This window comes from Xyrauchen texanus, chromosome 18 (assembly GCF_025860055.1).
Source record: "Xyrauchen texanus isolate HMW12.3.18 chromosome 18, RBS_HiC_50CHRs, whole genome shotgun sequence".
NCBI lineage: Eukaryota > Metazoa > Chordata > Actinopteri > Cypriniformes > Catostomidae > Xyrauchen > Xyrauchen texanus.
This window is the reverse complement of record NC_068293.1, coordinates 28152890-28297068: the sequence shown is the minus strand read 5'-3', so window position 1 is coordinate 28297068 and position 144179 is coordinate 28152890. Positions and strand designations below refer to the sequence as shown.

The 144179-nt window shown below is 39.2% G+C and overlaps 3 protein-coding genes and 1 pseudogene across 8 annotated transcripts; 2 read left to right on the top strand and 2 right to left on the bottom strand.

Moving 5' to 3' along the window:
- Positions 1–53335: 53335 nt before the first annotated feature.
- Positions 53336–92532, bottom strand: LOC127659078 (TBC1 domain family member 4-like). 4 transcript variants are annotated; one of them, XM_052148713.1, is made up of 20 exons: positions 92098–92532; positions 91516–91994; positions 82745–83356; positions 81494–81583; positions 80661–80765; positions 76878–77010; positions 76698–76789; positions 75601–75711; positions 74571–74690; positions 73776–73826; positions 68039–68247; positions 66452–66603; positions 65532–65735; positions 63640–63801; positions 62993–63151; positions 61370–61614; positions 59391–59550; positions 59041–59210; positions 57953–58129; positions 53336–56771 (listed from the first exon to the last, which is right to left on the bottom strand). In XM_052148713.1, the coding sequence occupies exons 2-20, from the start codon at positions 91918–91920 to the stop codon at positions 56541–56543; spliced, it is 3588 nt and encodes a 1195-aa protein (XP_052004673.1). In that variant the 5' UTR covers positions 91921–91994; positions 92098–92532; the 3' UTR covers positions 53336–56540. The 4 variants fall into 4 exon arrangements, with proteins under 4 accessions (XP_052004673.1, XP_052004675.1, XP_052004674.1 ...); XM_052148715.1 differs by having other exon boundaries at positions 68039–68244; XM_052148714.1 differs by having other exon boundaries at positions 74571–74687.
- A 2970-nt stretch (positions 92533–95502) lies between these two features.
- On the bottom strand, positions 95503–95749 carry LOC127658630 (COMM domain-containing protein 6-like; annotated as a pseudogene).
- Positions 95750–97564: 1815 nt separating this feature from the next.
- LOC127659307 (MORC family CW-type zinc finger protein 3-like) lies at positions 97565–120004 on the top strand. 2 transcript variants are annotated; one of them, XM_052149064.1, is made up of 19 exons: positions 97565–97645; positions 98387–98459; positions 107453–107585; positions 108153–108376; positions 108664–108820; positions 109579–109726; positions 109888–110019; positions 111005–111124; positions 111204–111301; positions 111656–111754; positions 111857–111985; positions 114972–115046; positions 115217–115256; positions 115357–115434; positions 115569–115629; positions 115707–115770; positions 115878–117021; positions 117494–117705; positions 117804–120004. In XM_052149064.1, exons 1-19 carry the CDS (start codon positions 97604–97606, stop codon positions 117955–117957), a joined length of 3183 nt encoding a protein of 1060 aa, XP_052005024.1. In that variant the 5' UTR covers positions 97565–97603; the 3' UTR covers positions 117958–120004. The 2 variants fall into 2 exon arrangements, with proteins under 2 accessions (XP_052005024.1, XP_052005023.1); XM_052149063.1 differs by having other exon boundaries at positions 115357–115455.
- Positions 120005–131857: 11853 nt separating this feature from the next.
- Positions 131858–141011, top strand: LOC127659107 (chromatin assembly factor 1 subunit B-like). Of its 2 annotated transcripts, none has more exons than XM_052148759.1 (14): positions 131858–131927; positions 132421–132553; positions 132664–132796; positions 132875–132989; positions 133100–133203; positions 133786–133882; positions 134096–134180; positions 135380–135473; positions 135629–135698; positions 135971–136062; positions 136157–136316; positions 137085–137621; positions 138136–138224; positions 139365–141011. In XM_052148759.1, the coding sequence occupies exons 2-14, from the start codon at positions 132428–132430 to the stop codon at positions 139502–139504; spliced, it is 1842 nt and encodes a 613-aa protein (XP_052004719.1). In that variant the 5' UTR covers positions 131858–131927; positions 132421–132427; the 3' UTR covers positions 139505–141011. The 2 variants fall into 2 exon arrangements, with proteins under 2 accessions (XP_052004719.1, XP_052004718.1); XM_052148758.1 differs by having other exon boundaries at positions 131866–131927; positions 132418–132553.
- Positions 141012–144179: the final 3168 nt, after the last annotated feature.

The window sequence follows — 144179 nt, the reverse complement described above, 5'->3', positions numbered from 1 at the left end:
CAGCGACGAAAAGTTGCGGGAGATGGAGGAACAAGATGCGGCCGGAGCAGCTGCTGCAGCAGGGGAGCAAGACCTGCTTGGCGGTCAGGAGGAAGAGCCCGGCCAGACTCGAGCTGGGGCGAACTGGTGGTGTCAGTGCTCTCGCTGTGCGTCTATGCAAACAGATAGAGAGTCCTATTGCTGTCACGAATTTCAGCGATGCCATTTTCTTCTGCATGAGATCGCTGAATCCGCTGATGAAACTGCACCGCTAGCATGTGTAACTGAGCACCCAAGTTTTGTACCACACATGGACAGGGGGGTCCTGGAAACTTATTTCAGGATCCCAAAGATAAATTGGAAACGCCAGCCAAAGCCTGCAGGGACAAATGGACGGCTTAGTGTAAAGTGAGTATTTGATTTGTATTTCTTTTTGTTACTAAGACGTAATGTACAGAGTTTGGACACCCGGCATAATCGTGGTTTGGGAGTGGCCTCGTAAGTGCGGCAAAGCAAGTGCATTCTGGGAGTTGTTGTCTTTCAGCCACATGAGTAAAAAATACATTTTTTGCCTTTTCTCAGTCTAGAATGCTTCAAATTCAAAAATAATTTCACATTTCTACTACATAAATGACCACTATTAAATACACATTCATCTTCCCATAGCTGGAGTATCCCTTTAAGTCTCCTGTTTTTCACATTTTTGTCCTGTGAAAATGACCATAACAGTCATAATACTCAAAAACTGTAATAAAACACAAGCGATATCAATAGGAACTCATAGATTTTACATCAAATTCCACAGAGACTAAATTATCTGGGCTATGTTATCCATATAAAGTTTATAGCTCTGTACTGCTACTGCATGTCAATTGATTCATTTGTTGTATTTTTATATCTTGGAAGAAATTTTAGGAGAAAAATCTGAGAGAAAATAAATACTTAAATAAAATATACCTCAGAAAACCCTTAAGTCTCTTGAGCCCTGAAAGCGCATCCTCTGAGCAATAAAATGTTCCTCTGGGTTACGCAGATGTGACACTGCTAATCTAGAATGACACTACAAAGAAACACATGTGAAGAGGGGAAAATAAAAATAAAATGGAACAATCTTTCTGGGTTGAAATATCACAATCAGTTTTGTCAAAAAATCTTTGGCAACAGGGTCCTGTATTGCTTGAACCTAAATTATATATGGAGCCAGGATAATGATTGAGCGGGGAAAGGCAGGACTATTACAGACTGATGAAGTGGTAGCAGACTGCTGCCGGCCCTTCCTTCAATCTGAGCAGCTGAATGTGGCCAGGGACTGAGATGGTTAGGAGGTTCATCTGAAACCAGTCAGGCATTCCTGATATACTTCCATTTCACTATATGCATGTCTCTCTCCCTCACCCTCTTACTTCAGTGACTCTCCCTGTCATCCTCTATTGTGTCCGCCCTCCCTCAACACACACCCACAGTCGGCTACACTGTGGTGGGGCAGAGGAATGCAGACCAGGGTACTCACAACATCATCGGCTCAGTGCACTGATGTTGGTGACCCGATAAAGCACCTCTTATTGAATCATTTATCTACCACAGATCTCCTGTGGGGTCATCCCTGGTGGAGCACATACTCAAAGGCAGATGACAGAGGCACAGTGAATGCCCATTCATATACTCTCAAAACTCAACCACCAATCTTTTTTCACTCTTGAAATGAGGGCGCTCCAGCCGACTTCCATCATCTAAGAACAAATCTGTCTGCCAATCATAACACTGGCTAGGACCCAATTTTTTATATATTTAACCCCCATATTAATGACTGTGACTGCCTCACAAATTTTAGTGCCCAATACGTCACACATAAAACACTGAAACCTCAACCAAAATCCTTGGATCTGAACACACCACCAAAAAACATGGGTTGTATCTCCATTTTCTGATTGGCATCACCAGCAGGTGGGTGTGCCTTTCAGACCAAGCCTATACAATCTAGAGGTGGTCCAATAGAATCGATGTAAAATCTTAAATTGCATAAGTCACACCCTTGCATCTCTAGATGTAGACTTGACGTTTTTTAGAATCCTAGCCCACACTCCCTCCTAAGCTTGGGCTATTTCTAACAAGTCATTGCAGAAACAAGGATGTGTGTTTGAGATATTACCTTCCTCTGTTGCGACGCCCATGCAGTGATGAAGAGTAAAGCTATAGCCACAGACATATTGGGGTTGTGTTGTGGCAATGTCTTTCGCTGTCCTCTTCTGCATTTCGTGGCTCCCCCTTTGGCATATTGCAGCTCCGTTTCAGGGTCCTCTTCAGCTCATCATGGCCCCTTCATCATATCACTTCGGCATATCACAGGCCTGTTTCGTGGCCGGCCCACTGGGAAATGTCCCTGTTCTCCTGATGGCCAGTCTGACTCTGGCAATAGCGTAGTGTAGTGTTAGCTTGCTGAAGGTAATGGAATTTTGGCAAATACATCCTATTTTCTCTGTGTAAAAATAGCCGTCTGAGTGGTTGGCCCCCCCTGAAGTTCTGAGACATCATCATTCATGAAATGTCTCATCTAATAAGATTCGAGGACCAGAACAAACTGTTGTATAAAAATCTATATCAGGATCGTTCGAATGAAATAACTGAAAATCTATATTTTTACCAAGCCCTAAACACAGACATTTTGGTTTGAGAAGACAATTAAACATATTCACAAATTAATATCAAATTAATATTTCACAAATTAATATTTCTTGAAAATCAGATTTTCAAGAAATACAGTCTTTATTTATTGTGGCATGACCAGGCCTTGCCACAACCTGGGGTAAGCGTTTTACTCAAAGGCACAACGGTGATGGTTAATGCCTCATTCTTTGCAGGGATTTAACCATCCATTTACCAGCCGTAAGCTTCAACCACTGCACCACATAACCAGAGAGAGTGGAAATGGGAATGGGAAATGCGACAAGCCGTACTCACATCACCCGTGCGAGCACCACAGCTCAATGCATCAGAGCCTGTGTGCTAACCACCTGCAAGATTTTCATCCCTCTCTCAATGGTAAACCATTTCATGCAAACATTTAAGGTGTGGCCCTCATAATCAATAAGATCCTTGTTAGACCTTGCATGGGTTTTGCCACATTGTAGGCCATTGATTTACCCTCCATAGTCGACTGCACTGCATTTACCCAGCAGCGTGCTCAAATTAATTCCCTGTTGCTCTCTACCAATTAGTTTTCCTGTAACTATAGTGTGGATGCAGTCAAAGGGTTCATTAACTTTGAGTTCCAGTCTTCCATATGTAGCCTCCACCTTGTGCCTGATGATCTGTGCAGTCCAGTATGCACTAACATTTTTAGAGAAGGATATTGAGCATGAGAGCCTTGGCACTGAAGCACATTCATTCAAATGAGTTTCTAGTAATGAGGGTTCTTTGTGAGTGTGATTGCATAGTCAGTGTTAGATGTGTGTATGCAGTACTGGAAAGGAGTGGATGAGGGCATGATCTAGATCTGACTCACTACACTCACAGACATTGTCGATTGTGTCTAGTAATGCTGCTTCAACCTCTTAAAAAACAGTGTGATTCATTTCCATCAAAAAGTATTTTTAAGAGCTACTTTCCTATTCAAACATCCTGCATCACTCATGCATGCCTAAAAATGTGACATCTGATCTCGTCCAGTGTTAAAACCATTCCAAATGCACACATAAACTCTCATATACAAAAGACCACTTCATTAAAAATGCCCCCTAGCTGCCCGAGTAATATTTTTAGAGCAATTAATAGATCCATTTACATGCTGATGCTATCATGACTTGGAGGGTTGGTACTGTATTGCTACATGTGGTAATGCAAGTTAAAAGTTTCTCAATGCTCTCTACTGTCCTTGAAGTGGAACGCCTAATGTCCTATGTTGTAAAATACCATCAGCCTTGCCCACACAGTGACAGGGCCCTGGCAATGAATCATGGAAGTGTAATGATTGTGCCTAGGGCCCTGGCAGTCCATTAGGAGATCAGTGAGCTGGAGGACTGAAAGCAACCAGGTGAAATCAAAAAAGACATTGGCAAAATTGGGGATGGTATCAACCCTGAACACATATTTTTATTGCATCCATCTTGATGAGATAGTTCTACATTAGTCGTAAGTCTAATTGTTGTTTTTTTGTTGTTGTTTTTTGAAATAACAGTGTGGAATGGACTAATAGCCCACTGCTTCTTGTGATAAGGGACAAAACATTTTTTAAATCTTAGTTTTTTATTTAATTTAAACTTAATTAATTTGAAATGTATACATTTGTAGACATGTTTCATCTAATAAACCATGTAAAGGTTTTATAAAAATACTTTTTCTGAAAATTGACATTTCTAAGCTTCATAACTTACATTTTATTGTAATTTGTGTCAACTCCATCAGACACACTAAAAATCATGCTATTTTAAGTTAATCCATCCAACAAGACTGTTAAGTCTTTCATGATGCAATTATGGTGTTAAGCAGAGGAGTTACAGTTTTTAAAATTTGCTAAAATACGCTTACTGAAACTGGGATCCACTTGATCTTCATCGTCACCTTCTTAGCACAGCAGAAGCCTTATCTTGCAAATGTCTTAACACTTTTGGTTTCATACATTTTTCACACCCTTTGTCAAAACAGTTACCACAGATCTCACTGAAAGACCCCAAACTCTTTTGGATTAACAAAAGGAAAACATCTATTCACAGCTGATAGAAAGTACTTGCATAATTATGAATCTCTAATGCACCTGTGTGAAACTCGTTTACACAACTCTTCAATCAGCATTCAGTCCTCATTCATCTATAGCTGGATTCAACCTCTGTAAAGTGAAGAGACTCGGGAAAAACATTATTGGGCAGAGGGCCACTGATACAGTGCCATGTAAGAGGGACACCAATATCACCATGTGTGCTGCCATCTCCAATAATGGCGTCCTTTGCCACATACCAACTATCGGCCCATACAATACAATCACATTTCCTGATGCACTGAATGAAAGACTGGTTCCACCCAAAGAGAGAGGGCTGTTGAGGCCTGGCATGACTCTGTCTGTCATCATTTTGGACAATGTTGCCTTCCACCACTCTCACCTTGGTTTGAATTAATGGTTTGCAGCAAAGCCCCATATGATGATACAATTCCTCCCTGCATACTCTCTTTTTCTGAACCCAATTGAGGAGTTCTTCTCTGCTTGGAGATGGAAGGTGTATGATCACCAGCCATATAAGCAGATGTCCCTTCTGGAGGCAATGAATGCTGGCTGCCTGGCAATAGGTGCAGAGGACTGCCAGGGATGGATACGCCATACAAGGATGTATTTCCCTAGGTGCATTGCAAGGAAAAACATCCAATGCGATGTTGATGAGAACCTGTGGCATAATCATCTGGAACGAATGGACTAAATGTGAAGTTCTGATTATTTCAACTATTTATTTTGTTTTTTAGATATTTCCACCCATACGTTTCCTTTGGTTGCTTATTTACAGTATTCAGCATTTCTGAGTTTGAAAAGAATCATATTTCTATCATATTGTATTTTGTATTTTGTTGTCCATTGTGTAATGATTGATTGAAAGAATATATTAATTTGATCACAAGTTGTGTTGTTTGATTGAACTATTTGCTTTTGTTCCATGTTTTAAATGTTTTGTGAGTGTTAGAGCATTTTGCAAACAAAATTAGTCAATTTCAATTTCTGTGTTATACAATGGAGCCAATTTGTTTTTCCTCAGCTGAAGCTGCCTCTATAACCTGAACTAAAATAATACAATTTAACCCACAATTCTAACAGAAATTATTACAAAGGGAAGACGAAGTTGACATGTTGAAGCTTTGACCGCAGAGACTTTTAAAAAAGAATTATCATTTAATTATTTTTATTTTTATCCCCTTTTCTCTTAATTTGGAATGCCCAAATCCCCTTACTTAGTAGGTCCTCGTGGTAGTGTGGTTACTCACCTCAATCTGGGTGGTGGTTGACAAGTCTCAGTTGCCTCTGCTTCTGATACCAACAATCTGTGCTTCTTGTCACGTGGTTCGCTGTGCATGACACCGCGGAGACTCACAGCACGTGGAGGCTCATGCTACTCTCCACGATCCATGCACAACTTGACTCGCGCCCCATTGAGAGCAAGAACCCCTAATCGCATCCATGAGGAGGTTACCCCATGTGACTCTACTACCCTATACTATACTGTATATAAAACTTACCAGACCACATGTCCCATTGTCACATCCACCATAAGCAGGAAGTGGGAAAGAGGTGCTCAGAGTTATAACTGACCATGTCTTTGTTTGATTTATTCAGGATCATTAAAAAAAATCTTACGGAGTTGACACAAATTAAGGACACAATCTTATTTTTTGTAATGAAAAATATAATTTTAAGTATTTTTATAATTTTTTTATATTATATTATTATCAGTATTTTTTATATCTTACAGACCATCTTTTATTTTGTATGTATATTTATGAATTTGTTGTTTTTTAAACATTATTTGGCAGTATAACATTGTGACTTCTTGCTGAAGACAGATGTGTGACAGTTCATATGTTACATATAGTTACAATGGTTCAGGAGGCTTTCACGCTGGTAGTTTGGTCCGAGAGCATGGTTCACATGAAAAGTTGGTCATGTGAAAGTTATTTAGGCAGACCGAGGAATGGACCATGCTACCGAACCAGAGACAACCTGTAGGAGATCTACTAACGAGCAGTGCAACCAGCTTTGCAATGGCAATGTGGATTGCTGCTGCTGAGCAGCACCTGCGAGACAGGAGAGGGAGAAAGAGGGAAACACAAACACATATACACTGAGACCAGACAGATAAAGGGAAAATGGAGACTGTTCAGCCAGGACTGTGACAAGCATGGTCTAGAAACATAGTTGAGATATCTTATGAAACTCTGGAGGAGACAGATGTGAGGTTACTGGGGTATTTTTCCAACTTGGTCTCATATGTTCATATTACATATACATTTTTGCAAAATAATATTTATGTGGCTCGTTGTACATATCACGGCTGATATGGTGAAATGAACTCTGAAGGCACTACAAGAGCAAATACTTTTATTTTCTTTCACACAAATCACAATTAAAACAGATCAACAACAGATCTGTTTCTCACCCACACCAATTATATTGTGTTTTAATACATGGATATAACCACTGACCATCATATGGATTACTTTTATGCTCCCTTTATGTGGATTTTCGATCTTAAACATTTTGGCACCTATTTACTTGCATTGTGAGGACCTAGAGAGCAGAAATATTCTTCTAAAAATATTAATTTGTGTTCTGCAGAAGAAAGAAAGTCATACACATCTGGGATGCATGAGGGTTAGTAAATCATGAGAGAATTTAAATTTTTGGGTGAACTATCACTTTAACTGTGCATATGTGCTCATCGCATATGTGATCTGCGTATGTGCGTTTGTGCTTTGTCTGCATGCTCAGACAGAGTGATGCAAGCACGGATCTGCACAGAAGAACTGAGCACTTCCCTACCTCCTCAGCTCCAGCTTTCAATATTGTGAACCCTGATTGGATTTGAGGCTTGAAGAACAATTTAATTTGAGGCTTTACAATTTAGATTACTCTATTCAATTACATATAAGTTATCAAAAATGAATGAAACTGCCATTCATATACAAATGCCTGTTAACCTCTTAAGTGAACATGATCATACATATTCTGATAGTTTAACATTTTCCAAATGTTTTCAAGACATTAAGAAAATAATAGAAGATAATATATTTTGGTATATTTTGATGTTTATTTTTTATATTTCAAAGAGATGATGCAACAAAAACTGTATAGAACAGGATTAATACTTCCTAATAGTAAACTTATGTAAATTAATAATAAAATATGATTTATGAAAGCACAAAAAAGCGACACTATTACAAATCTCGGGTCTTTAATTACTGTGACAAATCACTAGCTCTCTCATGAAGGAGGAAGCGGGAGCCAGAAAAACATTACAACGTAAGTCTAATTATTCAAGCACTTTTCAGTGTAACATCAAATGGATTTCTTTTCAGCATAACAAATGAGCACATGGATCAACTCAGTTGCATGCGTCTTTCACTCTCTCCTCCGGTGGTCTGAGCAGCTCATTAATCTGAGGCATCAGGTACGCATCAAATTTAGACACCGCATTGACATTTCTGTAATCCACACAGATCCGAACCGAGCTGTCGCTCTTAGTAACCAGAACCACCAGGCTGGCCCAGTCACAGTGGGATTCTTCTACTACCCCCATATCCAGCAAGGCCTTTAATTCTTCCCAAACCACTTCTTTCTTATACTCAGGTAATCGGTTGTGAAGACTACGTACCACTACCCCTGGGGTCGTTTCGATATGGTGTTCTATGAGATGTGTACTGGGAAGAGGCAAGAACACATCAGAGAATTCTGCTTACAACCTGGCAACCTACGTGACTTAGGATGGTGAGAGGTGGTCTCCACGAGTGGCTTTTAAGTTCACCTCTGACCCAAGCTCCTCCCTCTCAAGAGCCACTATTGCCAAAGTTATGGGGACTGCCTCTCTCCACGGTTTTAGAAGGTTGAGGTGGTAAATCTGACTCTAACCATTCATTTCTCCTATAATCGATTTCCACAACTCACTGTGTGACCTCAAAGGGTCCTTGCCACTTGGCGAGTAATTTAGAGCTCGATGTGGGGAGCAATAGAAGGACTTAATCTCCTGGTGTCAATACCCATAGCAGAGAACCCCATTATACAGCTGGCTTTGATGCTCTTTAGCTTGGAGAAAATTCTGTTGTGTTAATTGCCCCAGGGTGTGGAGTTTTGCTCTCATGTCTAGAATGTATTGAATTTTGTTTTTGCTGTTTAAAGGTCTCTCCTCCCAATTTTCCTGTAGGACGTCAAGCACGCCGCGTGCTCAATGCCATACAATAATTAAAATGGGGAGAACCCTGTGGAGGCTTGTAGGACCTCTCATCCTACAAATAATAGAGGCTCGAGCCCCTTGTCCCAATTTCGAGCGTCTTCATGCACAAACTTATGAATCATATTCGTTAGGGTCTGATTAAATTGTTCGACCAAGCCATCTGTTTGGGGGTGGTAAACGCTGGTCTGAATCGATTTAATCCCCAATAATTCATACAGTTCACAGAGTGTATGTGACATAAACGTAGTGACCTGATCAGTGAGGATTTATTTCGGAAGCCAAAACTTCCCCCCCACTTACGTCCTCCTGATGTGGAGCTGATGTAGACAGCCCTGGCACCACCTCTCCAGCCAGCGAATCCCACACCTCACACTGACACACTTTGCTGCTGGACCCATCCACACATATTCCCCACAATAAAGAACTAAATGCCAGCCAATTCATACCCAAAATTAGTGGACGAAAGAGGCGGGGACTAACCGCTGCCTCAACACTATGCTTTTGTCCCCAAAATGTAATAATGACCGTCACTAAAGGGTAATTTTGCACCTCCCCATGCACACACCTAAACTTCATCCACCAGCCTGTATTCAAAGTCTCAGTCTGAACCAAGCTTTTTTGAATGGAGGTTTGATTACATCCTGAATCCACAAAGGCTTGGTATGTACCCCCTTAATACTCGCAGGTATCCGTTATGCTCCTGCTCGATTGGGGGCAGCCTGTAGTGTGTCAGGGATCCAGACAAATGTCTCTACCTCCATCACGATGCATCGGACTTGGAAGGGCCCAGCCTCCCCGCAGTTCCACCAGACCGGCCCAGACTTCACACCCACAGCATTAACCGGTTTTAGGAACATAATTCCCAGTTTCCGGGGAAACCAGAACAGCACAATGGGAAAGAGAGAGGTAGGGAGAGAGAGAGGGAGAGAGGGAGAGAAAAAGTGGAGTCGCCGGCCCCCAAATCGTCTGCCATATGGTCCTCTGGACCGCCCCATCCAGCGACGCCGATTGGTGGCACTGGACCCACTCTGCTGTCCCTTTCAGTAGCCGGGCAATGAATTATTCCAGTACCACATGATCGAGTACCTCCTTGGCGTCCTGATCTACAGCCAGGTGTCACGGAGCTGTCGAGCTAATGTGAAGGGGCAGCCAAATTTGTCAAGCATCAATGAGTGGAATGTTTGCGATGTTGCTCAGGGCTTCGGCCCACCCGTTGCAGGACGGCTTTCTTCAGATCATCGTACACTAGGAGGTTGGAGGCAGGTAGTTGTTGGGGCGCAAGATGGGCTTCCTCGGACAATAGCGGCAAAAAGCAGGCCACCCACAGAGTGCTGCTCCAGTAGTCCACTCGAAGAGCTCAAGGAACGCCTCTGGGTCATCCTGAGGTCCCATCTTCGCCAGCGTGACATGTGGCATGGCTATAGGTGGGTCCGGGGTCACGGCTGAAGACCTCCCCTGCTGTACCAAGCTCCATAGCACCTGCTGGTCCTCCACTTGAGCCTGGAAGAGCGTCTGGAACTTGTTGGCTTGGTGGATGCTGGTGAGGGTCTTAAACACTTTGGCCAGTGGCGAGGACTCCAGGATGGCGTTTTCTTTCTCCTTATTCCAAGGTTTCGACACCACTGTGACAAATCACTAGCTCTCTTGTGAAGGAGGAAGCGGGAACCGGAAAAACATTCCATCGCAAGTTTTTTTATTCAGCACTTTTCAGTGTTAAGTACGCTAATGTGTATTCATGTGTGCATTCAAAGTATTTTAAAAGGCCTTTTTTTTTTACTTGACGGTTACACCACCTGACGTTTAATCAGTCACTCATGAAATCAAATTGTTTGTAAAATATGGTGTAAATGTTTTTTAAAAGTGTATGAAACCAACATGAATACAAATATTACATTTCTTAGAACTTGCACATGCATTTTAAACAAGATTTATAAAAGATTGTTCCTTTCTCTGACATCCTGTCATTTGCATGTGTGTACATACCAGACACTGAATTATTCTAGTAGATTACACCAGGCAGTGATTTAGAGGTAGGTTACGGGATGTTAGTATTCTAAAGTGTTACTTACCTGCCATAAATGTCCTTTTGTCTTCAATTAAAGAAAGTGAGTCATGCGGGTTAAGAACAGCATGAGAGTAAATAGTCAATTCTGACAGATTTTTCATTTTGGGGTGAAATAACCCTTTAAACTCATTGCTGTTTAGGAGGAATGAGATGTTAAAAAGATCTCATTTGTGATTTGTCTTTCCTATGGGTGCACAGGAGTGCTTGGTCAGTGACAAAAGGCACTGAGACTCTTAAGGCACTAAGACTTTTTAAGAAGACTGGAACATCACTGTGGAATGTTAATGAAATTTGTCTTTCACAGGGCGTTGGTCAAGTGTTGTGAAGTAAGCACACACCCATTGTCTCATACCATAAAAGTTAATAAGTCCCTCTCCCTCTGCAGAAATGGTAGAGAAGCACTGAAAGAAGCAGCTCAAGTGGAACAGCATGGAACCGTGGTAAATGCACCAGTGGCGAAATGCCGATTTATATGTAGGTCTGAAGATTCACACCTGCACCAACGTCAATGTTTCAATAACCCTTCAAAGCAGGGTTATTGAATGGTTGACAAACCATTGAACAGACACAAAATTGCTGTGAAAATACACATGCTAGACCAAAATAAATCCCACCAAGTCTGTGAAAGATATTGCTGGAACAATCACGACTGTTTGACGTGCCCACTGAATACGATTCTCTGACTCATTTTGCCCAGCGCTAATATTCAGAGCTATGTCACTAGGAGATGCTCGTCATTTCTCCCTCTATGCATCAATGTGATTTTCTTTATCTGTCAAAGTGCAGCTTGCACATGGAATCTGCCCTCAGTGCACAGCTGCTCCAGTGTGGGTGGAGAGTGGGCGAAGGTGCATGGCATCTGCCACAGTCCACCGCCCGAGGAGAAATAGCAACACTTCACATTCAAACTCACTTCCACTGCAGCCCTCACATCGTTAGGCACAGGATAGATTGAAAGTGAATACCATGTTTCAATGAATCATTTTCTTTGGCCAGGCTTTACTCTCCACCTTCGACATTTCCTTAAGGCACACATTCACAACGGTGAAGTGGAGGTGGATAATGGATCATAAAAGCTTCTACAGCATTTAGTTTGGATGAAATATTACATCTGCACCCATTGAGAAATTATATTTTTCAGATTTGTTTTTTATTATTGATTATTGCACTTTCCTACCAAGCCTCTTCAAACATTAAGTGAAATAGCTATCCCATCCAAATGTTATTCTCTTGCAGAATTTTTAAAAGCTTCTTTTCTATTAATACATTTATTTTTATTATAATTAGGAGGTCTTATGAGCTACAAACTGTCCCAATTCTTCAATTATGCTAAATTTAAATTAAGAATCAATATTATTTTCTAAATGTACTAGTGGATTTTGTTTACTGGACTGTTGCAAGTTGCAAAATGTAAATAAAGTGACATCATGTTTGCATCACTAGTGAATAATAAAGGTCAGGACTTGATGTTGCATGTTTTGATGCTCACTTCTGATACAAATTAAAGGTTCCGCTTCCGAATTCTCGCGTGAACTTGCCGACGCGCTTATGTCACGCAACAGCTATGTGATGCGTCAACTGCTGGCAGGAAGTGCTTTTTAAAAGTTAATAACGTTTTAATTATCGATTTATTTTTTACACAAACATAGGGAAGTTTGGGGCCCCCTGCTGGAGCAGCTGCCCCCGCGACCCGACTTCGGATAAGCGGTTGAAGATGGATGGATGGATGGATGGACAAACATATTGATTTGCTTCATGAGATATTCACTGATCGACTGGAGTCGTGTGGATTACGTTTCCCCTTCTGTCGCTCTCTCCACGTTGTGTCAGAGAAGCGACACTAGGGGTCTCTCTTGAGCGCCGATATTCACCTCTGAACTATGAAAAAAGGCCAATGAGAGTTGGCAACCAGTATTTGCATGTCCCGCCCCCGGACATACGGGTATTTAAGCGGTGCAAATACGGGAGTTCATTCAGAAAATTTCTTCAGAGCCGATGGTCGTGCATGCAGTCTGCTGCGAGTTACACACCAAGTTCCTGTTTAATCCTCTGACGCTCTGCATGCTGTTGGATCTGACGACGCATAGCAGCGGCTTTCTCATTCGTGCACGGCTGTGCATTCTTGCCCCTGGGCGCTTCGACAGCACAGACAACTCTAAAGAGTTATTCTAAAAGAGTGAATTTTGCTGTAAAAGAGCAAAACACAGCGGCGTGAGCGTCCTTCTCAGGACGCGTCTTTTTAAAGACGATTTTCCGCCTCTGTGTAGTTTCTGGATGCGTTGATTCTCCCCACCTCTGACGGCCATAAAAACTGCCTTGCATTCCTGGGTTGCGATCACACGCAGGCAGCGTTTTTATGAATGGTCTATGTTTTCAGTACGAGAACATAGCCATGACAGCATTGCGGTCGTAGGCTTTTTCTTGTAGTGCGAAAAAGCCGCTTCAGCCACCCCCCCGCGCCTCGCCTCCTTCCTACAGGATTGAGGCAGGCGCCGCGGGCGATGAAAATGATCTGGGGACAGTGACGGGATCCGTTTCGCCGGGTGAACCCCCTCGAACCCCCCGCCTCCCCAGCACGCTTGCTTGTTTCCGTCCGAGCTCGGGATGAGCATTCTCTCCAATGGGTTATGTTTTCAGTGTGAGAACATAACCGCGGCAGCGTTGCGATCTCTGCTTTCTCTTGTAGTGAGAGAGAGCCATTTCAGCCACCCCCCGTGCCTCGCCTCCTTCCTACGGGATTGAGGCAGGTGCCGCGGGCAATGGAGAACGATCTGGGGAGAATAACGGGACGCTTTCGCCGGGTAAATCCCCTCGAAAACCTACCGCCTCCCCGGCACGCTTGCCTGATTCCCCCGAGCTCGGGATTAGTGCGGTCCGCTTAACAGCCTACTGTCTGGTCCCTCGAGCTCCCCGGCATTGGATGATGACATCACCGCTGCATCGGAGAGCGTAACAGCGGCATCGGATGCGGATACATCGCCTGGGCCACCCAGTCTGACCCTGACGCAAGAAGGTCCACTATGCTTCCCCGGGCTTAATTGGTTCCGCGGTCATGTGCGCCGCTCACAGCGCGCCCCGGATTCCTTCCCGGACGTGCATGGTGAGCTGAGCAAGCCCAGCTTCCTCGCTCCTCCGCTCTCGCTACCCTCGGGGGTAGAACGGTCCCAGACCGCTCCCCCCCTGCACACCATGGCCCCCTCCTGCAAGTCCACCAGGCCAGGGCACTTCAAAATCTGCACTTGGGTGGTCCTGTTCTTGACGTGCTGCAGGAACTGCACTCAAACAGGCGATGGCCACTCCGTGGTCCAGAAACGCAACGATGGACAGGCAGTACGGGAGGCAGACAAAGCACGCTTTCTCAAACGCCCCCGTCTCCCAGCTCCGTCCATTCGGCGACACCACTTGACAACTTCACCCAGCAGTCCTCAGTGGTGAAGAAACAGACGAAGGCTATTTTCAAGCCTTTTCAAATCCTAAATGAACTCCCGTATTTGCGCCGCTTAAATACCCGTATGTCCGGGGGCGGAACATGCAAATACTGGTTGCCAACTCTCATTGGCCTTTTTTCATAGTTCAGAGGTGAATATCGGTGCTCAAGAGAGACCCCTAGTGTCGCTTCTCTGACACAACGTCTCGTTCCCTCCATTGGGGAACGGAGGTTACATACGTAACCTAGACGTTATGTTGCCTAAATGTGACTTCAAAGTGCTGGCACCCGTTTATTTGCATTATAAGAACCTGACAGAGCTCTATCTTCTTCTAAAAATCTTTGTTTTTGTTCTGCTGAAGGAGTATAAGTTAATAAAAATATATTTTTCATTTTTGGTTTAACTATTCCTTTAAATGTAATATTATGGCTAATGTAAATGAAAATTAAATTGCAACATTTTTATCATGAGACAGTATTTAAAGTGAATCTTGAACATTCTTGGTTTATGGGTTGTCAAGATTACTTATCAAGTAAATATTATTTGTATAGCACTTTTCACAACAGCTGTTGTTTCAAAGCAGCTGTACATGAAATTATGGTATAGCAGAAAATGAATATAATGGCAATATTAGATATTTATGTTTAAATCTATTAGTGGTTAAAATTAGTAAACTAAGTAAGCATTGTGGGTCAGTTGTTAAACAAAATTATTTTGTATGAACTTAATGTCCTTGAAGTCATGCAGAATTAACTGAGGATATATACGTTGATGCATTGTCCTTTTGGCCGATGAAGGCTTCTGTTAGTGGTTAATTCATTTTCTTTGTAGTTATTTTCTTTTTAAGAGAGTGTTGTCCCTCCTTTGACCAAGTTTATATAGGTATCATTCAGTGAGGAGCATTGCAATTTACTTATTTTTTATAAAAACAAATAAACACAACATGATCCACCCATCATTGAGGTTAAACTGAAATAATGAAATGTAGTGAAAACCCCTATCAATTTTATAGTCATCAACAAAGTTGTCTGGAATTAATTAAATGCACCATGTTTAGATTTACAAATATGAACCCTTAATTAAAAACCCAGTGATTCTTCAGTAAAGTGATTTTTATTATTTTGTTTATTAGGATACTCCCAGCAATATCATACATTTTTCTGGCTTCCTCCTGCCAAAGCTCTCTCATAAACACACTTGCACTCTGACATTCCGATATTCAAATGAAAAATCTTCATGTACTGTACATACGACAGCTGTCAATTAACACAAACCACAAGATGTATTGCCCCAATCAATGTCCAAGTCTATGGCATCATAATAATCTGAGTTAGAAAAAGTGTTCAAATAATGACATAGGAGATGTATTGTAATGATTTAATATTCAAACAGAACAGGAGAAGATGTTCACAACATTCCATAAAATAAAACCTCAAACATTTGCAGTCCAGTGTAATCCTTACAAATAATGATGCTAACACACTAGAGAAAGCTCTGACAGAGCACTGATAGGAATGCGTAAAATGCTATTTGAGATTGTGGAAAGAGCCGGGTTAGTTTGAAATCAATTGGGAATAGAGCAAATAAACTTTCCGAATGCACCTGGAACCACCGGTCTAATTTTCATTGATCAAAACATGCTTACGTCAGAGCGCATTGCTGCTAAAGAAAATTCTCAACTTTTGGTCACATGTTGAAGCACCACAGGCATTTTTCAGTACCACCTCCAATTAAATACGTGTATTTGCAAAATTCTCTGATGCAGCAGAAACTATATGTGTAGGCGTAGTAAGAGGATTGTGCCTTGATCCACCATCATGACAACACCAAACTAAGTTACCTTTTAAGTATCTCTATGTTTGGACCAAATTTTTCAAAGGATCTGAAGACTGTAGATCGGGTTCAGGGTTAAGTTTTTGTAACACTGAATATGTATATTAAGACCGAATGAGAAGATGGGGTCTGAATCCTTAATTCTCAGATGCACTGCAGTTATTGTTTATTGGCACTCAGTATGTTTTAAATGCTTCAATGCCTGCCTCTATGATAGATTTCATGTTTACCTCTAATAAATATCACGACAATAAATGCTTGTTTGTGTTTGAGATAATACTTGTGTAAAAATGTGTAATTACATACTGTATAGGCCTAATTATGTAAACTCCACAGGAGGTGCCTCAATAAATACACTTCAATGTACTTTTACAATAAAAATTGTAGTGTATATTCTGTATAGCCACAAGAACACAGTTTTCATTTAAATATATTGATGGAAGAAATATTGGATGCATTGCTTAAACTTTTTCATTCAGTTAATTAGACCCCAATTACTCTAAAGCTGCTTCTATAGTGATGGCATGAGTTGAGAGACTAAACAATGGACTCCAGACAAACATTTCTGGATGTTGCTGCATTCCAGCAATTTACAGTTTATAAAAATATAATAAAATTAGGAGAACAATGATTCATTGAGCAAGCCACCCTGCTGCCACTGATCATGCACACAATTTCACTCAAAGAATGCCACTGGATAAATTGACTCCACACTTGTCAAGGCATCAATTATTCAGCGGCTGAGCCTTTCAGCAGCATCATCATGTCTCTCTCATTTTATTTGGAGAAGAGAAGAGGCTACCAATTCCGAGGCAAACCTGAAGAAGTGCGGCAGAAAGTGGCACAGACGCCTGTCTGATTGGAGTGAGAGGACTGCCCTAGTGTTCATTAAACCTCCAAAAAGTACATGCAGGCAAAGAGGATGATAACAAGACCCTTGAGCCGCTCGTACCCAACACTGTCACAGATCTGGAAGCCAATAAATATTCTCCTGCTCTCCCTTTTGCACAAACAGGCATGTCAAATGCACCTAACGATTCAGCAAAATAGCCGATCCCTGTCCCAGTGGTGAGATCCGGCTACTTTCATTTGTTCTTTAATTTCGAACTCATGCGAAGGATTAATAGACGCAGAAACATTGTTAGGTTTGAGAAACGTTCTTGTTATCACCACTGACATCACCCACTAACTGTTCCAAAACCTAGCGAGTAGCGTTGCTAGACACTATACAATGTAGATGGAAAAAATACTGAATGCTGAAGAACTAAAAACTATTATTTTCCCTGGTTGTCGTTCAGTCTCTACAAGTACAGTATATCTGGCTGCAGCTTGCTGAATCAGCACAGATTCAGACTATCTTGCACACGCTGGGTGATGAAAAGAGATACTGCAGCTTGCTTTTATCTCTCACAAGCCCAGTTCACCACTTGTGGGTGAAGTCTCAATTCTCTCTACAGTAAACCTGCTCCTGTGTTTAATACGGGGACATGCGTTGTGCGTAATGAATAAGTGCGCACTGTTCCACACAATTAGTTTCCTTTCTGTGTTAGGATGTGCCGTCGAGTCGAGCGTGCACCTTCTGAAAATGTACATATGCCATGTATAGCCACAGAAAGTTGGGAAGAATGTGAAGTTTCGCCCATTGAACAAAGGTGCCTGGGTTGGTTCCTGGCAGGCATAAACATATGGAGCCTGTAAGGCTGAGTAGCCAACCAGGAACAACTCGAGACATCACCAATAGAGTGAAATTTCAGGAATTCAAAAAAAAAGACACGCAGAAAATCCACATCTTTGTGCGATGTTGGCAGCAATCAAACTTTAAATGCATCGAATGCATCTGACATCTGAAGGCAGAGTGCTGAAAGTGTGTGAGACACAGAGCGGAGGAAGAGAAATCGGCCTGGGACTTTACATGGCAACTGTTGAGTGGGGGTGCGGACGGGGGGTTGGGGTGTTCGCTGTCCTTTTCTGCATATCGCGGCGCAGTTTTGTGGTCTGTTCGGCAGAACACGGCGACTCATTGTTGCTTATTGCAATGTTTCACGGCCGAACCACCGGCACGCTCAGTTGTCCCGATGGACATTCTGCCCCTGGTCGGCCCAAAAGTGCGTTGGCCCACCGAGAAAATGCCAGATTACCAGTCCAGCCCTGGTGAGATAGAAAAGCATGTGGAAAAATGAAATATACCTTTGCACAAAAATACATTGCACACAAGAACTTCTGGTAAAATATAAAAATGTTTTACACTTAATTATTTTTAATCTAAAATGTTCAGTATTGAATTAAATAAAAGATTATTTATAATTAGCATATCTCTCACCTCTTCAGCCAACATTTTTTTTACTGAGATTGTCGCAATGCATTATAGGATTGCCATTACCACAATGGATATATGATATGCGTCCTTGAATTTGCCAAAAAGAAGGTATCTTTGGAGACAGCATAATTAGTGGTGCTTGCAAAGCATCACTATAGTAATCTCACATACTTATTATTTTTTTTATTAGTGGTGCTTGCAAAGCATCACTATTGTAATCTCACATACTTATTATTATTTTTATTTTTAGTGGTGCTTGCAAAGCATCACTATTGTAATCTCACATACTTATTATTAGTGGTGCTTGCAAAGCATCACTATTGTAATCTCACATACTTATTATTAGTGGTGCTTGCAAAGCATCACTATTGTAATCTCACATACTTATTATTAGTGGTGCTTGCAAAGCATCACTATTGTAATCTCACATACTTATTTTTCTTCTTATTATTATATCTCCGTACAAAACTTCGGCACCTAACTCGTCCCACGACCGCTTGGCGTAGACCCACCGAATGAGGTGTCAAATCGAACGGCCTATTGATGACACGTGTGCTATGACTTTTATAAGCGATCGGGGGAACGGTGTTTGCCCCAGGGGCAAAAAAGCGGCCGAAAAATCCCATAGACTTAACATTGCGTCAAACTTTGACGCGTCACAGCTCCGAGCGAGGATTTCGCAGAAACATGTGATTCTCCACATTTGAAGAGGCTGGCAGGCTCTGTAAGAGCATACCTCAATATGGGGTAAATGTTGCACGCCTGGGGGGCAGGAGCCGCCCAAAGTTGCCCCCATCGTCTTACAATGGTGTAGGACGGCCCATGAAATGACATGGCATAGGGATTTTGTATTGAACATAGCTCTGGATCACAGTGTCATAGAGACAAGGGGGTGGGCTCATTTTACTCAGACGACCAATCAGTCTCTCAGGATCATTTTGAATCTACCAAGCCACGCCCTAGCAACAATTTAGAGCACCTTAGCAACAAGTCCCATAGACTTCTAATGAAAGAGATCAAAGGGATATCTACGGATAGAAGTGTCATAGAAACACAAGGGTGGTCTCGTTTGACTCTGGGCAGCAAACAGCCAATCATGAATCACCTCAACTCTTCCTAGCCCCTCCCTAGCAACCATTGTCGAGCACCTTAGCAACCAAAATCCATACAGGGATATCTTCCATTCTGAATGTCACAGAGGCATGGGAGTTGGTTTATATCATTCATACCCACAAGCAGCCTTTGGAGATTCATGATTGGCAGCTGCCAAGCCACTCCCTAGCAACTAAACAGAGTACCCTAGCAACCGATTAACAAATCACGTATTTCTGCACCAGAAAATCGTACAGACTTCCGGGTTGATTTATTTCAAACAGGATGGCAAGGAGACTTCATTAGTATCACTATGGTAACTGCCTAGCAACCAGATGGGGTTACCCTAGCAACCGAGCAACAAATCACATATCTCTGCACCTGAAAACACTACAGACTTCTGGGTTGACTTATTTCACTCAGGATGGAAAGGAGCCATGTATTGTATTACCTTGGTAACTGCATAGCAACCACACGGGCTTACCCTAGCGACCGAGTAACAAATCGCATATTTCTGCACCAGAGAATCGTACAGACTTCTGGGTCGATTTATTTACGACCGTGATTTTTGCTCCTTTCAAGTTACAACATGCTGTTTGACGAGTTCTGCCACGGCAAGCACCACTCACATTTTCTTCAGGAAATGTACCCATCTAGTTACTGTATGTTATCCACCTTTTGGAACAGCCTTCATGTCAGGAGTGTGCTTATGATGCCTCCGTAGGAAGCTCACTAGTGTTTGGAACAGAGCAACTGCTGTAAATGGTTGTTCCTATACATTGCTGTGCTGGAAAGCAAAATGTCTTGAATTACGCTATGCTCTGAATTAAGGTGGAGTGAAGTCACCATGTTGCCTTAACTCAGGCAAGAAAACTCTACAGGGTGTGATATGAATAATGAAATTGTCCCCCGAGCCACTAATATGACTGCAGGGCGGTTGTCCAAACAGTTTGCCTCAGTGTTTGGGTGTACTCGACCTGGGGTATTCTTCAGAGCAGCCACTGAAATCAAAGCTGTCTCACTGCGGTTAATAAAATACTTGGACAATGAGAGCATGTGGTGGCCATGACTCAAGGCAGTCTGGGTGAGCTATGGAACTGCCGAGCTCTGGAGGACAAAGGAGACGATCAGCAAGAGAACGCACACTGACTTTCTTTAAATCTAGGTGGAAGGATTGTGGAAAAACAATAAAATTGCTTCCACCAAACGCATTGATTTATTGAAGGTTGCATTAACTAGGCAGCATTTTTGCTTGTTGCGTAACATGATTAATTATAAAGAATGTATATAAACAGAAGGCCATGATTGGTGAGCATGAACAGTGGCCCCATAAAGTAACTGGACACTTTTAAGCATGAATGTTATTGTGTAGATAGCAAAATATCAAACCAATGAAGTTTGAAGTTTAAAATGATTGCTATTTGGTTTTATATTTTACTATTTAATGCAATAGAATTCATGCATTCAGCAATGAACACACATGAAGTATATTTAGGTAGAATGTTGGGGACTGACAATCTCATTCACCATTAGGGAGATGCGAACGGTACTGCTGCAGCTAGTCAGCACTGGTTGAATATTTTCTCCTCATTAAACTGTTCAACAATTTCTATACACATTTATATTTTGCTTATGTTTTTACAAAGGCTACACTCAAATTACTGTCATGTTAATGTTACTTTTTTTAAAATAACATAAACAATACAAATATTATAAGAGCAAATATCTGGAGCAAATGTGTACAAAGTTCCTTTCATCTAAAATCTTGCAGTTATGCAGAAAAAGAGTGTTGTCCTTTCTCAAGACGAGCAAAGTACGGTATTATAATACACATCAGTGGTGGTTGGGCTGATTTCCGAAACATAGGCTTGCAAGCCACTATTTATGCATGCCTGCAACTTGCAACCATCTTTCACCAGAGCACACTGTTATGTTAATTTTACTCAACAAAAATGCATGGTCTGACTGAGTTAGTAAATGGCTATTGTAGGCTAGGTATGCTCATTGTTTTTTAGTTTTGTTTACTTTTTTCATTTGTACCTTGTCATCAAAGAAGTGCTGACTGCTAAATTGGCTGAACTATCTTTTATTCTGTGAGCAGATGTCATGCTTTAAGACAATGTATTATGTTTGCATTTCTCATAGTCCTATTTTTTTCTATTCTAGCTTTTTTTTTCATAACTTTTATTGGCTAGCTTTCTTAATCGAACAGCTGTCATATTTTGTACTAGATAATAGGCAAATGCATGTCACAAAATGCGTTTTTTTTTTTTTTTCAGCACTTTTTTTTCAAAAACTTGCATGTTAATTATTATCAACAATGTGCTGACTATTACTATAAGCAACTTTTACTTGGTCAATTCTGAGACTATTAGGTTTGCTCTTCTTGATCCTGCACTGCATAGTCATTAAATTGTTTTCAATAAATAGGCCTAAATTGGCTCATTCTGATTCTGTCGCATTTTATTGGATGGCCTAATGTACAATGACCATACAGCACATTGCAAATATATGCCAATTTTTCAGTGGCATTTAGGATTATATTTGTATAAATAACTGCAAGCCTGTCAAATAGATTGCATATTGACACGATGTATTCCATCTGTTTTCTGAGAGTTTCTTACTGGTCATCTAGTCAGTTACAAAAATCTGTTTAAATGTCAGTGAAACTAGTCATTGCGCTCATCCCTCGTCACCAGTCACCTTTTTTCCATACAATGAACGTGAATGGTAACTGAAGCTATCATTCTGCTTGCCATCTCCTTTTGTGTTCCACAGCAGAAAGAAAGTTATTTGAGTTTGGAACAACAAGAGGGTGAGTAAATGATGACTGTATTTATTTTTTGGTAAACTATCCATTTTAGTGTGGCATTAGAGTCTAAATACTTTGCGTACATGGTATCTCATGCAGTCATTTTATGACTACAAAACCACTGTGACATTAAATACTATTATGTTTTTTTTGTGTAATGTATATAATAATCTAAAAGTTAGGTGATAAATTGACAAGCACACAATACACATTGTGATGTCCAAACAGTTTTAGTCATCACATTGTCATCTCTACAGATTTTAAATGTTACAAGAACAGCTGGCAGTCTCAGAGAATGTCTCTCGGTTATTTGGCTGCCATAAGACAGTATGAAGTCTTTATTTGATTACATAACTCTTCTGGCATTCTGACAAAGTTTAGAAGCTCAAGAAGTTCAAAAATATTATAAGTCCTCTGATTGGTGAGTAGATCTTAATCCCTGCCCACATTCCACAGTGCCTGCTCATTCTCAGAGAGCTTCCTATTTTTTCCTGGCAAACTGCAAACTTCATAAGCATATTCCAATATCAACATCACTTCAATAAAACATTACATTTCTGACTTACCTTACATGCGCTGAGGTTTCTGTTTATTTCTAAATTAATTTCCTAAAAGTTTTCTTTCCCCTTTTTTCATGAATATGTTTGATTCATTTTGGGGGAAGGGATTTCAATAAAGTAGCTGACAAAACAAATTTGTCTTTTTGTTTTAGCGTACCCAAATTTACTGGGAGCTTGAAGTTTGTCAGTGTTGGAAAACAAAAGTCCCTCATATTTTCTAAGCTCTGCTGGTTCCATGCAGAGAAGGGGATGGGATTTATAAATCTCAGAGCCCAGTTCCCTTTGAGTCCATGGGGGGGGCCAGGCATCAGCCATGGCTCAGTTTTTCAAGTGTAATTCGAGCCAAGACATTTGCATCGCTTGAGAGCAAGGTATAGAGGCAAAGATTTGGAACACTCCAGCATTAGGGATTTTGGGTAGCGCTGACGCCTATCAATGACCCACTTTAGTTCCCAAATGCTAATTTGTTCTTTGTTACCACAAGATGTTGTTTTTGTGTTATCTGATTGTCAGAAGAGCCTCTGGTTTTTAAGAGGAAACAAGATAAAATTAGTATTTTGTCATAATTTTCCACAGGTACTTCCATAGCCTGTGCAAATGCCCACAGCATGAGGGAAGGTGTATGTCTTTCTCTGATGTTCAGTAACAGATCATTGATGTAATATTGCTGTAAAATAGAGAATTATTACATCACTTTTGCTATCATATAATTAATTTAATTTTTTGTCCTCGGTTCAAAAGAGTAAGGTATGGCTGTTCATTGAAGGTAACAGTTGCTAAGGTTTTGTGGTAAAAAAAAAAAAAAGCTCAGGTGTCTTAGAGGAAATAGATTACAATCTCGCCTTCTTTCACTTCAATTTTGACAGCATTTATTAATCTTTGTTAATGTTAATGAATAAAAATACAGTTGAATATGTTGAAATTAACATTAAATAAGATTACTAAATGCTGTAAAAGTATTGTTCATAGTTTATGTTTATTAATATTGTTAACTAATGTAACAACCTTATTGTAAAGTGTAACCTAAATATTAATGGCGCACCAATAGAGACCAAAGTTCCTATTGTCTAAAATATTCTGGACTCTATAGATAGGACTTGGTCCCCACTTTATACATATGATCTGTGATTATTCTAGAGCTGCAACTAATGATTATTTTTATCATCAAGTATTATTAGATAATTTTTTTCAATCAATTAATCATTAAAAAAATTCTATTTTATTTCCTGTATTTTGTTATTAATTTATTTATTTATTTTAATGGTTGTATGCTAAACCATGTATACAAAAAATCTTTGAAGCTGCAGGACAATTTAAACCACTCAAACATAAATGACAACTGTCTTTATTCTATAAATGCCTTTATTCTATAAATATAAGAGACTAGTTAAGTTACTGTTCTTATAAAATGTAATTTCTTGCAATATACTGTATGAAATGTTTATTAAACTGCAGTTTGTTGCAATGATTGTGCTCCCTTTCTCTGTTGAGATTTCACTGACAGGAATGTGTGTGCATGCACCTGATTGCTCAGTGAAGTCTTTGAAATGTAATATTTGGCAATTATTTTCACTATCACCTAACCTAACCCTAACCCTGAATTTGATCAATTCGTTTTTGCAGCAATAGATTTTTCTACCAGGTGAAACATTTATTGTATTTTATGTATAATACATTTTATGAAGAAAACAGCACACCTCTCCACAATGTGCCACTCAATTTCAGGTATGATTATTTTCCATGGCACAAAATGAGGAACTTACTGGCCAAATTAAAGGCCAGAAATATACTCTACGCAAGTACACAAATGCAGATGCAAATGCTTGGGCAATGCATTGCAAGTGTGTGGTCCCGTTGTACATATTAATGGGATAGTTCACCCAAAAATGAAAATTATCTCATAATTTACACACCATCATGCCATCCAAGGTGTGTATGGCAGTCTTTCTTCAGCAGAACACAAACAAAGATTTTTTTTTTTAATATTTCAGATCTGTAAGTCCTACACTTGCATTCAAGCTGATTCAAACAGATCTCCTTGTTCACCGTTCCATTTTCAAACCAGCTGAATGAGGCATCTACAGTATGTATGAATCTCTATGCTCCACTGTTGTAAACAGCACTACACCCCCATTTTTTTTTTTCATATTTCACCAGGGGCGGTTCTAGACCATTTTGACTGGGGGAGCCAGTGTGGGGCCAGATGTGCTTGCGAGGGGGCAACTATATTACACCTTAAATGTCCCCTGTACACAGGTAAAACATAATTTGCTGTTTTAATATTTGCAGACATACAATTTTTAAGACAACTAAAGATTAACCAAATTTGAGCAAAACGTTTTACATTTTAATATTTAAATATTGTGGCATGGGGGGGCGTGATCATGTGTCGGTCTGCAAGAGAGAGAGAGGTAAGGCTCGTCACCTGGTTCATAACTGTCTCTAACACCTCTCTCATTATAATGATTGTGGAGGGAGATTTAAAAGGCACACCAGAGCACAGAGTGGGAGAGAGAGAGTACCCAGGAAGCTCACCAGACCACACAGAGAGAGCTACTTTAAGTTGTTTGTAAACTTTATGTTTGGACAGTTACCATCAAGTCTACAAGTAAATATAGTAAATATAATTAAAATGACTGACCTTGAACCTGCTTCGTTGTCTCCTGACTCCTCCTTTGTCCACAAACTTCGTTTTCACAAATATATAAACAAATAGGCTCATGACAAAAGATTCAATGTCAATGCACCCTAACATTCTGGTTTTACCCACAAACTTTAAGCCATGTTGTCATGCTGTTCTTTAGAATGACTAATGCAGCAAAATTCTTTTTTTTAATTTTTTGTATCCCCTTTTCTCCCTTAGTGGGTCTTCATGGTGATGCAGTTACTCACCTCAATCCAGGTGGCAGAATACAAGTCTCAGTTGCCTCCGCTTCTGAGACCGTCAATCCACGCATCTTATCACATGGCGCATTGTGCATGACACCGTGGAGACTCCACGTGTGGAAGTTCATGCTACTCTCCGCGATCCACGCGCAACTTACCTCAAGCCCCATTGAGAGCAAGAACCACTAATCGCAACCACGATGAGGTTACCCCATGTGACTCTACCCTCCCTAGCAAACGGACCAAATTCGTTGCTTAGGAGACCTGGCTGGATTCACTCAATACAAGCTGGATTCACCTGGTAATCAGCGTCAATACTCGCTGAGCTACCCAGGCCCCCAATGCATTAAACTTATTAGGTAAAATGAATGATAGGCTACATCAAGATTTTAGGATAGAATTTAATCAGTAGGCTATAATCAGCATGTACGGTTCTTGTAAATGGTCACCATTTCCTTAAAGATGTTTTAAGAATTTTTAGCACATTTTTAAATTCACTAGTTCATTTTAAATGGTCCAGTGTAACAAGTGAATTTGTAAATGCAATTACAAATGTCAGTTTATGGTGTATGTTTATCTTTGTGTGTAACTAGATGTAACCATAAATGGTCTGTTCTTTTCTTACACTAGTCTTTAAAATTGAAGCATACGTGGGCAAGAATTTGCAAGCACAATTTTTCACAATTCAATCTTGTCTATTTTTTTTTCTGCTGCTTAGAGAGAAATGCTCATGTGTGAGTTTCTCCACAGTGTGTGTTTTTGTATGATTCTGTCAGTGTGTGACCTCCCAAGTCCTCGTGTCCTGCCACCACACCTCCCAGCTCTCAGTGTGTCTATTCCACCCTAGACAGGAGCCAAGTTGCCAGAGCTACACTACACCCACCCATTAGCTGCAGGAATCCAACATAACCATGGTAACAAGTCTCTCAACCCAGGGGAGATGAGCAACAGAACTGAAAGACTCCATTCAATTTCCACATCCCCAGTCCACTAGGGCTGACAGGCTCTCATCATTTGTGTTACAGTGGGCAGGGGTATGTGCTCATTAAAAAAGCCAACACACACTTGCTGTCTCTCTATACACAAGTAGGCGGATACACACTCCCTTACATGCACTTCGCATTATCTTCAAATTAGATGCCATCCTTCCTTAACATTTGAATGCATGTATTGCATTTGCCCATTTAACCTGACAGAAGATAACTGTGATTTAGGGCTGGATTTGTGTGCAAACTACCTCCATCATACATAGTCCATGAATGTAACCAATATTCAATATTTATCAATGACTATTCAGAACATTGGAGGAGAGATCATGTGCCACAAAGTGTCTATGGTGGTTATGGTCATGGTAGTACATAATTTGTCTGTGTGGACCTCCTTTCCACCCTCAAGCTTTTGCTTTGGTGAGATAAATGGACTAAAAAATCTGTGGTCCAAAAGACACTTGATCAATATTCTTATTCACCTTTGCAGCCCCTTTTTAATAATTCAGGTTTGTGTCCAATGATTATTTGATGTGATGCCCGGTGTCAATCACACATTTATCATACAAACAGTATATTCAATCACATATGTCTCTGTGCTATTTCAGTAATCAAACAAGTCTACAAATTGACAGACAAGAATGAAATGTGGCCAAGTATCCATACCTTGAGGCAGATCCATAAGAAGTGGGCACATTGACATATGAAATTCTAAATATATATTGTATATACTGTGTGCATGTGTGTGTGTGTGTGTGTGTGTGTGAGTGTGTGTGTGTGTGTGTGTGTGTGTGTGTGTGTGTGTGTGTGTGTGTGCGTATATATATATATATATATATATATATATATATATATATATACGCAAAAACGTCTGTGTTTTCGATTTACTTACCACCCACAATCTAGTTTAAGCAGGTGCAATCAGCTCTGAAAAACTGCGTTTTGAGTATTTAAATTCATTCATCAGTGTTGTAGTGCTCGAGACAACAACGTATTTTCATGGTCTAGGTATTGTCATGGACGTGAGCATTTGGACTCGGCCTCGTGTGGACTCAGACTTATTCCCTTTTTAAAAAAAAGGCCTACCATTAAAGCTTCGACTTATCTGACAAACATTTCATGACTAAAAATATCAGCAATAATGATGTGTCCCATATTTCAGTCAGCTGCACAGAATCAGAATTAGTGATGCCCGATTCATAAATAAATGATTCTATTGACTCGGTTCTTTTCAGCAAATTGGCCAAACAGTTTAGCAAAATGGTCTGAATTGATTCGCTACTCAGTCCGATTCATTCAGACTGCTGTCTCACTGAAGAATTTGCAGCAGTATCTCACTCAGAAAACAGCATCGTGAACCATTCGTTAGATAAAGTGGATATTTAATAATAGTCATTTGAAACAAAAGACAACTTTTTTGAGTATTAACATTGAGTAATTAAATTGGTGCTGTGTCATATTAATAAGGGGCTGTTCACACCAAATGCACTATTGTGTCCATCCATGCTGTTTTTCAGTTGATCTAAATGTGCAAAACGGACGTCTTTGATCATTGCACCAGGCATTGCTGTGAATTCGGCATCTTGTGCAGGAGCGGCATCAAGTTCTTTGGTCAAGTTAAAACGAACATCAATTGTTAAAAACATGTCTCAAGACATCTGTGTTCTGTTCTACTCAATCCATTTCACTGTGTTTGTCTGAACAACCTTCTAGTCTTTTAGAAATGCTTTAGCCATTAGTTAAATGAATACTACACATACTGAAGAAAATGTAAAAATACTTCTCTCAATGTCAACAGAATTTTATGGTTTGGTGTTGTTTTTGCATAAAAAACAAGGTTTCTGTGCATACCCCGAGATGAAATCATTAAGGCAGAGGTGAGCAGAAATGTTTACTTGGCTTACAATTAAAGGAATATTAGTGCAACTGAGGTAATTGTAAACAAAATTAATGGAAATGTTTAGATTCACTTTTTGTGTAAACATTATCATATTTAATACATTATTGTTAGGTTTTTAGGCATAGTACAGTAATACTGTATTTTGTATAGCAGAAAGGTTTTCTTGATTTGAATGGAATATAATAGAATAGAAAAGCTGTAAGTTTGTATCGCCATGCAAAGCTAAATAGGGGCTTTGCACCTTTGAGTTAAATGTTTGTTAACTAACATTGTAATACAATTGTTTTTACTTATCCAAGGATGTGGCATTTATTTCATTTTTATCCAACATAAACAAATAATAAATTAGGTATATTTGATATAGGCTTCCTGTATGAGCCTAGAGTAAATAGTTGTTTAAACTATACATTTAATACATTCATAAACAGTCTTGTTGCAGACTCTGCCTTTTCTGGTCTCGGTCTCGACTCAACAATGTTTCAAACACTGTAATTCGTCATAGTCATTTTGCGCAAACATGCTTTCATTCTGTGTAAATTAGGGTAATTATATATTGCACTTTATTCACAAAAATCTGTACTATTTGCATGGCACATTTAACATCAAGCTATTACCACCTGAGAAAAATGTGGAATTTTATTTAAAAGAGAAGTTTGTGTATATTTTCTATTGATCATGGCAGCAGTAATTAATCAGATGATTATCAAATTATGGAACAGAGTGTTATAACCTGGCATATATCAAGATGTGTGGTGTTAAACACACTTTCAGAATGTTAAAGAAATGACTCAGGTATCTGGATCACAGAAGTGGAGTAAAGTCTGGGCAGCGTGAGCTAGATTGCGGTGGTCAGATGCATCCTCCACTATTGACACTCAGAACTAGCCTGCAATTTCAGAATTGGGATGTGCAAATTGTATTAAATGTGCAGTATGTAACAATTTTCATGTAATATTTGCCTTTTGATTTGCCAACGTGTGAATGGCTTATAACACAACTTAAAAAATGAGCCCTTCCTGGACTTCCTAGATTGCCTATTAAAGCTTGTATTTTCATGCGAAGGGAGTGAGTTGTTTTTGACGGGAAAATCAAAAAGATGTGACGTTTATGCGCGCTGCCGAGAGCCTTGCCTCAGTAATAGCTTCTCTTCTGCTATTCAACAGCGACAATAAACTGCAACACTAGGTAACATTACCTTAGAGATGGAATCCAACATCCGGCTCCCAGCACAACACCGACTCCTACACAAACCTTGTAAGCCAAAAAATAGAAAGAAAAAAATGTATCTACTGACTCCTGTCTGGCTAAGAGGGAACGTGATCGTGGTCGAGTGAAAACTAGAGTGAACATCGCCGGAGCATTTGATTCCTGGAGAGACAATCTTTCGGTTTTGGGGATCAAAACTGACCCTGAATTGGCGTTCTTCATATTGGACAGGTAAGCTTACATAACTGTAAAGCATGTGAAATATAGTGCCATAAAGATTGATCTGTGTAATTTAATTGCAAGCTACCGTGCTTCATAACTTTAAAATAATTTAAACGATCTTCTCTTTATACTAAAAGTCAGGTAAACAGGATAAATTTAAGCAAATATGTAGTACAACATATGACATACAAAATGTATAATAGTGCAACATAACAGTGCAGTGCAATAGTAAATTGTCTGGTATAGTTCGGTTGTATGTGTGTATCAGTATGCTACATTAGCTGATAAGTATTTTTAGTTTAGTCTCAAAGTTTGTAGTAAAACAATCATAACTGTGTAATTTTAATTATGCTACCTCATCTGTCAGCATGATGCCAGTGAATCATGTTCAGTTTATTTGTACACTACGTCATTGTTTTGGCGGATGCTAACACTCACATGTCTATGGAGTGTGTGCACAAGCACGAGCAACAGTTAGCTAGCTGCATTCACTTAACGGCCACAGGTGTCATTAATAACAAGGGTTTCTGAATCTTACATTCTGCACTTTAAGCACAAATTTTGTGGCTTTGTGTCATTGCCTGATCTGCAAAATTCCTTTATTGAATTGGATGCTAAACCAGCACAGAGAGCAAATACAATTAAACAGAGCATTTACTGGCCACAATTCATTCTAAGTGAGTTCCCTTCTCAATTTATTTCTATTCGACCATACCAAAACAATCAAAATCTATGACTATTTCATTAATTTAATTTTAAAAAGACGCATGCCTGTGTTACAGTAGAGCTGGAAGGTTGGCACTTTTTTAGCACAAAGTCTAATATAGATTCATTTAAAAAAAGTAAAAAATAGCAGCATACACAGTTTTGAATCACATAAAAACAGCAAAATTATTGTATCATGACCCAGATAATAATATATTGTATCACCAGGCCCCTACTCATTCAAACCCCTAAAACCAATCTTCTTTGGATACATTTTTCAGTCTAACCTATGGTTATTAATCCACACTTTATGGTTATGCAGATAGTCACCAAAATATCTAGATACCCCATCTTCTCCTTCATGCTACGTTAGCATTGTGGTACCAGCTTCAAATGTCCCTCGATGAATTCAGGCTGATGAGCTCCAGGAAAGGTTTATTAAGCACAATGGGAAATCAGCCCTTCTCTTCTAATGCTGTGAAGAGGCTGAAGGAGTTCTCTCTGGGTGGACTGGGAGAGAGCAGCTACAGATTCTCTCCAGTGAGCAATGAAGCAGCAGTGCCCATACTGCCTGAATCAAAGCCCAGCCCAGCCCCAGTGCAGAGAAACCATGCATGCTTTAAATTGCTAGTCATGTTGGGACTGGAAGCAAGAGGCACTGAGATACGCAATAGAGTAATAAAGAAGAAAAAACTATGTAGCAAGTCTCTATATCTCAGTAACTAAATTTTTACTTTAGGACAAACTAGTGACATTAGGAGTAGAAAAACATGGACTAGACTGAGATTGTACCATTTTCCAAAACTCCCTTCTGGAAGACCAGCATACTGTAGCTGGTCACTAGCATATGTTGATTCGATTCGATTTGATTAGATTCTGATTAATTTGTGTGCATTTCTGTTATAATGTCCATTATACTGTATATGAAATCAGTACTACCGCTCTCTATACGCATATTACGCTGTCTGTGTAGGGCACCAACTCCCTAGGGGGGCACCATCTTACCCTAGGAGGGCACCAAAAACTCCACCGGCTGTCCATACTCGCACATTACACGTTATTCAAGGACCTGTTAGCAGTCGCGGAACACAGACTATCGCCTCACGCTTGCCCTTTTCCTCGTAACTTTCGCACCATGCCACGAAACTCACATTCCATCATCACAAATACTAGTAAGAACTCAAGTGCATGTAATAAATGCTAAAAATGTAAGTCTCTTTAAGAATATCGGCAGTTCCACAAGCATTTGCTAGTAGTAGCTGGTTTAAGCTGGTCTTATAAAATAGTCTTGCCTGGCCAAGATGGTCTGGCTCGCCTCCCTGATTGAATTGCTAAAAAAGTCCCAAAACCCCTTGAAAACCTGCCAAAAGGGGACCAACTAAGACCAGCAATGCATTTAAGCTTGTTTTTTTTTTCTCCTACAAAGCAGGTTGGGCCAGTATGGAAATTCATGCTGGTGTAAGATGGTCTTTTCAGAAGTCCGTAATGTTGTTAAGATTGTTGAGTGAAATGCTCTGATTGGCTGTTACTCTTTACAGACCTGTGTTTTGATTGCACATTATCAGGTTATTGATTTCATAATTTTTTCTGAGAAGCACCATTCAAAGCCCCACAATGCCCCTCTCAGTTGTCGCTGTTATAAATAGTGCTTGATGACACTGGCTCCTCCTTCAGACACAGGAAGTCACTGGTCTGAAGGGAGAAAGCTAGAGAAAGATAAAGAGAGGGAGGTTAGAGCAAACACAACTCTTAGCCTGATGCCTCAAACCTAAGTGAGCCCAACCATTACGCCTCACTGCTTGCTCTAGTAATCTCATCTGGAGAGAATGAACTTCCTTTACATTTACATTGTATTCATACATCTTGCAGGTGCTTTTATCCAAAGCAATTTACAGTACGCTCATGATACACATTTTATGGTATATGTATTATAATGTGTATTATTAATATTATTATGTTTACTATTATTATTAGCTTTATTTTGGCATGTGTGCTCCCTGGTAATAAACCACAACTTCCTTTGCTCTACCAGTTGAGCTGCAGGAACACTATAACAACGCAGCTTCCAACCTCAATTACCTAATGGCCTCAGAGAACTCCTTAAGTGTAATATATGAGGTATTTGTGTGTGTATGAGAGAGAGGGCGTCACATAGAATATGACAAGAGTCACAAGAGGGTAGTGTTGGTGAGTTGTGGCCAGAATGTGCAGGGTGGAGTCTATTTGTTATTAGTTAAAAGGGTGTGGAGTCAGTGTTTTAAGATGTTGGTGGGTTGTGAAATTAATCGAGGGTGTGCTGCCCATACTTGCAATTCTTTTAAATTGTTGACTACTAAGCAGAGCTTGTGCAATTTTTGTGTGTCCACTCAAACAATGTTGAACTTTGATTTGGAGAGTGCCTCCACTCATCACACTGATTTCACTGAGGTCATCACAGACGTCAGAAGAGTGTTGTTTAAGCCAGTTTCCTCTCTGCCCACTGCAACACCACTGAGCATGTGTCTATGATGTCAGTGTAGCTTCACACCCATTACGCCCCTTACTGATAGCCCAAGTCCCCAGAGTTGACCTCCTCCCTCAAAAGGTTGTTACAACAAAGGTTTCTCAAAGAAAATGTAACTCTCTCTATTATTGTCTATCTATGTAAACAATGAGTCTAATGATCTGATTTGGGGAAATGATAATTTGATTAAAAAGGGAGTTGACAAAATATTCCATGTCTTCTAAAACATGTCTTGTGGGATCAGGTCACATTTGTCATGAGCTCTTACCTCAGCTAGAAAGTTTTATTTTCATTAGGATGAAGTCATAAAGGTTATTGTTGATGTCAGTGTAAACAGCACGTGTTGCCAAGCCAACATGTATCAGTCAAGTTTTGGTGCCTAAACCAAAATGAGATTTATTACTGATAGAATTACTGTACTTTATTTTTGCCTTACTTATAACCAGGCACAGACATAATCTGCATATTCTGCACAGATTTTGAGTGGAAGTATGGAGAATAGATTTACAGTAAATATGGTAAAATGAGCTAAATGAGTTAAGAGTACTACACACCTATTGGTAGCTAAAGCATAGTATAGTGAATGAATGCACAAAGGATGGGAGATATGTACAAACTTCTGAATAATTAGCATAAAAATGCTTAATTCAAAAGCTTAATTCCAATTCCATGTAGTTTAAAACAGCACAAACAGTTTGGTTCCAGAAGTAAAATTCCATTCATTGTTTTCCATATGGGAAATTGATTTTTAACAATAACTTGTTACAGCAAGGTTGTTTTAGACCACAACATGAGGGGAGTCAAACACAAAAATACAATTAAGAAAATAGATTTACTGTTAATTAAGTCAAATAAACATAACATAAAAATGTCCAGTGGTTTGAACAGAACTACAAATGTCATGAAGCTGGTATAGCAGCAGGTGAGCATAGCTATATTATGTCTTCTCTGGAGAGGTGATCCTACCCCAAAGAGAAAGCAAAAACTGAATAAAAAGGGTTACTAATACACACACCCCTTATGAAATAAATGAAACATTTAAAAACACATGTACTTTCCCAGCCAACCAGAAACTGTCCCACTCTGCCACCGTAGGAGAGAGAGAGGAAGGCCAGGGTCGTAACACCCCCCTCCTTAAAAAGGTTCACCAAGGATCCTAAAAAGAAAGAAGAAAAATAAAAAAAACACTAAAACACAAGGAATTTGATTGCATTATCTCCTCTCCAACTCCACTCTTGGCCCTCCTGGGCCCTATAGAAAGAGAGACAACCGAAACATAACAGCCGTTTACTGTTCACTCGAATTTTAAACATTAAACTGAATTAAATCAAAATTGATTCAAAATGGTGAGCTGAAAACTCAAGAGCCAAATCCTCCTTTGCAAAGGTTGGTGAATGAAAAATGAACTGACAGAAAGTTTAAGTCCAGTCCAATTCATGTTACCAGGGGACACACACCAGCATCAATAGGATGAGGAGAACAGGTTCAAAAGTCAGATATACATTTTGCAGTAAATAGTGTGGAAACGATAAGAACCATCAGCTTTGTTAACCAAGACACAAGGACTTGAACTAAAACAGGCTCTTTCAGATTCTTACAATACACGTAAAGCAATGTTAGCTAAAGAAGCATGTGGCTTAAACTTTTGTGCTGAACCTAGGTCTGAGCAATGTTCACCAACAACTGTACTGTTGGACACAAAGAAAGAGATGTCAACAATTCCACAAAAGCAGCCTTGCCTTCAAGCTCCGGAAACATTTAACTAAAATGTGAAGAATCTGACAGGTATGACAATTTTACAAACATAGCCTCATCTTGCTTGAGTTTAGGTCAATAAAACCTGAAATATCCTTACCTTAAGTTCCCTTTTGGGGAACTTGAGCTATCTATGATCGCTGTGGGACAACGTCCGAGTGTCATGTGGTCTGAAGCCCTTGTACCCACATCAATTTATTGGCTGATGGTGCTTAAGCCCCCTAGGGAGCTACGTCACAGCCTCCAAAAAGGCACTCACTTTTGCGCTATTGAGTCCGATTTTCTGTTCTTCAGTGCACAATCTCATCTGGCCCGTATTGTACTAGTGACTCACATCGAAGCAAGGATTATTATTTCTCCTTTTTGTGTGGCAACACAGGATGGATTTTAAGAAGTGCTTACATCAGTGCATGTGGTTCATCTTCGGTGAGGATTCCCATGACATGTGTGTTTCTTGTCTGGGGTTTCACCATGCGGAGGACACATTGGAGGGTTCGGATTGCCCGCAGTGTGATTTGTTGAACGTCAAGACGCTCCACAAAAGGCTTACCCCCTTTGGAAGGGATTCAGTTAAGTGACGTGATCTTGCTGTCCGCATGTCTGTCAGCGCTGTGTGACTTGTGAGAGGCCGGCATGGATACTGAAGAGATGGGAGCTGAGCAGCAGGCAGCTCTCTGTCACTCTCCCCAGATTCGGCTCCACATTTTCCTGTGGAGTTTAACATTTGCGTCCTAGCCCTGAGGCCCGCACAGCAGTTTCCTTCTGCACTGAGGATGAAGAGGCCATGTCTTCGGCGGCGGAGGATCACAAGGATTTTGTTGGAGGCCATGCTGAGGCTTGCCTCCTAGCGGTCTGATTTCCAGGCCCTCTATAACTTATTTGGAGTTGCTGGAGGTTATTACACATGCAATAGAGAAACTACACCTGGACTGGCCAGATGAAATGCATTTGGAGGACCGTAAATCCATCTTGGATGACTGTTTCTTAGCGGGCTAATGCGCAACTATGCCTCGTAGGCCACTCCTTTTTTCCCCGGACCTCCATCGGGAGATTTTGAAGTCCTAGGATCAAACTTACTCGACCAGGATTACAAACCTATCGGCCTCAGAGTTTTCTAAAGTGTCGAGCTTCCGATCATGGATATACTTCTGTCCCGGCATTGGAGGAGATACTAGCGGCCCATCTCTCTCCTTTTTCAGCAGCCACATGGAAGTCGAGGGCTACTGTTCCTTCGAAGCTGTGCAGGATGACTCTGTCCCTGTTGAACAAGGCCTACCTGGCTTCAGGTCAAGCGATTTTGACTTTGCACACACTGGCAGTTTTGCAAGCCTACCAAGCCCATTTTATGAGGGATTTAGATGAGGGAGCTGGACTGGATGCTGAGGCCGTCATGGAACTATGCCAGCCTTCTGATTTGGCACCAAGACCTACCAAACACATTTCTCGTGCTGTTGGTCGGAATATGGCAGGCCTCGTGGTAGCGGAACACCATCTCTGACTTATGCTCACGGATATTCGTGACAAGGACAAGAGTGCTTACAGACCTTAATGAGCTGTTGGACTTGGCTAATTGAAAGGAAACATGGCCCCAACAAGATAGTTGTCAATTGAAACAATGGAAAGAATTATAAAACTCCTTCAAGAAGGAAATCCAACATAGAGTGTGGCAAAAGAAGTTGGTTGTTCCTAGTCAGATGTGTCTAAAATTTGGTGCAAGTATAAACAAAATGGGAAGGTTATAAAAGGAAATATATGGGTAGACCAAGGAAGCCATCAAAGTGTCAGGATAGAAAATGTGCATTGAAAATAGAAAATGCACAACAAAACAAATGAAAAACAAATGAGCGGAAACAGGAGTCAATGTTTGTGACAGAACTGTATTAAATTGGCTGAATGAAATGGAATTTACATATAGAAAATCCAAACTAAAAACAGCACTAACACCAAAACAGAAGAAAACAAGGCTACAGTGGGCTACAGAGAAGCAATCATGGAATATGGATGATTGGATGAAAGTGATATTCAGCGATGAAACACGACTCTGACACGGCCAAGGTGATGATGCTGGAACTTTTGTCTGGTGCCATTCTAATGAAACATATAAAAATGACTGCCTGAAGAAAACAATCACATTTACCCAGTCATTTATGATATTGGGTTGCATGTCAGGTAAAGGACCAGGGGAGATGGCAATCATTACCTCAACAGTCAATGCATAGGTGTACATTGAAATTTTTGACACTTTTCTCATTCCATCGATAGAAAATAGGTTTGGTGATAAGTAAGTCATTTTTCAGGATGATAATGCATCTTAACACACAGCAAAGAGTGTTAAAGCTATTCTTCAGGAAAGGTATATCAACTCAATCATTTGGTAAGTAAACATTCCAGATCTAAATCCGATTTAAAATTTATGGTGGAAATTGAAAAAATTGGTCCATTACAAGGCTCCATCCTGCAAAGATGATCTGTCAACAGCTATTCGAGAAAGTTGGAACCAGCTTGATGGAGAATATTGTTTTTCATTAGCGAAGTCAATGCCTCAAAGAATTCAGGCCATCATAAAAGCTAGAGGAGGAGAAACAAAGTACTAATTGTGATTTTGTTTTTATTGTTGATGATTCCATAATCTTTTCCTCAACATTGAGTGATTCCATAATTTTTTTTATCAAATACAAATAAAAAAATCTTAGTTGCCTTTTGCACTTGCTACAGTAAATAGATCACCTGGGCCGTATTCTGATTTCAAGGATAGAGATTTAATTGTTGGTGACTTCAACATTCACATAGATAATGAAAATGACACATTGGGATTAGAATTTATTGATATTTAACGCTCTTAGTGTCAGACTAATCACCATAATCATACACTAGATCTACAAGCAGAAACTAAAATCAGCTAAGCCTGTTGTAAGGACTTAAAAGAGTTGGACCAGTGAAGCAGAGCAGGAACTACAAGCCTGCTTTGACAGCACTGATTGGAGTGTTTTGAAGCTGCAGCTACAGACCTGGATGAGCTCACAGATACTGTGACATCAAATATCATTTTCTGTGAGAATATGTGCATCCCTACTAGGATATTTTTATCATTCAATAACACCCCATTCAATACCTTTTTAAAGGAAAACTCGTACAACTTGCCAAAGAGGATGCTTACAGATGTGGGGATAAAATATTGTACAACCAGGCAAGAAACACACTGACAAAGGAAATCAGAGTGGCTAAAAGAAGCTACTATGAAAAGCTGAAAAAACAGTTTTCAGGCAACAATTCTGCATCTGTGTGGAAAAGCATCACTAAGTACAAGACACCACCCCCTCGCTCTGTAGAGAATCAACAAATGGCTGATGACCTGAATGTGTTTTACTGCAGGTTTGAAAATCCCAGTCACACATGATGGGTTATCCACCGGTGTGGTTGATACCATTCTAAATGCTAGAGCTCCATAATCGATGAGGCTATATCCATTTAATAGGTGTATTTTTGCTTCTTGGTGTACAGCATGAAGTGAACATCCAGTTCAATGTCCTGTCGGTACAGTGCTGGATTTTTTTACAGGAGCATTTGGGGCCAGGGTTGCCCTTGCAACACTTAAATGTCTATGTTGCCACTATAGCAGCTGAACATGCGCTTATCAATGGAGTCTCTGTCAGTAGACATTCTCTTGTCTCTCACGTTATGTGCGGGGCATGTAGGCTTACACCTTTTCGTCCCATCCACGTTCCTTTATGGGATTTATCTGTTGTTTTAGAGGCGCTCACGGGTGCTCCAATCGAGCCCTTGACAACAGTTACTGATACGTTTTTTGACTCTCAAGGTGGCACGGCTAGTGGCATTGGCATCATTTAAGAGAGTCAGGGATTTGCATGCCCTGTCGGTCAATCCTTTGTGTCAGGGTATTCAAAGGTTGTGTTAAGCCCTCGTTTGGGCTATTTGCCCAAGGTAATTTTTATGTTGTTTTGCTTGCAGTACATTCATTTTCAGGCTTTCTCTCTTCCCCATTTGAGTCAGAGTAGCATTAAAGGTTACATATGCTTTGCCCAGTTCGGCACTGCAAGTTTATGTTGAATGTACCACCAGTGACGGAAGTCAGAAGAGTTGTTTGTATGCTTTGGAGCCCGCAACAGAGGTTTTCGGTGTCCAAGCAAAGACTGTCTCATTGGCTTATTAATGCAATTTTGAGTGCTTATGAACCACGGTTTGCATTCGCCTTTGTGTAGCATGGCATCCCCATGGGTTTTGGCTAGAGGTGCGTCCTTGGAGGACATTTATATAGCGACAGGGTGATCCTCTTTGCATTAATTTGTTAGATTTTATAATCTGTACAAGGGATTGACTCCTGCTTCCCTCCCTGCTCTCTCTGCTGGAACAGGAGTAAATTCATAATTCCTTTTTATTCAGATGCTTTAGCTCACTTTTGCCCAGCTATATGCTTGCCACATGGGCTTAGACAGTTGGCAGCTACTGTTCGCATGGCGTGAATTTATTTGTTCCCACAGCAATCATATGCAGCTTGAGTTCTCCGAAAGGAAATGTCTCAGTTACATACATAACCTTGGTTCCCTGGGTTGGCTGGCTATACTCTGTACCAACTGTATAAGCTCTGACTCGAACGCATGAAAGAGAGCGCCTTTATGGAGCCTGTGACCTTAAGCACCATTAGCCAATAAATGTACATGATTTATAAGGGCTTCAGACCATGTGACACTCGGACGGGATACCACAGCGATCTTATGCAGTGTCTCTTTCCCCTCAGGGAATCCAAGGTTACGTACGTAACTGAGACATTTTCCTTATTTTCAGCTACTCCCTGATGAGACAGCTGTAAAACAGCTTCTCTGAATCTGAGTGGGACCACAATCTGTACCTTAAAGGCAAGAGAAAACTCTTTGAGTGAAATCTACTTCCAACAAAGTAAGCCATCTTTGAGTAAATAGTCCTCAGAAACCACTAGAGCGACTAGATCTTCAGATTGTTTTTTGATTAACTCCTCATGTGAGACCTCAACAAGTGAAGACAACCCATCAAGATTTGCAGAGTCTTCGGTCTCAGAGATAATAGAAAAATTTACATTATCAGGTTCATAAGATTGTGCTAATATACACTGGCATTGTCAGCACAATCACTCATTGACTTCAGATGAGACACATCAGGATTTCCATTCTCAACAGAGCAGCTAGCCACATCTCAAGACTCTGATTTATCGGCATCAACAGCAGAAAAGGTGTCACTGAGCGAAACTTAATTTACATGATCTTAAGCCATTTTCTTTGCTTCAGATTGAGTGAATGCGCAAGCAGGAAATAAGTCAGGACATTTCTTAGTGCATTCATCAAATTCGTCAGACGTTTTTGCTACAGGAACAACTATGGGTAAAATAAATGTAACACCAGACACTGGGAGCATTGGATGAATAGCAACCACAACATAACCAGACTCTAGCCCTGAGAAGAGATGGATTTAGTGCAAAGGCACTTCCACAAATCCCATCTACAACCCCCTGACCATTACATGTGTTCCAGTGGCATTTCCACAAGAAAAGGACAAGGCACCTTCCAAAAAGAAAAACTATGCAGCCATGGTATTCCAGAGTATGTGCACAGGCACAACATCATCAGAACCAATAGTCAGTTTGACTATTTAATTGCTCCAGATTCTATGAGCAAATTAATTCTGAATTTAAGAAAGACAACCACTATCAGACTGTAATGCAGTAACTAGAGAAGGATTTAGCTAAATTTCCTTATTTTTAAGAACAAGCCACTTAACTTTTGTTTATAGTTAAAAAGTACTTGTGATCATGTCACTTTAGAACTTAATTTAACACCTGGATTTGTATGGAAGATGTTTATGCTGTCTGTCTGTGATTTTTGGAGCTTCAAAAGTCGGATCACCATCCACTTGCATTTTAAGGACCTACTGAGCTGAGATATTATTCTATATTTCTTCAAATGTGTTCAGTAGAAGAGAGAAAGTCATACACATCCAGGAAATCTTGAGGGTCAGTAAGATTTAGTTCAGTAATTTTTGAGTGAACTAACACTTTAACACTCTATTGTACACCCATCTATGCAGAAGTATCAGTGTCATCATAAAATACAATAACACAGGGTGATCAGCGCTTATTATATCCACGTATAGCGTGTTAGCGCATTAGCACCATGAATGTAAATGTAAATGCAGAATGTAAAGATGACAAATTACACATTATCTACTGCATATACTGTATAATACTTTAAATCAACACTGAGTGGTTAAAACAGCTTCTTTTTTTACTGATATTGTGCACATTTTTCTCACACATTGAGGCATGAAGTCACTGATAACACCTTTTAATGTAACATTAGTTAAGGTTTTACATGTAGTCTTGTGCATCTCAAATTTAAATTAAAACTTATTTTAGGCTCTGAGCGAAGAACGAAGAAGAACTTCACTGTCAGTATGACAGGGCCTTTAGGCAGTTTCCTAACTGAAACTAAATCTCATAAGAACACTCCACATAGGTGGGAACTCTTATTTTATTGGTACTTTTCAGTACTGAATTAAATGTTGACTCTGTCCACAATCTTTACAGTGTTTTCTGGGATAATTTAATAATCCAAGAAGGACATATGCAGTGTTGCCTTAAAATTTGGCTGAAATGGGCCATCTTTGATATCTTTGAGGAATAATGTTGTTGCCTACCTTTTGGAGCAGCCTTTGCATCGGGGAAACCACCCATGATGCCTTAAAATAATATCTAGGTAGGCAGATCTCCAAGTTTTAGAATAGAGCTCTAGACATGTGCTGAGAATCATATCTGAGAGAAATGAATCTGAGATGGTTTAGATCATGAGTGATTAATGTTTTGATCTAGTTACCATTAATTTACTACATTGTGTCACGGTCTCGTGTCCGCACCGTGTTTCGTGTTGTCCGCACCGTGTTTTCTGTTTCACCCAGCACTGATCCCGTTCCATGTCACATTTTCCCTGTTGTCCACCCTGAGTCTCACTGTCCATGAGTAACTTCACTTCCCGTCTTTCCCGGCGTTGTCACAGCTTTATTGTCCGCACCTGTTCGTCATTTTGTTATCACCGTGTCTGTCGATTTAAACCCCGCTGTTTTCTCCTTCCCCTGTCGATCGTTGGCGTTTCATGTCAATTCCCATGTTCTCTCGTGGTTCTCTCTCTGTTCCCCTTGTTCGTTCGAGGTTACCCCCTGCCTTTCGTGGATGTTCGTTGTCTATGCCCCTAATTCCTTCCCTTCGTTTATGTTCTTCCTGCCATGTGTTCTTTTGTGTTTTAGTTTAGTTTTTCCCAGTGTGGACTTTTCTTTGTGTTTATTTGTTTATGATTTATAAATAAAGCCGCGTTTGGATCCAAATCACTCGTCTGCCTTCTCCTGCTTCACTCAAATCATGACAGAATGATCGACCACTATGGATCCAGTGGTTCTTCAGGTAAGATGCCGCCTCATGAACCTGAGGCAAGGAAGCCGCCCGGTGGTGGACCACATTAGAGACTTCCTGGACCTAGCATGGGCTACCGACTTCCCAGACTCCTCCCTGGTGGTATTCTTCCAGGCTATTCTGACCAATTCACTCAAGGAGCTGTTGCCACCAGCGACGCGCGGTTGGACTCTCCAGGAATTCGTGGAGGAGACCTTGCTGGTCTGCGGCTCGCCATTCACTGTGGGCATCGCCGAGGAGGATTCCACCTCTCCTCCAACAGTGGTGACTCCCCAGTCGTCCATGGCACTTCCTGTCACGCCAGCCCCACCTGTCAGCGAGCCCATCCCCACGCCAGTCGCCCCCCACGAGCCAGCGCGTTCCACTTCGTCTGCCCAGAGGAGGAGGAGAAGACGGGCTTCCGCCTCCCGGCTCACGCCTGCCCCGGTCTGCGAGCCAGAGCCCACGCTTGTCACTGTGAGCGAGCCCGCACCCACGCCTGTCACTGTGAGCGAGCCCACACCTGTCACGGTGAGCGAGCCCGCGCCCTCGTCAGCTCCGGTCAACCAGCCAGAGCCATTAGCTCCCGATGTCAGTGAGCTAGCGCCTGTCGCCTCAGCCGTCGGTGAGCCAGCACCTGTCGCCTCAGCCATCAGTGAGCCAGCGCCTGTCGCCACCGCCAGCAGTGAGCCTACGCCTACCACAGTCAATGTCCCAGAGCCCACGCCTGTCACGATCAACGTCCCAAAGCCCACGCCTGCCACGGTCAACGTCCCTGAGCCAGCGCCTGTAGCCTCGACCGTCCCTGAGCCAGCGCCTGTAGCCTTGACCGACCCTGAGCCAGCGCCAGCAGCCTCGACCGTCCCTGAGCCAGCGCCAGCAGCCTCGACCGTCCAAGAGCCAGCGCCAGCAGCCATGACCATCCAAGGGCCAGAGCCAGTAGCCATGACCGTCCAAGAGCCAGCGCCCCTCGAGCCTTCTAGGGCTCTGCCTCCCGAGCCTTCTAGGGCTCCGCCTTCCGAGCTTCCCAGGGCTCCGCCTCCCAAGTCTCTCGAGTCTTCCAGGGCTCCTCCTCCCGAGCCTCCCAGGGCTCCGCCTCCCAAGTCTCTCGAGTCTTCCAGGGCTCCTCCTCCCGAGCCTCCCAGGGCTCCGCCTCCCAAGTCTCTCGAGTCTTCCAGGGCTCCTCCCGAGCCTCCCAGGGCTCCGCCTCCCAAGTCTCTCGAGTCTTCCAGGGCTCCTCCTCCCGAGCCTCCCAGGGCTCCGCCTCTCAAGCATCCCGAGCCTCCCAGGGCTCCGCCTCTCAAGCATCCCAAGCCTTCCAGAGCTCCGACTCTCAAGCATCTCGAGCCTTCCAGGGCTCCGCCCCCAAGTCACTCGAGCCTTCCAGGGCTCTGCCTCTCAAGCCTCTCGAGCCTTCCTGGGCTCTGCCTCTCGAGTCTTCCAGGGCTCCACCCCTCAAGTCACTCGAGTCGTCCAGGGCTCTGCCTCTCAAGCCTTCCAGGGCTCTGCCTCTCAAGCCTCTCGAGCCTTCCTGGGCTCCGCCTCTCGAGTCTTCCAGGGCTCCGCCTCTCAAGTCACTTGAGCCTTCCAGGGCTCCGCCTCTCAAGCCTCTCAAGCCTTCCAGGGCTCCGCCTCTCGAGCCTTCCAGGGCTCCGCCTCTCGAGCCTCTCGAGCCTTCCAGGGCTCCGCCTCTCGAGCCTTCTAGGGCTCCGCCTCCCGAGCCTCCCAGGGCTCCGCCTCCCAAGTCTCTCGAGTCTTCCAGGGCTCCTCCTCCCGAGCCTCCCAGGGCTCCGCCTCCCAGGGCTCCTCTCGAGCCTCCCAGGGCTCCGCCTCCCAAGTCTCTCGAGTCTTCCAGGGCTCCTCCTCCCGAGCCTCCCAGGGCTCCACCTCCCAAGTCTCTCGAGTCTTCCAGGGCTCCTCCTCCCCAGCCTCCCAGGGCTCCGCCTCTCAAGCATCCCGAGCCTCCCAGTGCTCCGCCTCTCAAGCATCCCAAGCCTTCCAGAGCTCCGCCTCTCAAGCATCTCGAGCCTTCCAGGGCTCCGCCCCCCAAGTCACTAGAGTCTTCCAGGGCTCCGCCCCTCAAGTCACTCGAGCCTTCCAGGGCTCTGCCTCTCAAGCCTCTCGAGCCTTCCTGGGCTCCGCCTCTCGAGTCTTCCAGGGCTCCACCCCTCAAGTCACTCGAGTCTTCCAAGGCTCCGCCCCTCAAGTCACTCGAGTCTTCCAGGGCTCTGCCTCTCAAGCCTCTCGAGCCTTCCAGGGCTCCGCCTCTCAAGCCTCTCGAGCCTTCCTGGGCTCCACCTCTCGAGTCTTCCAGGGCTCCGCCTCTCAAGTCACTCAAGCCTTCCAGGGCTCCACCTCTCAAGCCTCTCGAGCCTTCCAGGGCTCCGCCTCTCAAGTCTCTCGAGCCTCTCAGGGCTCCGCCTCTCGAGCCTCCCAGGGCTCCGCCTCTCAAGTCTCTCGAGCCTCCCAGGGCTCCGCCTCTCGAGCCTCCCAGGGCTCCGCCCCAGAGCCTCCTAGGGCTCCGCCTCCCGAGCACCCTGAGCCTCTCGAGCCTCCTACGGCGCCATCTCCCTCGGCTCCGCCTCCAGAGCCCCCTACGGCTCCGCCTCCCAAGGCTCCTACGGCTCTTCTCCCAGGAACTCCCGAACCTCCTGCAGCTCCGCCTCCCGAGCCTCTCACGTCTCCGCCTCCCGAGCCTCCTACGGCTCTTCACCCAGAGATTCCAGAGTCTCCTACGGCTCCGCCTCCCGAGCCTCTTACGGCTCTGCTCCCAGAGACTCTAAAGCCTCCTATGGCGCCGCCTCCCGAGCCTCCTACGGCTACGCCTCCAGAGCCTTCTAGGGCTCCGCCCCCTGAGCCTCCAGAGTTTTCCATGATTCCGCCTCCCTTGGCTCCACCTCCTGAGCCTCCCTCGGCCCTGCCTCCTGAGCCTCCCTCAGTTCTGCCTCCTGAGTCTCCCTCGGCTCCGCCCCTGAGCCTCCCACAGCTCTGCCAACCACGGCTCCGCCTCCGGAGTCTCCCGAGCCTCTCCCGGCTCCGCCTCCTGAACCTCCCTCGGCTCCACCTCCTGAGCCTCCCTCGACTCCGCCTCCTGAGGTACCAGAGCCTTCCTTAGTTCCGCCTCCCTTGGCTCCGCCTCCTGGATCTCTCTCGGCTCCGCCTCCCGGGCCTCCCGAGCCATCCTCAGCTCTGCCTCCCTCAGCTCCGCCTACGGAGCCTCCAGAGGTCCCATCAGCTCCGCCTCCTGGGCCTCCCGAGCCATCCTCGGCTCTGCCTCCCCCAGCTCCGCCTCCAGTGCCTCCCTCAGCTCCGCCTCCTGAGATTCCAGAGCCTCCCTCAGCTCCGCCTCCAGAGCCTCCCTCAGCTTCGTCTCCAGAGCCCCTCTCAGCTCCGCCTCCTGGACCTGTCCCTGTCCGATGGCCGCCTCCCAGGCCTCCTAGACCTGTCCCTGTCTTGTGGCCGCCTCCCAGGCCTCCTAGACCTGTCCCTGTCTTGTGGCCGCCTCCTAGGCCTCCTGAACCTGTCCCTGTCCTGTGGCCGCCTCCTAGGCCTCCTGAACCTGTTCCTGTCCTGTGGCCACCCCCCAGGCCTCCTGGACCTGTCCCTGCCCCTTGGACTGCCCTCTTGCCCTCTGATTTGTAATGGGGGGTGGCCACTTCCTGTCTGCCCTGTGTGCCTCCTTGGTTTGTCTCTGTGTCCCTTGTGCCTCCTTAGTCTGTCTTTGTGTCCCTTGTTTCCCCCTTGGTCTGTCTGTTTCCTCCCGGGTCTACCCCCTCACTCCTTGGTCCTTTGTTTTTTTTTTGTTGTTATTTTTGTCTTTTTTAGGACCATCTGGAATCCGGTCCTTTTGAGGGGTGATTATGTCACGGTCTCGTGTCGTCCGCACCGTGTTTCGTGTCGTCCCCACCGTGTTTTCTGTTTCACCCAGCACTGATCCCGTTCCATGTCACGTTTTCCCTGTTGTCCGCCCTGAGTCTCACAGTCCGTGTGTAACTTCACTTCCCATCTTTCCCGGCGCTGTCACAGCTTTATTGTCCGCACCTGTTCATCATTTTGTTATCACCGTGTCTGTCCATTTAAACCCCGCTGTTTTCTCCTTCCCCTGTCGATCGCTGGCGTTTCATGTTGAATCCCATGTTCTCTCGTGGTTCTCTCTCTGTTCCCCTTGTTCGTTCGAGGTTACCCCCTGCCTTTCGTGATGTTCGTTGTCTATGCCCCTAATTCCTTCCCTTCGTTTATGTTCTTCCTGCCGTGTGTTCTTTTGTGTTTTAGTTTAGTTTTTCCCAGCGTGGACTTTTCTTTGTGTTTATTTGTTTATGATATATAAATAAAGCCGCGTTTGGATCCAAATCACTCGTCTGCCTTCTCCTGATTCACTCAAATCATTACACATTGACATTACAATTTATGGAATTTTACCATAAATTAATTAAAAAAATTGTCCATTCTGTGGCCATTAAACTGTGGGCTTTGTCTTCAGAGAATAATAAGATACAAGCAAACGGCTAAAAGCAGCATTTTTTGGAGATTGGAGATGTGATACACGATGGCAAAGGCAGCACTAGCTGGGAGGGGGACGGTGTAAGAGTTGAGCTATGCTGAGGACGTATGGAACCTCCCTCCTCTATCTCATTGTCCCTCCTGGACCAAGCTGTGCTTTGTTCCTCTCCCAAAGGGGAAGGAGATTAATTCAGTGCTGGATCAGGTAAACCCAGTGATTTTCCCGGGGATGTTGCAGCTGGTCTTTTGGGATTAGCTGCACGCTTGCTCGACAGCAGGGGGATGAAAGTGGAAGTGTGGCTTGCAAATGGCCTCCAGGCAGGAAAGGAGCCTTGACAGTTACACTAGGACAAACACTGATTGCATTCAAAAATACATTGTCTGCTGTGATACATATCAAGGAGGATTTTTCTTTGTGTTGGAGCATCTGTCTCCTGCTTTTATAAAGTTCTGTGAAATATAGCATAATAGTCCACAATTTTTTAAATAGTGAGCAGCTATTCTCTACATATATTAACAAAAACGTGTATATGTCTCTGAACCAAGAGGTCCATAGCTATATGACCATAGTATAGTGGTTCTAAACTGGTTTTGTTGCAGGACCTAGATTTTACATTGGAACTGGCGTCGTGACCCTACATTTACTTATCATACAAAAGTAAACAAAAATGTAATTTGTATCAAACATTGAAATTAATTACAATTATTATGTTATTAAGCCAATAATTCAAAACACACGCACACACACACACACACACACACACAAAAACGTGTGGTTGGTGCAAACTATGCTTATCCTTGTTGCAAGTGAACCTGTATTTAACCATTTCTTTTACCTTCATCATTGGATAGCAGGACACTGGAGTCGGAGTAAATTGAATGAGGAAAGAGGGCAGATTGCTTTGCTCTCATGGCCAAATGCAGTACACTTGCGTCTCCTTAGTGCCAGCCCCCTGCAGCTGTCTGGAGCACATCTCTGTCACCTGGCCTCTGTATACAATTCCCAAACACAGCACAACCACTGAATCCTCAAATTATCAGACTGCAACAGAGCCACCACTCTTATCAGTGTGGATAATGTAGACACATTCATCTTAATCGGGTATTTTTTTACTTTTAGCTTTAAGATTTTTTGTGAAAATGGGCCCTGGTCAAATATCCAAAAGTCAGGTTCAAATCTTACAAGGCATGATGACGTGATTCATTAACTATCACCTTTGTGACCATGAACAAAGCACTTAACAGATGGTAGCTCCAGGGAGACTCTGCCTGTAACTTAAAGGAATAGTTTACCCAAAAATGTAAATGACTGTCATTTTTTAAGTCATTTACTAGTTCCAAACCAGTATGACTTTAAGTATCTGTGAGCTACAACCGAAGGCAAGTCTCAGTGAATAATAACTTTGATTTTGTATGGCTTCCCAAGACTTGGAATATAGCAAACAATGTGTATTGACCACTTTTATGGTGCTATAATGATTATTGTTTGCTTGGTATGGAAAACAGTAGCATGGCTATTCTGATAAAAATCTTAATCATACAGGTTTGGAACAACATAAGATTGAGCAAATAATTTACAATTTCTTTTTTGTTTTTTTAGTTTTGGGTTAAGTATTCCTTAACATGGTGTTAACTCTGGCTAGTTAGAGAAACAAATTCCTCCAGCTGTGTGGAGATTACGATTTTATTTTAAACTAAATGTTTTTTCTCTCAGTTAATCAGGTCACTAACCACTTTAAAGGTGCACCAAGTAAGTTTTTGCTTATTAAAAATCATTTACATAAAGACATGAATAGCTTATTTAAAAACATTTTAAATAAGCTTATTTATGTACACTCATCACAAGATGAAGACCCCAGTCATATCAGAAAACCAATAAAAGCTGATACATTTTACAGAGCGGGTCAACCCCTTTGGGTGCTGCCATCTTGACAGCACATGACAACCTGTGTCATGCAGTTGACTGAGTTACTACCACTAATATTGCCAATAATAATAACATGTTTACTTTATATAGAGCTTACAGCCAATGCTCATACATAAAAGTTTATGTAAACAAAACAAGCAAACCAATACTTACTACAAACAACAACAGTGCCCAAGTCAACAGTCAGGGGTGGACTGGGAACAAACTTTGTAGGGTTTTGCGGGTTATGGCAATGTGTTTTGCTGTCCCAATCGGCATATCGCGGCACCGTTTCACGGTCCCCTTCAGTTTATCGTGGCCCATTCATCATATCACGGCCCACTTTGGCATATCGCCGCCCTGTTTCGCAGCCAGCCCACCTGGAAAAATCCTGATTCTACCGATGGCCAGTCTGCTTCTGTCAACAGTATAGTCCTAAGTGATGGTATTAATATACAGGAGAGTGATCCAACAGAATGAGTGTGTAAACCACAAGTAGTACTGGAACCGATGGGATGAGTATAAGTCAGCTAAAATCTTGCACCTTTAAAACGTTTCATAATCACCTGAACCAGAGAACCCAAACTGAGAATCTATACACTCATTTACACTCATACGAAAAAATAGTCCCTCACAAAGTGGTTTGGTGACTATCACTCCATCACCCTTTGACAGAAGCCACTTTATTGTGCATCACTATGGATGGGAGGATGGATATGTTATTAAACAAAAAGGACTGATAAGGTAGTGCAGAAAAAGTGCTTTGTGTGGCAATCCCCCTCTGACTTCTATGCTCCATCCAGGCATTTCCCTTGGACAGGAAACACCCTCACCAGGGAACAAGTACGGAAAGCTGCCTTTTGTTTAGAGAAAGTGATAAGCACTGTGACAATGCTCCAAGAGTTGAATTTTTGCATTCTCTGGCCATCTAAAGGAGGTTTATCAAAACCAAGGGTGGGTAATGCACTGTCTCCATCTCTCAGCTGGTCTGACGTCTGTCTAATGACTCGTTGTCCACTCCCTGCAGGAAAATTGGGCTTAACTTCCCATCTATCTTTAAAACTACATATCACCACTTTCTGTGCCAAACATCATGATTCTTCTACATCTGGTTAATATAATTGTGAAAGGAATGACACTCTTTTGCATAAGCTTTGGAAATGTATCATGCAGCACATGCTCAGCCAAGACTTAACAACACTTTTAATGCTACATGATATTAATGCGGATATATATGAAATACATTAACAGCAACAGTTTTAGCTGCTCAACGGAACTTCAGGCTTTCTATCAACATCTGTGGTTGAAACCTAAAATTGCAAGCAGCTCATGGAGGAACGTTTTATATCAGTTGTGTTTCGGCACTGCTCATCTGTGCAGATGAATCTTATGGTTTAAAGTTACCTTGACTTTGCCTGTGATCACACACCTGCAAAACTGGATCATAACATGCTATTTTTACATATACTGAATTTGCTAAAAGGGCAATAGAAAGTGACACAACAACTAGTGCATTTCTGTTACTAGTGTAAATTAAATGAGAAGACATCAGCACACACACACACACACTTAGGGAACCTCAAAACTGCAGCAATGTAATAAAATACTCAGAAGTCATGAATATTCAAGCAATATCACACAACCAATAGTGCTGTATGGCCCTATGATTGCCTGCAACCGATTCACAGCCGTGCTGATGTAGGGCCATACAGCATGATTGTAAGTGTGATATTGAATTTATATAACATTTCTAAGAACAGGTAAACACAAAAATGAGGAAAAACTAAGGACTGTCACCAAAAAAACTAATATATATATATATATATATATATATATATATATATATATATATATATATATATATATTTGTGCAACTTTTTTCTTACGTCACAGATGAGGATCTGCCATTGCTAGTTCAAAAGATTGGCTCAAGCCTCCGTTACTTATTCAAAAACGTAAATTCAGAACTAGTAACAGTGACTTGGGCTGTTTCTAATAAGTTATTGGAGAAACAAGGATGTGTGTGTGTGAGTTTGAGAGAGAGAGAACGAGAGAGAGCAAGCGACTGAGCTTGTGCGACTTCCTGCGTCTGTCACGACTCCCAAGCAGTAGTGTAGTGTTAGTCAGCTTGCTGAAGATAATGGGAACTCTGGTCAAATACATCCTATTGTCTCTGTGTAAAGATCCCCATGAGTATTTTGCGGTAGCAGGTGCGCAAGAGCCATTACAAATCGTTCTACTTTGGTAAAAGGTAAGTGCCTTGATTATGTTTTTGATTCCTCCATCTGTTGTGTTTCTCAGATGTGAAAAGCCTTAATGCAGAAGCTGTTAGTTTAACTGTATTTCCCAGCAGTGATGTAGTAGTAGTATTCTGAGCAATCATGGAGTGAGAGACAATAATGAATTCTAAGAAACCGATTACCGATTGTTAAAACCTTAAATGTGACAGGGCAAAAATTAAAAGCATATACTGTAGCTCTTTTACACATCTGTGCTGCGCTTATACTTACGTTTAGAGTAGCATGAACACAAGCGGAGTGATACAAACAGTGAAGCGTCCGAGTGCTGATGGTGAGATCCTCGTGGGAACATCTCTCATCCAATCAGATCAGAACTAACTGTTATAACTGTATAATAGTAAATATGCTACAATAACTTCACCAGAAAACAAAACCCATTAAACACTTTGCGATCAATAAACTCAGTATCCCACAGTAATGTTCGCTTCATTAAAGCATGACAACCAATACAAGCTTTAATAACTCTCCCAGAGAAAATATCCAAGCATTATATCAAGTAAACAACTTCACCAAATAGTTAACACTTAAACATCCATCCAAAGACTGATGTCCTGCAACAATCCTGAACGGTGACTGGCTGAACATCCATAGCTTCCCAAGCTATGTAATGTGTAATTGTAATTGTAATCTACATAACCCACCAAAGTTGATTTTCAGCAGCGATCTACTGTACTTTTCATTTCAAATCCTGATAAATAATAGTCAGTTTACCCACTAAAAGGCAGAACGTCCTTATCTTCCCTCGGAATATGACAGAATAGTTTACCCCGAAAAAGACAATTCTGTCATTATTTACTCACCCGCATGTCATTCCGTATCTTTATACTAGGGCTGTCAATCGATACATTTTTTTAATCTAATTAATTACATGGTGTCCCGATTAATTAATCACGATTAATCGCATGTGCAAATATATGCTGAGAAAGCCCCTTATATAACAATAATTAAATATATAATGATGAAATAATTATACATAGTTATCTTTAAATATTAACAAATTATGTATATAATTAAAATGCATTACATTCTTGTGGCAGAAGAGTTAATAATTAATAAGACAATACAAAAGCAGCTTTAGAATACAATGTATAGTTTACTACCATATTATTGATCATAAGCCAATCATTGGCATACAGTTCACAGCAATCCATTTCACAAGTGAATTTATCAATCAGCTGGAGATTTGTCAGACATGCTTGTGTAGCGTCTTGGATGCGTTGCGTCATAAACATGTTTAGGTCACTGTGTCAAGTTAAATATTGTTTAATACTTACAACACAGCTTGAGATCTCTTAGTTCGGATTTGCGCTCCATCAAATGTTTTCAACGCAAGAACGTAATGCATGTTTGTGTTGCGCTGCTGCTGGATGGTTGTTTTCTTCACTGTATAAACTGCTGAAATTTCACTTACTGCCCTCTGGAGTAAACAGGTGGTACTACAAGCTTGCATTTCTCAGGAATCTTCCTTATTACGTCCGGGGGCATTGCGATTAATTGTGTTAATTTTTTTACTTGTTATTTTATATCAAATTAATCGCACTGAATTATCGCATTAAATTGAAAGCCCTACTTTACACCTTTCTTTCTTTCTTTTAAGGTACAAAAAATATATATTTTGAAGAATCTTTTTCAAAGTGATCACAGCTGTTAAGATCCAAAAAGAACACCAACACAAAAACTCCACAATAAAAGTAGTCTACTACTTCTTGTAGTCTTTATGAATTGCACTGATTCTGTTCTTGATTCTTCATGTGAAAAAGTAACAGCATACAATGTTTATGGGTTTGGAATGACATGTGAGTAAATAATGAAACGATTTTAATTGCTTTACATTTTTGGGTGAACTAATGCTTCGAACTACAGGGCACACAACGGCAACCTTTTAATTCACCACTGACTAGCAAACAGCACCTTAGAGCGTGATCATGAAACATGTATTCCTATTGACTTTGCTAAACTGTAAACATCTCCAGGCTGTCTTGTTGAATGGTTGCTAAGAAGAGCCCAAGTCTGTGTGATATTCTGGTCTAGGAGATTTTTTCCACTTGTTTTATTGTCTGTCAAATTTTAAGTCTGGTCAATTAGAAAAAGAACAGCACAACTCTGCACACTCATTCATGTATGTAGCAAAAACAATGCAAGGCAAATTACTTGCTGACGTTTAATACTTTGGGTTTAGATCAAATCCCTATCCCCAAGTATGAGCAATAAAAAAAGTGAGGTATAAAACTCAATTTTAATGAAATATGAAGGACTGACAGATCAGGCAAATCCAGTACATCTTGCAAAGATAATCATGAGTCACTGTCAGCACACTACACACAATTTCACTGGTGACCAAACAACCAAATTCATTAGATTAATTGCAAAAGCAGCAGTCAAACTCATCTGTAATTGATATGGAAACAACAGTAATGATGAAAATGTTTTGGCACATGACAAAATGTGATTATAATGTTTTAATTAGAGCGGTGATAATTTGTTTTGTCTTTTTCTGTTTATTAATACAGTATCTTATTCCGTGATAACACCAAGCAAGAATAATAAGTTGGACAATGTAACCTTATTCTTAATTTTGCATTTTTATTTTAAATCTTTTTGCCTGTATCCTTCCTACACACTCTAACGCCAAAATTGTCAGAATTCATATGACTTTTCTAAATTTGGCTAATTCGTATTATATCGTTTGATTGTTCGTACGACTTTCACTGAAGCCAATTACATCGCTGGACATCGTTTCAATCTAATACACAATTACTTGCTTCTGTCACACGCAACAGCTTACTATCATGTTAACACACTCATCGGTTAGGTTTAGATAAGAGGTTTGGGTAAGGGCATAATATTAATAAGTGTGTCCTTAATGCCTTGGGCGCGAACCTTGCGCTTCCACATTAGACATCCGGGCATTTGTACGTGATGAAATCTTACAAATTTATCCGAACACACTCATACAAAATCATACGAAATATCCATCCATCCATCCATCGTCAACCGCTTATCCTGTGTACAGGGTCGCGGGGGGCTGGAGCCTATCCCAGCTAACATTGGGCGAAAGGCGGGGGACACCCTGGACAGGTCGCCAGTCCATCACAGGGCCATACGAAATAGCCAACTTGTAAAATATGTATGAATTTTCATGAGACTGGGTTGATCCTTCACAATGTTACTCTTTTTGATGCAGAGGTACTGCTACAATGTACCTCCTCTAAACAGATGTGCTGCTCAACATTGTGTGTGTGCATTAGAAGAAAGAGCCCTTGATTAACCTTTTTTTTTTTACATTTGCAACAGACTCTTTTTAGTTTACATTGTCACATGTATGTATTACTGAAGAAAGAAAAGACTGAAAACAAAATTGCCAACTAGGAAAAAAAGATGTTCTGAAAGCTTTTACACAGCACTGGTAACAATCACCAATCAATAACACTGCAGTTCTGCAGTAGGAGTTAAAAACATATTGAACGGAACTTTACTTTTTGAAATACAATGAAAGATGTTCACATGAACATAGAAAAGCTGAAAGAAGCTCTTGATGAAAAATACCTTACCAACACTACCATAGGACATTTGCCATCTTACAGATTGTGATTCATTAATTAAACTGAAAAAAACAAACAAAAAAACAGGCAAGTTCTGATCAGTCCAGACAAAAAATGTGAAGATGGAAAGCTTCTTAACCAACAAGTGTTCAAGTAGATATTTCTGCTTTAAGTGCACTTACACATGGTTAGATAAGTAACCAATACAGTGTGATTCATCTTCATATGTACAATCTGATATGGCCACCATCTTATTAAATGGGTGGTTTAACTCAACGTCTCACCCATCATTTCCTGCACTTTTTGTAGAATTAGACTTAAGATGCCTAGGACCAATTTAACTAGCGTCAAATCAAATGTGTTATAAAATATTCATGAAAAATGAAAAAATGAAATACACTGTAAAAACAATTTGTCAAAACTTTCAGGGTTACTTTAGCATCATAAATTCAGACAGATGGTTACTGTTATAACAGGCTGAGCACACTGCAAACATTATGCCCTAAATTAGTATTTTACATGTATTTAAGCATTAGGCGGACACTTTTATCTAAAGCGACTTGCAATTCATCCAAAGTATAATTTGTTTATTATTCTGTGTGCTCCCATTTTGCAACAAATGTATTTTTTTTTAATCGTCATGCAATTTTGCATCTTAAGTACATTCATTTTTTTAGTGTGTTTACATATTTTTACTATAAAACAAGAAAAATGACTGATCAATTGACTTCTTTGCAGTGCAACTCTTCAAGACACTGAGGACTATTATGACACAAGCCGTGACCCCCTAAACTCTTATACAACACTACAAGCATATTTGTGTATATGTCAAGTACAGTTTCTGGTGTGACACAAAAACAAACGATAATTTGGAAGGAAAATCAAACAATGTTTTTTGAATGATTGGCAGAATTAAGGCAACCATTTGAAAGACACATAACATCTTTGCCATCTTTATGGTAAAGTACAATAAACCACATTCTTAGGCACACTTTTGCATTCCACACAGAATACTGTGCAATAAGGAAGGTGACAGTGTAAAGACATGTTACTCTTCAGGTATTTAGACAGTGATATGTCTGAAGCCCATTTCAAAACAGGGGATCCAGAGCTCCAAATCGAGGAGTGTCATCAGCAGGACCATTTGAAAAAAGGAAACGCAGCAGCAGATGGTGCACTTCCTGCACTTTAGGTGAAGCATTTTAAGCAAAAGATCGACCTGGTAAATATTTGGTTTCCTCAATTCAGTCAGCATCCAACCCTTGTGGAGTGTTGGGTAAAAAGAACCTTCACAGTGAACAATTCTCTGGTTGTCCAAGTGTAGTAGAGATTAATGCATCAAGCCTTATACACAGACAAGTCATGTTGCTCTTTGGAAAGAAAATACTTTGTATTGTTTTCAAGTACTCTGAACAATGTGGCAGCAAAGTGTCCTCTAATTCAAACATTCCCAACTCTCAAACAAAGGAAAAGATTCAATTAGGCAATAAAGAGTGAAGCACTTTGGGGACGTAAATGAGGAAGCAGCAGACGTTCTTATTTGGGTGCGGTGATGCTTATCAATCTACACCTGGCCTACAAGCATGTAGTGAAATGTCTTCTACATAAAGCTGTTGACTCAATCTCTCAGGATACAAGCACCAAAGTCAGGGGAGGGGGGTTGTGCCCTTTCGTCAGAAATCTGCTGGTCGGTTCAAGGCTTTTTACTAGCTGCTTTGGCTTGTCTGTTAGTGCTGGACTTCAGTTGTGTCATCTCCACATCAGCCATGGCTTCCACGGGCAAACTGCTACGCATGCGCTCGATGGTCTTCTGGTAGGAAGCTTTGTCCTGCTCCAGAGAATGGATCAGGTGTTTCATCTTGCTCTCACGTGACAGGAAGCTTTCCACGCTGCTCTCCAAGGTCTGAACCTTCAAACGAGCCACCTATTAATACAAAGCCAAACATGAGTATCATGTAATGAACTGTGTCAGAAATGTACTTATTAACGGGAGAGGTTTTGTCCAGCATTTTCATTTGACACTTTTCATGAAACGCACCTCATATTAGCAACAGATTCAATAAAACTAGCCTGTGAGACAGCTAATACAATTCCAGACAGCTACAGGTCATTAAAGTGTCTGCAGAGGCACTAAACCCACTGCTAGATAGAAATCAAATGTTAGAAAACAGATTTCTTTTTTGATTTCTGTTTTTTATATGAGGCATTTTTGCTACATAGAATGCAATGTTGTGGCATTACATTTTTAGAGTAACAGATTTTCAAGGATAATTCATTCTCCCACATTTCTCAACATATACACACTAAGGGACAATGGATCAACAAAATGATTGCCATTTGATATCTCCTTTTACATTTTAAATGTGAAAGACAAAATGAAAAGAAACCATTTTAGTAATCTAGGGTAGACTGAGAGGCGTATCTGTAAAGATTTCAGGTTTTAGGCTGTATGTCTTTTCTCAGGAGAGGGAAATGCAAATTTGTACTGTGCTGGCAATAGCACAAAACACTTCCCTGTTTTTCAAGCCACTACATTATGTGCTTTAGATTTGTGAGAAAATTCCACATTTTGCTTTCAATTTAATTATTAGCATAGTGAAGAACTGGACAGAAAAGTGAAGATACACAATGCAAGTTTGATTTGAACCTGTACCCTCTGAGCACAAGCGTGTTTCAAGCATATGCACGGTAACACGTGAAAATAAGGTAATAAATAACATTTGTTAACATTAGTTAATGACATTAGTTAACATGAATTAATTTTACACCTTACTTATTAATCTTGGTTAATGCTATTTGGAACAAATACTATAACTTTTTTTAATTTTAATTTATATGTGCTTACATTAGTTAATGCATTAATAACTAACATGAACTAACAATGTAAAAACATTTTTTTATAGTTAACATTAAAATGAATAAATACTGTAAACATATATTGATCATTGTTAGTTCATGATACCTAATGCATATACTAATGTTAATAAATGTTACACTTTAAAGTGATACCATATGCAATACCCACTGTGCCACTGCTCTGATGAGAATATACAAAGTTTATCCAACAAAAAATGATCTAAACAAATGTGAGGCGCCATTACAGACCTGCAGTTTCTCCAGTACTTCCATGTTCTGTTTCTTGAGCTGGGCATTGGCTTTCTCCAAATTGTCTAGTCTATCAGATTCCTCTGATGGTGGAGGAGCATTTGCCAGTTCATCCTGCAAGACATGGTACTCCACCTCATACGTATGCAGCTGCTTTGAGATGTCCATCTCGATAGCCTGATAACCAATATTTCACAGACAGTTATTATCAGCTAACATGGCACAGGTTTGTTTATAATTAAAGTTACATGTTTTCCCAAATCAGATTGCAACATAATGTGGGTGTTTTACAATTGGTTGTTCTTCTACCTATTTTAAGCACAATTCTGTGTCATAGACCTCAGCTGGAAACAGTGGAGGGTGACATTGTTTCATGAATAAAGATGAAATAGTGGCTGTGTTCTCACTAGTGTATACTTGCATATACACGTAGCCTAGCAAAAAAGATATCTAACTATAAATAAATAAAAATTATTAATAAATGCAATTTCACTGAATTTTCACAATTTGTTCAACATCAACAATAAAAGATTCTACACATCTATGGTTTTGAAAATCAAGACAAGTGGCACCATCAAGTGGTCAAATAAAGTGCATTCCAATCTGGGCTGTTTGGCCATGTGCAGAATGGAACACTAGTGTACTGCATTACTGCATAGTATACACTGTGTGCAGCATTTGAACAAACAGCAAGTAAAACAGTATTTAGTATGCAACAAACATATCTTAACAGTAGTATGCCACCATTTCTGTCACATGACCTCATTAAGTTGTTAAATTCAGAAAGTGGCATTGAGTATTCTCAGGAATACATTTTTTATTTAGAATTTTTAATCCAATTGTGTGTAAAAAAAATTACTTAACTATCATTGGACAGATAATACAGTAATAATTTAGTAACAGCCAAACACAGAAATAATTTTTTCCTGTTTGTGTATCAAAGAAAAGCATAATGATGATTGTTTATACCTGTAATAGAATGTCAAAGATTTGTCAGTACTGCATTTGAAGACTAAATTGTTCTGTGTGTCTATTGGATTCTTTTCTCACAAATCCCCACATATTGGCTTATTCTGGTTTAAATTTACCTTGGTTATTGTCTCTTCCATTTGGCTGTGAGTGAGGGTGGGAATGGTAGATTTAAGGTAGTCCACAACGCTTTCAAAGCCGTCACACTCCAGTATCTCTCCCTCGTGGCTGCTCAGCAAGCACAAGGCCACCTTAAAAATCACCTCTGTGCCTTGGACAAACAGGAGGTCTACCACACATGCACAGGAGAGTTAACAGCAACACAATGGCCACAATGACATCAAAAACTTAACACAACAACTGACATGTATACTGTATGTGGATTTAAACTACTATTCTCAGTCAGGTCACATACTACATTCATTCTGGCCTGTATTAGTGTTACAGAGTTAAGTAGGAAGTGAAATACCAAATATACGGGCAACAAATCCGAGCGGGAACTGAGAGGCAAAGAGAGTGAGAAACCAGGGCGCGGCGTACAGGCTGGGGCAGATCTCATGCTCCTCCAGGTGTGCGTACAGGTTACGGTGATAGTCGTGCAGCAGTCGGGACAGCTGGTACATCTGGATCTACACAGAGAAAACAAAAGAGAAAACAGCCCTCACACTTAGAGAAGTGAACTTTAAACAGGTTGAACTGGGACTGGCTAAGACAGTCTATCTCCCCCTCTCTCTCTCTTTCTCAGAAGGATTAAACATTGGCATATCTGATGATGTATAACCACAGACAGCTGAGGAGGAAACTCTTACTGTGAACAGTGTACGAGGTGGTGACAGTTGTGTTTGCATTTCACTTGTGTGAATGTGATTGTGTGTGTGTGTGGGACATTCCAATGAGGGGAGTTCAAGTGTATTGGCAATAAGCCCTCTTAAATTTAGCATGCTATCTTAAGTATTGAGTTTAGCATGACCAGAACTATGATGTGATAATAAATTATTTTAAACATTTGCTGATTTAGTTGTTTCAACACAAAATTGAAAGCCACTCGGGGTAAGATGACCACCTAATGTGGGGCATGAAGTCCCTGGGGTAACCTTGTCCAGCTGTAATCTGAATTTTGGAATATGATGTATAATGTACATCGATATTATTCATAACATCTTTATTAAGTTTCATCAATGTAAAATCATAAATCAAATAATAGATTCAGAAGTCTAAAACCTTAACAATTAGTTCTAATTTAATCTAATTAAAATTAAAGGAATATTCTAGGTTCAAAACCAGTTAAGCTCATTTGACAGCATTTGTGGCATACTGTTGATAACCACAAAAAAAAAAAAAAATGACATATATATATATATATATATATATATATATATATATATATATATATATATATATATTTACTTTTTATTTTACAAAAAAATAAAAAAAATAAAAAATATAATCAATTACGTCTTAAAAAAAAAGAAAAGGCAAAAATTGCAGTTACAGTAAGGTACTCACAATGGAAGTGAATGGGGCAATCCGTAAACATCTTCAAAAGTATAGCCACAAGACTATTTTATTTTGATAAAATCACTTACTAATCTTCTCTGTGTAAAGTTACATTCAATTTTGCAACTTTGTTGTAACAACCCTAAAATGACAATTTAAACAACTTTACAGTTAAAATAATACACAAGTTTTAACAGAAGAATTAATCTAACTGCTTTTATTAAAACATTTCTGCCTTTAAACCCTTTTTACTTTCACAGTTTAAACACAGTTTACTTTCATTGTAAGTGCCTCATTGACCTCTGTGCCACTGAGACCAGAGGAAATACATTTTTGTGGTAATCAACATTATACAATAAATGCTGTCAATTGAGCTATTTATCTCTTAAAGGTGCACCAAGTAATTTTATGTTTATGTTTAACCTTGCCAGTACGACCTGATACCTAACTAGTGTGGAAGTTTTCATCTACCGATGCAACTGAAGAAATTCCCTTATTTACAACCATATTTGACACCCATGATTAATTAGTTTAATTGTTTAAATATAAAACTGTTCATCTGATCTCAACATGGCAGGTACACAGAGGCGACCTACTCCATGTAAAACAAAACAGCTTTTTAGGGGCACTAATATGACTGGAGACTTAAATTCCTGTGAGTGTACATTCATTTAAACAAACTTTGCTGTTCATTTCTTTATGTGTAAAACTTATAGACCAATAATCACATTTTTAACAGCACAGGGAACACAAAGTAATTCATATAAAAACATTAAGATCTACCAACTGGAAAATGCTGTTCCTTTATCATTCTGTTAAACTTTACAAAAACTAGTCATACAACATTTAACAATAGGCACATTAAACCAAGCAAACTTACAAAACCAGTTCCAAAAGAAAAACATGAGCTAATGAAAACTAACACGCTCCCCCACACACACTCACACACACCTGCAGAGAGATCATGTCGGGACGGTACTGCCGTCTGATGCCTAGGTCATACATGAGCAACTTGAGGGTGTCAAATGCCTGCTCTTCACTCATATGCAACAGCAGCACACCAGCTACAAAACTGATGCCCTGGCAGTAGCCCACCTCCGTGTCCAACAGGGAGTATGCCTTCAGTAGATTATAAAGAGACAGCTGCCCAGCACCAAGCTGAGTGCTGAAATACTGGTGTGTGGGGAAAGTCCGGCCTGGGGAAAAAATTTGCATAATTGTATTTATGTGCTGGGTCAAAAATACAGCAAAATATCTTGAAAAAATTTAATGTTTTTCAACACATTTTTGCATTTAAGAGCAAATAATCCCTTAATATGATATTTAAATATGGCGAGTCAACTATAAGCACTATACTAAGTTTCATCTTGTGCAGAAACTAAGAGAGGTTGGCATGTTTCACAAAAACATTTGTCTTAAGATGGTTATATTGTATATTCTGCTTTAGTGTGTCAATAGAAAATAAAACAGTTTAGATTTACAATAATTCCTATTGCAGTCATAATTGAAGTAGTACAAGGAGCCCTATCAGAGCCCAGATCTCAACATCATTAAAGGGTTAGTACACCCAATAATGTCAATTCTCTCATGATTTACTCACCCTCCTGGCATCCTAGATGTGTATGACTTTCTTTCTTCTGCAGAACACAAAATATGATTTTTAGAAGGATATTTCAGCTCTGTAGGTCCCCACAATGCAAGTGAATGAGTGCCAACATGTGTGCATCCAAAATCCACATAAAGGGAGCATGATAGTAATCCATATGACTCCAGTTGTTAAATCCATGTGTTCAGACACGATATGATAGGTGTGGTCAAGAAACAGATCTATATTGAAGTCATTTTTTATCATAAATTCTCCTCTCTGCCCAGTAGGGGGCAATTTGCAGTAAGAATTTGAATCACTAAAAAAGAGAAGAGGAGAAAGTGAAACAGAAGGGAAAAGGACTTAAAAATGTATCTATTTCTCCCCCACACCTATCATATCACTTCAGAAGATATGGATTTAACCACCAGAGTTGTCTGGAGTACTTTTATGCTGCCCTTATATGGATTTTGAAGCTTCAAAGTTTTGACACCCATTCACTTGCATTGTATGGACCAACAGAACTAAAATATACGTCTAAAAATCTTGTTTGTGTTCAGCAGATGAAAGGAAGTCATACACATCTGGGATGGGATGAGGGTGAGTAAATTATGAGAATTTTCATTTATGGTTGAACTATCCCTTTAAGTCAATCTAGGATTACATGAAGAGACAGAAGCAATTGAGACAGACTAAATACATAGATCTGTGGCAAGATCTCCAAGATGCATGGAACAACATATCTGCCAACAAACTGTGCAAACTACTGTGCATATTTTTGAAAACATTTTTACTGTACAACACTTTTCAAAACTTCCAAAAACCTTTGCACAGAACTGTTTAGCCAACATTGTGTTTAATAATGCATTCTATGTATACATTTTATCACTATGTGTGTTCCCTGGGAATTTAACCCATGACCTTGGAGATGCTAGTGTCTTGATATGAACCAAAGGAACATGTGAAATATACTTGGGTTGTATACAGACCGAGATCGACCAGAATGGCGTGTTGCTGTGCTGTAAGCTGCTTGAGCAGATCCTGATAAGGTGTATCTGGAGGCTGCTGCCGCTGCGGCAGGCGGTGATGCAGACGGTACTGCTGAGAGAGTAGGAGCCAAACCTCCCCTCGCTGACTTTTAGGGACACCTACAGCACACACATGCACAGAGTAAACAGAGTGTGTAAAATCATGTTAGTATTAGTGGTGGTAAGTGTTTAGGAACAAGATATGATTTCAATCAGTACATCAAAGATCAAAAACAATACAAACAGGCTTTGATGTACAGTAATGGTCAGAAGTAATTTAAACATATAACAATCAAAATTAAAAGTTATTAACTCAAACATATTATATTTTTAAATAAATCACTTTAGTTCAGAAAGATGGAAAAATAATAGTGGCTGGACTAACAGTGCAACACTTAACACAAAATAAGTCAACAGAAGGTGCGCTGCATTTTTTTGTCACGTTATAACGTGACGCACATCTGCTGCTGACATAATGGAACAATCTTTAATGGTTAACATTTATGAGCTTTAGATTTAGCAGTGAGGGTTAACTTCAAATATTTCTTTATCTAATAGAAAATTGAAGATTAATGACTGAAGTTGTCAGGATGTTTTTGAGTTTTTACCCTGGTAGACAGCATTGTGGATCTCATCCTTGTCCCACTGTATTTTAGTACGGCAGGGACTGCTCAACTTCCTGTCCCACAGGGCCTGCACATCTTTTAAGCACTGACACATTTCCTGGTAGTCCAGCTTCATCTTACGGATGTGCAGTTCATCGCGGCTGGCTGCGGGGTGAGAAAACAGACACATGCTAAGCATTGCTCAGCTTTTTTTTATTTATTATGACTAATGTTAGGACAGATGAAAGATCTACGAATTGTTTTTACATGCAAAGTGACATTCAGAGAGTCAAAAGGATGAATATTATTCTGTGATTTAAAATATGGCCAAGCCCCTTTAACCTTCCAAATCATTAAAATGCATTTGTACCATGCCAAGGTAAAGCAAACAAGAATATCTTAGCAGTTGAACAAGATAAAGATGCTCTGCTAGACTCTAGGCTCATACAACAGAGCAAATGATGCCCTCGACAGGATGCATTTTTATCCTAAAAGCCGACAAGACATTCAAGACACACCAATGCAAAGAAGATCATTTCTAAAGAGAGCTGAAGTTCACTTATTTCTTTATATTGCAGCTTGTTTTTCAGTGCTTGAGAACATCTTAAGCTCAGAGTACTTATCTGTGTCATGCTGGTTTGTAAACTACATTGAAGCCAAACTACATTGAAGCCAAGCTAGGTGGCTATATTATCTTACCTTCTACTCAGATATATTTATTCAATTTGTTCGACGCCAAAGCACACACAAACAGACAGAAAAATAAAAATCAGAGGAAAAGAACAGATGAAGAGACTTAGATTTTGGGGATAGTTCCAGACACCTTTCACTTTCATTGATTGGGAAAAAAGATGCAATGAAAGTGAATGGTGACTGAGATCAACATAGTGCTTCACATCTCCTTTTGTGTTCCACTGTAGTGGTTTGGAACAACATGAGGTTGAGTAAATACACTTCCACCAGAATTTCCTTCTTGGGTGAATGATTCCTATGATGTGAATTAACCAACAGAGGCAAATATATAAGTTTTGCTCTACTGAAATAAACTTGAGCCAATATAAACCTTTCATTATGTGTAAAAGAGCTGGAAAAAACATTTCTGAAAGACCAGAGCCCAGCTGTAGCCCAGAGGTCACATAAATTAAAGAATGTTCTTAAAGAGCATGAACATCATATCCAAACATTCCAATCTATACATAATTTTGTCCTAGAATGTAAAACAGAAGCAAAGGCACTTGCCTCTCTAAAAATAAGGAACTGACTGAAATTGAATCTGTTATTCACTGAAAATCTTCAAATTTTCACTAAAATTCAAAAATGAATCTCTTTTCACTAACTTATAATAGATCCTAGATATACGGTGATGTTTAATGAGCATTGTATTTTATTTTGTCTTGAATAGCTATTTTTATACTGTAAACTTTGTAAACTTTCTGTAAAATTGTAATCATTGCTGTACAGCACATTGGTCAACTGCTGTTGTTTTTAATTGTGCTTTATAAATAATCTGACATTGACATTGACTGACAAATCTTCACCTCTGCCATAGCTCTCAAATCTCGTATTCAGAGCCTTCTTCTGAAATCTTGGAATAGAGCACACAAGTCATATAGATTACTTTTATCGTCCTTTTTTGGAACGTGACTGCCTTCATTGTATAGAAAAGTGCTACATATACGACATTCTTCAAAAAATAATTATGTTATGCTCCATGATAGAAAGAAATATCATACAGGTTTAAACAATATCTGGGTGAGTAAATGATGACAGAATTTTCATTTTTTAGGTGAACTAAACCTTTATGTGTGCCATTACAGTAATGAGGGAAGACAAATGGATGGGAGGTTGGATAATGACAGAGGAAGAACAAAGACAGATAGCGTAGAAACACCAACCCTCCAGGCGCTGATTCTCCTTCTCCATGCGGATGAGAAGAATCTGTTGGTGGATTGCTTTCTTCCACAAGGCCATATAGTCCGCTGAGGAGCGCCGGTCACTCTCTCCACCAAAGCCCTTCTCTGGGGACAGGGGGCTGGCATTAGAATCCTGGTCCAAAGACCGAGGAGACAGAGGCAGCAACTCCCGGCTGTCCATGTGGTCTGAAAAACAGCAGACACTGATCACAATGTGTCGAAAACTTATGTTCAGATGGAATGGAGAATGAAGTGGATTTATGGATGTTATATTGTGCATTTACCTCACAAAATAAATAAATAAAAATACTGTGTCTGTACCATGATATATCAATACTATCAGATGGTAATATAAAAGTACTTTGACATACAGTGGCCTCAAAAAGTATTTGGACACTTAAGCCACTTTTAGCCATTTTTCCACAATGTGACAACCAGAAAGTCTTCAAATATTTTTTGGTAAAATGTACATCTATAGTTCTATCATTAACACTTGAACACACCTCACTTGAAAGGTATCCATGTACTACCTTTGCTTGATTTGTTATTTTTATGTCAAATACAATGACATTCCTGAATTTTTAAGTGTGGCCACCACAATATAATCACCATATTCATATATCATGTTATTTACATGGTGCTCCAAGCCATTTTTTAAAGTAAATGTCCATAAAACCATGATATTACTGTAGTTAGTTTCAGGGTGGGGTTTCTTCTTGAATTTCACTAAATAGCTCATTACCAGGAAGCAGAAGAAGTACTGTGCAATTAAGCTTACAGAACAATGATTTATCCTGCAGCATTTACTATAAATACGACAGGTGGGAGGACAGGGTGTAGTGTCACACCTGTCTGCATGTTTTTTTCTGTGTGTACACGCATGTGTGCGCATATATACCAACCTATGTTCTGCATAGACGCTGAGGGTTTGTTCATGGGTGATGCCACCCTCAGGAAAATCTTCTGACGCCAGGAAACTCTGCGTAGAGGTACCACGGTCAAAGAATCGGTGCTACAAGCTGACAGAGACCTCTTCCTGCCCTCCCCGTTACCACTAGAGACAAACAAAATCAAACACACTCCTTCAAATAAGGTTTTAAGACATTAAACATAGTATGCCCTCAGTTTTAACCCCAGATATAAACTGATTATTACGACATACATATAACATGTTCATTCAGTAATACAGCTTAGAAAAAGCTTGTAAGCAATTAAGAAGCAGTTTACAGAGTCACAAGAGATGTTAATTGGTTGCATGCATAAACTGCAGAAAACACAGGATACTTGTTTTGAGAAAAAGAGAAAGATTAGGCAGTAGTCGGAAGTAAATAAGAACTTCAGAATAAGGAACAGTCGAATAATGCAAAGATGAACCATGGACACAGATAATTTCAGGTCTTTTCACTATCTACCAATCAATGTGCCAGTTTTCTTTTTTAAACTTTTTCCAACTTTTATTTCATTTCAAGCGAGAAAGGGGCGAGTTGGTTAGCGACAATTTAGTATTGTAGGGGCGGGTTGGTTAGTGAGAAAGTAGTATTGTAGGGGCGGGTTGGTTAGTGAGAAAGTAGTATTGTAGGGGCGGGTTGGTTAGTGAGAAAGTAGTATTGTAGGGTTGGGTTAGTTAGTGAGAAAGTAGTATTGTACGGGCAGGGTAATTAGTGAGAAAGTAGTATTGTAGGGGCAAGTTAATTAGTGAGAAAGTAGTATTGTAGGGGCGGGGTAATTAGTGAGAAATTAGTATTGTAGGGGCGGGTTAGTTAGTGAGAAAGTAGTATTGTAGGGGCGGGTTGGTTAGTGAGAAAGTAGTATTGTAGGGGCGGGGTAATTAGTGAGAAAGTAGTATTGTAGGGGCGGGTTAATTAGTGAGAAAGTAGTATTGTAGGGGCGGGGTAATTAGTGAGAAATTAGTATTGTAGGGGCGGGTTAGTTAGTGAGAAAGTAGTATTGTAGGGGCGGGTTAGTTAGTGAGGAAGTAGTATTGTAGGGGCGGGTTTGTTAGTGAGAAAGTAGTATTGTGCGGCGGGTTAATTAGTGAGAAAGTAGTATTGTAGGGGCGGGTTTGTTAGTGAGATAGTACTATTGTGGGACGGGTTAATTAGTGAGAAAGTAGTATTGTAGGGGCAGGGTAGTTAGCGAGAAAGTAGTATTGTAGGGGTGGGTTAGTTAGTGAGAAAGTAGTATTGTAGGGGCGGGTTAGTTAGTGAGGAAGTAGTATTGTAGGGGCGGGTTTGTTAGTGAGAAAGTAGTATTGTAGGGGCAGGGTAATTAGTGAGAAAGTAGTATTGTAGGGGCGGGTTAATTAGTGAGAATGTAGTATTGTATTTTACACTTTGAAAGCTCTTTTACACATAATGAAAGTAGTATTGTAGCTATTTTCAGCACATTATCTGGCCATCTGTGCCGAGGCATCATATGACTGCTAAAAAACAGGAGAGAAGATATATATAGCTTTTTCACAGAAAAGCAAACAGAAAGTGATGCATTACCTGCTCTGTAGCAGCTCTGGGGCTAAAGACTGTTGCCTGTGCAGTGGAGCCTTACAGCCCTGGGACGAAACCTCAGTGAAGGAGATCTTCTTCTTGAGGGGCGGGTGGCTGAAGGTGTGTGCCCTGCGACGGAACTGTGGGGCATCTGCATTGTCCTCAGCGTAACTGGGTGGAGTCCCAGGTGGGGAATCACCAGGTGAGTCGCCCTGCTGGGTGAGAAGAGAATGAATTCAGAATAGATTGGTGATGAGATGGACCAATCAGGAAGCTGATAGTCATGTACAGTGAGGAACATAATGTGCCACCTTCATGGACAATATTCTCAATTTTCTCATTTGAGACCATTTAAGTAGTGGAGGGAGTGATAGACCGATTTGTATTGTTCATCCAAATTAATTTACCTATATTTGTTTTTTTCGACAATATCAGTCGATAACTGGGCCAATTAACAGAAGCTGTCATTCATATAAAGGGGAGACCGGCTAGTTGTGACACAGGGATGTTGTCTCCAAGGCTAGTATATGATTTGGAGTCAAAAGACATATTGCACAAATATGTGTTTTTTTTAAATCCCTCTTAAATTACAATCTTTTTTGTGCTCTGGTCGTTCCCCCATCACACCCCAATGTCCATATGAAACATGCGCCACTGGATTAGGTCTCGTTGAGAAAACATACCCCATATAGTGTGACAACATACCTTGCTACTGGGGCATGTTGTCTTAAAAGGTCAATCTTTTTTCTCAAGTGAAAATGTTCAATAGCTTATTTTTTTGTAGCCAGGACTTTTATGTGGCTAAGCAGAAATTGACTTTCAAAACTAACCTGAGAAATATTCTCTTGAGTAAAATGTGTGACAACTAGCCCCAGTCTCCACTATATACAGACATTGTATCATCCATTGGCCACCCTGGTCGCTACATACCAGCATCAGCTTCTACAAATCCATTATCAACAGACCGATATTAAAAAAATAGCCCATTTGTAATCCATTCAACTCAACAGTCAAGTCAAAACCCACATTCCAATCCACACTCGGCACAAGAAAAGGAATCAATACCAGAAAGAAATTCTCTGTAGTGAGCAGTCTAGCGAGATATGAAAGCACAACCTTCAAGTTTCAGACAAACCAAACACTTGATGCCAGCTACATCAACTATTAATTGTAATGTCACCCAGTGTTTTCCCTCATCTCGTCCAGCCTGAGTATCGGATCGCTTCCCCATGCAGAAGTGGCAGGACTGGAGGTAGCATGACTACGCACACGCTGTGTGATCTATTGTATGTTAATGGGCTGTGACACATCAGACACACATGAGCAGTTGGAGGTGGACCGCAGTACAATAGATGTTTTTGGCTGGTGTTTACTGTACAGGCTATAGGAAGAGTCTCTTTCTTGCTCTCTTCATCACTCTGTTTCCTGTCCCTTTGCTACAACAGTTCCTGAACTTGTGCTCTCCTGTTAGTCAGTCCACAGCAGGGCCAGGAAACCAGCAACGGCTGCACAATGCTCTTTCTCCCTCTGCTCACATACATTTCAAAACATGTCCACTTATCTCAGGTGCCAACAGATACATTTTGAAAATCAAATGGTCCAAACCACATAATGGGTTTAAAAACACATGCTGAAGCTCTCTTGGCAGGGTAATAGAGATAATAGAGTTGTCAAACAGTGCAGAATTTGTACAATTTCATTTTAGCACTAGATATGATAGAAAACGTTATACAATCAGGTCAGCATGTTTTCTAAATTGGAATAATGTACTAATCTCTGAAAAACTCTCTCACAGCAAAATATGGCAAGAACTTCCTATTCACTACAAAACCAGGGAGGGGCTCTCTCAGGTGGAAGCAACCAATAAGCCAACTGCCTGAGACCGAACGCATAATAATAAAACAAAATCTTGAGTAGGCCTAGCCCACCTTTTTCTATCGGCCTATGAAATTTACTGATATGTAATTTGGGATGTTTACCATTCCAAATGAAGGACTTCGCTATGCTATCAAATTACTTAAAATGAGAGAGGGGGACATCTATAGGGAGAGACAATAGCAGCTATATGAATTTTGGAATACAATTCAACTACCTGCTACAGGAAGGTTAATGTTATTTTGATAACTTTAACCTTCCCAATCATAGATAAATGTAATGAAGTCCACCTGCCCACATCGCTCGAAAACCTTTATATTAAAACTAGATTTGAAAAAATTATTTTATATTAATTTTATATTAAAATTAGAACGTGTAGATTCATCCACATAACTGTCCTGATGGCGTGTTCCTCCACAAAATAAACTCCAGCCAATAATAGGAACAGAACCAAAAAACAATAAACAAAAACAAAAAAACACAAAAGGGGCACTCAGTTTCCTTGGACAGTCAAACAAATGTTCAGTGAGCCAGCCCATTCGTATGCTACATGAGTGCAACAAATGACCTAATCTCTCCAATGACTTGTAATAAATACTCCACAAAACAAACTCCCGAAGGAGTGTTACTTCTTAAAACAAATTCCAGCCACAGGGCGGAACCAGCAAAAAAGAAACAAAAGGCGCTCAGTTTAATCAGACATTCAAGTGAATGTTCAGTGAGTCCGTCCACTCGGCTGCAACGTGAGAACTACAAAATAACTTACTCCATTGACTTAATGAAGGACATCGCTTGCTGGGGACATTAATATTTTACAGCCATCCTTAGCATCTTTTCTCAATTTGTCTGGGAACATCGGTGCAAATGAGACCTTCTGTTGATGTAAGAGTTTCTTGCATTCCTTGAATCAATCACATTTCTCTCGTTGAATTCGCAAAGTCTGGTACAATGAAAATGCTGTGGTTCTTCCAAGAAAGACTTCCTTTACTTCTCGCCTCACGTAGCACAAGATCTTTATCGGATGATCTCAGAAATTGGGCCAGAATGGATCAGGGCCTGATCGTAGAGCCGGAACACTGTGAGTTTGCTCGATTTCCAGCTTATGGCCCGTTATGTGGAGCATACTCGGAAAGAACCCGTCCGGGAATTTCACCATATCCTGATCTTCTTCGGTCTCTGGAATTCAAACAATACTGTGGCTACGGTTCTCCAAGTCTTCTCCCAGACACGCTCCAAATCCACCTTATTCACTAACGGATTAGCAGATAATTCCCTCTCCGATGACTCCAGATATTTAATCAATTTCTCGACATCTCCACTCTTGTGAATCTTTGTCTCAGTGAATTTTGTCTCCATGGCAGTAATCGATCTATGTATTACAGCAAGATCATCCAAGTCAGCAACGACCTTCTTCAGCATTGCTGGCATGTTCAACATTTCTCGCCAAACTTCCCGCACTTCCCTGACCAAATTGGTTCCCTGGCTCACGGCCTGCTCCTCGGGGGTGTCAGCTTGAGCATGTAAGTGTGTTTTAATGTCTCCAGAGCCTGAGGATTTTGAATCCTTTGACATATTGCTATATTGCCTAGAACAGTTATGGGAGTGTATCGAATCTCAACGGTTTATGACATTAATAGTATTAAAACTAGCAAAGTGCATAGAGCTCCCATTCACACGTCCAAACCACGCCATCCATGTTCCCCCAGGCAGTGTAATTTAAAAATGTACTGTAAGTATCAGAAATCAAAACTTGCTCCTCAATGCAAAAAGAGCAGTTCTCTACTTCTTCCACATTATGATGTCACAGGATGCCTCTTAATCGTAAGGCTGTTGCTCTGTCCTTCTTAGACCAGTCCATCTGAGGCTGTAAGCTAGGCTCCTACATGTACTGTAAGTGTGCACGGCTACATCATAACATTTTCCATCTCTGCGGTCATGCCGCAAAAACTTTGAAGGGAGAACAAGCAGCATAGTAGATGACAGATGTGAAAATTGTTTATATCTTAGCAGATATAGAAGAAGACACCAGGACATTGCAATAGCACGCAGGGTTACTTGTTTTAAAAAAAAATGTGTTAATAAATTGGGACATTTGCAAGGGATTATGGGTGACTAAAGGCCACAAAGGATGTACTTGAGGCATCCTCCAAAATATGGTGAACGAAGGCTGTGAAACGAGGCAGTCTTCCAAGGGTCCTCACAATTGAGATGGCCTTCGACAGTCCTTGATGACATGGCACCCGAGATATCCAGCCTAACTAGGCTCCAGCCTTCTGATTCAGAAGACTGACACTGTGGTAGACATTTGCATCTGACCGCCTCAACAACACACTTCATTACTTCAGTAGCCCTCCTCAGTGATGGTGAGCAGTGAGATGGCAAGCAGAGAGCAGGTCATTCAAGAGCCAAGAGCTAATCATAACAGGCATATACAAGTCTTAAAGGAGAGGTAGCAAAAAAACAGAGCGTTTTTGACAGAGGGTTAAGTGAGGGTGAAAAATTATGATGTTTTACAAATATATTACTATTTTCTTGTGCAAAACCTTAACTAATACATTTACGAACCTCTGGGAACATTTTAAAATGATTAAAAAAAAGGCATGCAATGACCCCTTTAAGGGTGTTTAATTACATATTTTTACTGGCAAACAAGACAAAAATCTGATTGAGAAAATTATTTTATTTTTATTATTGTTTTTTTTTTTCTACTTTTATACAGCTAAAAGGAAAATGCATGAACAACATCTTTTAAAGGCCTTAATCTCTTTTAATCACAAAACTATGCCTTTTCAAGACAACCCATATAATTGCACAAGTCTATATGTGCAACACCCCAAAATGTACTGAGACTTGTGCTACACCAAAATGTATGTAAATAACAAAATATCAAACCAATTGGTTTATTTTAAATGTATTTTATTTAATGTTTTTTATTATAATTTATATATTGGTTTATTTTAAAGGAAGATGGTACAAGCACACTTTTCAATCAAAACATTTCACCAAAAAAGTAAGCTTCAAATACTATAACAATATAAATTGTTCAAAATTAAGACAAAGTATTTTAACACACTGGTTCTCAAATTTAGTGTAACGTGTCCATAGTTAAAGTGATTAACTACACCTGCGGTTACTCTGCTAGCACACCTGTTTGGACTTCAGAGAAACTCATTTCATACATCCACTTCAAAGGACGTTGAAACCTGTTAGCTACAATAAACTGCAAAAATGGCTCAGAAAGGGAAGTTAGTTCTGAGAAAAAGCCTAAAATCATGTGAGGTTTTTTTTTGCAGATGCCTCTTGGTATGTTATTTTGTTAACTAATGTAATTAAATTTATACATTTCTAAGTATATCTCTCAAGTATCCAAACATATTTTGGGGCCACTGTTTTGTCAGACCTGATTGACAGTCAGTAAAATGAGGAGGGCCATGAGCAGGCAATTGTGAGATTGTGACAGGGTAGAGTTGAAGTTTGTAAGCACAAGAGTAGGAGTGACACACTCACATTGAAAGTGAGGCCATGTGAGCACCCTGTGGAAAGGAAAAGGCAAGTGATTTGTGTTCCACAGAGTAGTGTCCAGAGGCCCACACACACAACTCACATTTCATACCCCAGTGAGAGAGGGGTGGACAGGGTCAATCAAAGCCCACAGCTCAGCTTAAATCAAATGACTCATGCTGATGCTGAAAACATGTATCATATCATTATGTAGCACTGGTATTATTTTCAGCATGGGGTGGGAACTGACAGCATAGAGATAGGATTCTAGGCATGGGGAGAGCAGGCGTTCTTAGAATGAGCTGCGGTTTAAGTGACGGATCCTGGTATTCACATGTGTTGTGTGCTGTACAAGGGGGATACTCACTCGGTCAAAGCTTCCCATGCTGCCCAGACGCATACGCATGCGGTTGGCCCCCTGGGGGAGACAGAGTAAACATCTAAATTAAAATAAAAGGCTGCTTAAATATCAGGATTATCAATTGTGCACAATTTATAGGAAGTTCTCCTACATTAGTTCATGCAAAAATGACAACTTTCTCATTGTATAGTCAGCCTCATGTTGTTGCAAACCCTAATAACTTTTTGTCCATGGAACATAAAAGACGTTACAAGCATCTTAAACTCATACAGTAGCCTTTTTGTTTTATTTATTCTCCCCAAATTGGCATGCCCAATTCCCAATGCTCTCTAAATCCTCGTAGTGGCGTAGTGACTTGCCTCAATCCGGGTGGCAAAGGATGAATCTCCATTGCCTCTGTGTCTGAGACAGTCAATCCGCACATCTTATCACGTGGTATGTTGAGCGTGCTACCGCGGAGACATAATGCAGATAAGGCCCACGCAATTCTCCGCGTCATCCACGCACAACTCACCACGTGCCCCACCAAGTGCGAGAACCACATTATAGCAACCATGAGGTGGTTATCCCATGTGACTCTACACTCCCTAGCAACCGTGTCAATTTGGTTGCTAAGGAGACCTTGCAGAAGTCACTCAGCACGCCCTGGATTCAAACTCATGACTCCAGGGGTGGTAGTCGGCGTCAATACTCGCTGAGCTACCCAGGCCCCAATCAAAGGCATTATTTATTCGGATGTGTCAATCCCCATTCAAAGACCAATAATACACAGGCAGACAACACACACACACACACACACACCCGTGAGATGATGTTCTCCAGGGAGCTTGTCAGAGAACTCTTAGCTTTGTTCTTTAACACGTCCAACTTGTTAAGGCCTGCACTGTTTTCAGAGGTCAAGGCACCGGAAGAAGAATTCTGCTTTAACACACAAGTATAAAAGCAGTGAATGAGTGAGAATTAAATGTGCTGTACGAAAAGACATAATATCAGAGAAATCATTATAATGTCTGTTCTGTGATCTGCACTTAAAGGAACATCAAGCTTAAAGGAAAAGTTCACCAAAAGAATACAAAAACTTATTTTTCACCCTCATATTTTTTCAAACCCGTAAGACTTTTCCAAACAATTACCAAGAATGGGCATTGGAAAGCTCTCAAACTTCAAAAAGGAGGCAAAAACACCATAAAGTATCATAAATGGTGCATATATCTCATGTGCTCTATTCCAAGTCTTCTGAAGTTAAACAACAGATCTGTATGGCGAACAGATTGAAATTTATTCACTGCAAATCCTCTCCTTCACTCTAGCTCTCGTTGGTGCATTCAAGAGGCTCAAAGCAATGTGCAATTTGTGAACAAAACATTCGTTTTGAGCCTGATCTCCTCAATGAAACAGTTAAATGAACTCTAACCCTAACCATAAGGTTCAAATACCGGACTGAAACTCAATGATATGGTCGCAGCGGTTCTTGAGTTAAAAGCTCACCTGAGAAAATATTATCAGTTAATAATAACTTAAATATTTGTCTTTTCCTCCCACAAAGCTATTGCATGATTTCAAAAAGGAAGACTTAAAAAATATAGTGCATTAGTTGTATGGACTACTTTTATGATACTTTCATGGTTCTTTTGTGATCTTTTTGATGCTTACAATCTCCAGTCACCATTTGTTGTAATTACATGAAAAGAGTGACTACTAAAATTGTTTTAAAATTTCTTTTGGTTGGAACAAATATGAGGGTGAGTAAACAATAACAGAACTTCATTTTTGAACAAATGTTCCTCGAACTCACAGATTATGTTTATGTGTGTTTGTGTGTTTATGCTACCCGTGGAGCTTCTCCTATATGAACGTGAGATTTCTGCTTGGTCTCACACAACTGTCGCAGAAGAAGAATCACAAGCTCATTTTCTTCCTGGTCTGATGTTGGCTTCATTTTCTAATGCATCAAAAAATATATATATAAGTTAAATACAAAATAAACTATTGAAATTGAATGATAAAGAGCTGTTCAAAAGTCCACTTCTGAAAATAATTATAAATAATTTTTTTTTAAATCTTCATTTCAATTTTTTTCCATTTCAAATTTCATTATCAGTTATATTCATTATAATTTAATTATATATATAAATAGCACAGAATCAATCTTTAATCTTTATTAAAAAAAAACATATATGCAGAAGGGATGGTTCACCCAAAAAGAAAATTCTCTCATGATTTACTCACCCTCATGCCATGCCAGATGTGAATGACTTTCTTTCTTCTGCAGAACACAAATGAAGATTTTTAGAAGAATATTTAAGCTCTGTAGGTCCTCACAATTGGGTGGCAACGTTTTGAAACTCCAAAATCCAAATAAAGGGAGCATAAAAGTAACCAATACCACACCAGTGGTTAGAAACAGATCAATATTTAAGTACTTTTTTTCATAAATTCTCCTCCCTACCCATTAGGGTGCAATATGCAAGAAGGATGTGAATTGCCAAAAACAGAAGAATGATAAAGTGAAAGTAAAGTGTAAACTGACTGAAATTTATCTATTTCTCACCCACACCTTTCAAATCACTTAAGAATATATGGATTTAACCACCAGAGTAGTCTGAAGTACTTTAATGTTGCCCATATGTGGATTTTGCATTGTATGGACCTACAGAGCTGTGAAATACTTCTAAAATCTTTCAATTGTGTTTAGCAGAAGACTGAAAGTCATACATATCTGGGTTGGTATGAGGATGAGTAAATGAGAGAATTATAATTTTTGGGTTAGCCAACCCTTTCATTTTACAGATTTTTAAAATCCTACAATTTTGTATATTTGCCGGTTTAAAATATAAATTTTGGAACCATAGAAATCAGCATAATTTGGAAGGCACTGTATCCAATATTTAGTTACTTTTTCTGCAAATTTGCTCCTAAAGTGCCTACCTGCACCCTCTCGAAAACATTGACCTGCTCGTTGTCACTCAGTTGGGACAGGTACTTCTGAATTGCTAGTTTTGCCCTGGGAGGATACAAGCCTGGGACATTGAGAAAGAAACAGACTGGAATGTAAAACTGGGGTGAGAACAGTACATTGAGTGAGCTGCAGGAAGCTGGTGGCTGCACCTTCAATCCTCTCGCAGAGCTTGTGTAGGTCGTGCATTGGACAAGCCTCGCACAGTTTGATTTGGTTCTTAGAGCTCTGTAGTGTTGCTGCCGTGCTGAAGGCTTGTTTCAGGGTGAGCATCACTTCATCCACCTAAGAAAATAATTTCCAGATAAACAAACAATGTTGGGACTCCAAAACAAAAATCACTTTAGTGTTGACTTGATCTGTAAATTTGTCTAAAATGATTACATTTCTTGCCAGATCAACTTCTGGTTATATATTTTGAAATGATTCTTGTGGGTTAAGATCACTCCATTTAAAAATGTTTTTAAATGGAGACATGTTACACCATGTCCCATTTTATCCTTGCGCACGCCATGCAGAAGTTACTGGGTTCAATGACTTTACATGGTCATTACATGAGTTGAAAGATTGGAATATGTTCGGGAATGGCATGCTACCCATACTACTCTTACAACTTCAGCTACCTCTGTCTATGGCAGAAATAGTAAGAGTAGCATGGTAGTATGACATTCCTCACTTGGCCACTTACAGTTACTATGGAGATGATACAACGGCAGCTGTGCATTTTGATATGTTGCAACTGATTCAGGCTTTTAAAGCATTTATTTTGCCACTGTCAAACATGAAGGACAGCGATGGGATTCTCTCATATAAAAGTTTTTTTGCGAAAAAAAATAAATAAAAATGGCAAGTTACCGCAAATAATGCAGATTGGTTGAATTTACAAGAATTCTTGCGATCGCAAAAAAGGGGAATGTTTTTTCTCTCCTGTATGGCAGGGAATGAAACGTAACTGTGTCTCCTGAACCAAAAGTAATGAACATATTATATATCTAACAAACAGGGGCATAGCAGTCATTTCAAAAGTGTGTGGTGTTGGGGACAGCTGTCAGTAGGTTTCTCACACAACACTAACAGTGCAGTATTAATGTATTACAGTATATATTAATATATACATATTTACTTTTAATATTTGTAGTATTTTGAAGTATTGCAAAATAATTGCAAAATTAGCTTAAAAAATAAAAGGGAAACTTGTGGAGCACTTGCTTCTGTTTCAAACAACCATACAAGGCAAATTAATTACAATAATGAAAATTGTGCATGTGCACAGTGTTATTTTTTACTCTGTGCTTGTGCATTATGGGATTTAAATGTACCCAAGTGGCTCAAGTATTTTGACTATGTTCATCAAAATCCGTTCCATTTAATGATTCAGTGACCATTTCTGGTGATGCCAGAAGGTGGTGACAAACGAGTGACTTGTGTGAAATTTAGAGTGAAATAGAGTGTTTGCCCATTATTGTGTGAATCATTTAGTTTGTATTGATGGTTACTATCAACGTTGAACATTAAATTAACTTAACTTGAATCTGCTTCATTGTCTCCTGACTCTTCCATTGCCCGAACAAAGAGCTTTTCTACAGTGGAATAATGGGCAAACTCTCTGTGGCTGTAAGTTTGTCGGTCACTCTCTCTCCCGCAGACCAACACATGACCACATCCCAATGCCACATATATATATTATTTCCTCCCTCTCTCCCTCTCTCTCTCTCTCGGACTCTCCCGCTCAATCTTTCTCTCTCCCGCTCCCTCCCCTCGTCTCTCTCAGATTTTCAGGAGGTGGGGAAGACCAGGCCAGAAGGGCAGTGTCTCCCCTCCAGAGATGGCGCCTCAGCCTGTGATGAGGTGGAGGCCATGGCTAAGCCATGAGGATGCACGTCTTGCACTGAGTGGCCTAATCAGAGGGAGGGACATAAGGGAAGAGCCGGGGATGCCAGAGAGAGAGAGAGAGAGAGAGAGAGAGAGAGAGATAGAGAGAAATGTGGCCGCTCTGTGTGTATGTGTTTTATGTTGCTGTGTTTTCAGTTTGATGTTGTGTTGTGTTGTGTTGTAATTAAAGTTTGTAAAGTCAGCTTCCGATTCCTCCTTTACCAGGTGAACAGAAATCTTTACAATATCATCAAGCAAAGGAAACAACTAAGGAGATTGCTGAAATCACTGGAATTGGGTTAAGAACTGTCCAACACATTATTAATACCTGGAACGAAAGTTGAAATATAGGAAAGATAGGAAGAAATGTTGTTGGAAAAAAATCTTGATTTATCGTAATCAGAGATCACTAAACCGCCTAGTGAAGTCACATCATAAAAAATCTATTGTAAAACTCACGGCTATATTTAATAGTGAAAGTAAGAGCATTTTGACATGCACAATGTGATGAGACCAAACAGGATTGGGACTAAACAGCTGTGTGGCCACAATAAAGCCACTTGTTAGTGAGGCTAATCAGAAAAAACTCAATAGAAATAGGTCATGTGGTCTGATGAGTCCAGATTTACCCTATTCCAATGTGATGGGCACATCAGGGTAAGAAGGGAAGTGCATGAAGTGATATACCCATCATGCATAGTGCCCAGTGTACAAGCCTCTGGAGCAGTGTTATGATCTGGGATTGCTTCAATTGGTCAGGTCTAGGCTCAGCAACTAAATAAATAAAATGATGTCAGGCTCAAATAGTGTAAGAGTGGTTCAGGTAGCATGAGGAATAATTTTAACACCACCACCACCACAAAGTCCTGACCTTAACCTCATTTAAAGTCTTTGGGATCTGCTGGAGAAGACTTTACGGAGTGGTTCGACTCCCCGTCATCATTATAAGATCTCAGCCAAAAATGTATGCAAATCCAGATGGAAATAAATGTTGAATAAATAAATAAATAAAATGTTGAATAAGGATGTCGAAACAATGCCACAATGAATGAGTGCCGTAATAAATGCTTAAGGCTGTCCAAAGAAATATTAGAGTATGCAACTTTTTTTTTGGCCAGGCAGTGTATGTAAATTAGGCTCATTGTAAGTTGTGCTTCATTCAATAAATTGCCCGGTGCAATTTACATCTCGCTACTACAGTCAAATGAGACAAGGTGGTAAACCATATTTAGTTTAAAAGAGATGTTTGTGTACATTTATTATCAATTATTTCAGCAGTAATTCATCAAATAATGATCATCTGATGGAGAAGAGCGCTATAACCTGTCATGTATCCAGATGTGCAGTGCAGTTGAGCACACTTTCAGCATGTTAAAGAGATGACACGTGTATCTGTATCATAATAGTGGATTAATGCTGTTCAGTCCCAGCAGAGTGTGTCATATCAAGGTGGTCAGCTGCATCCTCAGCTCTATAGCACTCTGAATAGGCCTGCAAGAACAGAATTGTGTGTGCAATTTTGCAAGCGTGTTTGTGCTGTTGCCTGATCTCCATAATTTCTTTAGTGAATGGAGCGCTACTCCAGCACAGAGAGAGTGTGCTTATAAATAGTGCATTTACCGGGCACAATTCATCCTTATTGAGTATCCATGGTTTTACTTTTAAGTTATTTAATGATTTCCGCAACATATTTAATGTTTTTAGAATTTAACCACCTCTTAAGCACCTCTTAGTAAAAAATAGCTATTTTCAAGGTTTTCAATTAAAAAAAGCCAAATTCAAGTACTTCAAGCACTTGAAATACCTTGCATAAACCCTGTCTAATGGAACCTTAGACATTATTTGTATATTGTGTGCAAAAACACGTATGTGAAATAAGAAAGTCATTCACACCTGGGATATCATGAGGGTGAGTAAATAATGAGAGAATGTTCATTTTTGGGTGAACTATCCCTTTAAATGTATAGGCACATGATAGTCAAGGCCATTCTTTCCATTGTACCTTATGATAAATAATTGATGAGTGTGGTGATAACAGGTGCTGCAGGCCACTCAGGACTCACCAAAGACTCACTAGCACACTGGAACACATAACAAACATACTGGCTTGAGCCCGAATCTTCCACATCACGACAAATAAAGCCAAAGTGGTCTGTCTGTTTAACTCCCTGTGGGCATAAAGAAAAGTGGTCAGTGAACTTAACTATATAGTGTCTCGCAATAACTGCATTTAATAACCACAATGTCACACAACTTAAAGTAACATAATAATTAACTTTGTAAAATGGAAAGCTCTAGTTCTGAAATCTGGTTGGATAAGCAATGTTCAAAACTGATATACTTGCGACTGAACATCTATAATCATACACAAAGTTGCTATGATACTTGGCAACTGTAAACAGCCTAAATTTAGGTTAATGATCTTTGTTAATTAATGTTTTGATGATTATTATTGGTAATAAATCTAATGTTTTTTATGAAGATAATAATCCACTCGAGGCTGCATGTTTGTGTAGTTTTAACATGTTTAAATTAACTGATGCTTTGCATTGTCTAAAAGCACCTCATGCTAAATTCACGGTAAATCCGGCTTTGAGTGGCTTATTATTATTGTATTCATCATTGCTGTTGTATGCAGATTACAATATACAAGTGAAAAACATGCACATTTACGTACTTTACATACTGTATATAAGATAGTGTTTGAAAGGTTTTTTGTTTTTTTATCTGAATCTGTTTATCAAAACAAATCTGGACTGGTACAAGTCATCACGTTGCAATAAGCATGAGATGCTTTGCAAAGCATTATGGTAACATATGGTGACATTAAAGATGTGGAATTGGATTATCCCTGACACCTAACCAACCTACAGGACTAAACTTGTCACACACAGACCTGAGAACAGGAAGAGATGTCCTTAAAATTCTTCTCCATAACCACAGTTTTGCTGTCGGGACTGATGAGATTCACTTCAAACCGACCAACCTGCACAACAGAGTTGTTTCATTGCACATTTTGCTTACGGAGAAGGAAGCAGCAGAAAAGAAAAAGCAAACAAGATAATTATCTCGTGACTTTTTGAGAGGTTTTTGAGAGCTGCATTTGCATCAAAACAATCATAACTTATATTACCAAGGTCAAAAAGAAAGCAAGTTATTTCTTAACCAAATGTCCTTAGCAACAGCTCTGCTTGAAAACGGTATAAAGGAAAATGCCCCATGCCTGACTGCATGCCTATCATAAAGTTAAAGTAATTTAGTCAAATGTGTTTATAATAACTGAATCATGGTTCACAGTGAACACAATTTTACACTGTAAGTATCTGAAAACTGATTTGTGTAAGGCTACATCCACACCACTAGGTGTCAGTATGTTCAAGGTGTCAGTAAGATCAAGACAACTGGAAAGCCCAACATATTTTATTTTGTTTTGTTTTCTGAGGGCACCTTTAAATTAATGAGAACACAGCATGAAACCAAAAGCATGTGTATCCACGTGAAGGACATGGAGGCAAATGTCTACAGTCCCGTGGTACACGATTAGATTTCTTGTGCTGCGGTATTAAATTTCTGAGTTGAAGGTGGGAGCGGGCTGTACTTAATATAAATTAAGTACATAATATAAATTGTGGGCAGTCAAATAATAGCCAATAAAAATGTGTTGTGGATATCTTTTTATTTTATTTTATTAATGAAAGCAAAAAAGAACTATTAAACTGAAAATACAACTTAAATTCTCCAATCCTTTTTTTATGCAGGAAGTCAATGGGGCTTTAGGAGAATAGCAGAGCAAAACATAGGCACGCTGTCATCAAAGGATGTGAAACTGGGACTGGAAAACGTTCAATTTAGTGTTAAGAAACCAACCTCAGCCAAGTCAGATGGGCATCATTTTCACACATAAAATCTGATAAAAGCAATAACAGAAAAATAAAACTTTCTTTCTCAAAACTTGTCTATTTGTATGGCTTTTGCTTTATGTGAACAAAACAAAATGAGAACAGGAGCAGTCGGGAAGAAAATCATTGCGGCCATAGAGCAGGTTAACATAGAGCAAAATTTAGCAGGAGAAGGTGGATGCAGGACAGAAACTTGCGGGAACATGATGGAAAAAAACAGTCCTATGCAGAACAGCAGAACAGCTTACCTGGAACAGCATTGTACGATTTTTGTCGGCATCTGACGGCTGCACGTTATTGGGTGCGCTAGCATGTCTCCTACGAGTCGACCCCTTGCCCGCTGCCTCTCTGGACCTTTTCTGCAGGTTACTAGCCAGGCTATTACAGTGCATACGGAGCTCCTGCTCCCCAAACCCTGAATCCTCCAAGATGCATTCAGGAAAGGCCCCTCGCAAGCTGCACACACTGGAAGCGCTCATCAAGTCCAGTTTCCCATTGCCCACCTCATGCAGCTCCTCCTCAATCATGCTGGGCTTGGGTTGGGCTTCGACAACTTCACAGAGAGAGGAACTCAGAGGGTCGTCCCCCAGGATGAAATCCACAGGGGTCTCAGTAGAGCTAAGCTGTCCATTGAGGAGTCGCAGGCGTTTGCGTTCAATCTCATGCTGACGGAATTTGTCGAAACAGTCGTCGATCAGCGTGGAGGGGGCTTTCTTGCAGTTGACTGTCACTTTTCCACAGTAAAGCACCTCAAATTTCTGAGAGTTGTAGAAAGACTCATCGGTCTCTTGCTTGGGCTTGCTTCCCTCCTTAAGAGCAGCCTTGGACACCTGTCTAATGCTGCTTATAACCTCAGGCACCTGGGGAAGAGGGTAAGTTCATCAATAGAAATACAAAATGAGCACTGTAGGGCAAACAAGGACACGTATCCCATTAAAAACACTCAGTTATTATGTTAAACTTTTGCAATGAGAACTGAAGGTTGCATAACTAACTAGGTTTAGCCCATGAGGATACATTTAGGATCCAATAACACACAAACCAAGCGAACAGACATGAGACAAAAGAAATGGCTAAGCAACCTGAGCGTACCTTAAAGAGGCAAAATGTATAGAATTCAGAGAGGCCTACACTCTGCCGCTTTATACTACATTACTGACCATTTTGAATGAAACCTGACCAGCTATGAAAGGCAGATCTATAATTATATATAAAAGAACATTTGTCTGAACATTAGCAGGACATCTTTTGAAACTAGATAATTATGTGTTCAAAACTGGTATATTAGCTGGTTCAGAAAGTGTGATATGCCTGATAAAACATGACTAAAAAGCTTAAGGCAACAATGACTGAAAAGCTAAATGCTTCAGTTGCAGCTGTGAAATCTTTCTCTATTGTCTTGCATGGAGAATTTCTGCCACATTACTCTGGATCAAGTGTGTACGGGGTTATGGAAAGGATAAGAAAAAAAACTATTTACATTAGCGAGACATGACTTGTTGAAAAAAAGCAAAAAAGTCTGGTGACAGAACTAAGTCAGATGCCAACAAGACTCAAAGGTCTTCTTACAAAATGGAGGGGGAAGACTAAAAAGAAGGGCCACAGACATTAAACAGACACCAGTCCAATTCAGACTAGACTGGAAGAGCACACCTGACTGGCTTGATTTACATTACTACCATAAGCCATTTGTGAGACTCAATTCAGAGCTGTCTCAACATAGTAAATCCCTGGAGCTATGATCAAGGATCATAACAACAACAAACATAAGTAAAGAAAAAAAAGATTGTTACTCTAACAAGATTCTGTTAGAGCAAAAAAATAAATGTAAACGGCAGTTTCACTTTTTTCAAGGTGATATTTGCTCTCTGACACACCACACTCTCTGTGATATATTAGCGCAGTGACTTGGCGTCGCACAGAGATGCAGATGGCATTTCGGAAGACTTCTATGAACTATATCTCATTCATTTCTGCATAATTTCAGACCTATATTAAAAATATACAGCTTTGAGATTAAAATGTTGGTTAAAATATATGCTTCAACGTGATTCAAACACACAGGTGAACTCAAGTCAGCTAACAAGTCTGCATGTCCTATGCATGCCTGGATACATTTTTGTTTTCCGCTAAATTCAAATATACAGAAAGTGTCACTGAGTGCCCACTGCTGGTAATGCTAGCACTTATTTGTACAGAGCAGGATTCAGTGCACATTCATTTTGAAACCTAAACCATGGGGTGCAGTCAAAAACTGTTTGAGAACCCCTGCATTAGCATTTTGTACAGTGCACAAAGTAAAAAAGCAGTGGCGTGAGAAATAATTAATTCTATGTTTAAAAAGTATGCCAGGAACGAAAGCCTTGTAATGGCCACAGAGTGCTGGCAGCATAAAAATACAATGTGTCATAGCAAGGTCAAATGGGTTACTTGTTCAAAGCAGTAATAGAGAATAAGCCAAACATAACTCCAGTCTGTGCACACTTGTCTATCTTTTCCAAAGATAAGCCTGGGTCTGTTTGACCAATGTGCTGAAACCCATGAAAACATTTGGAAAAGAGGCAAACATCTGACATACAGATTTCCCTAGCCACTGACAAAGATAAATAAATATTTGATCGCAAAACTATCCTCTTTCTACATGGGCTCTTGAGCAGATGTTGTGCCCGTTGCTTTTATATGTGGTGTCTGCTAAAGTAGTATCACTATTGTTATTGCTCGTACTTTGGGATGAACAAACCCCTAACCCTTCGAATTAAACTCTGGTCCACAGAGAGGAATGATATCTCAAATTAGTTATTTTTACTTGGACCAGCAAGCAACCATCTAGCTCACTAGTAACTACTGAGAACACCCTAGCAAACACATAGCAATGCCCTGCTAACAACATTGTGCTGTCACCTTTTGCACGGGTAAGCACTGGTTTATAACAGTTTATACTTGGAATAGTGCAATTATTGCAGGAACTCCTAGAGGGGGCCAGGACTAAAAATAGAGAAAACAAAGATTGCCATGTTGTACTGCACATTGTCGGTTTGTTTAATGCAAACCTGTCATTTAAATCCCAAGGCTAACTTGTGGAAAATCACAGTGCAGCTGAGAGAAAAGGCTCCTTGAGATTAGGAAGGAAAGCAAACACAATAGTTCATGCAAACTCCTCTCCTGAATAGGGTTGACTTTGTGCAAGCAGCAGAAAGGCTGTGGGTGCTTGTTTCAACGGACAACTGACTAAATTTCCCAGGAAAACTAACAGATGTCCAATAAGTTTCTAACCTCCTAGTTTAACCAGCCTAAATAGTCAGCAAATGGCACATTTTTGGATCTGATGGATAAAATGCACAGTAACACTCCAGCGTAAAATCTAGCATGTTTTTCAGCACTGTTCTGTGGTCATATGGTGACTGCACAGATACAACAAAACCATAAAAATAAGCTACAGCTACTGCCCTAAACATTACAACTTTGATGACCTTGCCAGAGTGTTTAAAATCCTTATGAATTATTCAATTGCAAAGTGATACCAGACACCCCTTCAGTCTAATAAATTATTTGCACTGAAACAAACTCATAAGAAGGAAAGTAGACTGATGGATGAGGGTGTAAATTGCAAACACTTATAGTGGATTTTTATTTAATTTTAGCATCTCCCTCCAACACATTTTTTGATCTCAAGCATTTATGGCAGTCCAAGTAGAAAGCTCTGTGTCATGCATTAGATGACAAAACATGAAACCAAAGAGATACCTTCAAAAACACGATACTAGACTTTTACTTATCACTGAGTGTGTTTATATGCACATTCTTACACCAATTATGCTTATTAAGCAGACAACTTCTGTGGTCATGTAAAAGCATTAAAATCCATTTTTTTATAGGAGTAAGGTTATAAACGGTGTAAAAATAAACTGATCAACAAGGGTAGATTTTTACCCATTACCCTGATTTCACATAGCATGTAAACATTCTTGGCATTCTTACCAGCTTACCATGCAAGTGTAGTGTGTATGCTTCCCTTTTTGACATCAAAAGCATAGAACAATGTAATTATTTCAAATCTCTTGCTTTCTTGCTTTAATGGATTTTTTTTAATAAGAAGATTTTGGAGGGGCCTGGGTAGCACAGCAAGTAAAGATGATGACTACCACACCTGGAGTCACATGTTTGAATCCAGTGTGTGCTGAGAGACTCCAGTCAGGCTTCTTAAGCAACCAATTGGCCCGGTTGCTAGGATGGGTAAAGTCACGCTGGTTTAACCGCCTCGTGGTTGCTATAACGTGATTGTCGCTTTCGGTGGGGCACATGGTGAGTTGTGAGTGGATGGCATGGAGAATAGCGTGAGCCTCCACACGCGCTAGGTCTCCTTGGTTACATGCTCATCAAGCCACGTGATATGATGCGCGGATTGACGTCTCAGACACTGAGGCAACTGAGATTCGTCCTCCGCCACCCAGATCGAGGCGAGTCACTACGGCACCACAAGTACTTAGTGCGCATTGGGAACTGGGCATGCCAAATTGGGAAGAAAATCCCCTCCCAAAAAATATGCTGATTTTGGGAGTTATCAGGAGTGTTGGTGTGCATTGTAATTTTAGTGGATGTATAATATCAGTTCCCCTCACATTAACACAGGTGCCCTAGCAGAGTAGCAGAGTAACCCCAGGTGTTGTTCATCACATTGCCTATGTCCACTTTCTACAAGTTTGATGACCAGAAAGTGTGCAAATACTTTTTGTCTTAATTTTGAACATTTGTTTTTTAAGAATTGAAATGCCTGTAAAAATAAATTGCTTTAAAATTGTGCTTGTGCTATCTATCTATCTATCAAAGAATGCCATTTGGGTTGATATGTTGTAATCTTGTGCAATGATATTCCTAAATGTTTAAATGTGGCTTCAGTTTTCAAATACATTTTGTGGCCTATGTATGACTGAAGCTTTGTAAAAGTCACATAGTGGAAACCACTGCAGTGGGAATGTGATGATTGAGAGTGGTGGTGGCATAGTGGGCTAAAGCACATAACTGTTAATCAGAAGGTTGCTGGTCCCCACAGCCACCACCATTGTGTCCTTGAGCAAGGCACTTAAGTCCAGGGTGCTCCGGGGGGGATTGTCCCTGTAATAAGTGTACTGTAAGTCGCTTTGGATAAAATCGTCTGCCAAATACATAAATGTAAATGTAAACACAGAGAGCTGTGATAAAAAGTTCCTACTTTTCACTCAAATCTGGAAAAAAGGAGACAAGGTGAACCAGAGACAACACTCTTGTGTTTCATTTAGGAAATCTGTCTTAAAGTCTTATTCTTTTTTTCTAATGCTTTTTAAGCACAACGAATGATCAATGAACAATTTGTTCTGAGTTAGATTTTAATAAATTAGTTTGGTTGGTGTTTTATGGGTGAAGCACCAATGCTTTTTTAAAGTTTTGCTGAAAAAGTAGAAAACAACTGGAGAATAATTGGTAGATTTTACATTCTTGTTTATGATAAAGTTTCTGTTCACAGTGTGCTTTTTAAAAAATGTTTACTTATTGCATTTTTTAAGGAAGTAGATAACGTGAACAGAGATAAATGTACAAAGACAAGCAGCTCCAGAGCCACACAAGTCACCTGGAGCATCAAAATCATCTGCATCATGTGACCTCTGACAGCTTCACACCAGTATACCTTACACCATCACCACCTCCCATTGCTTTTTGAGGCTTTGAGGGACGACAAAGCAAAGGCTCTTTATCCAACACTTTCTAAGTAAAGTTCTTTTTCAATATTTTTTTGTATGGAAAGTATATTAGTTAAAATAAGAATTAATTTACATAGGACTTAAAAACTATTGGCTCAGATTTTATTTGTACAAACTGTTGGAAGAGGAATAGAAAATATTTTTTGGGGGGGTGTAACATGTTTTAATTCATCAGCGTCTTCACAAATATACACAGTCACAACACTACACTGACAGCAATAGACAGTAATTAACCCCATTCTGTTGTCTCTGTACATAAAAGAGACATTTGCATTGCTGGGTGAACATAATCGCTTTATTTTGTAAATGTGAGCAATTACATTTGCAGGAAGCACCCACTTTGTGCTTCTGTCTAAAATAATTGCTTACATTTACAAAATGAGCCTACAATACCAGAAATAATCCTGTATAATGAAAGTAAATGTCCATGTTTAATACAATTTTAATGAAATGTTTAATATTAGAAATATATTTAAGAGATTGTGGTTCAATTTAGTTTTAAATGTATGTTCTCATATTTATATATTTTGTTCTAATGTGACAAGTAATAATCCCAAGATTAGCTGGGGTTTACATGATTCTTTGCTTTTTTTCGTAGTGTGGATTTTGGTGAAGTGTACTGAAAACAAACCTCGTCATGTGTGTCCTCTCTGCATGCATGCATGTTATATGACCTTGTTCTGGCAAACTAGTACTTCTCACAGCTATGTCCTGTTGGTTTAGAGGATGATTTCTCTGAGTCACCCCCTTTCGTTTCAAAGAATAGTACAACGACGAGCACGTCATGTATAAAATATAACCTCATATATATATATATATATATATATATATACACCAGAATTAAATTTTGGTATATGCTCTTTACAACCCAGTGCAAACAGTAGCAGATATTATTTGCATCCCAACCCTGGTGCAAATAATGGTAGATTCTAATTGCACCCTGCTACAAATAGTGTCAGATACTATTTGCACCCATATTTAAATACTAGCACACAGTATGGCATCACTGCAGTGCATTTATTGTGTTTATTTAGAGTCCCAAAGACACTACATTAACCTCTACCCCTGAAACTAACCTTAACCTTAGAAAAAAAACAACCTTGGTTTTACTACAGTACCCATGGATTCATGCGGGCACAAGTGCGATCGACAGATCCTGCCTCCAGATCAAACCCTTCTCTGCACTCCTCAACATTCGCTGTGAGCAAATCACTGTGATAAAATTAACATTTATATTTATATAAATATATATAATATTTTAGTATTTTTTTTTTAAGTAGTGTTAAAGGAAATATTGAGAGTGGAAACAGGAAATCAAACGAGAAAAAGAGTTGGACAAAAGGCAGATTCGAACCGTGGTCACTAGGACAACAGTACATATTCACACACCGCCTTTGCACCACATGCCACTGCAGCTACATCTATTGGTTAGTTTGTCATATATTTTACACTGGGGTGCAAATAGACAGCCATTCAATATTTAGGTTAACTATCCTTTTAAATGACACATAATTTTGGTCATGCTCTCATAAGTATCACTTGGCTCTCTCAACATAATGGCGTGGCATGAATCAGTGTGCCAGAAAGTAATGGGTGCTAATTATGGGTGCCAGAAAGACCAACTTCAATGTATTCAGGGCAGCTGGACAACGTGGAACACTGTACCATATTCTGAAACTCTAACTTAGAGGTCACTCCTTTAAACACAATTGGGTTATATACTGTGCAACATTGCTTTTGCTTCATACTGTAATGCTCCAAGCCTCAAAATAAATAGCCTTGTTGTATTTTGCAAAACAATTAACAAAATGCATCTGCGGGACCTCAGCCATTTCCTTAGTCCAGCGTAGCTTTATCCTTCCAGATAATAGTTATCACATCTGGTGGTGGTGTAGTGGGCTAAAGCACATAATTGTTTACATAACTAATCAGAAGGTCGCTGGTTCAATCCCCACAGTCACCACCATTGTGTCCTTGAGCAAGGAACTTAACTCTAGGTTGCTCCGGGGGGATTGTACCTGAAATAAGTTCACTGTAAGTTGCTTTGGATTAAAGCGTCTCCCAAATGCATAAATGTAAATGTAGTTAATGTTTTCCTTCCAATTCTATTAATACCAGACTCAGTGCATGCTTTAGAGTGCACATAGTATATCATTATGAAGGGATATATAACCTTACTTTGTTGCCCTTGCACTTGGTAGTCTGTTCTATATTGAAGGATGTGTAATATAAATGACAAACCAGTGGGTTCCCCCACATCATAAAAACTTGCAGTATGTCAATCCATTGGCATCTAGGAAACTTTAGTTGAGCTACATTAGGACTAGGATATATTAATGCCAAAACACCAGTGTTGTTAAGCTCTGAACACTAAAATGGTAGATATAGTGCACGGTACCAGTTGGAAATAAGCAGCCATCTTAAGGCGTGAGTGAAGACACATTCCTTTCAGTCTATCTAGCACGTGTTGCTATCCAGGAAGTTTTTCCTTGCACTGATTGCCGTATTATATATGCATAGCAAATCAATGCAAATGCATGTATACAGCCAAGTGCCTTCACTTCATGGAATATTTCTGTCCATTTAGCCATGAGCAAAGCAATAAAGTGCTTCAAATACAGCCCTGTAGCAGACTAACATTAGGGTTACATTACAACCAATGTCTAATCAATATTATGAAACTGTAAACACAGATGTTACTGCAGTGCATCATACTGTTGTTTTAAGGCATCAGATCGCTTAGCTCAGGGAGATGGGAAGGGGGGGTTTAGCATTCTTAGTGAGCATTTTCTAGCAAATCTGATTATTCCTTTCTCTGTGTGTCAGGAGAGATCTGACTATCCTTTAAATGATGCCCTGTAAATCTAATTCCTCTGGCACAACAGTGCCCTACATTCTGGCATTTGTCCAACTGACAAAGACTTGCAGATCAGACGTCATTGAACATTATAACTATCTCTGGTTGTAAAATAATAAAGAATAAAATGAACAATAATTTTGTGATGATGGAAAATTCATATACACTTTTATACTAGCATGACATATTTAAAATGTATATTTTTTGTGGACTACAAAGCATATTTCGGTTACTAAATGTGCCCAGCAACAGGGATGCTGTAACCTTGTGGTTAAAAATCTGAATTTACAAACAAGGGGTTGAATGTCCGAACTCGCAAATGGGTTAATTCATAAACATCACCATTTATTGTGTCCTTGGTCTAGACACTTAACCTCAAGATATTCCCAATAATAAGTGGGGGAAAACATGACAGTAGTGTACATACCTGGTTTGGATCACATGCCTTGAACACATGGCATGCCATCTCAGACTCAGGGTTCTCAGGTTGACTTCTGATAAGGTAGGCAAAATATGAGAGGTCATTACTAATGTGGACGAACCTAGATATAAACTGAGCTTTATGCTCGAATATTAACACAGACGGGTTTCTGCTACTTGCAGGCACGCATCGGATCAGAGGAGGTGAGAGGCACAGCTGCACTTCTCTGGCCTGTGCGGGACCAGACTCGTTCTTCTCACTTTTCCTCCGGATCTCCGCTACCAGCCAAGGCAGCATGGGCAGAGTGGTTCGTCTGTCCAGAGATGACCAGCCCATGTACCAGAGAGCAAGTTTCTTCTCTGCATTTGGATAAGTATCATTATTATTCCCCTTGCCATCCTGTCCCTCCATATCTCCAAGGGCTCCGGGGACAAAGACTTCAGATACAGTGTTGCTTAATGCAAGCAACCTTTATTCATCTATGCCTAAATAAATACACACAATCGTCAGTTTTATGTAAAAAAATAAATAAATAAATAAATAAATAAAATACATCTCCTAGCGCTGTTTGTTACAAGTAACACTCACTCTTTATTGGAAAGTGCGCGAGGATCATGCGTCTCTGAGTAGCATAAATACAATAATAATGGATTTTAAGATGCAGCGAAGGTTTTAGTGTTTATTCCAATGCCAGAAATCATTGTTTAACGAAAAACACATCCATTCAAAGAGTCTGATGGCTTGAATAATCCATAAATTACATTAACCGTGTCGCGTGAGAGTGTATACACCACAGCGGCTAGAAGGAAGCGCGTGCAAGATCTCTCCTCTCCCAAAACCTCGGACGGGCGGCACTGCGGACAAACGCCTCATGCGTGAAGTTGCAATACAGCTGGAGTCCTTCAAAGTCGTCGCACGTCACTTTTAGGTCGCTGTTGTGTCATTTACAGCGTTGTAGGACGGAGTGATGTTGTTACAATAGGAGTGGCCGTAGCAGCCATATGAGAAGCGTTCACTTGAGCTCCTGAGCGTACTCGTTTGTGTACGCGCAAGTATGAAGTATGGATCTCTGGCTCCCCTGTGTCTTCAGGAGACACACGGCACTGACCAAGTTTAGGAGAGCCATTTAAAGGTGCACTCAGTAATTTTTTCCTCATTAAAAAAACTTTTACTCCAAAAGAAATGTATTGTAATTTTGCAACATATGTATAAATGTAAGGGCACCCACTTGAGATGAAGACTCCGGTCATAGTAGTAACCTTATAAAACCAGTTTTATTCTACATGGAGAGGGTGCCTTCATGAGAGCTGCCATGTTTAAGTCACATGACTAGTTGAAAACTACCCCCTGAAACGAACAGCCCTGTTATTGGACACTTTTACTCATGGATTAAATTAATCATGCCTGACTGTGAACTGTAAATATCAACAACTGAAAGCTATTGTCCTAAAGCTATTGGCACCATGAGGTGTCAGTTTAAGTCCATGATAACACAAACAAAAAGTTACAGAGTGCACCTTTAAAGCTGATGTAATTTCTGCACTAGCCTACTGGTGCCACCAAACAGAATGGCAAAAATAAACAATGTTTTCAAAACAGTTTTCTGAATATGCCTAAGCCTTAAGCATAAGGAACAACTTGGTATATTTAGCATTTACAGATTAAAAGAGCCATCCCTCTCGCAGTTCGCCATCGTTCTTTTAAATCCAGTGTTTTGAATGTAACATCTCCTCAGATCCAGGTATTATGGGATAGAAAAGTGTCCAGTAGATCCGCACTTCAGAATTTCGGCAGCAGTAATATTAGGTCATCGTATTTGTCCCTTACTGTTATGAATACTGAGGATTTGGACATTCTAATTCATTGGCATATTTTGGCATATATAGTAGGAAAGTATGGATATTCTGATTCAGCGTTTGATTTTGACCACAGTAAAATAGAATTACCTTTATTTTTCCCTCGCAAAGCAAACACTTTAGAGCAGTAAACATATAGTTTACAGAATATTGCATATAGAGGAAATACATATGTAGGATGGGTAAAAGATTCCCTTTTGTGCATGCTTTGCAAATGCTTTTGCTTGTGTTTCAAATAGCATAATCAGGAAGGAGCCATCCTTCCATAAATCTAGGGCAGCTATGTAAGAGGGAGACCAATATAAATCAAAGAACACTCAAAGTTGCACTCAGTCTAAAGACTTTACTGAGAGCAAAGTATTCTTCACAACTCTAATAGTAAAACTGGGTGAGGTCCATGGTGTGTTCACATACCAGTAAAATGTATGTGACAATTTTGAGCCATTCATTTTATATTTTTATAATTATTATTTAATTTATAGAATAATGATTTCGCAATAAGAATATTTAGCGCTGTTACATAATTATAATTTGTATGTGCAATTCAATACTGTACGTAATGTACGTAAATTCAATACACTTTACATAGGCTACGTGCTGGCACGTTTTGTTAGTTTGCTAAATGCATGAACTGTTCTTTCAACCAAAACTCTAGAATTTGCTCAACAGCGCCCTCTGCTGCCTCTCAAAGCTATGTATTGCACTGTACTAACTTTAGAATGATCAATTTAATAACTTGTTTTTTTTTATAGAAATGTATTTTATAATTTCAAACATTTTATTAACATTTTTAAGCATGACCTTTTTATTGAATTTAATGGCATGGCATTTCTATCACACAAATTCCTGTTAATAATCCAATTTTTAATTTAATTGATGAATTTATCAAGTTTAGAGTATTAAGGCCACGTGAGGACCCAATAAATAATTTACATAATTTTCATTAACAACAATGGATACTTTTGAGCTATTTGTTGAGTTGATTATATTACTAATTTGTAATTTTATTTTCTGCTCTGTTTTCATTAAATTAGTAGCTATTCTCTCAATTCTAAAAAAAAATTAAAACAAAATGTTAAAAGAGTATTCTCTAATGATGATATGCTGCCTCTGAGTGTTAAGCAAGTACCCAGCTTGAAATAAGATGCTTTATATACATTAAGTATTTCTCTCCCAAAAATGTAAAAAAAATAAAAATAAATAAAGCACTGAGGTCAATAATTAAAATATGTCAATGATAAATGTATGTTTTTGAAAATCCAGAGGGGTAAAAAAAAAACAAAAAAAAAAACAGGAAATCTAACATTATTTGTTTTAATAATAAAACAAAAATTGTCACCTTTTAGCTTCTGTAACAGGGTAAAATCGGTTATCAGACTTCTTTATTATTCAATGCTCGTAGTTTTAATGCAATATGGTAAACAGGAATAATAATAATGTGTAATTAGATTAGTGCAAAGTGGAGTCAATTGTTCAATGAATGTTCCGGGTTCAATACAAGTTAAACTCAATTGACAGCATTTGTGGTATAAAACAGATTACCACAAAACATTATTTTGTCTTGTCCATCCTTTTCTTTTAAAAAAAAAAGCCATAATCTGGGTTACAGTGAGGCACTTACAATGGAAGTGAATGGGGGCCAATTCTTCACCGTTTCAAAAGTTTAGCCACAAGAAACAAACAATATGCATGTAAACACTATTTTAGTGTGATAAAGCACTTACTAAACTTTTGTAAAGTTATAGTCAATTTTACAACTTTGTTTCCATGATGATGATGTAATGTCAAAAAACCCTACAACGACGGTCAAAATTACAATTTAGATAACTTCACAGCTCAAATAATACATGAGTTTTAACAGAAGAATTAATGAAAGTGTTTTATAAAGTTATAAGCTTCACATTTCTGGCTTTAAACCCTCCAAACATTTTCCAAATTCACTTTCATTGTAAGTGCCTCAATGTAACCTCCAATTTTTAAGAAAAAGAGGGACGGTCGAGCCAAAATACATTTTTGTGGTAATCAACATTATGTCACAAATGCTGTCGACTGAGTTTAACTTGTATTAAACCCGGAATATTCCTTTAAGGAATGTTCACAATCATTGCTGCAGCAAAAACAACATGGAGAAAACATATTAAACAGTCTCTAAAACAGAGGCTATATCCTTGAATTGTCTGTAGAAGTTCTGAGGGAGGAAATAACAGGCAGAGAATTATAAATAACTGTAGTTCACACACACACTGCTGAAATGTAATCCCAAAAGATTTATGAGATATCTCCCCTGAAGTGTCTGCAATATTCAGCTAAACAGAGATGAATGGGGAGTTGAGGGATCAGCAGGTATCAGAGCTCACTGCCATCCCAAGCTTCCAATGCATATCTACAAGCTAAGAATGAAGGAGATTTATTGTCAAAACATAGTTCAACCTCAACCTAAGAATTCAAAATAGCGGTGGACCAATTCTGGTATTTCATTGGCTGATGCCGATACTAATATCTAGAGATGAAGGAGCAAGCACCCCCAGATCATCACCAATCCCCCATCAAATTGAAGACACGATGGCTTGTCGGCCTCTCCAGGTCTCCGTCTAACCATTAGATGACCAGGTGGAGAATCGTTGATGATCTTTGGGTGCCTCAGCAAGGCTGGAATCAGGCAGATTCATCTTTGTGAAGGGCCCTTGAATCATGCCACGTACAAGGTTATCCTGGAAACAAACTTATTTCCGTCTGCTCTGACAATGGTCCCCAACTCTGAGGATTGTTTTTTTTTTTTCCAGCAGGACAATGCTCCATGCCACACAAGTTGTGGATGGAGAACCACCAAATCAAGACCCTGTCATTGCCAGCTCAATCTCCAGACCTGAACACCATTGAAAACCTCTGGAATGTGATCAAGAGGAATATGGATGACATCAAAACTGCTTGAATTTTTGCACCAGGACTGGCATTAAGTCACCCAACAGCAATGTGAAAGATTGGCAGAGAGCATGCCAAGATGCATGAAAGCCATGATTGAAAATCAGGGTTATTCCACCTCATATTGATTTCTGGACTCTTCCTAAGTTAAAACATTAGCATTGTGTTGTTTAAAAATGAACACAAACTTGTTTTCTTAAAATTATTCGAGGTCTGAAAACACATTATATTTTTTATTATTTTGACACCACATTTTTATTTGGGGAGAAATGTTGTCAGTAATGAAACAACAATTTTCAATTTATTCAAACACATACGTATAATTAGTAAATCCAGAGAAACTGATTTATTTTTTATTATTATTATTTTTTTCTAGAGCTGTATTTATATAAGTTTTTATTTGTCTTGCCTGTTTCTTTAAATTTGCATGCATGCAGAAAGTAATACAACATAGCAAATTAACTCCATTCCTAAAATCTCGGTCTATGAAACTATTATGCATTCAACAATATGGTAGAGAAACAAGTCTTGGAAGTGTTGTTTTGAACATCGATAGATTACATTGGCCCTGTTCTGATTATAATTTACACCTTAAACCACATCTGAAACGACGCAGTTCCTGACCGGATGTGAAACATTCTAGACTGACTGACCTTCAAAATAATAGTACGACTGCAAGTCGCGTGACCTTTTAGTGTTATAAAATAAATAATTAAACGAAACAATCCTACAATTAAATATACGAGGTTATTCAATGTGCAAACATGAGCGTTATCAGATGTAAAAAATAAAAAAGTACATTTCTTATTAAGCGCATTACATAAAAAAAAAAAAAAAAAAAACATGATTTATGGTTTTTATATACAGTAATCAAATCAATTCAATAATTCTGAATGGCGAGCAATATCTTTATGTGTACATGTTTCATGAAGGTAATGTTCTGGTGTTGTTAAATTTGCCTCAACAATAATTATGTATATTTATTTACAATTAAAACTAGTGTTTAATCGAGTCCTCGCAAGAATTGATCAAAACATGCTTATTCTACACAGAGAATGTGGATAGAAAGGTTTAAAGGCACAAAGAAAGATGGATTTAGTTAAAGAAATAATATTAATATAAAAAGTAAGTAAAAATTTACAAACGAAAACAAACTACACAAATAATTCAAATTAATTAAATTGTAACTTTTATATTTGATTTGCGCTATTTAATCCTTTATATGATCCTTTATTTTGAATATCACATTTAGGCTGTCTGGTCACCTCTCCGGATGTTTGGATGTTTTGAATCGCTGCGGGGAGTTCATCATAATAATGATGGCGGTTCAAACGGAGAGTAGAATCCCGCTCAGTGCGGTATGTATGTTTTGTACACTTTTTGTATTACAATTCGAAATGTGTAATTAACGCATGGAAGCAAGCACAACGATTCAGTGCATGTTAATAGATGACATATTGAAAAAGTTACATAATTATTGTCTGCATTGTTGACATTGTCACTGACCGTTTTAGGGGTAATATTGCTTGTCATCTGAAAATATCCACGTGTTTGTATTAAAGATGAACTGTAAATAGTTTCTCAAGTGTGGGGGAAAACGGTTATTTATTTGATCATGTAATGGCATGCTTGTGATTTTGATTTGTGAAACTGACAACAATTCTCAATAATGAAGCTTAACTTTCAGTTTCGTTTCAGCGTCAAAAATGAATTAAGGCTGCGGTCACAGTGTGACATATGTAATCTATGTATTTACCAGTCATACAAAGCAGCGAGATACACTGATTATATCAAGATTAAGGGGTGTAAATGACTGGAAGAATCACTAACCTTCGGCCTCTTGGTTTTGTTAAATATTAACGTTCAGTATATTTCTTTTTTTTTTTTTTTTATCCCGAGCTATCCGTTTGATAAACATGATCAAAGTTGATTCAAAAGTTGAAAATAATTTCAAAGGTGAAAAAATTGAATTCTAAATAGTATTAAGAAATAATTTATGAATTAATACGTGCAGTTTTTGAAGTTGGCCAAAATGGGAGAGATAGCTTTAGTTTATGTACTGATGTAATCTGTTGCCCTGTGTCATTTCCTTTGTTTAGCTTAATCCAAAGTACCTTCACACCAACTCTACTAGCCACACCTGGCCGTTCAGTGCCATAGCAGAGCTAATAGGTGAGTCATATTTATTCTGCAGCGAATATTTGTAGTGTTCCTTTAATTGATAAATTACTATGGATATACATCCTATTTTCACACCTGAAACTTGTTCTTGCCAATATTTCTAATGCCTGATTCTATTTGATGAATTATGTATCACTTCAAAAACTATGGGAATTTTAAAGCTTTCAGAAAGTTGTTTGGTTCTTAAACAGTGCCATATGCAGAGACCTCCTTTGAAGTGTTTCTATGTTCCATGTTTGTCTAACCCTCAGAGATAAGCTTTGTTTACATCACACACACATCCAATTTGGTTTTCAAATCAATCTTTAGGGGCAGACTGTCTGTTCTGTCATTTTACAATAGATAAATACATGCATACATATTATATATTATATTATATTATACTTTATACACTTCAACAACATTATTTTAGAATAAAATATAGCATATAATACTAATGCTATGCTATTATTATAAGAGATGCACCGATCCGATACCTGGATAGATATCGGCTCCGATACTGATGTTTTTAAACGGATCAGGTATTGGTCCGACGAGCCCGATCCAAATCCAATACTGTGTGTTAGTCATGTTCGTTACTGTCAAGTAGGGCTGCATGATTTAGACAAAAAGTCATATTGCGAAAAATTATTTTGAAAAAGATTGCGATTATGACAGACAAAAAAAAAAAGAGGTAATGTTTTTCACAAATGAATCCTCTTAAAAAGAACCACACTGAGATTTTTTTTAATTCACCCACAAATAAATAAATATATAAACAGTGAAACAAAGAAAAAACTCTGTCTTCATATTCAAATTGTACCCATCCACCGGGTACCTGTTTTTGTCCATTTTGTGATAGTGTCTCAACCCACTGATCATCATCTTTAGTTTATATAACCCAGTCAACATGAATATTTAGAATGCTCCAATCAGGATTTTAACATCCAATTTTCCATTCATCTAATCATCCGATGCTGATAATTTAACTTTTTATCAGCTGCTCTGTCAAAACTAGTTATATGGAAGCTTTCTGCTCAATATCATTGTCACCTGAATTTCCCTGCTGGTAATACCATACTTAGTTTTTGCTGTGAAAATATTATGCAGGACGTGCCAGTTTAGTGTAAAGCGCAGGTAAGCAAACTGTACCGAACAATGAGCAGAACTGCTCTGAAAATGCTGAAATAATGCTCAAACTTAACATAGACTGGAGAGAGCAGCACAAATAAACTTTGAAGCCACTATTTATTTAATTAAATGGCATCCCTTTGCGATTTAATAATCGCACGAGGTCATGTCGTGATTTTAGATTTTATTTTGATTAATTGTGCAGCCCTACAGTCAAGCTCAAAAAATGACATAAAAGAACCATTAAAACACAATTAAAGTAGTTCATATGACTCATGCATTTTATTCAAAGCCACTTGATGATGTGCTATAGCTCTATGAATCACAAAAGGTTATGTTTAATAAGTAAATGTATAAATGCACACGCAGCTCCGGTATGTTAGTGAATGGCGCTGCTCTGTTTACACACACGGCTATTTTTAGCCTTCACATTGTGCGCAATATTTGTGCACTACTCACAAACAATGCCTCGGATGTAGATGCTCAATTGTTTGGTTCACTTATAATATGCATTTAGAACAGATTTTTACCAGAATTTGAATAAGAAGCGAATGAAACTACTGTGAACTCGCCTACAAACAGACACATACAGGAATTCCTGGAGAGTTCAGAATGTCAAAATAAAAGTGTGAGGATTTAAAAGTTAAAGGTGTCACAGAGGCAGTGATATGAACTCATTAGCAGGGTTTATTGACCAGATGATTGAAACAGTGATGTAAACATTGTGAGTAAATCCAGAACACCAGGTGAGTAATATCCAGACAGGGTATAGACATGATGAACAGATAACTCACAAAGGACTTATGATACCTGCAGGCAATAATGAAGACACGTTTTACATTAACATTTACATTTATGCATTTGGCAGACGCTATCCAAAGCGACTTACAGAGCCATTATTACAGGGACAATCCCCCCGGAGCAACCTGGAGTTAAGTGCCTTACTCAATGACACAATGGTGGTGGCTGTGGGGGTCGAACCAGCGACCTTCTGATTACCAGTTTACCAGTTATGTGCTTTAGACCACTACACCACCACCACTTTGTTTGACATAGTAGAGAGGTCTGGAGTCTCAGAGATACTATCAATGAGAACAGACAAATTGTGTGTAAAATCGTGGTATATATATGCAGTCCTTGATTAGCCACTAAAGATATGCAGGACTCAGGTGAGAGTGAACACTGTGATGGCAGTGAGGAAGAAAGAGAGAGAGACCGGTGGATCTGTGACAAAAGGTGCACAATTGAGGTATATTAATTTATATTAATTAATTCTATTATAACATATTATTATTATTATTATTATTATCATCATTTGTTTACAATTATAATAATATTTAAGTTGAATGGGTTCGAAAAAATAACTGTGTGACTGAAAAGTTGACCGATATCTTACAACTAAATTGAACAAAAAAAGAGATCTGAATCCTTTAAAATCCAGATAGAAGTTAAAAATAATTTGCTCAAAAATTATTTTATATAATATTTTCTGCTGATTACTTATACTGGAATTACTGTTAATTTTGCTGCTTCATTATCCAGTATACTAGTTAATAATAAAGTGTTTCTTAATAAGCTATACATTTATATTGAAATAATGTGTAGTTAGAGGTTTGTGTTTCTTTACATATTAAAGAGTACTCCCAATTAGTTCCACACAATAATGTAAAGATATTCTAAACTGATTATGCAAAAAAACAGCACTGTTATCGGATCGATATCGGCCGATACTGAGATTTACGATATCGGAATCAGAAGAGAAAAATTGGTATCGGTGCATCCCTAATTATTATCATAATGATCATTTTGCATCATTCAAATGGAGGCTAAAAAGTAGAGAAGCACAGAAGAGAAACTTCTTATTCAAGAAGCATTTATGAGGATGTACTGAATTATGGTGACACATGACAATTCACCTGTAGCCCCAATGTTATTGAAACCTGAAATGTTCTGAGATCATATGCAGTGTTCACATTGACTACTCTATCCTTGCAAATTGTTCCCAGATGACTAACAGAGAAGAAATAGTAAAAACTTGTGATTTGCACATTCCACGAGAGACACTCTTACGCTGCGTCCTTTTGTCAGTCCTTGACATTTTACAGGTCGCCCACCACAGTGGTGAGTAGATGAGCAAAATTACCCGCCACTGCCTATGAAACGCCTGCATTTGGCATTTAATTTTACAAATCATGCATACACTTTGTCCAAAACTGCTGGTTCGTTCACTAATTCTCTTTTCACTATAGGAGTGAGAGTAGTCGAATAATACAGCAAATGTCAAAAATAGATTAATGGATGAAGTAAGTTTGATGGATGAGATAAGGATAGCTGATAAGTGGGTGTGTCTGACAAGATGTATTTGGAAGATGTGTTTGGCTAATAGTTGATGAACTTTGTTTACAGGATGTGTGTTTGTGACTGATAAAGTTTGACCATCGGCCGTTAGAATGTGTGTTTGTGGCTGATAATTGCTAAACAAAATGCCTTCTGATTCAGCCACGGTACCGGATGTTTATGAAAACAGAGAGGAGTGTCTAAAGGCCACACAGGACAACTATGAAATAATTAATAGAAATGTAAACTTTTTTAATTTAAACAAGTTTTATATTCAGTGATCATAAAACCCATTGAACTAAATTCAAGCAAACAACACACCAATTTATGATGAGCATGCAGAAAGTATGCATACAGATCTGGTGTGGTGCATGATTTGAAGAAAGTCTGCTTTTTCATTTTTGCACTTTTGTCAAACTCATTCGTTCAGTGGATGAGAGTGATCACAGTTTTGATCAAATAAAAAATGTATCTTTGTATGCATCAGTCAGACAATGTTATTGAGTGTAAAATAGTGAATAATATTCACCATAAGAAGAATGTTTATTTTAACCTCTGTGTAAGACGTTTTTTGAAAAGTGCAGGTGCATCCATCTTATGGGCTCTATTTTCATGATCGCTCAAAGCGCAGTGCTACGCGCAACAACCGTGTGCAACGTCTTATCCAATTTTTGTGAGAGCGCTAATTCTAATCGCAATTTTTGTGCCAGCGCAAGTGGCAGTGGGTGGGAGTGTTTGTGCTGTTGTGGGTGTATGCATGCAAATGGTGAATGTTTTGTTTTTAAATGAAGTGGCAAAAAGCCACTTCTCTGCTCTGATGCCTGGAACAACAATACTTTTAAAAATACTTTTTTCATAGTGAAATATGGAATAATTTCTAGCTATGTTCAGCTCTGAAATATTTTTGTCACATTGTACTCTTGTACTAGCATTGCATTCCAAGTAGTCTTTTTGTACACATATATAATGTGCTTTTTTCTTTTGTTACTTTTGGTGGAATAAACAATCTTAAATAGTTTGCCTTTCTTTTTCTTGCTTAAGACACTTATGGGGAAGTATTTAAAAATACCTTAAATATAATGTTTTTTAAATGCAGAATTGAATCGTTAATTGAATCAAATTTAATTTGGGATCGAATCAAATTTAATCGATTTCAATTTGCAAAAATAGTTTTTTTAATCTAATCAATTCGCTTTCAACCCAAAGATTCACAATGCTAATAGATACATTACTTATGTAAATTTAGTACACAGAGTACAGGTCGATAAACTATTAGAGGAATAATACAAATGTTCAAGCTATTTCCAAGGCCAAAGAAGGCCTTTCTATTAACATTCAGATATTTCATTATATTGTTGTATTACAACCCTCCTGTTTATAACAGTCATTCTATGGTAACGTTGACATTCTTATAAAATTATACACGTACAACATTTAAAAATAAGTCAATATTTTGTTTGCAACCATAGGTGAAAATTGGGAGGTCCAAAAAAATGTCAATACTTTGACATCAATATCTTGTCCCTCGCTGTCAGAAACAGAAATACAGATAATTAAATCATTTTTATAAAACAAATTCAAGTACTGAGAAGAGAACGGAGATTATACACCAGTTGTTCTTTTCTGTAAGTTTTAAATAAGCTTTGATCAAGTTTTAGGTTCAGTGTGGGAAGTCTCTGTATTATCTTAAAGTTTCACAATCAGAAGACTGTAAGGTGGGTGGGTCTGTGGAAGGGGTTAGTGGGCGAGAGAGAATGTACATTGAAAATATTTAAAATATACTCCAAATTAAGCTTTAAATAGTGTATTTTTAAATATGATTCAGAATAAAATAATAAATGTTAAATATTTATTAAACATAATGAGACTTATAAACTTTAAAAACATGGTTTTAGATACTGCTGTTAGTTAAATGACCGTGTAAGTATGTTTGTTTATCCATATTCATTGAAACTTAGTAGAATTAAAAGTGTTTTTCTAATTAAATGTTTGTTTAACCCTTACTTTTGTAGAAGAGGTTATGATACGGGATGTTGTATTAAACAACCTAGTAGTGTTTAAAAAAATCATTAATTTGTTAATTTTACAGAGTGATCTAGTCAGAGGGATTTAAAAATATTGTTTAAAATTTTAATCTTCACATTATTTCAGTTGAATGCAAAACTGAATCATCTTTAAATAGTCCACCCATTTATGATTTATAATAAGACTGTTATAATATGATTTATAATAAGACTATTATTAATTTGATTTACATCTTATTTGCTTCAGTCTTTACTCAATAATTTAATAGAATTTCTTGAAAGGAACTGTTTAATTATCATCAGCAAGGTACAGCTTACAAATCTTTTTAAAATAAAATATAAAAAAATTTATTTGAAATAATTCTCAATGGTTAAATTGATAATCATGTTTAAATAGTGTACAGTACATGTTATGATTCAGAATAAAATAATACATTTAAGTGTTTAATTATCCATATTGAGGTCTTAAAAAATTAAAAGATAGTTATAATAGTTAGTACAAATAGTTAAAATTGAGAAAAAACATTTGATGATAAAAAGGATTAACACTCACAAGGCTCAACATTAAGCATTGTCGTGTCCTCGGGACAAGTAAATTGGTCATTAATTTGTCCAAGTAAAAAAGTTACTTGTCCGGAGAGAAAAAAAATGACATTTAAATTACACGTTCAAGTAACATGTCAAAGTTTAAATTGTCAGTTGGCATAATTTTGAAATGTAGTTGACTGCTCAGGCGCGCATTAGCGTGAGCATTTTTCAACACGCGCATGTTCAGCACACACACATACGCCACCTGTCAATCAAACAGGACACGTGTTACTAGATTACTTGCATAATAAAGCACGTAAATTAAAAATAAAGCACTTAAATTAAAATTACGTGCTCTGGATTACTTTCAACAGCAGAATAAGAATGCAAACTTTATAATAAGTGACACAGGCCTAGGGTATCACAAATATAGCTGGTTATTTGTTTGCTATTGACGTTTGAATTATTCTGCTTGTCCGGTCCAGCAAGTAAAATTCTCTTTCACTTGCCCCTTCAAAAATCCACTTGTCGGGGCCTGGCTCAGCAAGTAAAGATGCTGACTACCACCCCTGGAGTCGCAAGAAACCAGTTGGCCCGGTTGTTAGGGTGGGTAGAGTCACGTTGGGTTAACCTCCTCATGGTTGCTATAATGTGGTTCTCGCTCTCGGTGGGGTGCATGGTGAGTTGTGCGTGGATGCCATGGAGAATAGCGTGAGCTTCAACACTCTAGGTCTCCACGGTAACGAGCTCAACAAGACATGTAATAAGATGAGCAAATTAACTGTCTCAGGCTTGGAGGCAACTGAGATTCATCCTCCGCCACCCGGATTGAGGACCTAGAGTGCTTTGGGTATTGGGCATTGGGCATGCCAAATTAGGGATAAAACGGGACAAAATACAAAAATAAACATTTAAGTCCACTTGTCGCAGACAAGCGTTAATGTCGATCCCTGACTCATGTTTTTAAGTTTCTCCAGCATTAAGTATGGTTGAATAGAGTTAAAAGCTGAACTAAAATCAACATAAAGAAGACATGCAAAGGCTTTAGAGATGTCTAGATGCTTAAGATTCAGGTGAGCAACAGTATTAATAGTATCATCAGTCCCTTTCTCTTCCCTGTCCAGGTCTAACATTGAAGTTTTCAGCTTTGACACAATTAATTTCTCCAAGCATTTCATTACAGTAGAAGTTGGAGCGATTCGTCTGTAATCATTGTTGTCAATGGGCCAGGGTATTTTCGGGAGGGTCTTTTTCCATAATGTAACAACTGCATGGGAGTCCAATGACAGCTGGTAAATAGGACACCAGGCTGGAGTTAGCTCCTCTGTACAGGGCCGCAGCAGACGAGTAGAGATACCATCGGGACTGGTCGACTTAGTAGTACATACTTGATGGAACAATGATGTAACTTTCTGCAGCTCCACAAACAGTCTGGTCTCCAAGTCACCGATAATAGTTTGTAACACAACATTACATTTCTTAGTAAAATCTGCATTGTCAAATCGAAGGTAAAATGCATTTAATGGATTCGCTTTTCTAAAGTCATCAGTAGTAATGATGAACTTTCCATGTTAACTATTTTTTTCATAGAGTCCCACAGTTTTTTAGTATTCATGGTGGCAATGATTCTAAAGGCTGCTTTTTTCTTGTTTATGCAGTGCTTCACTTGTTTTGTTATATGAGGTTTATTGTTTGGATATATAATAATGTCCTTTTTAGTAACCACATTATTAACACAGAAGTGATTATAGTCTGTTATTGTCTCTGTTGATACATTCACATCATGGAAAATGTTCCAATTTGTGCACATAAAGCATCCTTTTTAAAATCTCTGTGCCAACCTCCTCCCTCACAGTCTTGACAAGTGGCTTGTTGTTTTTTAGCAGTCTTATATGAACGGGAGCTTCCAGTGGGTGCTGCAGATTTTGAATACAGTCTGAGATGCATAAAGCAGCTTTAGTTGCCTTCCCATTGGGAGGAACTTACACCACGCAAACTATAATATTTCCAAACTCCCTTGGGAGATAAAAAGGCCTCAGGCTTAAACAGAGCAGTTTGAAGTCAGGGTCACAAAACGTTCCTCTCACTGTGTACTGTGTGCACCATCTGTTACTCATGTACACACACAGACATCTCCTCCCCTGGCCTTACCTGATGATTCATCTCTGTCCGAACAAATGATAAAGAAGCCTTCCACCTCAACAACAAGAGAGTTGGGAATGTCCTACTGGAGCCAGATGTCCGTAAACAACATTACACTCGAATCCTGGTATTCAAAACATGCCTTGGTGTTTAGGCGGAGTTAGTCCAGTTTGGTATTGAGCAACCTCACATTGCTTAATATGATGGAAGGCAGAGTAGGCCTGTTGTCCCTCGTCTACATCTCCTCAGCTGTCACCGATCTTTCAGTGCGGTCGGCAGTCTAGTGTAGATCTTGACAGGTTGTCAGTTGTCTGCACTGAAAGTATAGTACTGTATAATAGACTCAGTTATATTTTTCTTCATTGATATTTTAAGGCTACCTAGACATCCACTCAGTCACTAGACTAAATCTGTTTAATGTGATAGAACGTTATATCGGCCAAGCCGATTAATCGGTCAAAATATGGCCATTTTCGATTATAGGCATCTACTGACAACCGTGTTTGCTTGGCCAATTAACAGAAGTGTTAACTTTTCACTTGTGTCAGTTCCATGATCAGTAAATAGGTTTTTCAATAGATGTTCAACATTTCCATCTTTTCATAGTTTTTCCTTTTCAAGTTTATGCAAATTTGAGTAAATATTGCATAAAGTAATATATTTGTTGTATTTCAGAAATGTTGTTTACATCTGAATTCCTGTTGTTAAATTGTTAAATATATATTTAAAATATTATTGGTCATTGGCCATCCTGCTCTCTAGATATCGGTATTAGCATCAGCCATTGAAAAACACATATTGATTGACAACTAATTTTTTTATATATTTTCTACTGGCTCTTAGACAATGCATACGACCCAGATGTAAATGCCAAACAGTTCTGGATTGACAAGACAGTTATCAGAGGTCAAGACTGTCTTACTTTCATGGATAATGGAGCAGGGTTGGATTATGACAAGATGTATAAGATGCTCAGGTGGGTCACAGTGTGTCAGTATTATTCAAATATTTGTTAACAGAAAACGTGTAATCCAAAATTCAGATTTCTATTAATTAGCCAGAGAGGCACTGTTATTGAGTGTGTTCACATTCACAGTCTTACTGTGGTTATGAGTAACATCCTGAAAATAAGTAAGGTCTTGTAAACGTCTTAAACACTGTTCCTTCATCAACGAAATTAATAAATGCTTTAAGAAAAACATGGACAGACCACCTGGATTATTGCAGAGTACCCTGATTTCGCTCTGCATGTAAAAACCTCTACTGGCGTTCTGGCATAATTCAATGCACACATGTGTGTTTATGTTTTGATGTCAAAACTGGAGAAAGACTTGCCGATTTCAAAATTGGGAAGCATCCACTACCTGGATAAACACATGTATAAGTATATATAATTAGCAGATTTTTCTCAGTTTCAGTGTTTACTTGAACATGTAAATGCACTCAGTGACTGATGCCAATAATTTAAGAATACCACATAAATTGACCCGGCTTAAATCAGTTTATCTCTACTATAGTTGCTTTATGTCTCTCTCCCTCTCAGTTTTGGCTTCAGTGATAAGGAGGCTAAAAATGGCCATGTCCCTGTGGGCCTCTATGGCAATGGATTTAAGTCTGGCTCCATGCGTTTGGGAAAGGATGCCATTGTGTTCTCTAAGAAGGAGGGGTCCATGTGTGTGGGCCTGCTGTCCCAGACATACCTTCATAAGATTCAAGCAGAGAACGTCATTGTGCCCATTGTCTCATTCAAACATATTGGACAGTCATATATCCTTACCTGCCATAAGAGGAGAGAAGAAGGCTTAGATATATGGATTAAAAAGGAAAGAATAGAATAATTGGCATGGAAAGAGGGACTACAAGCATATAAGTGAATATATCACACAGTAGGAGTTCTATTCTAATCTAAAGCTATGATTGCTTTATTGTCTGCCTCCATTTGATTCATTTAAATACATTTTAATGCAAACTCTTATGGTCTTATCAGTTTCACCCTTTGGTATGAAAGTTGATTTTAAGCATTTGACGACTTGATCCTTGACCTTTCCTCTCACTCCGTCCTGAGTCTCAGCATGCTGCAAGCCTCCAAGACATCTTGCGCTACTCTCTGTTCCAGACGGAGGCAGAGCTACTCTCAGAGCTCAATGCCATCAACGCACACTATTCCTCTGGCACCACAGGAACACGAATCATCATCTGGAACCTCCGCAAGTAAGAATTCTGCCCAAGTAGAGAATGGGGAATGCAGGAAACAATTAAACAAATAGCTACATTCACACAGCAGCATGTTTAGAGTTCTAAATATGGGTATGTAGCCACACTGTTCGATTATAAATGAGAGTGACATCCACATTTTATTACAAGAACAAGTCCCTTAACATTTCAGTACTCAAACCCACATTTGTGTGCGAGTCCAGTAAATCTGTCCTTTGTGAACAGAACTGCACTGGTGAATTACCTTAAAAAATGCTCTTTTTTTTGTGTGTGTGAGCAATTTTTCATGTGGGGTTCTGGTGACTCACAGAGAATGAGATATGAGCTGTGTCCATCCGAAGGTTTTAGATCATGTGGCTGTATTCCATCGGAGCTCGCATCTGTTTTGTGGTTTGGCCGTGACCCAAGTATCCACACATATAAAAATCACTCAAAGCTTCTCTTCATATAATTAGCTGATCCACGTAATCACAATTGAGCATTATGCTTTCTTTTTTTTTTTGGAGAATGCAATAATATAGACCCTGAGATTACAATCTCTGCCTTTAAATAATATATCTTGACTCCATGACCTGAATTGTCACATTAGTGAAACACTTAACATGTTATTTGCTGGGGGCCCACAAGAGCAAGATTCAGAAACACTGAGTTAAAGTGTTTGCAAATACAGTTAGATGTACTAAAGCTCATTGTTACAGTAAGAGGAAGTGGAATAAGTAGATTGCATGAGGAATCTTTTTTATCTTCTGCTACAGAGCGTTGACAAACAAATCCGAGTTTGACTTTGACGTAGACCGTTATGACATCCAGATTCCAGCTGATGTGTATGAAAGTGAAAAAGAGATATACAAGCAATCTTGCCACACATTGCAGTCAAGCCCAGAGAGTGACTTTTCCCTTAGGGTGAGTACTTGGACTCTTATATCCATATCAAGTAGGTCTAACAGATTATAGTTCACATTACCTTATTGACATGCATGTATATGATGATATAATTTACTGTTGTCTCTCACATTTTGGACATAAATAAATTAGTAATGTGTAATCATGTTGTCTTCTTCCAGGCATATTGTAGCATCCTGTACTTGAAGCCTATAATGCAGATTATTATTCGTGGACAGAAAGTGAAATCTCAACTGATTTCTAAAAGCCTGGCACACGTTATGAAGGATAAATACAAACCCAACTTTCTAAATGTATCCATACAATCACAAACAAGCAAGCTTTCATTCCCCATTTCACAAAGAAAGCCTTAAGGTGCGTTCACATTTACCTTTGCATGGCTGAATTCCGCAGGCGAAGAAGGCGTGTGTAAATGTGAAGCGAGTGTGAAACCCAACAAAACGACTTGTCAAGCAGCTTTTTTTATGCTGCTCTGTACACATTAGGAGAGTGAAGTTTTAAAGAATCTTCTAAAATGATTTGTTCATCCATTGCGAATATTTGGTATTTGCTACAGTATGTATGAAGCACTGCTCACACAGAGGTCACTACCAAACCAATCTACTTCCTGTTGGTCAACACTGTGAATTTGCACCAAATTGAACCCCACGCAAAATTGGTGTAGGTAAATTATTTACCATTGGAAGTCCGTCAGGCAAAATTCCTGATTTGCAAATTCCCTTAAAGATGACTACATTTCACCTATGGAATTTCATCTTGCAGATGTAAATGTGACCGCACCCGAACATTTAACTGATAACTATTTTTTGGTAAATGAATGAGAGGCAGTATTTTTTGTTTTTGAAAACAAAGGAAACTTGGCTTTTATCATGTGAGTTTATCCGACAAATTTATAATGGATGAGAAAATGAGTTGAAAAGATGTAAAACAGCTCTCTAATCAAACACACGTATCTGAGGATAATTCAATTTATTTGAGTGTTGGGATTGTTTATAGGTGAAAAATCAGAAAAAGGATGCAGGTCTTGTATCAATATATCGATAAAAACTAGCATCAAAGTCGGCACACTGTTGCTCCCAAATGAATTTAATGTGCTAACCCAGAGATAAACGAATGTGACTCTATATGCCCTTCATCAGACTGGTGAAGAGCTTGTAGTTCGAAATGTCACGTTCGTTAATCTCTTGGTGAGCTCATTAAATTTATGTTAATGTTTATAGTCAAACCTAGTCAATGATTATATACATTCTGACCTTTCCTTAAGTCATTTCATCTCAGAAAGAAAGCATCTTAATCACATTTGGCTACAATACCAAGAGCAAAGAACATTACGGAGTCATGATGTACCACAAAAACAGGCTCATCAAAGCCTACGAGCGTGTCGGATGTCAAAATCGGGTAAATGCTTTATGAATTTTTGCCTAAATGGCTCCCTTTACTACTTTCTTTAAATGTTAAACCTATGCTTTTGCAATAGGCAAATAACAAAGGAGTGGGAGTCATTGCAGTGATTGAGTGCAACTTCCTCAAGCCAACACACAACAAGCAGGACTTTGACTACACAGAAGAGTACAGGTTTATACACTTATTATTTACAGGACTATACCCATGTATATATGTGTGTGGTCATATACAGTAAATATGTACAAGTGTCCAACAAGTATTTGCTTTAAAAGTGTAAGTATTTAGTGTAAGTTAATTTGCTATTCGACGTTTGATATTTGATGAGGCAGGCAGAGTTACGAAGAATTCAGGTAATTACAAGAGTTGTCACAAAACTTGAGTTTCGCTATGATGAAAAAATGAATCCACATCCAGGGACTCGCAAGGAATTTTAATATTAAAAGCCTTTATTAGAGGAGCTTACTTTTTGTAAAAAGTAAGAAAACTGTCTACTGTGTGTTTTTTATGTTTTGTTTGTCCACACAGAAAAACAATGCAAATTTTGGGTGGGAAGCTAGAAGATTATTGGAAAGCTATCCGCCATAAAAAAGGTTCTAACAGCACAGTACCTATGGAGGATATCCCGTTAGTATACACTCACACTAAATGAAACCATTTTGAGTTGCTTTTAGCCAGTTTATTCACCACATTCCCATATAAAAGCCTTGCTCCTTGTTCAATGTGAAGGAAACGTCCTGATCAGAACTGGGCTCAGTGTGATGATTGTCTGAAGTGGCGGAAACTCCCTGATGGCATTGACACCAGTAAGCTCCCTGAAAAATGGTTCTGTCGACTGAATCCAGACCCCCAGTACAGGTTTGTTAAATCTAAGTTTTCATTGTTTGAGTTTTAAAATGTGTTTTAGTCATCCAACAGGACTCGAGCAGTAAAAGGTCCTCAAGAATCCTAGAATTATATTATAGATGTGTCAACACAGTGAATGCAGCCAGTTTGATCCCAAATTGCAGTTTGGTAAAAGAACACACTGATTTATAAACACCTCAATAGTCTTATTATTCATCTAACTGCATGTATAGAATTTATGTATAGCACAATAAACAAGGGCAGTGGAGAGAAAATCATCATCATAATATAGGCAAAATATAGGCAAAAGTCAACATTCTGAATCCAAAATATTTCCCGTTTAATGATTTATGTAGATCCTAAGTTTTACTATTGAGAGGGAAGAGTCTATCCTATTTCTTATTGAGGTTACAAGTACCTTATTATTTTTAATTAAAGGGATGGTTTACCCAAAAGGTTCTCTCATTATTTACTCCAAATTCCCAGTTGTTTATGACTTTCTTCTGCAGAAGATTTTTGGAAGATCAGCTCTGCAGATCCATTCAATCAACTGAATGGTGGCCAGAACTCTGAAGCTCCAAAAAGCACAAAGGCAGAATAAAAGTAATCCATATGATTCCAGTGGTTAAACAAATCCATATCTTCAGAAGTGATATGATAGGTGTTGGTGAGAAACAATCAATATTTAAGTAATTAGTTTTTTGCTATAAATATACACTTTCATACCTACAGTAGAAATCACAATGGTCCTTTACATAAACTGGCACCTCACAATTCAGTGTAAATGTTAGTCTAGAGATGGCATCTTAATGTGAATATAGGACCGCCACAAAATCCAGCGGCATGTACCAGAGGCACCAAAACATAAGATGCTATAATAATTATGTTTTTGGTTGAACTATCCCTTTAATGGGATTTGGAGCAATTCCATGCAAATATCAACCTTGTGAGAACATTCCATACTTGAATTACTTGTCTTATGCTGCAATAGTATGATACATTTTATATAAAAAAAAAAAAAAGTTTGTATCGAAACCACTCGTTTTAATTAAAGGGATAATCTGTTTAAAATAGGAAAGGGGGTAATTTTCTGCATGTTTTCATGCAGAAGCATGCTGAATAGGTATGGAATCATTATTAAAATTCTAATTCCGTTATTTATGTCAGTTCCTTAACAATTTATGAACAATACTTTTAAGGAGGCACCCTCAAAAATGTAAGTCAAATTTAAGAGCGTGACGCTGCATAGCCTCTTTTTATTGGAAGAAATTTAAGAGGAATGAGGTGCAGTCAGAGCTGTTCCACCCACTCAACCTCAAAACACTCCCTTTGATTAAAAACAATAAATTCAGTGTCTAAGGAAGCAATATTGAACACTGTTATGCTTTAGTGGCATGAGTCACAGTGACCCCTCAGATACACAATAGACACAGGGGTCTTTACAAACTAGTATTCAAAGAATCCTTAAGATGCTTCACTTTACAGCAACCGAACATAAGGTTAGGTACATAGGTGTTGCTAGACTATATTTAGAGGGACTTAATTAATCTCTTCCCCCCCTAAAAATCTGTGACTTTGCAATCAGCACCCAAGGGTTTTAAACAGCGTCAGTCGCAAAACTGCTCTAGTTTGACTTGCAAGACTTTAGTGGTTTTCCCACCTGTAAAGACTGACTGAAGCAAATAGCTTTGGAATTATTTTCTTTAATAAACAATTTTTTGTTAATAAATGGAAAATTAAAAGACTATATATTATTTGAATGGTTCTTCAAAAGGGTTCAACTATTTTTAGAACTTTGAAAGTGTGTTTATTATGATGTAAAAAAAATTACAATATTCTGAGTGAATATGGGCGTGCAGTTAAAGAATGAAGGGCGTGCAGTTGAAGAGAGGGCAGCGTCTAATTCAGTGTCAAGGCCAAGGTCATAGCCAGAAAATTACTTTTGGGTTGGCCTCAATAAAAATGGATGGGCCCTGTTTTTGCCCAATTTGTTTTTATTTTTGCAAAATGTTCCTTAACAACAGAGAAGTGCAATATTCAAACAGTTCTTTCAAACTTTCAGAAATCAGAATTTATGCATTTTTTTCAAACTACTTTATAAATATATATATATTTGAATTCAAAGAATAATCTCTAATTTTTTATGGTAACACTTCACAATAAGGTTCCTGTAAAGGGATTAATGGAAAGGAGGAGGCAAGAACCGGCTTGACAATATAAATAATATTTTAATTATAAACTTAACCAAAAAGACAGACACACACACACACACAGCTGTCCATAAATCTCTCTCTGTCACACTGCCGTCTTCGGTCGGCCCTTATCCCTCTCAAGGGCTAATTAGCCTGATTAGGGGTCGGGTGTGTAGAATCATGACCCGGCCCCGCCCTCTGCCCTGACACAGTTCCATTTGTTACTTATTAAGCTTTTATTAATCTTAGTTGATGTTCATTTCAACATATACTAATATGAACTAACAATGAACAATTGTATTTTTATTAACATTTACAAAAAATTAGAAATGCTGTAAAATTATATTAAGTGTTTGTTCATGATACCTAATGCATTAAAAAACTCATCTTTGTGGCTCCACAAAACTTAACATCTGGAGAACTTTGTTTTTTCATGATCATTTTATCATTGTTTTATCATTATTTCACTTTACAGTTGTTTAAAAAATTAAGTGGATTGGTAACTCAACAGTGGCTGGCTGTGTCTTTAATGTATTACAGTATTTTTCAATTTGTCCGAATTATAAAGTTACATTTTTGATACTTTAATCTTATTCTTTTCCAAAATAAATAAATAAATCCAAGTATCCTTCAGCCATCCTGTGACTGTCTTTGTGTAATTTGACCCCATATGTGTTTGCATCCCTAAGAATAGAAGTAATGTCTCATAGTACAAAAATGTAGTAACAATGAGTTATATTTAGAAACATGCAGTTATATATAAAGTTGTCTGTCTTTGTTAGAATGATTGTTCTGTCTCCATTCAGGCAATGTGAAACCCCAGAGGAAGCCGAAGATTCTGAAGATGAATCATCAGCCTACCTGAAAACATACAAACAGCTGTGAGCTGAATAACTTTTTTAGCAATTAATTGATTTTGGCATTAAAAATTACCTATTGGTTTACTTAAGACATTACTGAGGTTAGTCAGTGATTTTATTACAAAATAAAACTTATACACAAGATGCCAAGAGGTCAAGTAGTTTGACACTACTGCTCTTTGTGTTCACAGTGAAAGAAGCCTAAAGAAAAATGAACAGAAAAGAATGCAGGTCATTTGATCTTTTTAAATCCAGCAGATATTGCATTTGTGTTGTGTACACACTTTTTACTCTCATTTGTACCTTAAATGGTGATGTCTCTCTGGATTAGATGGAAGAAACCATGTTGAGGCAGAAACAGCCGTTGACTCAAGAGAGTCAAGTTCTGAGAAAAAAACCGAAAGACCTTGTGAGTCAACTCCAGCAATCAGTAAGAGGTTTTCATTAGTGCCTAGTTAACCAAAGATGATCACTCCCTAAAAAAACAGAGAACAGTCTTAAAATGTCTTTTTCATGTCTCATTCTATCTCTTTGATTTACAAGGCCCCTTCCTCACCTATAGTAGCCGAGAACCCTCTCAGTTCCAGACCCCTCCCACAATCAGGTGAGGCCCAGTTTTGTAAGTGTTTGTTTTTGCTATGAAGCCTAAATAGCTTGTTTTAATATTTTATATTTCTGCAGCCTCTAGCACCTTGGACAGCATGCCAGTCATTTCAAATGTAATCTCCCTCTCCACTCCTAAAAGGTACATAATTTCTATGTATTTCTGTTTTTCTAATTTTTGTACAGTAAGTTTTTAATTTCATTCCACTTTTTTTTGCATACAACATGATTTGAACCTTACTTTTACAGGACAATGAGAAGTCTAGGACTGACCCACAACCAAGCTGTAAAGAGAGCAAGAACAAGTAATGGCTATTCTAGCAACACACTAGACAGCCCATCATCATCCACAGCTGCATCAGATGCCTTAAACTCAGTGATGGGAATCCCTGATAATAATGGCCATGTTAATGAAAAGGATGTAGAGGACAACAACGATGATGACATTGTTATTGATGAGACCAACAGCACACCTAGACCCCCCAACTTTGACCTCACTAAGGTAAAGTCAGAAGGAAAGAAAAGTGATGGTGTACTAGGATTATATTTGGAGTGCAGTGATCGAGATTCCATAGAAACACCTGCAAATGAAGGTACCAAAAAAGCAACAATGGACCCATCAACTTCAAATAGTCAAGCCAGCATAACAACACAGACAGAATGTAGTGTGATCATAAAAGAGGAGGAAGAACTGCAGAGGAGAAAAGGAGGAGGAGAGATCAAAGGAGAGGAGACCGAGCCTGATGCAACAAGAATGGAACAGAGCACTACTGAGGTGGAATGCAGGAAAGATACAGACTTGGACGAGTTGATCAGAGACCCTATGGACATTGAGAGATGTCCTAGTGCAGATAGACAGAGCAGGCCAAAATCAGCTTTAGAAGACAAGGAAGGTGAGAGCTCACTTTTCTCTAGTATAGACATAAACAATATCTCCACCCTGGAGGCCCAGAAACAGCAAGACAACCTTTTAGATCTCCTGGAGACCACAGCCCAGGAGCGAGATGCATTCAAGGGCCACACTCAATTTCTGACCCTTCAGCTGGAGCAGAAAGAAAGCAAATTACTGGAACTCACAGCCAAGAAAGAGAATGCTCATCAAAGCACCCAGACCGATCAATTAGAGGAACGGGACTATAAAACACTTTTTCTTAAAACTACAGAGCAGGTTGAAGTACTCCGAAGAGAAAGGGATGAGCTCAAGCAGAAAGAGGAGCAGTTGCTACAGATGAAATCCGAGAAGGAAGCAGCTGACCATGCGTTTTGTGGCAGGATACAATCTCAGGATGAGGGGCAGAGTCACGGTGTGGATGATGAAATGGCTTTGCAAGTAGATTTTCTCCTGAGAGAATTGGATCAACGCAACACAGAATGTATTGAATTCAAAAGTAAGGTGAGCGTCTGATATTTTGGCTCCAGACTCTCCAATTTCCTACAAATATTATGAAATGTAACTACAGCCTGCTAAAATAAAAAGACCAGCTAAATCCTGCATGAATCCTCAAAGAAAGATTAACTACTAGTAAACTAACTAGTAAAAAAAAATCTTGTCTAATCTTTTCTTCTATGCTAGCTTCTATATTACTTCAGCCACTCAGCAGTTCGATACTCCAGATATTGTTGACTTTTGTATGACAAATTGCTTCTGTTCCTCATTTGTTAGTCTCTTTAGATAAAAGTGTATTTGAAAATGTAAATGTAGTTCAAACAAAACACAACATATGCTGGTGCCAGTGGCCTGATGGCCATTAATGAATTGTCAGGAAATCAGAAAATGAGACTTGATGCTGACTGTTTGACCATGTCTTACACTGTTTTTCCCGTTTCATTTTTCAATATCTGCACACTCACTCATGTACTCAAAGCTGAATATCTTGGAGCAGGAGAGAGTTCGCTATGAGCAGTTACAGAAAGAAATAGAAGAACTGAGGAGAGAAAGAGAAGCGTGGAGTAATAGAAAAGTAGAGAACGGAAGCTGCAGCTCAGAGCAAGGTGCAAGCTATCAGAATCGGATCAAAGAGAGTAAAGAGACCGAGGAAATGCCAGTGGGGGGAGAGAATGCGGTAACACAGTCAAAGTAAGAGCCTAGTTTACTTGTTTCAAAGACTATCAGTGCTCATCTGGAGTCAAATGTTAATGTACACAAGCATGATTATATACCCTCTTTGTCCTCAGGTTAAGAGAGCTGAGATTCAGTGTTGCACGTCTCTTGGTCACATTTGTTCCCGCCCTGGACCCTGTACAGGTCAACTATGACTGTGATGTCATAGATGAGATACTTAACCAGGTTATAGAGACTATTTCCCCCCCTGAGTCTACTTCCACTTAAAGACACTTCCATGTCAAGATACCAAAGAGTTCTGCCTGTGTTCATTTTTTGATAAAGCAAAATGTTCATGTTGAATTTTACTTCAATTTACTGTTAAGATAAGTTTTATTTAATTTTATGAGAGAATTTTAAGTTGTTGAGTAACTGTTTATGGAGTGTACTGCTGAGACATTCGTGAACACATTGACCCAATTTAACACAAACATTTCTTAATTTTTTACATGTTTTATATTGTTTCTTTTATGTTTACTGCATTTTATTGGAATTTAAAGTTTACAAATACGTATTTAGATGAAGTTCAGATTTTTAAAAAATCATAAATATTTTACTATCTCAAAATACACGTTAAGATGCAATTACATGTTAACATTGCATGTCTTTTTTTTTATACACAATGGTGTCTATTTCTGAAAAACTATACACATATTGGTTGATCATTAGAAAGGTTGATAACATGAGAACATTCTGTGTTATTGTACAGATTGCCTTTTTTGGAAAAAGCATTAAATATAAAGTACATTTTGTGTTTAAAATGTTACTGTCACAATGTTATACTTTACATTCAGATCGCAAGAATATTTTCCCATCACAAAGACATGAGTAGCTGCACTTTTGTGTTAACAGAGTCCGTTTTCTTTGACATTGCAGGTACTTTTTCTTAGACAAAATGGTGTGTTTTTCTGAAAAACTTGTAGCGAATCAGCTCTATATTCTTCCACCATTAGGAAGCGAATCAGCTCTATGAAATATTAATAATCAATCATAACTTGTTATAATCGATTATGAATATTTGGATCAGTTAATCGGGTTAACTTGATGTAGCTACATTAACATTACAACCAAATACTCGGTTCATCCCGTGAACACTCAATTTTGGTTATTAATTAATTAATTAATAGAAATGTACATTTCGGGGCAAGGGAAATGTCTTTCTTACTAAGTATTAAGAGCAAGTAGTCAAAATCTATGATTAGTGACTTTAGATATGAGCTTGAGACACAGACAACTTTACATGTGACATGAACAAGACTTTATTAACTAGACTAAACATTTAAACTACTCTAACATACATATACATACATTCATACAGTTTACCAAGGGAAAGAGGGCTGAAGCAGAATACAGGAAGGCAAGAAGTTATAGCATTGTTTGAAGTTCAGCAGATCAACAGCCTGAGCAAACCATCATATTAGTTCTGACACGCCCTTTTTAGAAAGGGGTGAGGATACTTAATGTATCAAATAATGAGACTAAGTTTGATACTTGCATGTCCCATTTGAATTAAACTGTCCTGATGCAATTTGTTGAGGCTCCAGTTGATCTTTGATGATGTTGTCTTGATATCTTTGGTGAATGGAAAAGTCAAGGCCGTAGGTAGCCTGGCGCACGCTTGGGAGTCCTTGGGGCCTTCTAGTGTGGCATCATTCAGCGAGAGAGTGAGAGAGCACAAGGCTCAGAGGACCAGAAAGGCAGGAAGCCAGAGGAGCATAACAGAGCGAAGAGATAAGAGAGGAGATAGGGCTAAGAGGGAATAGAGAGAAAATGGGCGCAGCAATTTTATACCCTTAGCACACATGTCCCACCTCTCATTGGCTCGACCAATGAGAAGGGTTTGGGTTCCAGGCGGGAATTTGGTTTATTGCTCTTTGTTGTAAAATTGCCCATTGCATGTGCAAGAAAGAAAATAGGAAATATACTGGTAATACTAATATGTTGTTGTTATCGACATATCATGTACACAGTCATTTCAATCTTCAAAATACCAAGTTATAGAGACCAAATATGCCACACATATGATTTTGGTTAACCATAGTATGCAAAGTCTGAAACATTAACCCATTAGTTTGCAAGAAAACATAGATCAAGCACATTTAAGGGAAAATGTGAGATGGCACATTAGATACATGTCAATATTTATCACATGGATATATAGAATATATATATAGGATTAACAGGGTTCATTTCTCTTTCTCAGTAAGAGAATGAAGGGAGGGTCAGCACTTCTCTGAACATTCCTTTGGAGGTCGTAAAAGTCTCCCTTACTCTGGGCAGGAGAATGATTCCTTTGTTCCGATCACGGCTCATTTGCATGTTTCTGGCTGGGTTTATGACGGTAAGAGATTTTGGGCTGAATGACTCAAAAGATAGTAAAACATCGCGTAATATCATTCTACAGAGATCTTATATTCGAATTCAGCTCGGACAAATCGTAAGGTTTAATTTGATACCAAGAAAGGTATATTTAGTACACTTAATAAGGGAATATACACTGAGGCTATTAAATATGAGGCCTCAGAGTTTAAAACACACAACGAAACAGTTCTAACTGAGTTTGATATACCTCAGAAATACACAACATACAGGGATTACACGTATTTCATTAGCAATATGCAGTTCTGTGTTTAACTGAAAAACACACACACACACATTTTTACGTTCAAAGTTTCCCCTTCCTGTCCACCACGATAAGCACGTGGTGAGCATGCGGATGTCACATGCGGTTCTCTGTCAATAGTTCATTGTCTCTTTGTCAATACATTTATTGTGCTTGTGGAGGCTGGTTGGCGCTATTTCAGTAATTAGGGGGGTTTTTAACAGTAAGTTCTTGTTTGTTCGGGAATCTGTTAAGGCACTGATCCTCCGCCATACCTTACAAACTATACACTAATTGTGAGGTTGATGACAATAGAAAATGCTGTTTGCTATTGTACATATTGTCTTTGTTGGGGGGAAGCATTAAATATAAAATAAAAATGTTTATTTGTTTATAAAAAAAAAAAAGTGCTTGTTTTTTCTTGTTCACTTGAGAAATGGGAATCTTTTAAACCATTAATTTATTAAATACAAAATATATATATATATATATATATATATATATATATATATATATATATATATATATATATATATATATATATATATATATCTCATGAACTGTTAAAACAGCCCCATTGTGCTATTCACAGTCTAGTCTTTTTATATTCATCCAACACATCCAACCTCTTCTACCATTATATTCCCTGGTACTGTATATAACAGATTTGTATTTAGATTTGCCCTACGTATGTGTGTCTGTGTGTGTCTCTGTGTTTGTCTGTGTGTGTGTGTGTGTGTATGTATGTATGTATATATGTATATAAAAAGGAAACATCCCTTTTTCAGGACACTGTATTTTAAATATTATTTTGTAAAAATACAAGTAACTTTACAGATCTTTATTGTAAAGCGTTTAATTAATGTTTATATGCTTGTTCAATGAACCATAAACAATTAATGAACATGCACCTGTGGAATGCTGTTAAGACAAGGGACACATGGAAAAACATATAGATGAAATTGATAATAAATGTAGAAAGTCCTTAAATGTGATGAGGGCAATAGTGGGGAGCAGAAAGAATAGGATTGTTGATGATATATCAAGCTATGATTAGATCTGTGTTGGATTATGGTTGTATGATATATGGCGCCGCATCAATAACATTAGTAAAGCGATTGGATAAAATGCAGTATAGTGCTCTTAGGATATGCTTAGGAGCAGCAAAATCAACACCAATTAATGCTCTACAATTTGAGGCAAATTAAATTTGTGTAGAATAAAATTATCCCTGATATACTGGAAATGTATGAAAAGTTATGTTTGAAATCACTGTTATGGATGTGTGGAATGCAGGAGAAGGCAGACGGGTGGTTCAGATCCAAATGCGGTTTTATTAAATAACAATAGAAAGAACACAAACACTGGAACAAATAAAAGGTCCACGACGGGAAAAGCAAACTCAAACATTAACTAACGCACGGGTGAAAAGAACACAAACACTGGAACAAATAAAAGGGTCCACGATGGGAAAAGGAACAACTAGGAACATCATAAACTAACATCAGAGAATATTGACAACGATCGAAATAACAAACAGAGAAAAGGCAGGGTTTCAATAAACAGACATGATGATAACAAAATAACAAACAGGTGTGGACAATACACAGTGCTGGCAGTGATGAGGGCAGGGAAACATGGGAAATGTAGTTTCTTAGATGGAGACTAGTGAAAACACGGGGCAGACAACAAGGAATCGTGACCAAAATGTGGTTAGTGATAAGTGAAACAGAAAACACGGGGCGGACAACAAGGGATCGTGACATAACCCCCCCTCAAAAGGACGGGATTCCAGACGGTCCTAAAAAAACCTACAAAAACAACAAACAAAATGTCCAAAGAGTGAGGGGCTAGCACAGGGGAAGAACAGATAGACCGAAGGGGGCACAAGGGACACAGAGACAGTCCAAGGAGGCACAAGGGGCAATTAGGCAGTCCACGGAGGCACAAGGGGCGGACAGGCAGACCAGGGAGGCCGAGAGGGCAGACAGGCAGTCCACGGAGGCGCAAGGGGCAGACAGGTAGACCAGGGAGGCAGTCTATGGGGGTGTGAGACGGGGCCAGGGTCAGGTGGCCACAAGGCAAGGACCGGTTCAGGAGATCTAGGAGGTGGCCACAGGACTGGGACAGGTTTAGGTGGCCTAGGAGGTGGCCATAGGGCAAGGGCCGGTTCAGGGGGCCTGGGAGGAGGAGTGGCCACTGGGGGAGCTAGCGGAGCCAAGGAGGACTTCTGAGGCGGAGCAGTCGAAGACGTGGGTGGCGGCGCCGAAGGAGGCGTAGGCGGAGCCATGGAAGGCTTGGGAGGTGGCGCCGTGGAAGGCGATGTTGTAGAAGGCTCAGAAGGCGGAGCTGAGGGAGCCACTGGAGGCGGAGCCGAGGGAGGCTCAGGAGGTGGAGCTGGAGGAGGCTCTGGAGGCGGAACCGAGGGAGGTTCAGGAGGCGGAGCCGCAGGAGGCGAGGGCGAAGAAGGCTCTGAAGGCAGAGCCGAGGGAGGCTCAGGAGGTGGAGCTGAAGGAGGCTCAGGAGGTGGAGCCAAGGGAGGTTCAGGAGGCGGAGCCAAAGGAGGCGAGGGCGAAGAAGGCTCTGAAGGCGGAGCCGAGGGAGGCTTTGGAGGCGGAGCCGAAGGAGGTGGCGCCGTAGGATGCTCTAGAGGCGGAGCCCTAGTTGGCTCTGGAGGCAGAGCCGTAGGAGGCTCGGAAGGCGAAGCCGTAGGAGGCTCGGGAGGCGGAGCCGTAGAAGGCTCGGGAGGCGGAGCCCTGAGAGGCTCGAGAGGCGAGCCGTGGAAGGCTCTGGAGGTGGAGCCGAGGGAGGTGGCGCCGTATCGCAATGACAATCACATTGCTACTGAGGTATTAAATAATTGTTGGGAATATGTAAACAAAAAAAGGGGATTTGGATGGAGCATAAGCCCCTTAGCAGAAAAATATCAGATTGCAGAGACTGAGTGTAATATGTCACCTGTATGGGGAGAGGTACTGGCATTGACTTTTCCTGAGGTTGAAATTGATCTGGAGATAGTAGAAAGGTAAGGGATTGGGAGGAAATGGGCATGATAACATCTAAAGTAAAAAAGCATGTTCAGGGAAAATTTTACGAATGTCTACAAATATACAGATGGATCAAAAGATCCAAGCACAGGAATTACAGGAATAGGAGTGTATATTCCAGTAGTAAGTGTGGATATATCAAATCGAATAATAGCTAATGTATCTATATATTCTGTACAGATAACTGCCATCATAATAGGTTTAACTTGGGTAGAGGAAACAAGACCTGACAGAGTAGTTATACGTTCTGAACTCTTCATTGGCTTTAATAGGAATCCAAGGAAATTATTTATGCGAATATTGTAGAGAAAAGGAAACTCTAGAGCATGTCATATTTGATTGTAGAAGGTATATACACAGGAGAGAAGGGAATGAATACAATATTTTCAAAAAATGGACATTAAGATAGGGAGTTGGAGTATCTATTAGGAATAGAGTTAGAGATAGGTTAGGATATAGGGTTTTAATACAAAACATGTATAGGACAGGATTGAGTGATAGAATTTAAATATAACAAAGAACAGATTTGTGTTGTAATGCATCAATCTGGATCCAGAGGGAGTCAGTGTGGAAGCTGGAGGAGCTGAACATGCAGCACCAGCTGATACCTGAGTCCATGATGGATCTAGACTTGGGGTAAACGAGTATTATATTTAAGCAATATACCACAGTTAGTTCCGGTCCTCGAATCTGATTGGACGAGAGACGTTCCATGAGCACTGATGGTGTGACACCATCAGCACTCCGACGCTTCACAGTGTGTGTATCACTCCACGTTCATGCTGTTCTAAACTAAAGTGTATCTGTTAGGTGTTACTGGCTTCATTTTTGAAATGACATATGTTAGCCAGCAGGTGGTGGCAAAAGATAATATTTGTGTGTAATATGAGCCAGGTGGTGATGTAAAGTGAATCCGTCATTGTTTACACAGAACTGTGCTCCATGATCACTCGTATTACTAATACATTACCAAAACTAGGAAATAGCTTTAAATGGCTTTAAATGGACAACTTCAGGATTAAGACTCATGCTGAGAGACACAACAGACCGATTTTTTACCGAACTTATCTTTTATCGGAGTTTCAACATTGGATACATACTGTTTAAAATGGCAGAGGACATTGCTGTTTCTATAGTGAATGACCTGTGGACCGGCTACCGTGAAATAGAGAGGAATACCCCTGCTTGGACGTCTATTTTCCACAGAAAGCTCACAGCATCTCTGATTGGGTGTGGCAACAGGTGATTGCACACGCTCCATCTCTCTCTCTCGCTCTCTCTCTCGCTCTCTCTCTCTGTCTCACATACACACACACATATCCAGCCATCTATTCTTGTTTATCCAATAACTTGTTAGAAACAGCACAAGCTGTGATACAATTTCTGAAGTAAACTTTTTTAATTACTAAGGAAGTCTTGGATGCATCATTTGTTTTGAACCAGCAATGGCAGCAGGGGTGTGTCTAGGGGGAGGCTGGGGGAGGCAGTGCCTCCCCTAGGATAAGCTCTGCCTCCCCTGAGAATTTGAGAAATAATCTGTCCATCTGATCAGAGGCGGCGGCAGCCAATTTTGCCGGGGCTTCAGCCCTGAATGTTTTGAGTGTAGCCCCGAATGTATTTTGAATAGTTGACTGACAAATATGAAACCGGACAAAAGCCTATGTAAACCCCCGAAATCATAAGTTGCCTTATTTCATTGTGCTTTGGCTTTGCACATACTGCATACAGCCTGTAAAAATAGACATTCCTTTGTTCCTTTGCTGTCGGTAGCCTATGGGCGACTCCTTTTCTCCCTCTCTGTTGAATATGCAGCAGGTAGAGGAGGAGCTTGCACAGTCGTTGACATCAACTAACGTTACTTAGTGGCGAGTTAACGGCAATTAGCAGGAAAGACAGCAAAAATTAAGCAAATGAGGCTTTGGGGATTTTTCCGAAAGAAGTCAGTGGGTAAGAATTCACATTTGTTTTTGTCCTTAAAGTCTTCAGATCATCATCTAGCTGGCTTTCACCCACAGTAGGTTAAACCTCAAGAGTTGTAGCCTCTAACCTCCTTGTTTAGATTGACGCAGCTTGGTAGCTTCGAGTTAACGCAGTCGCCTCTCACACCGGAAGGTGCGTACACACTGCCAGCGACTTTGTCGCTGCAAGTCGCCAGTGGCTGGTGGTGAAGTAGCTAGTGGGTGTTCCCACTACTGGTTGCCTAGTAACGTTTATAAATGACATTCACGGATGCCATTCCATTGCTGTTGACAGCGAATCGCTGTTCTTGCCACTAAAAACAAACATTTTGGAGGGAAAAGACTAAATAGAAATGGAATCAGTACATAAAATGCTTTATATCAAAGATGAATGAGAAACAAGGCGTGCTGTTTGCCATAGCGGCTGTTTATCTCCGGCGAAAATGCAAATGCCGGTCTGTCTGGGTCCATAAAATCCCCGCGATCTCAGATACACCTTTCCAAGCAGTATTTTTCTTAAAAATGTCCTTGTACGTGGGAAGAGACATATCATAGAGCACTGGGAAATTTCTAACACCAAGAATTAGCCTTTCATCCATCTTTCCGTTACTGCTGGAGCTGAGAGAGAGAGAGAGAAGGATCACGTGAGCTATCCCGTCGTCTCTCCTATTGGCTGTCACTTCCGTTAGTCGCTCCAAAGTTGAACTTTTCTCAACTTTGTCGCATCGCTGGACACGCCCACATCTAGCGCCAACGGTCGCGACAGCTCGTGTCGCCGGAAGTCTGTGCTCGCATTGAAAATGAATGGTATTGAGTCGCTGTCGCGCGCGATGTCGCTGGCAGTGTGTACACACCTGGAGACCGCAGTTCGAGCCCCGTTCGGAGCGTACTTTTCTTGTTTATCAGGTGTTGTTTTAGCTAAGGATAACCAATAAGCATTAACATAAATTGTATGTGTGACTTGTTTTGTGATATTAGTTTGTATGAAATATACACTTTGATTTGATTAAATGGTTTTGTAGAGTATAGCAAAGATGAGCAACAGACTGGAGCAGCAGCAGCAGCTGTGCCAGAATCAGGCATGGAAACTGGTAACAATTAATAAGTCACTTTACTTTAGAGAAAGTTAAAAGTGAAACATTGTTTATCTCAATGATCCTAATGAAAGGATTTTGACAGATGAATTATTCTCATAGAGATGATGAGAATACAGTTCGATGCCATAGTGTGTCAATGAACTTAGACTAAAGTCATTCATGTATTGCTTTAACTTAGGATCTTACACATCATTTTGACTATTTATGTCAAAAAATATAAATTATTTATATTCAATATTTTTTTTTACCTCACTTTACTGACTATAATATAACTCTTTTGTGATGACTTTATGTTAATGTACATGAAAATTCAAGAATCATGATAGATCTAAGGGCAATCCCACTGATCTGCTCTTCCCAATACATTTTCTTCAGTGGTATTGGTCTACAATTTGACATATGTAGCACTTGATGAATTAGTTGTTTGAAGCTGATTTGCAATAAGTTATGTGCTGTATCTGTTCTTTTGCATCACAGATGATTCTGGGAGGAGAGAGGATGTTGAGGATAGTACTAGAGTGGAAGATTTAGGAACTGTAGAAACAGGCCCAGCCAGAGCAAAACTCAAAGAATACCCTTTCACCAGATTTGGACTACAGGGAAGTGGTTGCTAGTATGAAAATAAAATTGTCTGGGCTAAGCCCCGGATGTCCTTCAATGCTGGAAACGCCTCTGCATCTGATGATAAATTACAATTTAAAAGTGGATTGTTTTGTGCATATTTTTCCATCGCTAGCAGATGAGTGAGGTCTGACACAACAAAAATCCAGTTTAAGCCCTATAGTCTAATAGAGGCCCTGTGCCTATCTCTGGGTTCCTGGCTTAGAAAAAGATATGCACTAAAACAGATTGTGTGTAGTATAGCTTAATTTTGCGCCGATTTTTTCAATTGTTTATGTTGCCCCCCCCAAACAAGCCAAATGCCCCCCCAAACATGATATCCTGGTAACCCCTCTGAATGGCAGATTCTGATTCGTCACGTAAGAAAGTAGTTCCATGTATATATACTTGGTTTTTCCTATTTTTTTTTTATGTACTTGTTCATTGAACTGTTGTATATAAGCAATATCACACTCGCAATCGTGCTGTATGGCCCTACATCAGCACTGCTGTAATTACCTACGGCACTCGGCCTGCGGCCGAATCACAGCGGTGCTGATGTAGGGCCATATCGCACTCTTGCGAGTGTGATATCAGAATCTACTGTTGCTGGTTCAAAACAAATGATGGTCCAAGCCTCCGTTAGTATTCAAAATGTTCACTTCAGAAATAGTATCACGGCTTGTGCTGTTTCGAACAAGTCATTGGATAAACAAGGATAGACGGATGGATGTGTTTGTGTGTGCGTGTGCGTGTGTGTGTGCGTGTGTGTGTGTGTGTGTGTGTGTGAGAGAGAGAGAGAGAGAGAGAGAGAGAGAGAGAGAGATGGAGTGTGTGCTATCACCTGTTGACACAGCCAATCAGAAATGCTTACAGCTTTCTGAAGGTCAGTTTTCTCAGTAGACGTCCAAGCTGGGTATTCCTCTCTATTTTGCCATTTTAAACAGTTTGTATCCAATGTGGAAATTCACAGAGCGCTGTTCTATGTAAACAATGACTAACGGATTCACTTTACGTCACCAACTGGCTCATATTACACACAAACATTTACTTTTGCCACCTCCTGCTGGCTAACATATGTAATTTTAAAAAAAAGACAGTAAATCCTAACACATATGCACTACACTTTAGAACAGCGTCTGAGTGCTGATGCTGTCACACCATCAGTGCTCATGGAACGTCTCTCGTCCAATCAGATTCGAGGACCGGAACTAACTGTGGTATATATATATATATATATATATATATATATATATATATATATATATATATGGATTTAGAGAAAAGCAAGGAATACGATGCATTACACTGAACAGTAGGAGGCGGCATGTGCTCATGATACTAGTCCACCATTAAAATAAAAGAAGAAGAAGAAGAAGAGACCTTTCTACTGGTTCTGAAAAACACCAAAAGAAAGATGCCCAGGGTCTCTGCTCATCTGCGTGAACGTGCCTTAAGCATGCTCCAGGGAGGCATGAGGATTGCAGATGTGGCCAGGGCAATAAATTGCAATGTCTGTACTATGAGATGCCTAAGACAGTGCTACAGGAAGGACAACTGATTGCCATTGCAGTGGCAGACCATGTGTAACAACACCTGTACAGGATCGGTACATCCGAATATCACACCTGCTGGACAGGTACAGGATGGTAACAACAAATGCCCGATTTACACCAGGAATGCACAATCCCTCCATCACTGCTCAGACTGTCCACAATAGGCTGAGAGAGGCTGGACTGAGGGCTTGTAGGCCTGTTGCAAGGCAGGTCCTTACCAGACATCACCTATGGCTATGGGCACAAACCCACCTTCCCTGGACCAGACAGGACTGGCATAAAGTGATCTTCACTGACGAGTCACGGATTTGCCTCACCAGGGGAGATTGTCAGATGAAAGAATGAGCATTACACTGAGGGCTGTACTCTGACATGCACCTCCAGCGTGACAATGTCACCAACCATACTGCTTGTTCTGTGCGTGATTTCCTGCAAGACAGTAAAGTCAGTTTTCTGCCATGGCCAGTGAAGAGCCCTGATCTCAATCCCATTGAGCTTGTCTGGGACCTGTTGGATCGGAGAGTGAGGGCTAGAGCCATTCCCCCCAGAAATGTCCGGGAACTTGCAAGTGCCTAGGTGGAAGAGTGGGGTAACATCTCACAGCAAGAACTGGTAAATCTGGTGCAGTCCATGAGGAGGAGATGCACTGCAGTACTTAATGCAGCTGGTAGCCACACCAGATACTGACTGTTACTTTTGATTTTGTCCCCCCCTTTGTTCAGGGACACATTCCATTTCTGTTAGTCACATGTCTGTGAAACTTGTTCAGTTTTTGTCTTTATTGTTGAATCTTTTTATGTTCATACAATATTTACACATGTTAAGTTTGCTGAAAATAAAAGAATTTGAAAGTGAGAGGACATTTATTTTTTAGTTTATGTATGTATCTCTGTGTGTGTGTGTGTGTGTGTGTGTGTGTGTGTGTGTGTGTGTGTGTGTGTATGTATGTGTGTATATAGTATGTGTGTATATATATATATATATATTTGTCTTGTGTATTCTATTTATACTTTATTTCCTATTGAAACAAATTCCCCAATTTAATTATTTTATTATTATCTATGTTTTGTATTGTTATGCACTGGAAGCTCCTGTCACCAAGACAAATTCCTTGTATGTGTAAGCATACTTAGCAATAAAGCTAATTCTGATATATATTACAAAACAAAATAAAAGTAAAATATTATTTTAAAGGAGCAATATGTAACATCATTGACATCAAGTGTTTAAAATGCAGTCCAAATTCCAAATATTGCAGAGAGTTGTAATGCCCCCCTCCTCCCCAGACTCAAAGCTCACGCGGGTTGCCAGGTTGACGACACGCAATAGGAACGAACAAACTGACAATGGTTAGCGACCAGCATTGCACTGTAATTTGATCAGCTAATGCAGGGACCGGCAAACTTTTTGACATGGAGTGCCATTTTTCTATTTTCATGGTCAATGGATGTGCCGAAGCACCGTCATGCACATGTATGTGATTGTATCTGGAATTTGAGTCCACATATGAATATGTTTACATTTTACATTTTTCTATTTTAATTTTTCATTACAAATGATATTATCAGCATAACAGTTTGAGTACCAATGATGATGATGATATAATCATAATCCTACATGTCAATTTTCAGAGCATCTTGTGTAAGTGCTTTATTGAAAGAAAACCTGTCCTTTTGAACAAAATTAGTGAATACAGTAAATGTCACAAATTTGCTTATTTGATTACCATTCATGAAATTGTGTGGAATCTTACATGTTTCTTATATTATGGTATGTTTTCAAAATCATGCAGAAGGGAAATCACTAGAAAGCAAGAAACAGCGAGAGAAGAGCAGGCTATTTTCTTTATGTCAATTTTTCACACCTGCGTTCCAATCTGCATCTTGATGTAATCATTCCTCATGATCATGTTTCATCAGCTGAATGGGAGACTTTTTTTTAACACTATTAAAGTGTGATGAGACTCACGTTGTGCGTGCAAGCCATTTGCCCATCACAAGCTGATCAACTATTTAGCCCTTTTCGGTGAATCACACCTGCAAAATCCAAAAAATTTATTTCCAGGTTTAATTTATATTTTGAATAGAATTTATGATTTTTAAGGTTTATGTTTTCTCTTTTAATTGTTTACTGTACTTTTAAGTGTGACCATGGTTTAAGGAAGGTGTACCTGTATGCTGGGTTGGAAATCTCAAGGATTAATAGCGGGGTTTTCCTTATTACATCACGTGTTTTTCTGAATGCAAAAATAAATAAATTAAACACGTAATTTAGGCTGTCATCCACGCAGCCTGACTGAATTAAAGCGGGCGTGTTAACCGAAAGTGAAGCGCTGCCGGCTCAAGGTGTGCGAATGGCTTGCAGGTTCTGCAAAAGTCTGTGGGTGAACTGCAGTGTTGTCACATTTTAACTTATTGTTTAGCCTCCCATTCAACTCATGAAAACACACTGTGTGATCATGAGAACGGATTACATCAAGATGTAGATTAGAACGCAGGTGCGGAAATTATACAAATAAAATAGTATACCCATTTCTTGCCGTTGCTGGCGTGCCAGTGATTACCCCTCTGCGTGCCATAGGTTACCGACCCCTGAGCTAATGTATGCGTTTGCAATGTTTTATTGTTTGTAAATTATAAACCAGCTTATGTGGATTTTTTATAACTCTGTCAATGTTATCTAGATGTATTGCTGCAGTGTGTTTTCCCGCTAAATTGTTTCAAATCTGGCAACCCGGGGTGTCGAAATACTATTGGTGTATGTGAAAGGGCAGTGGGTGGGATCACACAGGTCAAAAATACAAACAGAAATTCTGGCCCGGAAAAGACATTTAAAAGTAGAATATACTGGCTTTAGCATTGTTTTCGGAGAAGCCAGTATTTCAACATAGCATGTTTCCTAAATCTCATATTAACATATTATAATAATTATAACATATTATGATAATGGTATGCTTTAGATATATTACATATTGCACCTTTAAAATATAATGGTTTTCCACTGTGATGGATGGAGAGACACATAGACTTATAGACTCTAAGAGCAAAACTCAAAGTCAGTGTTGTATTACGTCAAATAAAGCATAATGTAAATAACCATGTATACAATTTTGTAACGCTGTTTTTAATAGGGTTTGGTGTTGGTACTCCTGAACATTTAGCTTAGATGTGTGAGAAAATTTCAACTCGTCTCATTTTGTGGTGTGTTATCTGGCAACCTCCAAAACCGGAAGTGCTCGGTCTCAGAAAGCAGCGCGGGAAAAGCGTTTGTTTGGGTGAAAGCGGGAGTGACACACGGAGGTTCTGTGTTGAACAATTGTAGCAACTTAAATTGTCAAGGTAACCAGGAATGTTTTTCAATTTTGCTTTGGGAGAGTTATCTTTTTCTCCTTAAGACGTATTATTGTTTTTGCATTTTATCTTTTCTTTAAGAACTTGTAGGTGATTGTGTCTTGCCAGTACTGTAATATTTGTGTATAATTCAGAGTTACTGATTTACTAGATCACTGATGTCGTCGTGTTTCACTGTTAACAGAGATGAATTATCACAGTTGTGTCGTTATGTCCATTAGTTGCGGACATTTCAGTGTTGTTTACTGCAGTGTGTATAAACGTAAAATTGCATATCAATGTATACTAACCACATTATAATTAGTTATGGAACATATATGTATTGTTCTTGTGAATTTAATTTATTTCCCTTTCATTTCTTTCTCATCTTTCCGTTTTCATGTTTTATTCTATCCAATCATTCTCTCTTTTAGATTACCCCCTATTATCTTTTATATATCATCATTCATTGTTGCTTTCTGTTTGTATCCTTGTCCAGCAGTGTCAGGATGAAGGTGGTAACCTGTGAGATCGCCTGGCATAATAAGGAGCCAGTATATAGTATAGATTTCCAGCAGAATGGGGAGGGGAGGATACAGCGCCTGGCTACAGCTGGGGTGGACACCACAGTACGGGTGAGAGATAGAGCCTGTACCATGATTGAATATTCCACAGGTATCAAAGTTAAAACTAATAACATATTGCAAACCACAAAAGTCCTATAATGAGAGCCATTCTTTTCCAGATGTGGCGTGTAGATAAAGGTCCTGATGGGAAGGCGGTCGTTGAGTTTTTGTCAAACTTGGCACGACATACTAAAGCAGTGAATGTGGTGCGTTTCTCACCCACTGCTGAACTCCTGGCTTCTGGAGGGGATGGTAAGTTTAGGCACAGTCAAATCTTGGCTTAGAGGGAGGGTTTAAAGATTATTTGAAATTAATTTCAGTTTTTTCAAGATGCGGCTATCTTGCTTTGGAAACTGAATGACAATAAAGAGCCTGAACAAGCCTTTCAGGAAGATGAAGATGCTCAACTCAATAAAGAGAGCTGGAACGTAGTGAAGACTCTGAGGTCTGCTTTTATCTCCCTTTTACTTTATTTCACTGCCCCCTTTATTTACAAAGTCATTTACTTTATTAGAAAGGAATGAAAAAGTTCTTATTGTCATATGTGTGTATTAGAGGACACATTGAGGACGTTTATGATATCTCATGGACCGGTGATGGGAATTTCATGGTTTCCGGCTCTGTGGACAACACTGCCATCATGTGGGATGTCAACAAAGGTATGAAACATGAAACACGACCAAATAAGAACATGCATTCATGTTTTTACTTTTGTAGAAGTACAAAAATTCTTAAAAATGACAACATGGGTGGGGGAATGGGTACTTCAAGTATTGATGCTGACTACCACCCCTGGAGTCGTGAGTTCGAATCCAGGGTGTGCTGAGTGACTCCAGCCAGGTCTCCTAAGCAACCAAATTGTCCCAGTTTCTAGGGAGTGTAGAGTCACATAGGGTAACCTCCTCGTGGTTACTATTATTTGTGGTTCCTGCTCTCGGTGGGGCACATGGTGAGGTGTGCATGCGTGGTATCACGCTCAAGCCACACAATAAAATGCATGGGTTGAAGGTCTCAGACACGGAGGCAACTGAGATTCGTCCTCCGCCACCCGGATTGAGTCAAATCACTACGCCATCAAGAGGACTTGGAGCATATTGGGAATTGGGCATTTCAAATTGGGGAGAAAATCAAAAGGAAAAAAAAAAGTATGACAATGAGAAGCCTTGTGATGCTAGTTTTTAGGAAGCATTGATTAACCTTGTGCTGTGTAATTGCTGAATTTAGTGCCCTTGTGTTTCCAGGTCAAAAGATGTGCATCTTTAATGATCATAAGAGTTATGTGCAGGGAGTGGCATGGGACCCACTTGGACAGTACATTAGCACACTAAGCTGTGACCGGTGAGATGTGACTAAAAGGCTTAATTTCAAGCAACACCCTCTGATTTTACACTGTAAATCTGTGGTTTGAATAATTTATTCAAATTATCATAGCCCGAACACTTGTGAAGAGCAATTTAGGGTAAAAATGTAAGTTGTGCCCTCGTTATTTGCAACCACTGTTGAGTTTTACATGGTTTTGCATAATGACGACATGTCAAATCTGTTTCTTAGAGTGATGCGTGTGTACAGTGCTCACAACAAGAAAAAAGCTTACAGTGTGAGTAAGATGACATCAGCCACTGGTGGAGATGGAGAGGTTTGTGTCAAAGGATTGCCAAAGATCCCTGTAATGAATGATATTGTTTGATATAGTTCATTTGCCATCATATGTGTATTGACCACATTGCTATCCAGGTATTGGTTCAGGCTGGACCTTTTTCCCACTTCCGGGTTTTGGAATGCGGAAGTAAATTATTGCAGGGTAATCTTCAATAACGGTAAATGGGAGACCACAGCAAATACTTTTTGCTAACCCATTTACTCCAACATCAAAAGAAAAACTCCACTATTACGTTTCCACAACATTTCAAATAAAGAAAAAAAAAATAGAGCGCAATGGACAGTCAGAAGAGAGATGGCAAATTTACTGCAAGTCTCTCAGCAGCTAGATTAGAAACCACATCGCTTTTGTGGTAACTTGTTTGTTTTTTGTTTTACTAACTCTTGGCATATACAGTACAAAGTATAATGTTATAAATCTACAGTAAATAATCAAATAAAATGCAAATATAAAAGTTTGCTGGATTTACGCTGCTAAATAAGGTGGGCATGCTTTTTAAAAGGGTCCAATGGCCATTGAAAAGCACACCTACAGTAGCCTACACAAAGTATATTGGTTGATCGCTAATTAAAAGGGCTAAGCTGATACAACAGTTATTTTGATGCCTAAAGTTGTTAACTAACATATACCTCTAAGGTACGAAATAATATATTTGGTGGTTCGTTGAAATTGAATGGAGTGCAAACATATTGATGTGGTTTTGGTTAATTACTTGTAATGCTTGCATTCTTTGTTTTACATTTACATTACATTTATGCATTTGGCAGACGCTTTTATCCAAAGCGACTTACAGTGCAATTATTACAGGGACAATCCCCCTGGAACAACCTGGAGTTAAGTGCCTTGCTCAAGGACACAATGGTGGTGGCCATGGGGTTAGAACCTGTGACCTTCTAATTAACAGCCCTGTGCTTTAGCCACTACGCCACCACCACTCCATACTCATATATTGAGTTTTGCTCTTCAGTTGCTATCAAGAGCTGATAGAAATGTGATGCTATATTGAGTTGTGATGCATCTCATAATATAAGTACCCATGGTGTGTATTTTTCATTGGTTAGTTAGTTAGTTAGTTAACATGAAGTAGAAATCTAGAGCCTCATTCCATGGTGTTTAGCTTTGGTAATGGAATAACTTCAGCATCTGACCACAAGGTTCATGACATTTTTATACAGGTGAAGAACTATAGAATGTTTCATGATGATGGCATGAGATCATTCTTTAGACGTCTCTCCTTCACGCCAGATGGGTCATTCCTCCTTGCACCAGGTACTCACTTTTATGCATATAAATAGTACTTCTGCGAGACCTGTTTAAATATGATGCACTAATGTATAACTGGAGCTGGATTATATATTTCTTTATTTTTGGTTTTGTGTTGATCTTCTTGTAGTTCATAAGGGATTTATTTTATTATATTTTAGCTGGGTGTGTTGAGGCTGGAGAGAATGTCACAAACACCACATATGTATTTTCCAGGAAAAGCTTTAAGAGGTTTGTGTTTTTTTTGGATTGCTTTAATTTTTCTTTAAACCTTGATCTTTAGACGTGAGTTTCATTGTTCTACATCATTATTGGGTATAACATGTGTTTAATTCACCAAAGAGGATCCTTTTTTAATACATGCTGACCTATGGATAGGAATCGTAATGTATTTTAAATAATTTTTTCAATATCTTAACGATTCCATTAAAATCATTTTATGACTTCAAGCCATTGGATTTGTATTTTGATTTTTAGTGTTTTCTGTTGTGTTTCTATGTCAGGCCCATCGCTCATCTGCCCTGTCCATCTAAAGCAACTCTGGCTGTGCGCTGCTGCCCAGTCTTTTATGAACTTAGGACCATGAAAGCTGAAGGTGCACATCATATCCTTCCAACATTGCTCTACTGAAAATGAATGTAGTTTTACATGAAATTAAACTCTGTGCTCTCCTTCTCTATATCCTACAGATGGTTCACTGAAGCCAGTGTCAAATACTTTAAATTTGCCATATCGACTGGTGTTCGCAATTGCATCAGAAGACTCAGTCTTCTTTTATGACACACAACAAAAACTGCCATTTGGATATGTGTCAAACATTCACTACCACACACTGAGTGATCTCAGCTGGTAAGACACATACACACATGATGGGGTTTACAGACCAGTCGTCTAGTTCTACCACTATTCAGTGCTTTGAGTGCAATGCATTTTTGACCAGTTGTGGAAAATGATTTCAGTTGTGTTTGTTCTGCATGATGACAACTGAAATCCTCTATTCACAAACTTTGTCTAGGTGTAGTTGCATGTAATGTGTTTTGTATTGAAATCTGTAAAGAGAAAAATATATTTGGAATTAAGAAGGTGTGAAATGGAGCACTTTGGGTTTACGAAGCAAGTTCTACAACCGCGCATTCCGGTCTTATGAAATAACATGATACTTTTACTTTAATACTTTTGTTGTGTTTATATACTAACCCTAATTCCCTACACTGCTCTGAAGCTCCTCCATCTAAGTCCAATCCAGAGGCTGACTGAAAATATATGCGTCTAGGTCTTATTTGCACAAATCTTGACAATATTGGCAGCATTAATGGAGATAAGCATGGCTCAGTTTCATACCTGCATCAAATTAGCTGCCTAATAGCTGTCAGATCAGCTTTGGATTTGCCGATATAGCAAATTAAAGAATGAACGTTATCCACGATGCAACGGATGTGATAAGTGCCAATGGGGGGATTTTGGCCAGGACACTAGACTGCTGATGCAGCATACCATGTGAGGAGTCATTTCCATAAAGTAAACTCTCATTCGCCTGCAAGTTTGTACAACTACTAACACAAATAACTTTATACTGACTTGGTCTAAAAGCACAAACCTTCTTGTACTGTAATGCAGGTCTCGTGATGGCTCCTTTTTGGCAGTGTCATCAACAGATGGCTACTGTTCCTTCGTGTCATTTGAAGAGGAGGAGCTCGGCACTCCGTTAAAGGAGCGACCTCCAATGGAGATGGTGACCCCAGCCTCCAATGAGAAAAAGGGCAAAAGAACTTCAGCCAGTGGCAGGACTGCTTCCCCAGTGCCCCGCCAGGCCAACACACCAGCTGCACAGGAAAAGGAGAAAGAGGCATCTGCTGGCCCTGCGTCTTCAAAGACCCCCAGCATATCTGGTCCAGAAGAAAAACACACACTGCAAGGGCTGAAAACAAAACCTCAACCCAGGCGGATCACACTCAAAACCTTGGAGGGCTGGGGAAAACCCAGTACCACCAAATCACCAGCAGCTGCTCCCAAAACAGCCCCTAACACCCCAAAATCTGCTCCCTCCACGCCTTCCTCCAGCAAACTGCCCCTCACACCCATTACAGCCCCCAGCACGCCGCTTGGTCCCTTCAACTCCAAAAGTACCACAACTCCAAAAGGACCTACTCCCAGGTAGGTGTGCACAATAATGTCTTATGATGTTACAGTGTCCTAATGAGGTATGGGTCGACAAATACGCTAATATGAAAGCAAAATGCTGCACATTGTGACACAGCCAAGCAGAAAATATCTGATATTTAATGTCTGCTTATGCAGATCAGCAGAATTTTGACCAATGAGATTTCACTGTTGGTGGGGCTACTCTGCATGATGCCACAAGCAACCAACAAAATATCAAGTTGCCTGTGGTATTCATGGCGTTAAATTGCGTTAAATCGACAGCCCTAATTTGAACTAAAAATTCAAAGTGCAATTAAAATGGGTGGTGTTCAACTTTTTGAAAGATTACTTTACAGCAGTTTTGAAGGGCAACATCTCTTTGAGAAGCTTCATCTGTGCATTCATGGGCTACCAGTCAGAGAATTAGTTGTCTGGGCAAATACATCACTTTTTGTTGGTGGTTGTGAGTTTAATGTTGGTGTTTTATTACCTTTCATCAAAGATCATATTATTACTTCTCTTTCAGACGAATCTCACTGACTCCTGTTGTGTCCAGTTCCCCCACTACCTCTCATGGCTTTGTTACTCCATTGTCCACAGAGAAAGCCAAACATGGTTAGTAGAGTCATTTGTTGCTTTTTTGTATAGCAAGTTCTGTATCCATCTTATATAACCATTTAAAATGATTGACATTTTTTAAAATGAAAACAAAAGTAATTGATTTCAGAAAAGGACGTTTTTCACATATCTCATTTTTCAGTTGCCTAAAAAACCTTATTTGCTCATATTTTGAGAGAACATGAAAGACCTTATCTATAATAGGTCAGCTTTTTCTGGTGTTCATCACCATATTATCCTACCCCTCTACCAAGAGGGAGGCTTCAGGGTTAGCAAAAAAAAATCATAACCATGGTCCTATAGATATTCTCTGGGAGATATACGATGAGGAGACGAGTCCATTTTTGTTTTTTGAATGTATTTCATTGGAGGAGATACTTCAGTGTGCTGAGTTAACTGTTTTTGTGAGGAAACCGCTCATCACTTATTGATTGGACCACCTGTCTGCTAATCATAAACATGTTTTACTCTTAACAATCTTTTCGGAGTGAACTGTATGTAGGGTTTACTAAGATAAGATTGCTGTTTTAAAAGTGAAGTCATGGTCATGGACGATTTTTCAGAGTTTATATAAAAATACAAACTTTTAAAATTAGTAAGCCTGTATGTTCTTTTTGTTAGCCTATACAAATTTTGCTTAATTTTTATCACATTCAGAATTTGTTTCCAGAGTTCTCGCTGCAGCCGTGGTGTAAATGTTTTTTATTTATTTAGAAATGTACAGTGATCCCTTGGGCTGTGTATATGCATTTATATTTTTCATATTTTTTTTTTATAAAAATCTCTTGTGCTATTCAAATGTATTTCAATTAATATTTTCATTATGATCTGCTTTCAGCAGAGAAACAGTGCTGACACTCACAAGAAGCTAAATGTTCTCGCTCTTCATGTTTTACGCTATTTACTGTTCGCTGCAAACATCACTCATACATGTGCACTCACTCATGATCTAATCTTAACCTCAGGGTCAATCTCGAGTTGAAAGAGAAGGCTTATATTGTGTGGTGTATTACCATTTAAACTGGGTTGGATGTAGAGTTACAGGATTGATTTTGAGTTAGCAAAACCTGAGTTCATTCAACTAGCTTTGTGGTAAATGCTACATGTAATTCGTAAATATCTTGTTTGTCATCACAGAAAGACCATCTCCCCCCAGTGACCCAGCATGCAAACCTCCTGAATCCAAGAGGTCCAAGACTGATGTTCCCAGTGACTCTACCCAGAGCAATGAACACAAAGTGACCACAGAACCCAGCGTCAAACCCCAGCAACCTTAGACATTGAACATTGGTTCATTGTGCCTTTTGTAAAGCACTCACATCCTCAGAGATTAAGTTCAACCATTAAATCAGTAACTTAAATCATCTGAACCCAAGCTGCACAAGTGAATACAAGGACGTATGGAGTCAGGCATGGACTTGCATACTGTTTCTTAAACATGTTTATTTCTTGATTTTCAGTGTTTTTCCGTGAGTATTCTCCTAAACAGCCTGCTTCTCCACGGTTAAATTTGATATGAATTTTATTTAAGCTTATGGACTTTACAGTTGTATTATTACTGTCAGTTTCAGTTTTGTTCATGAAAAACTGTTAAAAGAGGGGAAACGGTTCTTTGTGGAACAAATTGTTCAGATAAATTTATGTGGTTGTGTTGTAAAGAGTTTCTTAAACATTTTGGTTTTTTTAGGTACTTAAGAAAAAGATCTAAATAAGTTGTCTGGGTTCTTTAACATATTTTATCAATTTATGATGTCAATTTAATTTCATTTATAATATTTTATCTTCGCTTTTTAGTAGATCAAGATTAATTTCATAGCATATTGTGATAAAATGAAAATGCAACTTATGATAATTAACAGTATTGCCAGGATTTGTTTTTATTCAATGTTAACATGATCAATGTACAATGTGCTTTCCTGAGGGAAATAGAAATACAGTCATTTAACAGAAAATCTTAAAACATATTTTAAGCAACAACTCCAAAGCAAGAGGGATAGTGTGTAAATGATAGCATACTTGTATAATTAAAAAAAGAAACTAAAATAGTAATAATAAACATAAGAACAATACAATATATTGATATTGGTGACTACATTAGTTACAAAGTTTAACAATCAAAACCTACAGAAAAGCACATGAAAATATTTCCCATACATATTTCTATTCACGAAAACTGATACATTTGGAACACAGAAGAACATCAAACACAAAGGAATCAAGACCATTCTTTATAAATGTTCTTGAGTCCACCTCCAGAATGAGGAACCCAGCACCCCAGACTGCTTTAATTGACACACATAACTATTTTCTCAAATCCGAAGGTAATTCAAAACTAACCTGAGGCCACGTCCATTCTAATGCTTGTAAGTTTGAAACCTCCATTTTCAGTCTACTGATGTCATCGTTTTCCAAAGAGGTTATGGGTGCTGTTCATGGTGTAAGAAAAGACTGCTCTAATGTAGATGAAAGGCGTAAACGTAGCGAAAATAATATATATGTATTGCCGAAAACAGTGCTGCATTAAATAACATCTGGTGCAGTTTGAAATGCTTACACTTAAAATGCGAATAGGTAATCCGTTAAATTTAGGTAGTTTTCACTCAATTTTGGTGTGCCTTGTAATAAATCACAGTGTATGTAAATAAAAAATGTATTCTTGACATTACTCTTTTAAAACGTGTGCCAAGACTGCTAGAAAAACATATATTTTTGGGTGGAAGTTCAATGTACAGTTGCCTAAAAATGGTTATCAGTGTATAACGTAATATAGTAAGTATTTTTGAGCTAACAATATTTTTTCTGCCACAAATATATATATATATATTATTATTATTTAATTTTTTTTACTTATGTTTTTTCACAAAGGAGTTTGCATGGCCAAATTCAGTACAATTATAGTGAAAATTCTTCAATTATTTTTAACCCCTTAAAGTGGTGATGAATGAGGACATGCCAGATCTACAGATGTACTATAGTTTGTTTGTTTTTTTAAGCTGTTTATCCACTCATAACTGATGGAAACAGTATGTACAGCTGTAAAAACAAAGCATCTTCTAATGCCTTTCTGCCTCATTGTCTCTGAAAAAGGTAATGGTTAGGGTACATTCTTGGGAGCATCCATGTGAGCATCAAAGATAAATATGAACTGGTGTTTTATTGAGCATAGTGGTATAAAGGCTGAGAGATATCTACAACAGGTGACTTAGTGTTAATGTGAACTCCTAAACCTTAACAGGCACACTAGAAGAGCTTTACAATCATGAAATACTGCTTTATTCTGAACGTTTAAAGAACCATGTTGTGATTAGTTGAGTCATTTTGGACCTTGTTATAAAGAGTTGTGGAGTGTATATTTAATACATGTAATGCAAAGGAGATGTACAGGCTTGAATGTTAGCTTTGCACTGTGTGGTTGGGTTTTGGTCCATTCAGCCTTTCACAGAGCAAGTATAACCAGCTCATATCCCTTTTGACAAGTCATTTTTATTCTATGGACCTGGATATGGTGTCTTTTATAGCCATCTCTATTGCCTATTTCTACTTTTTGTATATTGCTTTTCATAATATGTACTGTGTTGTTACCAGTGTGCAAGCTAAAGTTGACAAGGAAAAGCTATTTTTATTTAATTGTTTTATTAAAATTCAGTTTTTATCCATGATGGTAAAGGCCAATTACAGTAGTCTACAAAGAATATAATTTTTCATGTAATCTTTAAGAAATCATTCTATTGTGCTAATTTGGTTCTCAAGACACCAGGGATGTGATAGGAGTGGTGGTGGTGTAGTTGTCTAAGCACCATAACTGGTAATCTGTTAATCAGAAGGATGCTGGTTCAAGCCCCACAGCCACCACCACCATTGTGTCCTTGAGCAAGGCACTTAACTCCAGGTTGCTCCAGGGGGGATTGTGCCTGTAATAAGGGCTCTGTAAGTTGCTTTGGATAAAAGCATCTGCCAAATAATGTAAAATGTAAATGATCAGGCATTTTGATTTTCTTTCAAATCAAGAAGGGCACTACAGCATTTATTTTAATAGAAATTACATTTTGTAACATTAGAAATGTCTTTACTGTAATTCTTGATAAATTTCATGCATCCTTGGTGAACAGAATCATACTTTATTTTTTTTCAAGACAAATGCTCACTGTTATAATGTGTAAAGTTTTATACACACCACATGGCCAAATGTATGTATTTGCAAAAAAAATATTTTTAAAACCTTGAGCATTTATGGTCATTTGCTGCTAAAACATCTCCCACTCTTTTGGAAAGGCTTTCCAGATCATGGAACACAGCTGTGGAATTTGCTCCCATTCAGACACAAGAGCATCAGTGAGCTAAAGCACTGATGTTGAGCGATGGGGTCTGGCTCACAGTATTCTAATTCATACCACTGCTTTAAGGACTTTACTTTTTGCACAGGGGCATTGCCATGCTGTAACAGAAAAGGACTCTCCCCAAACTGTTGCAGTATTGTTGCATTCTAGAATTTTGCTTCCAACTTATTGTTGGATGCCATAGGCATTATTAAGAATTGTCTTACTGGAATTAAGGGTCCTAGCCCAAACCATGTAATTATAAAAAGCCCCAGGCTATTATTCCTTCTTTTCCACAATGCATACTGGCTGGTACTGTTTTCCTGGCATCTGCCTATTCTTCCATCAGACTGCCAGATGGTGAAGTGTAATTCATCTCTCTACAGAATAGTGAATCCTGGCTTTATAAGTACATTTGTACTCAAAATATTTCTAGTATTTGTAGGTGTTGTGGTTGTAAATAATAATACTTATTTACAGGCACATCTTTTAAATCATTACACAAATTATCACTGCATCTTATGTTTACTGTAACGAAGCCACAGTCTTTAAAATTAAAAGCTCATTGGGAGTTATATAAGTTCACATAGAATGATTCATGAAGGCTATTGTTGTTTGTGTTATGAATTTTCCTTTCTAGTAATTCTACACTGATTACAATCGATAACCTTTACCTACATATACATTTATTCATTTAGCAAATGCTTTTATCCAAAGCAACTTACAAATGAGGAATATAGCAAAAGTGATTCATTCTAAGAGGCAATAACATGATAAAGATTTTAAAAATATTTCTGCTCTGTTGGTCCTTACAATGCAAGTGAATGTTGACAAGAACTTTGAAGGCACAAAAGGCAGTAAAAAAGTCATCAATTTGACTCCAGTGGTTAAATCCATATCTTCTGAACAATATGATAGGTGCGGGTGAGAAACAGATCAATATGTAAGTCCTTTTTTAACTGTAAAGCTACGGCAGTCACTTATTTCCAGGGGTTTCAGTACAGCGTAAAAATGTGACGTGGTAGTGTAGGCGTTCTCCTAATTCAAAATTTGCATAGTTCATATGCACTTATATTGCAAACGGTAACAAAAATTATTTATCGTTACTCGTTCTTTACATTAAAATGCTACCGCATCTTTTACAAAATCATCTGCCTCTGTATCATAGTAAAACAACAAAAACATTTACCGATTTCCCTATTTTGTCTTAGATTCTCCATGGCTGTTCCATCAGTTTGCTGTCGCTGTAATGAAAAGCCCGCGATGAAAATATGAAACGCCCGCGGAAAGAAGGCACTATAATGCACATGTGCGCTGACCTGAAATTTGTTTTATGTCATGGCCACGCCCCTTGTGCGTCGCTGTACTGAAACCCCTGTACTTTAGTGAATGCCGTAAAGCTACACTTTCACTTCCACCTTCTGGTGTGGAATTAACTTTCACATTCAGCCACCTACTGGCTGGGGCTTGTCAAAGGTGCAGATTGATTGTAAAAAATAAATAAATAAAAGGCATAAATATTGATTTATTTCTCACCCACACCTATCATATTGCTTCAGGAGATATGGATTAAACCACTGAAGTCTTATGGATTACTTTTTTGTGTCCTTTATGTCTTTTATGGACCTTGTGATTT

Bases quoted from the DNA above. Each gene is read 5' to 3' on its own strand.
- LOC127659078 (XM_052148713.1), bottom strand. From the start codon at position 91,920: ATGGAGGGACAGGATGGCAAGGGGAATAATAATGATACTTATCCAAAT. The intron at 83,357-91,515 runs GTATGTACACTA...CCTCTTCCCCAG, and splicing joins AGGCATGTGATCCAAACCAG to GTGCCTGAGGTTATAAGCAG. The intron at 59,551-61,369 runs GTGTGTGTGAGT...TTCTCTGTGTAG, and splicing joins CCGACATGATCTCTCTGCAG to ATCCAGATGTACCAGCTGTC.
- LOC127659307 (XM_052149063.1), top strand. From the start codon at position 97,604: ATGATGGCGGTTCAAACGGAGAGTAGAATCCCGCTCAGTGCG. The intron at 108,821-109,578 runs GTAAGAATTCTG...CTTCTGCTACAG, and splicing joins ATCATCTGGAACCTCCGCAA to AGCGTTGACAAACAAATCCG. The intron at 115,257-115,356 runs GTCATTTGATCT...TCTCTGGATTAG, and splicing joins ATGAACAGAAAAGAATGCAG to ATGGAAGAAACCATGTTGAG.
- LOC127659107 (XM_052148759.1), top strand. From the start codon at position 132,428: ATGAAGGTGGTAACCTGTGAGATCGCCTGGCATAATAAGGAGCCAGTA. The intron at 132,990-133,099 runs GTCTGCTTTTAT...TGTGTGTATTAG, and splicing joins AACGTAGTGAAGACTCTGAG to AGGACACATTGAGGACGTTT. The intron at 135,699-135,970 runs GTTTGTGTTTTT...TTTCTATGTCAG, and splicing joins TCCAGGAAAAGCTTTAAGAG to GCCCATCGCTCATCTGCCCT.